Raw genomic sequence first — 125189 nt, 5'->3', positions numbered from 1 at the left:
ACACTAACATAACTGATGAGTGAAAGTAAAAGCAAGAGCATTATATAATCAATACATATCACAAAGCATAGGCTACAACAAGATGTATGTATTTAATTGAAAACCTTTGAGATTTTCACTTTAAATTACAGTTTAATTTGATGTTCGCCTTAGTAATCAGGTGATATGCTGATATTTTGGTAAATAAAAAGTTTATTTTTACTGAAAGCAACTAGAATCAGTACTATAGCAATATTTTAATAGTGGATCACGTGACTAGGTATAATGTAAAAGGAGCCACTCGTAATGATAAACCCACAGAGAATTTTCACATGACTGAGCTCAGCTCATTATAGCATTATAGCATCTATTAGCTGTTTTTTTGTTTTTTTTCTTTAGCACATAACTTTACTGTTTTGGTTCACTGTCACCGCCATTAGCGTTGTTTACCAGCAAATAATCTCTATAATCCAACTGTATACTACTTGCCCACCACAAAACAAAACAGAGCTAGAAGCAGAATGATTACTGGACCCACATTTATGTTGGCCAGAAATACAACTCCAAAGGAATGATACAGGATAATGTTGCTCCAGATGTGTAAATGAACAGCTGTTTGCAACAATCCATATCATCCTAAAAGGTGATAAAATGTCAGAGTTTGGTCTACAGCATGTTTCTGCTTCCCTCAAACGGCCAAAAAGTTACAATGGTTTAAACTGGCACCTACAGTTTTGACAGTGGATCAATCTGTACCTGTTTTGGGTTTTGTTTTGGACAATGTGTTGCAGGATGTTGCCTGGACTCCTATGAGAACTGATATAGAAACACTAAATAAACAGTAAGTATTTTTAACAGCTTCCACCTTTACCTCTGCAGGTTCAGAGCTGGCGCTAATGTACAACGACACCTCCGTGCTGGAGAACCACCACCTCGCTGTGGGCTTCAAGCTGCTCCAGGAGGACAACTGTGACATCTTCCAGAACCTCAGCAAGAAACAGAAAGACTCCCTCCGCAAGATGGTGATCGACATGGTGAGACTGCTGCACTTTTTACAAATCATTTAGTGATATCATTTTCTGCATGTGCTGCTGCTCTACAATATTGTTTCATCGCAGCCATACGGCAGCCTTACTTCATGTATCTGTTAACATCCTACTTTGAAATGGCTGCAGGTAAAATATTATCATACAGTGGACAATTGAAAACATTGACATAAAATTACAGTTGATGGTCTGTTTCTTACTTTTTTTTAAAACAATGTCTAGATGGACCAAATAAAGTTTTTGTTTTAAAAGGCAAAATAAGCAGAAAAGGATAAAATGAAGTGTACAAATGCAAGTGCAAGTGACTTTGTGACCTAGCAAGAACATCCAGAGCAATCTTAGTTCTTTTTTTCTTGTTAAATGTTGCTGTCACGTCTTTGTGTTGCATGTCTTTAATTCTGTATGATTTAAAAAGAGAGGTAATGTAACACATTGGACAAAAAAAACAGACTCCAGTGGGACCACCATGTCAGATGGTGATGTTGACAGTGGTCGTTGTGGTTTCATGTGTGTGTTTTTGTCAAGAACCCAAATGTTTAGAATTGCAGTGGAAAAGCTGAGAAGAGTGTGTGCCAAATCCCTGCACGGCAACGTGTCTCTGCTTTGTCAGAGTCAGATTTAGTGACCGTGAAAGAAAACATGAAGAAATGAAAAGACAAATAATCACAAACTGTCACTCGCCTTATTGCTAAACATACTCTCTTTCACTTCATATGCTATTTATATTCCTGCATCCTTCACTCAGCAACCATCAGAGTCTTCAGAACAGTTACAGGCCTTAGTTGTCTTTTAAAAAAATTGGAAAAAGTACTGCAACTTGAAGCGTAAACACTCATCCATGTTTTATATCTTTATGTGTGTGTGTGTGTGTGTGTGTGTGTGTGTGTGTGTGTGTGTATGTATGTATTGTCCTCATTAGGTGCTGGCCACAGATATGTCTAAACACATGAACTTCTTGGCGGACATGAAGACAATGGTGGAGACCAAGAAGGTGACGAGTCTGGGAGTTCTGCTGCTTGACAACTACTCAGACCGCATCCAGGTTAGAGCCCCCCCTGCTGACACTACACATAAGAACATTTAGTAATAGTGTGCAGTCATTATTGAGACATTAATTGATAAATACATTATGACTTAACATATTTCACTTACGATTGTCTATTAAACACAGAGTGACGGACAGCACAGAATTTACAAACTGCACAATGTGATCATTATTCTGTTGTCATTATCAGAAAATTAAAATTATTTTAAGCTAAAATACTCAAAGTGACAACTGAATAATAAGCGGGAGCTCTCAGGCATTTACAGCATATTGTTTTCTCATACAACAAACTTTACAGCTGTATGTTGACCTAGAAAATTTGTGTGAATGTGCTGCCACCTACTGGACACATACTGGTCACTGCAACTACAGTATACAGATAAGCTGACGTATTACAAAGATAAGATAAGATATTCCTTTATTAGTCCCACAATGAGGACATTTGCAAGTGTGTTATCTGCAATAGAGCGTTGATTTTGGTTACTGTTTCTGTTGAGGTCTTGAAAACAGGATAGAGTACATCTGAAAAAGTGCTTATAATGAAATCACCAACAGAGCCTGACACAGTGTATCTCCTCCAGGTTCTGCAGAACATGGTCCACTGTGCCGACCTGAGCAACCCGACCAAACCTCTGGAGATCTACCGGCAGTGGACGGATAGAATCATGGTGGAGTTCTTCACGCAGGGAGACAGAGAGCGAGACAAGGGCATGGAGATCAGTCCCATGTGTGACAAGCACAATGCCTCCATAGAAAAGAACCAGGTACCGACACACACAGACGGAGAGAAAACAGATAAAGATACAAATATACAAGTTTTGGGTGTTTGTCTGAATCTGCAGGACAAAACTGGGGGCCCTAAAATTATATTTTTATATTATATTATACTGTCATGCTGTCATGCACAGAATAGTGACAAAATGGCAATAGACACATTTTTTACCCTTTTATCCTTCTGTCCTGTCTTCTTAAATCACCTAAATAACATCTTAGAGATGTCATTGTTTGTATTTTTTACTCGTGTCATATCTGCTTATTATATTTATTATCAATCAATCAAACTGATGACAAGTAGGCCTATAGACCAAGGACAATGTAAAGAAAAGGAACAAAAACAAAGAACAAATTACAGAGAAAAAGAAACCAATGAAATGTAAAAAAAAAAAAAAAAAAAAAAAAGATTAAGGATTTATAATAAAAATCTAAAATAAAACTAAATCAAATCAAATCAAAATGTTATTCTTATGACTAGGTGGGATTCATCGAGTACATTGTCCACCCTCTGTGGGAGACATGGGCAGACTTGGTGCACCCCGATGCCCAGGACATCCTGGACACCCTGGAGGACAACAGGGAGTGGTACCAGAGCATGATCCCCCGCAGCCCCTCGCCCTCCAGCCCCGAGGAGCTTCCAGATGAGACAGGGACCGAAGGAGGAACTGTGGAGGTAGGAGGGCCCGTCCCTTCAGGAGGTGGAGGAAGTGGTGGAGGAGGAGGAGGAGGAGGGGACAAGTTCCAGTTCGAACTCACCCTGGAGGAAGAGGAGGAGGATGAGGAGGAGGTGGAGTCTGACCTGGAGAGCCCCCTAGAGGATGACCTCCAGTTGGGCACGGAGCGGCACCGGGACTCCTCCTCCTCCCTGTCTTTGTCTCCGGACCCTCGCAGCAGCAGCAGCAGGTACCGCCCCCCTTCTCCTCACCCGTCGCGGACCCTGAGTCTGGCTGCCATGCCGGTGCGGAGCCCCCTCCCCCACAGGACACTGGCCTCCCCGGGGCGGGAGGGCACCGACAGGGACAGAGACCTGAGCCAGGAGGGCGACGGGGTTGCCTGCCTCCGTATGGGCACGTAACAACCAGCACAACCTGCCCCGCCTGAGAGACACGAGCACCGGGTGTAGGGAGACGACGGCAGGGCAGGCCTTCACCAATAAAGTCTGTAAAATCACCACAGTCCCTTTACACTGGAGACACCCTCTCTGGAGAGCAGAGGAACGGTCCCCTCTCTGTTTTATTTTACTTTTCAGCAAGAAGAATCGTTTAAGCCTCTCTCTGAGCGCCCGATAGGCCTTTTGTGTCCCGTCCTGCTTTGTTGTAGCTTCAGTTCAGAGGGTCCCAGACAAAGACTGCTGCATTTTAACTGGGAAGAAGAGTTGAGCCAAAGCGAGAACAAAAATTAAAGGAAATGTCTTCCTCCAAAATAACTGTCTGTGACATTCGGACAAGAGCAGCGAATGAGGATCGTGGCGGTTCGACAGGGTCTTGGAAATTATTTTGCACCATAGTTTTAATTTAGGATATGAAAGTATTGAGTCTGGTTGAAAGAAGTGAGTATGATCTCTTTGTTTAAGCCTTTTGAGAGTGACATGCGAGATGAATCATTTTACCAAATACAGGATGCATATGAGCAGCGTTAAAATCGATGGACCTAAACCTCAGGGTATGACGAGAAACATAAATCTAATGTAGCACGGATGTAGTGGGTACCTCTGACCTGATTGATTTACCTCCAAACCAGAGACAACCGCGACTTTGTTAAACCAGTTTTGTCTCTACATTTAATTAAAACCCTTTAATAGAAAATTTGGCAACTGAAGCAATCAAATAATATTTATTTAAACCAGCTTGTAGCACCACAGAGATTGAACACTGAAGAAAACTGGGCCCCAGTCTCACCTGTTTAAAATACAAGACACCACCTGTATAATTAGTGTGAGCCTTTTTTTTTTTTTTACCTGAAATGATTTTAACTGGTGTCGTTGTTTAAGGTTTTTGATTTTTAAACAGTTCTTTGTCGTACAGTGGCTGGTTTTGTCTGTGTTTATGTGCTTGAAAAGCATTTTTTTATCAGGGTGCCTCCAGTCTGCAGTAGCACTTTACCGTCTCTGCCGTTCAGCTCTTATATTCAGTTACAAAGGGCTTCACCCACTGTAGGCCTACTGATCACACAAACACAGTGCAGGACGTCTGACTTGAGGTACCAGGAGGCTGGGCAGGAAACTAACTGACTGACTGACTTTCAGAAACTAGTGCAGCAGAGGATTTGATGGATTTAGACAACACCAAAACTCACAACCCTCTGTTGATCTGATGATTTTGGAGAGATAAGAATCCTGATTTGGGAGAAGCTTCAGAGACTGAAAATTCTGCAATATTTGCACCTCAGTTTCTTGAGCAAAGAATTTAAAGTTTAAATGTTTCAGTTTGTGGCACAAACAAGATCTGGAAAAGAGCTCAGTGCAAACAGATTATACAAATTAAAAAGTATTCCTCTATGACTGTACCATCCTCTTCATAACTGCAGCGTTGTTTGAAATACGTGAGATTAAGATTGAAAAGCTTATGCCTCATTTTTGCACTGCATCCTGCGATGACTTTCTGAATCTACAAAAGTTCCACAAAGTCCAAATAATCTACAAAGTTGTCGTCATCAGAGTCTTGATGGCTCTTTTTAAACACTTTTGCATCCTGTGCTGTAATGTGGTGCAATAAATGCTGTAACAATAAGGCTGGCAATATTTCATATTTTTGTTATTGTCAACAAATCTCATGAAAAGACCAAAACCAACAAGGTGTCAGTCAGTCTCTCAATACTCTCCAGCTACTTCCACTTGTCTATGGCTCTCATCCCCAAATCTTTCTTTAAAAATGGGTATTAATATATAAATTCTTATAAAAGGATAAATAATCTACAGCTGGTAGTTTTTAGCAAATATTGCTCAAACAGGAGCAGTGTTGCATTTGTTGGGGACTATTTTCAGCCTTAGATTTAGAGCTCTAGTGACGGCAGTACGGTGGATTGATAATGAATGTCTGACTCTGAATAATAAGCTATTTTAGACTTTTGCTACACAGACAACACATAATTTGTTAGAAAGATCAGGTGATTGTTGGTCATTTCATAGGATTTGTTGAGAATAAGAAAAATATGCTTCAACTGTGTTCGGCCTCACCTACAAAATTATGCGGGCAAACTTTTTATGAACTGACAGGAGCATGAAGGCTTTGAGCCACACTGTTATTTAATCTAGGAGCCGTTAATAATGAATTAAAAGCTCCCTCTTCTTTGCTTAAGCCTTAAAGGAATCTGAGCTTGAATGTTCTTTTTCTACAAAGACTATAACTATTTCAATTCATATTTTCACAAAAGTATTTTAAATAAATATTTTGTTTTGATGTCCAAAGTCAGAAGGGATCTTTTACCTCTACATAAGTCACCAGGTGTTGATTTCCCGCCCGGCCGTCAGGTGCTGATGTCGAGATTAACAAGGAGCACAGTTTCAAAAGCTGACAGAAATGAAGCGCCTGCAGTTCAAACTATACAGATCGTGTACCATCAGGTTATCAGTCTTATTTGGTAGATATAGTGCTCGACTGGGATGACTGTGTGCCATAAGTGTTGAAAACACACAAACACCTGCCAGCCTACGATGCTGTACATTTTTACACTAGAGATTTTAACCAGATGATTGTATCAAAGTCATTGACTTTATAGTGTTAGTTTTTACGAATGATAAATGTTAACAGTATTTAAAGCAGACAATTTATTAGATTTTGTGCAATTTAGGAGCCGTCTGTTCAGCCCTTTCCTAATCAGATAGCTGAGACTTCAGAATGTGTGTAGTTTCAGGAGTTCACGACTCTTTCTGTACCAAGTACATGTTCAGTCTAGACCAGTGTTTGTCGCCGTCACTGAGGTAGAAAAACCGGGAAGCAAGCAAGCACTACACAAGATTCAATGCACTTCCTGGTCAGACAGTAGTAGAAAACACTAGTCTTACAGTATTTCATTAAGTCAGCTAGTAAGCTTTATTGATCAGCCTTACATTCGATCGAGAAGGTTGGTGTGTTAAAGGATCAGTGTGCTGTTTTTCACATGTAGAGCCTCAGAGCATCATTCACTCACTTCTTCCGTGAATGTGTCTAGAACTTCACAGCTCTGGGAAACTAGAAAAGGAAGAAAACTGCTTATTTCCACGCCTTAAAAAAGACAAAGTAATGTATTAATACCATCAGACGAAATCCTCTTATTTCTTAAATGACAAAAGTTTTCACTGTTGGTTTCAGCTCGACATCAATTTCTGATTGTTCCAAAGAGTTTTTGTTGTGAAGATTAATCAAATAATCAGCTATAGTATGAAGAAAAGTGCAGATCTTATTTTCATGCTTTATTAATTGCAAGTTGTCTAAAGCTTGCAGTGTCAAAATTTATCGTAGATGCCTTCAAAACTCCACATGATGAAAATGCCACGTAAACTCCAGCAGCTTCAGACCTTTTAAATGGGAGGTACTGACTTCCTGAATTTACTTCTGTGCCATCTTCAGGCCAAAATTTCAGCTTTCAGTCAGTATATATTTAGGCAAGGCAGCTTTATTTATTTAAACCTATTGAATTTACTAAATTCTGCTTACAAGTGTTGGCATGAATGTTGCTTTGTTCTTTAGCACCAGCCTGAGGACAAACCAGTGTATTACAGTATGTGGCAGCTTAGCAGGGATTCATACTTTGTCTTTTAATAGAAAGTTGTTCCGTCAGTGATCCAGACAGATACTTCGTTATGTGTATAATGTTCACTTCTGGTCTGCCAACATCATTTGAGTTTATAGTTACCTGTTAAACAGCTTTCTCTCACATCTCCCCAAGTTAGTCTAAATGTTGATAATGTGTCAACTGTGTTTTCATTAAGATGGAAAAAGGAGCTCAAACACCAGCCAGTTACACATCAAGCCATTTGAAATATGAATAATGTCAAAAATATTAAGTTTAAAATCCTCTGCTTCTTAAGATTTGTTTGAATCATCTGGTTTTTTTCACAAGCAGTAGGTTTCTTGGTACAAGTAGGGTACCAAGCAAGTGATGAATGTTCAGGTGTCCAGTTATTCTGTAATAAACTGAAGCATCAGTTAGTTTGAAGTGGCTGACAGCCACCTTACACCACTGGAGTAAAGCTAAAGAAACTGCAATGAAAGAAAACAGAAAATAACTACTTTGACCTCTTGTTAAAAAAAAAATTCCTAAATTCTGAAGCATTTAACATGTGACTGAAATCAGTGAGGCATTTTCATCATGTGGGATTACTGAGTAATTTTAACATTAGTTTCAGATACACCAACAGTGTTCAGTTTGTGTCTCAGTGATGAACGGTGGTCTGAGGCGTCACATTGAATTCAGCACTGCGGCTCCTCACAGGAAGACATCAGTGCCATACAGTGTTAAATGTTGACGAGCAGGAGTGTCCCTGCTCTCGTTCAGTTATAATGTTGCGCTGATGCTGCCACCATTAATGTTCTTGCCGTCTAGTTTTCTCAGCCTCTGTGTTGTGCAAACTTCTATAAAGATATTTATTCTTCAAACATGTCTGTCGAGACAAAGTACTGTAAAATAGGACATTTAATTTTATGTTCTGGAGCCTAAAAATCAAGTATACTTTACAAGTATGTATACATCTGCCACTCCAATGTTTTTGTCAAAGAAAACTATTTTTGTTTCTCATTTTAAGCCAAAAGAGTCTCGGGAGTTTAGGGTGTTTTAAGTGGAAAATGCCAATAAATTATTTGGAAATTTATGTTGGGCTGGTTATTTTTTCTTCATTAGATGATTTTATAAGACTGTTTTCAGTGATAATAATGTCAAAACCAAACATGTAAGACAAATCGGATTTAATACACTTTCACATCTGAGAATACAAAAAAAACGGAATTATTTTGCTTGTGACAAAAAAACCCCACTATGATTTTTGTATGAAGCTAAATGTGTTAGTATGAATTTAATGATGTTACTGGAGCATTATGTATCATTTCAGTCTTCAGGAGCCAACAGACTTTGCAGAGTTGATTTTGTTTTGTTCAGCAGAAGCTTCTGTCCAGTCTGACTGGGGCTCCAGTGCAGGCTGGAGGTCTCACCCCCTGAAGACACAACACAAATATACAGTCACATCCCAGCATGAGACAGGACACACAACGCTAAAAGCTTCATTATAATACAGCAAGAAAGAATCATTTCATTCAACAAGTAGAAAAAAAGTGTTTATATGCAACTGTTTTTTTGTGTTTTAATTGAGATTGAAAAATTTGAGGATTTTGGGGGAATTGAAAGTTAAAATCTCAAACTTGTAAAAAGAGTCATATGAATGTGGAGATTCCTCATATCTCTAAGTGCAGAAAAATGAATCAACTCACCTTGTAAAGTTGGCAAACTAAATGGAAAAGAGATGACATGGCTTTGTCCTCCATCTCGTCTGTGTATTCCTGAAACAACAGTTGGATTTTTAGTCCTTTACAGTTAAGTCCACATTAGTTTTCAGTTTTGCAGAGTTTCATCAGCAACTCATGACTACAAAAGAAATCAGAGGTGGAGCAGCCTGATGGTCCCATATTTCCTCCATTAATTTAATTTGAATTCCTTCCATCTGTTACAAATCAGCACAAACTGGTCATTAGTTACTTCCAACATCATAAAGACCATTTCATTTTATACTTCTACTAGAATCTCTTCTTTACTGTTCAGCATTTTTTAACTTGTATCACTGAGCCAAAAAAAAGAGTTTTTGCATATTTGCTCCAAAATGATCTTTTATTAGACAAACTAATGAAAAATTAACTGTGCAGAAGTTTTTACCCCTTTTATCATCACGTATAAACTGTCAAATTCAAAATCCTCAGATCTCATATTAAGGTTGTAACTAAAATGTTTTGAGCTATAATATGTCCATCCTTCGTAAGTAGTCCAGAATGCCACTAGTGTTTTACCCCGTTGAAAGTGACCCAGGGGACATGTGTGTGGGCAGGATTCAGAGCTCTGGTCATGACAGCGTTAGCGTGCATCAGCTGGTAGCCCAGACCTCCCTTCACACAGGAGTCGACTCTGGTCCAGGAGACGGAGGGAGCGTAGAGCTGCAGACACTGAGACGACAGGAGGGAGTCAGCACCAAAAAACATTAAGATATGCAATCAAAAGTTCTTTTAACACTTTTAATTAATGCCAAAATCCCTAAAAGCTGTCGTCACTGCTAACAAATCTGTTGGTCTGATGAGGATGTTAAACGTGCTTCGTTTGTGACACATGGGGAGGGAGTCGTGTTACAGGTTCACACCATCACCCTCTGTGCAGACACACTGACCATACAGGAGGACAGACAAGAACCTAAACCCACCTGTGAACAACAGTAACTGTGTTACAAGACCTGGAATCGTTTCCTGATCTGAGGTAATGTTTCAGAAGTTTGTATTACAGCAAAATCTATTGAAATTTAAGACGTCTGACTCAAACATTTAGTTTAAGAATTTGAGAAAAGGAGAGACAACCCTGAAAGTCTCTGTTTACATTGAGGCAGAGCAGCCACATAAACTAATTGCATTGCCTTTTATAATAATCATCATGATTTTACACAGTTAAAATAATTATAGGAGGTCAATTTTACAAAGCTGTGGATAATTGTTATGTACATTTTCTGACAGCTTGTGTGCACACTGCTGTAGAACAATTAGTCTATTAATTGATTAGTTGCCAACTGTTAAATTAATCAGCTATTTTGATTATCAATATATTGGTTAAGTCATTATGTCATTTTCCAGCTCCTTAAATTTGAATATTTTCTGGTTTCTTTAGTCTATGATAATAAAATGAATATTGTTATGGACAAAAGATGATAATTGAGGACGTCATCCTGGGCTTTAGGAAACTCATCAACATGTTTCCCCATTTTATAGAGAAAACTAATAAGAAAATAAGAGACAGATTAATCGATAAACAATTCAGCTAAAGAGAATAATTTTTAAACATTTCATTACAAAAAAAAATGTAGGTGTGCTTTACATTAACACATGAGCAAACACCTGCCAACCCAAAGAAGGTAAACAACTCAGATCCACCCCCAAAAACACAGACATTCATTAGCAGAAGAAAATAGAAAGTTTTCCATTTTCCTTTGAATGTGAACACAGTTGTGACTGATCTCAGGTCTTTGTTATGGCCACAATGCAATGCAAATAAAAAAAAAGTAAATATTTTTCTTTGAATACTCACAGGCTGGGCAGCATCGAGGACGTTTGCAGCTGATTCCATGCAGTTGATGATCTGAAACGCTGAGTGACCCGTCAGATGGATGATACAGGCCTGAAGAACAGATTGATTCATCTTCTGTTAACAGGATATCATGTGATAAAGATAAGAGATGACAGAGCTACAGTATCAAACCTCAATCATGTTTCCTTGGCATTCAGGCTCTCCGTGCTGACAGGTGAATGGAGAATTTGCTGATGGAAGTTCCTAGAAGAGAAAAATGTGTGAAAATAGATATTTTCTTCATAACTGTCAGTAGGATTTCGTTTGTATTAACAGGACATATCAGCGTACCTTTGCGTTCCCGTAGGGGACCAGGGTGACTGTCATGATGTCCTGCAGCATCGTCCAGGTGGGGAAGAGCTGCTGAGCGATGAAGACTCTGCAGGCTGGACACAGACTCTCGTAGTACAGAGTGACAGATACTGGAGGAACAGTCTGGTTTGGCTTTATGGCATTTAACTCCATACACTGCTTCTGCACCTACACAAGAAAAGAAACACGCACAGATTGTTCTCCAATGTGTTCCTTTGTAGTCACAGTATGATCGGATTCCTGCCCACAAGATTTCCTGAAGTGAAAAAAGTTTGTGTGTTACCAAATATAAGTCTAATTTTTTAAATGAACAATTATGAAAATAATAGTTAGTTGCAGCCTTATTTTTCATCCAAATACTGATGTGAGCATGGACCAGATCCCATTTGTGTCCAAGAAAAGAACAAGGAAGTCTGTTTGGTTCTCACATTGCAACTTGATTCAATTATAGTTTCTTGAATGTGAGGACGCTTCACTGTAAACTGAGCTTCAGAGAGTGACTTGCTAAGGACATTTTATATAATGTAGAACAAACAATAGAGATCAAGAAGAATTTATAAGAATAAGCTTTAGGTGCAGCACTACAGTAACACAGAGCAGCACATTATGGTGAAAACTTGAAAGCTGTCCACCAGTTTTCCCCCAAATCTTTCAGTCATGTTTAAAGTGATTAACTGTTTGTGTTTTTTGACCCAGAGCTGCTCCTCCAGTCACATGAAAAACCACTGGTGCTCAATTTCTGAAGCATGACTCTCATTTAAGCCCTCGCCAGAGAAAATATGAACTTCACTGAGCTTAATCTTTCATGTTTTGGGACTAGAGAGACAGTGATAAACAGCAATCTTCACTTCCTCTTTTCTCAGAACAAACGGACTTACCTAGATTTTTAATATACACGAGGAAAACTGTGTTTAATATTTGGGATATATTGACAAGGGCATATATTTTCACTGGAATCAGATTAAGAATCTTGTGATTTGGACCAAAAACAAACATATTTGGCTGAATTTTTTTTCCTTTGCTGGTGCAATTATAGCTATATATCACTTCATATTGCTCGGCATATGAATTGAAACGTTTCATTAGCATAGAGATGATTCAATAAAGATTAGCTCTGCCATTGTGTTTATTCTATTTACTTAGTTTCCCCGTCATTATTTAGTAACAATAGTAGAGACTAATACTTTTGTTTTAGGCTCTTTAGCTCAGTTTCTGGTCACTATGGTAAGGCTTTTCTTTTTTTTGCCAGTGTGTTTATTCTACTCACCTTGCACTCAATTGCTATTTCCAGGGTGCGACACCACTGTGATGGGGGATAATGACAGGAGGGTTTGGGATGAGATCCATAACTTCTCCGGCTGGTACAGAAAAGTAAAAACACCGCCAGCAATCCTGACAGCTTCATGTTTAATATCTGGAGAGAAGTCCGCACAGCACTGAAAGGAGAAAAGACTGAAGCTGCTGCTCCTCCTCCGCGTGGCCTAATTAGCTCCATCAGCAGCTGATTAACGCCAGGTGTAAATGCTGCTGCTGCCTTCACGGAACCTCGGAAACTCCTGCTTCTGGCTCCAAATGTCAGTAAAGAATAAAGAACACAACCGTAAATTGTCGACTTGTAATAGTGAAAAAGCCTCCATTTAAAATACAAACTCATATTATGGTAGGAGGGCTCCTTTTGGTGGTTGCACAGGGGCAGAATAGTTTTTAAAAGCATCTACATTTAAGTTTTCTTATCAATTTAAACGCTCCTTATCAGAAAGAAGCCAGCGAATGTCTCAATTGTACACTTTCATGTAGAGGCTCAAACTGTACAAGCCACAATACTAATAATGAACCCAGGAAAAAGTTTCAGCTTTTCAGGAAGAAACAAAACTTGTAGGACCGTTTGACAAGCAAGGGGAAAAACATAGACTGTATGAAAAAACAGTGAGCGATGAAGAAAGGAAGAAAACATGCGCCATCTTGCTTTTTTGTTGTTGTTGTTTGCCTGGCCATAATACTCCGTCGTAGCACGACGACCCTTTAAACCTGACCATGAGCAGTTGTGTTCAAGAAAGCAGCTACACCTGCTCAGCAGCGGTAAAGTTGGCTCCACCGCAACTGGTGACACCATATTTAGTGACCCATCAGATTCTGTGACCTGCTGATCTTTAAGTCAAAGCACAAGTTAAGTATGATGGAAAATAAAATTAAAAAACAACTCAACTAAATTTAATTACAAGCAAGATTATGAATGCAGGATGTTCCAACACTGCAGGTCACGGACGGCGGGCCAGGCCAGGACAAGAAGCGGTGGAACAAAGTTTGCAATAGTAAAAATATGGGTCCCTCAAGAAAAAGGTTGCGAACCACTGGTCTACAGTCTGACCTGCGGCTAAGTTTGATGCACTTCATTGACGTCACAGTCCATGCGAAGTTCCTCTAAAGGTAAGACTCATATTCCCATAACTCTCTGCTCTATGATACGGTTTGGGAAGTGATATTAATTATTTGATATTATTTATGGCTGTCATGTGTACATTATACCTTCATCTCTATGTGACACTTCATAACCTACACTGGTTATATCATGTTATTGTACTATGGCTTCAGTGGATGACGCTAAAGCTATGACTATTTTGAATGGCCACTTCTCACTGTTTTGCACCCCCACTGACTATATAATAATACACAGTCAATGTCAATATATCTTACCAAAGTTTTGAGTCTTATCCTGGTTTTGATCATAATCAGGATATGATGTTCACATGAACATGAGAAACCTGGTCATTCATATCTCTGTGTACATGATTCTAACAGAATCAGGTTTGTGTCTTGATATTTCAACATTTTAGCCTCTGTTGTCAGTACCAGCAAAGAAAGTTCACAAACCTAGATAATATGTTTATATGGAACAGTATGGCTATTGGAGTACTTTGGGTAGTATATCCAGGTTTCTCAAAACCAGGTTGAGAATGTATCCAGGCAGTAAATGTATGTAATGTACTGTATGTCTTGTCTATATGTCTGCATGTCTATATGTCTTGAAACTGTTAGATGCTTGTAAAATCATAATGTTAAATGTGGTATAAGGTGTTTTCAGTCTTCATAGAATTGATGTGTAACCTAGCAGATTGATATAGATCATATATAGATCAAACTGTGGTATTTAGTGCTCATCAGTTGGTTAATCAGTTAGTCAATTGTCAGAAAATTGATCACCAATGATTTTTATAATCGGTTAAAACCTTTTGAGGGTTTTTTTTTTTTTTTTTGGGGGGGGGGGGGGGGGGTGTTAGGAAAAATTCAAAATCAAATTCAAATATTAATTCTTCTTTATTTAATCTTTTATGATAATAAACTAAATATTTGGGTTATGAACGGTTTATCATGGCAAAAGAAGGCATTTGAGGACATTATCTCCGCACCAACAGTGATTAACATTTTTGGACATTTTATAGACTAAATGTGTAATCTATTAATCGAGAAAATAATTTACAAATTAATCACATTGTAAATAATTGTTTGTTGCAACCCTAAAGGTGTTAATAGTGTTTGCTTGTATTTTCTGGTTTGGTCTTAGGTGAGTAATTCCACATTACTTTAATTAAAAAGCTATATGTAGCGCAACACAATGTTGTCACTCTTTAAACCATTAAATTATGACTTACTGTAATAGAACACCACCTAAATGAAAAAGTATTGCAAAAATAAATGTATCAATAAATAGTCACAACAACTGATTATCATCTCAACTTTATTTGGGGATCTGAAAGTGCATACATGAACAATGATGTTCTGAAGTAGGTAAAGAAGGGTTTTACACCAACAAAAAAGGTTTTAGATTTCTTCAGATATTGCTCCTAAAAGAAATACAGGCTAATCCAACACCCAATTATGGACAAAATGCACAATTTTACTGCATAATCGATGCAGTAAACAAACATTTACAATTAAGGTATTTTCTCACAACAATAGGTCATTAACTAACTGCAGCTAAATGCTTTTGATAAAAGCAGAACGATAAGTCCATACAGCCACAGTGGAAAAGTAAAAACCAAAGTTACAGATACATGAACAGATTTACATTTGTTTGAATGTGATGCAGAGAAAAGTAGAGGTATTTGATCATATACACAGCTCAAAGTGAAACAAAACTCTTCTACATATATCAAGTCCCTGGATTTCAAACATGTATTGTTGTAAAATATTGATAGTGAGTTTTTAAACACAAAGAAAAAAGAACACAAAATCTTGCAGTGTTCCTTTTAAGAAGACTGCGGTTCTGTTGGCAAATGCTACTGCTACATACCACCTCATCATGAGACGGAAGAAAGTTGATGGAGTTAGTTTATCCTTTCAATGGTAGCCAATCACTGTGTGAATGTAAATCTACCTATCAAATCTTAACCCATCCCATAATCACAACAAACCAATACAAGACATAACCTTTCCTGAATGTACATACTTTGCCATCTCTTCTCACCAAACCTACATTACCTCTACGTTCTATACCTACATAACCCGTCCTTAAACTTAACTTTATCTGACCTCATACCTAAACATCCACCATTTCTGTACAACAATCCCCTTATCACACTTGAAGAATTACACAACAGCTTGTACAATGGTTGTGTTCAAATTTGTGTTCAGTGCAAACATTTTTGAACATTTAGTGCAAATGGTTTTTCGTTATGTTTTACAATATCCATGCAAGGCAATTCCAGTATAATTAAGGTTAGGCAACTAAAACTATTTGGTTAAGGTTGGGGAAAGATTGTCGTTATGTTTAAATGTACAAAAAATGATGGATGGTGTCCAATAACAGTCAAGCACATTACAAAACCATGTGCCACTTTAGCTTTCACACTGCTACACTTTGACATCTCTACACAACTCCCTGCATAACCACTGAACATTTTCATTGGATGTTCATATTGGATGTGTCCTGCAGGATCAATCAATATGAACACAATGAACTGTATGTAAAATACATTCCCCTTATAACCTCACTACCATTAAAACCGTCACTGTGACATTACACCACAGAACCTGACAACAATGTTATCTCCTTAAAAATACACATACAACATTTCCCTGCATCTCAAACCCTTCAATCAACCACATCAACCCAAGTAAGTTGACTTAGATAACTACAGTCAATTAGAAAATCCTTTCTAAGGTGTCTGACTGGTGGTAATTTGTTTGGAGCCAATCAAAGGTTGATTTGTTATTACTACATCAGACAGGCTGATTTAATCTTCCGTGCCACAAATTCATAACATCTAGCACAAAATAGCTATTGCTCCGAAGGAAGATTTAATCTTGTTGACTTCAAACCCCCTTGCTTGGAGCCCAGACACAGTTGTCTCCATCACATTACTTAAGTGGCAAATTCAAAGAATAAAGTGTAGTCGGTTGAAATGGCTATCACTCATTTTTCTTTCATTTAGTCATGAACATTGCATTTATGATGTTGAAACTTAAGTTAGCTAGCTAAATAGCTTACCTAAATAAACTGAATACCTACATTAACATTTGTAGAACACTTCAATCTGCTTGTAAGATTTTCCTCCATCAGCGCACTTACAACAGTATTTTCTATAGCGCTGTGTATTAGGCTACATATACATATAACAACAAATGTGTGATGGTATTGGGTATTAAAGCATGGGTCATGAGAACATCCTAATTTGACTTTCTCAAAATGCCAAACCACATTTTTGCACCAAGCTTCTTACCAAAACACACTATTCATTATTTGAAAAACTTGCAGCTGAAAAATCATGACACATTTTTATATATGAGACAGTAATAAGACAGTAATAAGATATGAGACCCCGATTATTATCGTACACAGTAGTAATAATTTTGAAATGCATTTTCACAATCTCTGGGAACTACTCTCTTTTTGTTTGCAGAGTGATGAAACATTAAGATTACAAAAATAGACTGATGACGTAAAAGAGATCAAATAGTGTACATACAATTTAAAAAAATACAGTTGTCTACTTTACAGAACTAAATACTCCATAAAAATGCCACCCAGAAACAAATACTTCTTCAAAATTCATATTAGTGCTTTATCAGTGCTACAACATATCAATCTCATCAGCAACTTGTCCATATTTAGCACCACCACATTTCCACCTGCTTCACTAACAGGTTGGATGTACATGAAGACGGTCACAGTATCTCCACCTCAACTGAGATACCTATGTGCAAATGCTATGCTCTAAATCTAAACCTCACAGAGCAGTGGTGTAGTCTGTGATGTGCAGGAAAATATGCAGGCTACAAAATGAGCTGGGATATGCCATGTTTTTTTTGTTTTCTTTTTTCAAAAATTCACATTATTAAATGTGTTTCAAATAAGGGATTTAATTTAATACTCATCTATTCATTGCACAAACACAAAAATGTATGCGATAATAACGGACAGACAGTGCATCCTATTAACTCAACGAGCCTTATGTAATTTATGTCTTTTTAGGTGCATCAATCCATGTTTACTGTAGATAAAATCACTATAAGATAAAGGAATTTCAATAATAAACATCATTTAAGACCAAACACAAAGAGTCTAATAAGGATGAAAGAGCAACAGTCTGAGGAGAGTAGGTACGTGTCACACAGTTTCCCCTCTATTTCCTACTAGACTACACTGTCCTCATTCCTACACACAGGAGTGTAGTACTATTTATCTTTTATCACTGATCAATAAAATACTGTTCAAGCAAGTGATCAAAATTTCAGATTTTCTTTCTAGCTTTAAAGAGTAATTACACTCAGGTTTAAAGTCCTCTTTGCACTGCCATCTAGTGGTTGTGGCACGCTCTGTCCACAACCTATTGGATGATTGCAACACCACATCACAGCAGCATGACCATACCTAGAATGATAGTTTTTGTATTTGCTGTGCTAAAGAAGACCGATAATCTCAGTGAGGTGCATTTGAGGAAAACCACAGCACTGAGTTTAGCACCAATGATGGAATCAAAGCAAAAAAAAATGGAGGATTTCACAGAATACGGCTAAAAATACACACATTTTATATCTGGTGGTGGTGAGCTTAAAGTACCTGGACCAGAATCAAATCAGTGCCTAATTGCTATGTCCATATTATATTTACTAATTCATATAATACTTTTGCACAGTGATGGCATGGCAAAATCAACAAACAATTTCACTACTTCAAAGTAGAAATTAGATACAAACTTTCCAACTCCCTTCATGGCAATAAACATAACAAAACTTAATAACTTAAAGTGTACCAGGGTGCAAAATTAACTAGTTCGTCCACTGGCCAAATGGCTAGTGAATGCTTACATTTTACCTTTTTTTACATTTTTTGGCTAGTGAGTGAAGCAAATCTACCAGCCACTTGCATAATTCACATCATTTTGCCAGTGGCTGGTGCTACTTTTGTGCCCTGAAGGGTACACAAGAAGCACAATTTGTTTCAGTAACAATTGCTAAGCCAGAAGTACATTTAAAGTGATACTTCACTCAAAATGGACTCACTCTGTAGACTTGAAAGGTGGCTGGTAAACTACCTACTCAACGTATCCACCTTCAAGCCTGTGGAAAATTAGCATTTGATACTAAATAAATACGTAGTTCTTGAAAATAAAGAAGAAACTTATAGATAGAGAAAATATACATATTGCAATTAAACTAGTGACAAAAAGTAAAAATCAGTTGCCGTTACTCATATGTAAGCTGGATAGTAATTGACAACCCTTAAACCACTTTTCTACTGCATGGTACAGCTCGACTCAACTTGACTCTATACGCTTGGAACTGTCCTTTTATGGTTTTCCAAGGGTAACATTTGTGGATAGTACCTGCTACTTTTTTGTATCTGTTGAGGTATCACCTACATGGAGGTTATTAAATTGTGGTGTGAAAACACTGCAGACCACTGATTGGTCAAAGAGAATCGTCACTTGAATCATCATTTGCACAACATGTAATATCTTCTGTATCTTTTGTTATGCTGCATTCAGCTTCCTCTGAAACAAACTTTATCTCCTTGTTGTGAAAAACACCCCCAGACTGAGAATCAGGAACACCACCCCTTCAATATCTTCCATTGTTCATGTTAGTGTTGCGTTAAAGATTACGCCACAGCAGTTTCAGGGGAGCCTCACTATGATGTAGCTGCCATGACTAACAGCTACATTGAGGGGTTACTATCCATTCTGGGCGTCAAAAGTGAGTAGAGTCGAGTCGAGCCGAGCCAATACCATGTAGTGGAAATAACTGATACTTACAGCTGCAGTTTTTTCTATAAAAATAGTTTGAATGATTCACTGATTCACAAGCACCAGTTCATCTCTACTCACAAAATACACAATCAAAGAGACTCCCTGTTTAGAAAACCTGCTAGCCCTGGGTAGGTCTGAAATGTAAACACATTTTGATTTTAAATGAGATTCATCATTATTGACCATCGTTTTGATTATGCCTCAAACTTAAGAAGAAAAACTAGATTTCATCCTAGATTTCCACTACTGTTTGCCAAAAAATATTATTTCACAGATACACCAACAAACACATTAGAAACAAATGAATCCAAATGTATAGAATAATTTACATTCTATGGTAATAATCTGTGTTTGGTCCACAATGACTGGAATCTCACCTTGTTAGGTTGTAATTTACTAACTAGCAAAGCTAACTTACACACTTGCGAAATATACTGTACATTGAAGTAACAGTACAATTTTGTGCAGCTCCTTATTAATACTACATATAATTTGTATATACAACACTCAATGTATTTTATTAGTTTCCTGGTCAAGCTTTTGTTTTTAATATTATTTCTGTTTAAAACTTTATGTAAATGCAACTAGTACTTTCGCCAATCTAGTGGGTATAGTTTTTCATTTTTGTGATGTAAATTTACTGTTTGCAGATGCCAGGGTAAATAACGTCTGTGAAACCTACTTTTACAAAATAATAAAATATAATGACTTAAATATAATGGTGCAAACAGTTATGCTGTATGCAACTAGATTCTATAATAAAAATTTTATGATAGCTGTTTTCTATACCCATTGTGCTAACGTAGGAGACAAGACATCAGTCCTGAGTCTAAAATTGCGTTCACACAGATTACACAAATTTGTGTAAACATAAATTGCAAATATTTGGATATTTGTTACATTGACTGTTTGGGGATGAACAGCAAATGACAATTTTTTTGTCATTTGCCCCTCCAGACGTGTAGTAAGACATATAAAAATACTCTGGAACAATAACATATCTGATATTGGTTTTCTGCAACAACAAAAAAAAGGGAAAAAAAGAAATTATAATGATCACTTAAAAATCCTTAAAATAACATCTACTTTCTCCATCATTCAAAATTCCAGTATCTATGAATATTTAAATATATACATGGTGACATACCAGCAGTGCAGCGGCTTCTCTGGCTCATGGTTATGGCGTAAAGAGTGTTTGGGAATCTTCTCTTATGTGAGTAAATGTGCAGATAACACGACCAGTGCAACTAGGCCAAGAAGGTACTGTAGAACTAGTGAACATTATCAAAACTCGGCACCGAAGTTCAGAATGATGCTCAGCAGACTATAATGGCTCAGAGAAGCGTGCACAGAAGCAGAAGAGTGGTAAGCGGACTGGTCTGTTGGCCAAGCTAAAAGTTGATGTGACTAGGCCGACTATTCCATCGCTCTTTCTGGTCAACGTTCGCTGACTTAATAACAAAATGCATCTGATCGGACTGAGGCTGAGCGTTCATCGGGAGATGAGGAACTGTTGTGTTTTTCTCCTGATGAAAACTTGGTTAAACAGCAATATGCTGGACTCAGCTTTTCAACTCGACAGACTGCTACTTCTGTGTAGATTGCACTCAGCTATCAGGGAAAACCCGAGGAGGTAGACTCTGGATATAATTTATCTTTAATTATAAATGATTGGTTCCTTAGATTAGTGATGTATGAAATCCTGCCTGACTGAATCCGTTGTCCTGAATCTGACTGTCCTTGGTACACTGCAGTTTCACAGTGGAAATGCTCAGCCATGGCGTCGACTTCTTATTTCACCACTGATATGTCTTGTAACGTTAGAAAAACACCACATGGACATGTTCACAAGGTTAAAAACTAGATTTTCCCTGGAGGGGGTCTTTAACATATTTCAATACAAAGAGAAATATGATGGATAAAACAGAAGCACTTAAAGGCACTTTTCAATCAGAACTGGAGATCTAAAACACCTATATGTTATCCCTATACTTTAGGCTCCAAAAGCCCCATGAAAGCTTCTGGATCATTCACTCCAACCCCAAATCCTCTCAAAGACATAGAGAAAAATAAAAAGTCGGATTCATCAAAAACTAATCTGAACCAAATTGATACCTTGCATGAAAAGTAAGAAAATTATGGTTATTATTACAACTATTTGCAATGTATACAGAACACAGAAATGCTTTCAGTCGTTGACTGTGCCTCATGTTTGCTAACACTTTGTTATTTCTGGATGAGCTTAAAGCAACACATAGACTACACTAACTTTACCATGAATGTCCCATTTTTCTACAACAACAAAAATTACTCATCAGAATAATTTGAAAGGTGCAATAATCAAATAAGAAATATACACGCAAGATCTATAAATACACCCCAGAAGTAGAATCCATGAATTTGTACGAGCTTTATATTTAGTCTTATCTCTAATGGTCTGAAGACATGTGGAAACATGCAGAGTGAAGAATTAAATGAGTTTCATTACCCTTCAGTGCTTTACTTCCTGTGAAAATCCTAATGTAAAAACGAAAATATTCACAGATGTCTGTCAGGAAATTAAATTATATCCATAATCACTAACATAAGTACAATTTTTTTTCAAACCAGCAACATCAATATGTGAAATCACATACGCTTTCTAAGAAATGTCTTAACTGCAATCTCTGTCTGTGTGTGTTCAGATTTTCTTTGTTTTTGGCTAAAGTGCTGGTGTGTCTCTTCAGTTACTACATTACCCATAATGCACATGTGCTGGGTAGTGCATAGTCCCACCCAGAGCTCAGTTCCCCAGATGCAACATAAACACTGCTGCACAGATTTCTATGGTTTTGTAATATATTCTCTACATGGATGAAACAAATTCACTTTTACAGCTTTTGAAAAAGTGAATTGGGCTCAGAGCACTGAGTACTGTCCAGGTAGTTGAAAGTTACAAATGTTACAAATGTTTGAGGTATAAGGCAAGAGTGGCCAAATCTTGACACAAAGGCTATGTATGACAGTGCCAAAGTCCATACTAGATTTTGAAAGGAGGAAAAACATAGCTAGACCGGCCTCTATAGGCTATGACCACACCCAGCTGTGATGTAAAGTGGCGCTTTTAGTGCCACAGTACATCACTGAGTGTGGAAAAAGCATGTTGTCACCACTAGTTGTTAGGGCGCCAGATTATTAGACTGAGTGAAGCTACTCTTAAAGTATTTCTGATTTCTTGTTTGCCTTTCAGAAGAAAAATAAAAAAACGGGTGCTGAAACATTTATAGTCTGGATTAGTCCACCAGTGCACTATACAGTTCTGTGCGCAGTGACAATAAACTAAATAATTTTTCTGTTTTGATTTTTATCAATATAAAAGCAATCAAGTTAGTATCAGTATCCTTAAAGTCAGATACTACTATCCTGTGTTACCCTGATTTTGTCATTAAAACTGATGGATTGTCACAACTTTCATATTCATAGGTATGGGGAAACTTACTGAGAACATAATTAGTGTCGTCTTAACGAGGCAAAATTTCAGTAGTACTTCAGTACAGCTGCAAAAGACTCCCAATTGTGTTTTGCAAGCTGTATGTGCAAATGGTGAGTAAATGGGCTCTTAAATATTAGAAATAATAGCTTTTTAAAAGGATTATTTCAAAACAAAGCTTCAGTCTCACTTTTGACAGCAAACTGACAGCTGGGAACAAAACTGAGCAATCCAAAGCAATGACAGCAACCTAATCGTCCCTTAAACTGCTTAAGAAAATCTGCTTGAAATAACTCAGCTTAAGCATTTCACTGACTTTTGCTCAGTAATGCTTTTTTTGTTTTGCTGTGACATCAAATGAATGTTGGATTTTAGTTCTCTAAATCTTATCGCTCAAATTGTTAACATTTGTTTTATGATGACAACACTGACCAGTACTGCTGGGAAACAGTGTCCATACGGGTGCATCGTCAGTGCTAATACAGTGAAGCTTTGGGAAAGTGCCATCAGGGTGGCGTGCTGGTGTTTTTCTCAGCTGGGCTGCTGGCTGAGAGCAGGCCAGGCCAGGGTTACATTCAGCTGCTGGTTGTGCTGGATTAGGGATGTGTGTCGATAGTGGAGGACCAGCTCTCTCAGTGAGGAGTACAGGTTGTAGGGCTCAGCGAAGCCGTACCCTGTGGACGTCCTGTAGATCACACAGTGCTTCACATCCCCGTCCACGCTGCACGAGAGGAAACCTGTCACTTTCTGTGCACAATTACCACTTCCAACAAAACATATAATAATACACTCGTTTTGACACCTAAATCCAACACGGTTAAGGTCAGGGGGTTTAATTTGTATTACACCCACATGTGCCAAAATATGTGCTGTCATGGCACTTCGGCAATATAGATAAAAACATCAACCTTCAGGCGGTGTCACATGTTAGAAGCCCTAATACACAAGGTAAATAAATCAATTTTAAAGGCTTCATTGCACATTAATTGTCAATTTTCATGTGATCAATTAGGATTGGCAAATAAATGATCATATATCAAAGTTAAAATATTGTGAATTTTACCTTCTTTTTTTAAATGCCTAAAACAAACAAATCTAAAAGTACTCACACAACAGAGCAGGCAAAGGAGCCTCTCTGAGTTTGGCTGTCTCTGATGAGAAAGGTACCATCCCTCCTCCCCCTCAGCAGCTCTTCTGCCTCCTTCCGTCTCATTCCTCCAACATACCAACTCTCCTCCTGGTGCGTGTCGTCTGCCAGTGTGTATGGGCTGTGGGAGGTTGGGCAGATGGTAGAGGTAGATGGGTTAAAAGAAAGCATGCATGCAATTCACAGCACATTTAAATATCCATTAACTCATTATTCTCCAGATATATTTCATGAACTGCCCTTTACCTGACAATATAAGTTAAAGCATGCTTTCACACTTCAGTGAGCTGTACTTGAGATTAAATTTCCAAAATTGACAAAAGATATTCCTGTAATTGTCTATTGAACTGAATAAATGATTATACTCACTCTTCTTCTTCATTCCTGATACCGAGCCAGTCGTTAATCTGAGTCTGACCGGTTCCTTGCTGGGTGAGCCAGCTGTAGCATGGACAAGATAAGATAGAGGACAATCCTTTTAACTTGGACAAAAAAACACATTTTAGTGAAACTAAAGCTGAACTAAACCAAAGTGGGTTGTTTTTTTTAAGTGCTGTTGATGCATTATAATAACCTCATTCTTCTATAAGATTCTTCTAAAAAGACTCATTCAGGTAAAAACACAACCCAGTAAAACATGACTAGAGAACACATCTGCATATTTATATTTACTGAAGACCAGGAACAGGAACATGCCGAACGTTTAGACTCAATTTCCATCAGGCTCAATATGTGGACATTCACAGCTGTGGCAACACCAATGAGAACAGCTGACTGTCTTTTTTCTATATTTACAACTCAGCTGTTTGTGAGTAATGCGTGTTTTTGAACTGAACATCAGAATATATTTCATCTCATGTCAGCTTGTTATCTTATTAACAAAAGTCTTATTAGCACATCTGATTTACGCTGCGGTTTAGCACCCAATATGGGGTGACATCTTATGCAGACATCCTTTTATTTATTTGTAATTTAAAGATAGATAAAGATTGATATCACTTTATATGATCTGTATGTAGCTGTACACCGAAGTTGCAGCTGAAGGTTTGAACTTACAGCAGGTATTGATCTCTGATCGTCCTGAGCTGCACGAGGTCAGGCTTCAGGCTATTCATTTTGCGGTCGACCTCCATGTGAGCCAGCACCTTCCTTCTAAGCTCCTCCTCCAACTTCTTCTTGCTGTTGTGGATCTCTTCCACACTCGACTGCAGCTCATCAGAGTTGTTTTGAATCCTGGGAGGAGAGGAGAAGAAGGAGAAGAAACAACTTTAGTAAACAATTCCAAACTTGGTAAATTGTTGTGAACCATTGACTGTATATAAATACAGATGCCATCACAGCTCCTCAAAACTGAAGCCAAAACATCTTGATTGCCACCTGGTGGCTGTCTGCAGTATAACTCATACATCCTGCCCTCTCCATGTTAGCAGATGGGACATGAGCCACACCAAAACAAATCAAATCGCACATGAAATCTTTTGTTTTTTCCCCATTTCTGTAATTCTACTTTAGGATTATTTTGTCACATTGATGTTTGTCCATGTGCTTGTTTGTCTGATAAGTTTGTTTTTAATTAGTTATTTGATTATATAAAAAGGAGGTGCAACGTCATGATTGACAGCTGTGGCAGCCTCATTCGAAACTCTATCAGGCGGCAGGGCAGCTGAGGGGGTGTCTCCCACAGCCCGACACTACTGAGCAGACTTACTCCAAATGACGTCACACAAGCAAGATGACCGCTCCCTGTGAAGAGATATTTTGGCTTCACTTTTGCATAGCTGCAGGAAGTAGAGGCGTGTCATCCATATTTATTTACAGTGAATGTTGTGAACATTTTGACATGCAGCACTGAGTCAATTTGATTGTGTATTTGTTCTTAATCTGCATAAAGTAAGTAAAATTAAATATATCAAAAGTATCTCAATTGTTAAAAATGTTAAGTGTATTTAGAGGCATACTTGTCAGTCTCTGTACTGCTGTCTAATGATAGAAACATGTCGATGTACTCCTTGCTGTAGCGTTCTTGGGTCTCACACTGCTCCTCGAATATCCGAATAATTTCACTGAAAGCCTCAATGGCTGTTCGTTTGGTCTGCAGTTCCTGTGAGGAGAAGAAAGAGTCTTTACTCTTACATTTAAGGCTTCACAGCCAATGCTCTTAACAAAAGTATATGCGATCATAAAATATGCTTTAAAGTTTCATATTATAACATTAAGTGTTACAAAGTTTTGAACATAATTATTCAGATAGCAGACAGATTAAATTATTATGACTTCTTGTGTTAGGAAAGTGCTATTAGACACTCAAAGTTAGAACAGCACATTAAAAAAACTTGGTGAACGTAAGTTGCTTAATGAGGTAGTTGGTTAAAGGCATATTGCAGAAAACGACTGATTTTCTTAGTTAAAAGAAGTCTCAGTGTTTGGGAGGCTGCTGTACCTGTGACGATTGGTTAAACTCTTCATACAGATGGTCAAACTCTTTGCTCTTCTCTTTGTATTGATCCTGAAATGTCCTCAGCTGTTCTCCAACTGCATCAGTGTTTACCTCCATCACAACCTGCTGCTGCATAGACAATAATGTAAAAGCTATTCAAGAGTAAGTCCATTGTTAATATGGCATATTTTTTTATCTAAGCTAATATTGCAGTAGGTTTTTCATTGTATTTATCAAGTTATTTCAACTTAAAGATGCTGTTTGTAGAATTTATTGGCATCTAGTGGTACAGATTTGGCAGAAATGGAATATAATATTCATAAATAAGTGTTTTAAATAGTGTATAACTACCTGTAAATAACAATTGTTGTGTTTTTGTTCCCTTAGAATGAGTCCTGTGTATCTACATAGGGAGCTGCTCCTCTTCCAGAGAGCCTGCCATGTTTCTACAGTAGTACAGTAATGGACAAACAGCCTTTAACATTTTTCACAAGTTTAATGGCCCCCATACGTTCTCCTACATGCTTGGAAGGGGGCGGGGTGTGGTTGTATTCACCACTAGATGCCATGGAATCTTACACACTGCACCTTTTAAAGCCTCTGATAGAAAACAAAAGTTCATAACTATTAGAAGACCTTGTTCAAAAAACAGCTCATTTTAATGTTCAGACAATTGCCCAAGAATGTTTAGGCATTAAAGATCACTTTTTTTGGCATCCGTACCGCCTACTGGGGCCTGGCTAACTATAGTAGCTAACGTCTGGGTTTCCACAGTGCAGAGTCATGCTTCTGACTCATTGAGCCTTGCCTCAGCATTTAATTTAATCACTTCTTTTATCAGCTCATGTATACGGCTACACATCAAACCTCAATTTAATGAATCCTGTTAAGAATAAAAAGCTGGCATTAAATATTTATTTATTTAGTTCAATGTTTACCTAATTGTTGACTACTATAAGTACTTGTGGACTTTCTTTTCTGTTAAAAAGGTATTGTTTAGTTATATATCTGTATTGGCACTGATTTTTTTTTTTTTTAAGTATGATACTCAGCCTCGGCCGTGTAAAATATCACCAAAAGTTGTACAGGTACAGCAGGTCAGCGTTATTTATGGATTAAATCATAGCTGCAATCACATCTCCATCTCCCTGAATGTTGTGGTTAATGTAATATGTAAGAAAGCACGCATGCAGAGCTAGAAGTCTCACAAACCCACCTGCTGGTATTTGGAGATAGGGTAGCATAACCGTGTATCCAGTTTAGAGTTGTACAGGGCCAGTGACTTGTTCTGGTAATACTGGATCAGGCCCACCACAGAGGGGAAGGACAGTGGCTCAGAGAAGCCATACTTCCCCTCTTGATGGAAGATCTTTATCAGTCTGTTAGATCCATCTTTCCTGCAAAGATTAAAGCATAACTATTGCAAAAAGCTGCCAAAAATACTCCCAGTGAAAGCCTGTAATTAAAACAAACAATTAAATGTCCCTTTATAGCACCAGTGCAAGTTTCAGGCTGACACCACTGGTACATAATCCCCGAGCTGTAAGTAGTTTAGTTTATTGCCTGAGCTACTTCTGTTTAGAGGACAGTTCTCATTGTCAGATTTTTATTTTTTTTTTTCTTCAAAAGTTTTCTGAGTTGGGAGTACGGGCACACAGTATTTTCTGCATTTTGAAGGAAATATTTATTCAACCACCTGTCCCTTCAATCCAACATAGTCCAGTGCACCAAATAGAAGTTAAAGGTTTTTCCCTCCATAAACTTGGAAGAATAGAGCTCAAGTAAAATTGCATGAAGAAGACAACCTACAGTATATCTCTCTTGCCCTCCTTTTATTCATTGCTCCACATTCTGCCCTTTTCACATCATTTAAGATGGAAGATCATCACCTGCATCCATTTGCAATGTTTTATTCAGTCAAACTCTTTCTTGTGTTTGTTTTACTGTCAAGCATTTAATAAGGATATTCAATTAGATAGCCCTCTGTTAACATACAGCATTAAGGAGCACCCTGGTGGTCAAGTGGTTAGAGCGCATGCCACATAATCACAGCATTCCTGGTTCAAATCCGGCCAGGGACCCATGTTACAGGTCATTCCCCTCTCTCTCTCCCTGTTTCCTGTCAGCCTGTCAGCATTAAAGCCACTCGCTCTGTCCCAATGCTCCGGTTTATTTGATTCATAGTGTTGGATGTAAGCATTTAAAATTACATACCACAGATTTCATTTAGATTAATATAACACTTTTGTAAGATAAACATTTTGGCTTGCTGAAATTTGGGGCGGCTGCTAACTAGAACACAATGCTGTGGGTTCTGCAGGACTCAGTTATTGTACGTCTTGTAGGTTTTTACACTAATGTGGGCGGGAGCAGTCAGCATTGTGTCTGTAGGATGAGTGCAGGATAAAATATGAGAGGCTTATTATTGAGCTTAACTGCACATATATATGCATTGTCTGAATTCAGTCCTGCACAGACATCTACCTGGAGGCCAATAACCAATCAACACAGTGTCATCTCTCAGTCTAAATATTTTTACTACATCAGCTGCAGAGAGAAAGCAGCAGCTCAGTTGCTGCTGGCCTCCATCAGTGTCTTAACTGGCAGTGAATGGACTAACGCCCGTAAATCAGAACAAAATAGACTCGAAGCCTAAAAACAGCTTTAGGTCACAGTTACGCACATAAAGCAAGTATGAAGTGCGAGCCGCTACACAGATGGTGTTGATAGCATTGATAAAAGTTGGAGCCGATCTGACAGGGTATTATGTTGCTGACTGCTGGAGTCTACGCCAGACTCTAATCAACAAAACATTATATCTGTAAACTAGTCTGTCTTGATTCAACTAAAATTAGACTGAAACCAGGAAATGTATAATAGTACACCCTGAAACCAGTAAAACTAAATTTAGACTTTTAACCCGAAAAACCAAAGTTAGACTTTGAAACCGCCAAACAACATACCTGTGACTACAGGTATTCAATGTGGGTCAAACAGACCCTTTAATATTGTAATATTAGCATTTCACTGTACTGTACTGTATTGTACTGTACCCATACAGAGCAACGTGAAACACATGGAAACAGTGTTTCTACAATGTGCACTTGTCACAAAAAACTTATGGAGATCAGCTGTGTCAACAAAACATAAGTTACACACGTAGTTACCTCAGTGTCAGAGTATATTCCCCCATAACTCTACTGGAAGCATCTCGGACCAGGAATGTGCCATCAGGGGTGTTTCTCATCATCTCATTCACTTCCTCTCTGGACAAACACAAAGCATATTGAGGTTTTAATCAGTTTATGTAGGAGCGAGAGGAAAAGAACCCAAAAAGCAAAAAGACAGCAAGCTACAAAAGCCGAAATGAATGTGCTAATGAGTGAAAATAGCTCTTTGTTACTGAAGTCTGTTGGGTTTTTACATATAAGGCTTGTAACAAGTAAAACTAATGAATCTCATAAACAGACCATATATCAAGACATACCTCGAGATGTTGCCCCAGTACCACTCTGCATCGCACAGCTGGTTGTCATCAGCGCTGGAGTCACATGCTGCCATAGCTTTGGTAATGTTGTTCTTGGGTTGAAGCTCTGAACACAGTGGTAACGAAATAGAAACAGAATTATCAAAACAAAAAGACAAAAAGTCAAAGTCTGTAAATTTGCCATTTTCAATAACGATGAAGAGATTGAGATTATTCTTTTAGAATGAGTTCTTTTTTGTTTAGTTAATGCTAACATTGTATGTCTGTGTATCAGGATACAGTCAGCATTGTTAGAAGTATCAGGACTAGTTTTTCGTCATCACAAAGAAGCCATTTTCTGCCATTCATTCTTGGTCAGTGTTCAAATCTGAGATAATCCATCATAGTATCTATCCTTGTACCGTTATTTGACTCATTGTGTAGCTCCTGTAAAGCCAATTTACACGAACTGGAAAAAAATAGGTTCATCCTCCAAGTTATAATTCCTCAAAGAAACTCATTTCTGGGTTTAAAGTTCACATTTAAAAAATAACAAAACACAAGAGGCAACAAATGGACTAGAAATCTGAAGGATAGTGGTAAACAAACAATCATGAAGCATAAAAAGACTTTTCCTTAATTTTGAGCAGAACTCATTAATTATGCTTCAAAGGATGTTTAAATTTAAACAAGTAGGACAAAGACAGTACCTCCTTCCTTGGCGACGTTGGTTCTCAGGGCAGGAAACACATCATCGTTATCAACAGGGAAGGAAAGGTCCTGCAGGAACGCCGTCAGTGTATGAGACTGAGCCTCGCTGTCGTTTTGGCCCATCTCCGGCTCCAGGAACTCTGCAACATCAACCGTAGAATGACCCAGTGTTACCCACGATGTTCGCTCAGACCAGGCTGTATGTGGCTATCTGCTTTTTGTGTGTGTTATGCACACACTGCTGGCCCACTGACAAGGACTCCAGAGAGAGATATCGTTGTGTTGCTTAGTCTTGCACCATGTGGGAGACTCTGTCCAGACTAGTCTGCTGACAGGTGACACTGTCTGACTGCCTAAAATACCAGAACTGGCACTCCTTAACGCTCAGGCACACTCGGCCAGACTCAGTACTGCTTAGTGCTCGACCTCGCCTTGCCTCGCCTCGCCTCGCCTAACAAACAACAGCTGTCTGCAGCGAGATGCCATGTCGGGCTCAAGGACTGGGGTTGATCTACCTCTGTGTTTGTTTGTCTCTGTTTGTGTTATTGTGGCATTTGAGAAGCAAAGGAAAGGTGAGAGCCTGTCTGTCAGGCATTTTCTGAACACGTTACATTTAAGTGTGAAATGTTTGTGTTTACCAGTGTGAGGCTACACACACATGTGCTGATTACATGTGCTGATACTTGTAGAGCGAGGCGTGCTGTTAGCAGTTAATGTAGATCATCCTTTCAACACTTGTGATGGCCCGGAGATGCATTAAATTGCTGCTTCAGACGGAGCTGTATGTTGGAGGAATGTACGTATGCTGTTATAAAATTAGAAAGGGCGTGAACTCATTAGCCCACTGCCTACATACATTGAAGCTCTGTCAAAACTTGCCTGGTAATAAATTGTTTTCATCTAATAAAGCTTGTAGGTGAATTATTCATCTCTCTAAACCCTTAAAACCACATGATCCCAGCTGCCACCATTTCTCTGGGAGTTGGTGAAACTGAAAATCTCTCTTGGGTTTGAGGGTATTAAATACTATAACTGAAGGGAAAAAAAGTGTACTTGTTATTGTACTTTGGAATTGAAATAGTGCAGTGTCAGTTTTATAAAGTTAATAGTTTTAGCCCAAATTGTATTTCAGACATTCACACATTCATTACTTTAAGATCCTCGAATATGGACTGCAGATATGAAGTCCAAACACAATGTAGTTAGCAGAGGAGTTATGAATTGTTCATTTTTGAGGGTTTGTTTGATTTATTTGTTACCAAAATGTTTTGCTTCAGGACCAAATTAACAGTTTTGGCATCAACAACAACAATATAACAATTAGAATTCTTAATTTAACAGGAATTGATCTGCTTTTACATAAACTTTTTTCACTTACATTACATTTCAAGCTATCAAAGATAGAGCATGTCAGACTCAGAGGCATACAGTCCTGACAATAATGTGATCTGACGAAACCATACTGTATATATCAAAAGTTATGTTATCATGTTTAAAATAAAGCTCACTGTACAAATCTGTAAAGATTTTAAATTTTAACAACATGGAGCTACACTGAAAGACCATGATCATTACCACAATTAGTCGGTTAAGCTTTTAAATTCAAACTTTAAAAAGTGAATACACAGCAGCAAAGTTAAAAAAATATTTCTCCGTAATATAAATGTTTTTTATAAGTCCTTTTTGAAATTTTAGTTGGAGGAAACACACACACACACACACACACACACACAGGGGTAATTGTATGAACTGATTTTTTTACACCGACCCCTCCTATTTTTTCACGCCCAGCCTTAAAAGTGCTCCACCTGTCATCAACTAACATGCTGAAAATGAAACACGCATGCCCAAAAATAACTTTGCTACTCTGTTGTCCATTCATGATTACATCTACTGTATAAATAATTGCAGCATTGATTTTGAGAGACCAATATATTTCCTGTAAATAGGACCATGATCTACTAGACCAGTCAGTATAGGCCTGTACATTTTCGGTAACGTTTACGGTCAGTTTGATCCAGATAACACAACAAAACAGTAAAAATACGGATACGGACACAGATGACATGCAGAAGAAACAAACATCAGGTGAATTAATTTGACCTCACAGACAGGAAAGTGAAATGTAGCAGAGGGTTGGTTTGTGGACTTAACTCTGGATACGGGCCTGATCAAAACTCATATCCCCACTGAATTTTACATTGTAAGCTTCCATGTCCGATTAGGAGGTAAATCTGAAGCTGTTCTTTAGAGCAAATGGAGCAATAATTAACACTTCTTGTTATAAGATTGTGTATCTCATTTATCATAGCTACTATCATCAAAATTATTTACCTATTAATGAGTTACATGCTGCAGATAGCATCTTTAATTTTACCTTGATCTGCTGGTGAAGGCTCAGGCCTTGTAGCCATGGACATGTCTGTCAGCTGTTGTGATTGGTTGAGCGGTGATGACATCATCAGAGGACATACAGAATGGGGCTCGGGATTATCACCCATCTGGTTGGTGTTCTCGTTAATGACCACTGCCTCGTCCATGAGATGGAGGGATGCTAGTGATGACGTTGGAAAATCAGCTGGCTGGAGCTCGATGTCCTCTGTCCAGACATGAAAACCCTTGTCCGCCATTTTCATAACAAAGACTGAATAGTCCAGCTAGGTTACTGAGGTGGTGAAGCAGCAGGATGCAGTTGATCACATATTATCAGCTTACAGTTACACTCATGGCTGAGGATAGAGAGGGTGACGGTGCAGAGTTCATGGCTGCCCTGTGTTGTGGAGGTGCAGCATCTTCCTCAGGCCGAATCCCTGGTTTAACCACATGATGGAGCAGTACGATGACATTACCAGCAGATCTTGTTTTCAGCTTTATGCACTCAAGTGCTGGTCTGTTTCAGTCATTCGCTTAAAGGGATCCATACCTGGATCCACCCCGAACAACCACAGTTGCTTACTGAGCTGCTGGATGGTTCAGTGCATGGCTCATAGACACCGTGACGCTAGTTGTTGAGTTATAAACCTGCAAGAGAGTCACTGCCCTATTCTTCCTCAAGGATTCATGCATCACCTCATATAAGAAAACCTAAAACAGAAATGGTACAAACAAAGTCCAAGAATCAGTTCTTTAGAATTGGAAATGAGCTGTATTTTATTATTTTATAAGGTGTTAAAATGTGTATTTACTTTCAGTATTGGCCCTAAATGTCAGCATCTGGCTATGTGTTAATAATAGATAATATTATATATATATATATATTACCCAAACTGATAAGACTGATACTGCTACAGACCAGTGAAGCCGTTAAGTTTGAGCCTTAAAAAAATTGTTCCAGAGCAGCCTTTTTGGCATGGCTTGTGTAATATAATAAATACAGTAATAATACAAATATAATACACTGTATTTACACTCACCAAGCGTTTTATTAGGAACACCTGTGCCATTAAATACAGTCAACTAACAGACTTGTTAGTTTTACTTCCAATGGATTACAGTTTAAAGTAAGAGAAAAAGGGGATGAGAATCCTGGACGAAGCTCCTTTTACGAAGCTTATATGTTTTCAGTTTTTTTGATGATGTTGGTAGAAAAGTGATAATTCTTTATTACTCAGGTCATAGTGGGTGGTTGTGTTGTACTATAGTGGATTACATTAAAAAGTGTTCCTATTATTTTGTAATATATAATATATTTTTTAAGCATTGAAAGTCAGATCATGATCAAAATAGACCAAGTCGTATCCAGAAGACTCAGGTAGTAAAAATGGTCTTTCCATGGTCTTGCAGTCCTTGATTAAACAAAATATATATTATCATCCATGAGAAGAAGCTGCATCACAACAGATCTCAGATAGTAGTGAAAAAAATTTAATTGCTATTTGCACAACTGACAAAATCCACTTTAACCGCATAATTGGAGATATATTCAAGCAGATTTTTTGGTTACAATAAAAGTCATGTTGCCCCAGCACTCTGCACCTTGTTAAACATCCAGAGAAAAAAAACAGTTATTATGATCTGTTTTTGTAAATTAGTCTCTATCCCATAATATGATAATTTTTACTCCTCAAGTGTCACCCTTGAAAGGTAAAGGGAAAAATATCCTGAATGTAATGTACAAGATTTATGTGCAATTGCTTTTGGTTTTTCTGTGAATTGGTATTTCACAGGATTGCTTTTGCTGAAGTCTATGTTCACATTTAACGTAGTGACTGTACAGTGTTATGTGATGAAACCCATTACATGGTAAAGAATTCAGGGGGACTGCAGCTAAATCCTTTTTCCTCTCACAAGCATCTGGGATTAGTCAGCGGTTTACTATGCTCCTATAGTCTTTACAATGTGACATCTTATTGAAGAGATGTGAGGTGGGAGCATCCACTAGCTGCTATACAAGAGAAACATTTACTGTATCTTTATTTCAATCAAAATGTATTTTATCAAATATCTTCTATGTTTTGTTTTTTTCAAACATGATTGATCAGATCCTAACTCAATAGATTTGCTTTCAACAGAAAATCAAAAAGGCATATTTGCTATCTGTAAACTGCAACTGAAAATAAACAAGTCATTGATTTTTAAGGCGTCAAGAGTTATCAAAAAGCTTTAAAAATATTATACTGATTATGTGATATCTAAAATTTCTTCATCTTCATCTGTGTTGTCATTAAATATATTTAGAATGTTATCTATGTGAATAAGAGAAGCGTATGGTAATATATACATTTACTGAGTGATGCAGTATTAAAGATCGGAAGTCAAAGTGTTGAAAATGGCGTCAGAAATGAAACATTTCCAATGGTGCGCAGCTCGATGTTGATGGCACATTGTGTCCAGTTCTTGATGCGGGATAATAAAACATTATTTTGAATGAAGTCCTTGAATCTTTATCAGATGAGCCTGTTTTCTCATGTTTTGATACTTTTGTCCTAAAAAAAAACTTGCGGGACACATCCATCTGGGACGACACACATTTGTGTTACTTTTCAACACAAGTCATTGAAAACCTTTTTTGGTGTTACAATAAATGTATGAGTCAAAAAAATGTGCCTTACCAAACTAGAATGTGTTTTAATGATAACCGAGTCAGAACAAAGTAAATGGTGTTTGCACGTCTCATGCACTATTATTGGATTGGTGGATACATAAGGAAAACCACTGGACAAGCATAATTGAAGTCCGCAAGCCAACACTGAATAGATAATGTTGAAGGTATCGAATCTGCAGCTGGTGATTGTCCTCCTAACGTATTATTGTTTGTTTTTTTACGGATATTTAGTCATAGTCGTTTATCGATCAATGCATTCCAAAAACGGGACGGCTGACATACATCACATTTGCCTATCGCCTTCAAGCTTTCCATCGTCCCATACCTAAGCTTGGAACGACGGAGATATCGAGACTAATCATGCACGGAACTTTCAAAATGGCAACTTCTGTTGTAGATAACATCCAAACAGCCTGGAAAAGAAGGAAACATCATATGGAAACTCAGTAGTTTGGGACAGTACGCACCTACCTGGGCCAAGACAGAAGGGACCGGGCGACAGGGGAAGCCAACGTTTCATCGACATCCATGAAGCGGCAAAGAGACGTAGCTGGACGCACACGTGGCTCAGATCAAACCAACCACCGGCCTCGGTCCTCACGCCATCCTATGTCCCTCCACCCCCCCGCTCCTCCTATCCCGTACCGCCTCTTCTCCTGTGTCCTCCATCTTTTAAAAAAATCCTCTCCACTTGGTTGTTGTCCCTCCCCTCTGAGTGCCACTTTTTCCCACGATGTCGTTCCTCTGGGTATTTCCTCTCTTCTCCACCGATACATCTCACGTCTTCATGAAAATCAAGCCTTTTCCAAGACATTGCCCTCTTTGATTTTACTTTACATGCCCATGCACAGGAAAAAAACTCCACTTATCTATGGGGTTCAGTATGAAAAATGTACAAAAAAATGTGCATAAATATGAAAAGATCTGTTTTTAAAAAACTGCAGGTTTTAGAGTTTATGCAGGAAAAGGAAATGGAAAGGCAAAAGCAGCACTACTCTTCGCACCGTAACTCTTTTTCACAGTTTGAGAGCACAGTGTGGCTGCACAGTGGGGGGACAGAAGCATGAGAATGAGTCGGTGGGAAAAAAAACTCCAATATAAATAAATAAGGGAAGGATGCCACTGTTGCTATACAGACCGAGGGGCTTAGTGGTCTCCTGAAATCCTATTGGCCGGCCTGTTGCCATGTGCTCGGGAATCAGCAGAGATGCTGCTAACAAATCAAGGAAATGTTCTAATATTAGACTGTATGTATCTAGGCAGCGGGAGCCCCTGACCTCTCAACTCTGCCAGCATAACGTTCCACTTCACAGATCAGCATAATGAAAGAAGTGGTGTGGAAGTAACTGGTTAAAAAAAACGTTACGACACTGTAGACAAAACAGCAGACACAGCTCCCAACCACCCCACCTCTCTCCATGATATCCCAGCCAGTACAGTTACAGTATCGGACGGAGCATGAAAAACTGATTCATCTTATTTTTTTATATATTCTTTTTATGAAATATAGACACATGTTGTTGTTTTGGTGCCATTTGGTCCTCTGGACTATTTGTAAAACGCTTTTTTTTCTCCTTGTTTTGGTAAAATTTAGCTGATGAAAAACAGCCTATTTCTAGCAAGTTCTGCTGTTATAAACTAGGTCTATGCATAAAAGATGCATAAAGCATGAGCATGCTGGGTATTCCTCTGCTGATACATTTATGCCTTGTACCCTGTGATTATATTTTATGAACAATACTTTGTCATTCATTATCATATCATGAAAATGCTGAACTGTCTTTTTTATGTGGTACACATTTTATTAATATGGGGATTGTTTATATTTTTTATGTATTTCTTATAATACATTTCTTATATATGGATCTGTAATGATGTTTGTACAAATCTTTGTTGCAGATTCTTTAAAAGGTAATCATGAAGGTTTAGTGCGTAGGAGATCTGTGTGCCTTTGCTGTAAAATAATAAATTGATTACTATAGTCAAAATTCCACTATGCTTATAGGCTTCTGAGGCTGTCAATCAAATAAGTCTTGCAGATGTTTTAAACTAAACTAAATATAGTATTTACCTGGAGTTCTTGTGTTCGTTATACCTGTTAGGTGATGCAGGATAGATGGGGTTGTGCTGTATCTGACTTTTTCATATCATTAATACACATAGGCACATTGGAAAACAGATGAATGAATAAATGATCTAATTTTAGTGTTTTGACCCGTTTCTTATATAGTTATTCATACACATTATTCAGCAACAGAAGAAAAATCCAATAATAAATGTAACCCCCCCCCCCCCCCAACATTTTGAAGAACTCCATGATTCAATAAACACACAAATGTAAACAAACATACAGTAAACAGAACAAAGCTTAAAACAAATTATCTGCACATTGTAAAACTAATGCAACTCAAATTCAAACATATTTTCTATTATCCGCTCAATCCGCAACATTTCAAGTAATTATTTTGTTAAAATATTCTTTAAATTGCAAAAACCTTATCAAAAGGATACCATTAGGTAATGTGTAAAGCGCCATCTTCATTTCTAATTTCTAACTATTTGCTGCAAAACACTATGAAGAAGAAAGCAGAGAAATAAATACTTTCATCTTATTCAATTTTTATTCACAGATCATCTAATTTAATCAGTTCCCTCTACTGTATATCTTCCAGTTTTAATATGTATTGGTAATATACCTCATCTTGTATGTGCACAGAGTAATCTCTTACTTTTAAACAGATTGTAACAGATTGTGCCGTTGGTAATCTCATAATTACTCGTTTTGTGTGCAGATGATCTGGTTATATTATCTTCCTGCAGTGCTGGTCTTCAACAGCTGTTGAGTAAATGCTCCCAATATGCTGGTGACTTTTACATAAGATTTAATGACCTGATGATGAGGTGTAGAGATGTCTAAAATTCAGTGGTTGTCGAATTTTACCCATCAGGCTCGTAAACAGCCAAAAAAAAAAGGTGGTTACCGAGGGGAGGATGAGGAGGAAGCTGGTCGCTGACCTCAGAGCCCCTCCCATCCTCTTTATGATGTGTTAGTGAGGATGAGGAGCACGTTCAGCCACAGATTCATGCCTCCTCAGTACACCATCCAAGACTCCCCCCCCCCCCCCCCCCCAATATGAGAAATTTAAGACCTGCACTGTCTGCTGCTCACTTTGGACTTTAAACTGAATCCTATAGACACCTGCACATGGACTCTTATACTTGTTATACACTCATTCATTCATATGTTAATTTAAAGACTATTTATTGATAGACTGCATACGCATTTATATTCATTGATAGACTGTACAAATATTCACTCTTTTTGAGATCCACTGCAGATATCGAGGGGCCAGCAATTCACTCTTCATTTAATTCCTAATTCTGATTCATATTTGTATTCTTTATTCTTATTATCTTGGTTTGCCTACACTGTACCTCTCCTGTGTTTCATTCTCATTTGCTGTTGCTGCTATGCCACCTTGAATTTCACTCAGAGGATTAATACATTCTAAAATCTTATCTTTTGTTCTATAAATTTTATTTATTGGCTGTTCAGGGTTTACTGCTTGTGTATTATGGCAGTATAAGAGGCTTTCAGTTGCTTACCAGGGCTTTCCATAATCGTCGGCTTTTCCTGACACTGCTGTTAGGAAAAGGACGTGTAATACTATCTATAATAACTGGGACACTCACTTAAAAACATAAAAAATAAAGATAAGCACAAGGGGAATAATAGCTCTCAGTTTATTTGTTTCATGTTCATTTACATTGTGAATTGTACTTGAAACACCCTGTAACCATGCAATATTGTGATTAGTTAATTTAACACTATTGTACAAAACTCACATTTCAATGGATGTTATGTGAAACATTGTGTGTAATATATTTAAATAAGATGAATATATATAAGTACATACCAGCTCAAGAAAGGATGTCAATAACCCCATAAAACACATTTTTTCAGTGAAAATAAAAGAATGCTGTGAAATTAAGTGTAAGTGTTACATGTTAAAACACTTCCTTTTAAACTGCCACCTGATGTAAAAATAAAAAAAAGGACTCATTTCTTCATTGTGAGGTCAAGGAACTCCTTCCTGCTCTTCGGATCGTCATTAAATGTTCCCAGCATTACACTCGTAACAGTGCTGGCGTTCATCTTCTGCACACCTCTCATCACCATGCACATGTGACTGAAATGCACAAAGGAGGATGTTAAAGTCACCATCAAACCCTGAAGGTCAGCTTTGTAATTCACAGTGATGAACTTGTCTGATGTAAATGGACGCCCTCTTTGTTTATGGAGTTATGTTTTTTTTAATTCTCATTTAATAAATGTATGCAGACTCATATCAGGTCCAGCTTGCTGACTGTCACATTGCTGCCATGACTAACAATGCATTAGTAAATACTTCATACATGCTGTCTTCAACCCTTGTTTGTTTATTTAAAGGCACTACTGCTGGCAGAACATAAATAAATATATTAAAAACACAATCCAAGTAACCATAATCAAATATGTAATAACCAACTAATGGATTGATTACTTACATGGTGATACAGTAGCTGACTGTGCAACTAAAGATAATTTTAGATCATTGTTAAATCTACTAATTATTTTTTTGATCAACTGATTAAATGTTCTGTATATAAAATATCAATATTTTATTTTATATTCCTTTGGCCATTTTCATTTATATGAAAATGACCAGAGGAAGTCATTGTATGCCTTGTAGTTATTGTAGCATCTGCAAACTTGAAAAACATGAAATCTACATCCTTGTGTTAAAAGTTGAAGCCTTAGAAAACTTTTTCAAAAGACAACCTGCTTTCAGTTAGATGCAATGTCCAACAAATAAGCTTTCTTCTTCTTTAATTTTGATTATAAAATGAAAATGTAATGTTTAAGAGTAGTAGTAAAACTTTCCACAATTAGTATCTAATTATCACCCAAATCCTTTTCAAATTATCCTGCAACTAATACCACAGAGCAGCATTTGCGGTTATGTGGGATTGCAGATCAGTCAGATCAGAAGTCACTCTTTGTTTAACTGTCTTTTGCTCTATTCATCATGTTATGGTTAAATAACATGATGAATAGAAATAAATATAAATAAGATAAAAAAAAGTTAGTTATCCGACAGAGATTAAAGAAAATTAAGTTTCAGCAGTTACTTGTAAAACATTTGATCCACGTCTAAATACTCACGTAGCCTCGATCACCACCGCCACACCAGCAGGCTCCAACGCCTCAGAGATTGCTGAAGCAATCTGTTTGGTCAGGCGCTCCTGAACTGTAGAGACACCAACACATTAAATATAATGCAGAAAAAAACAAAGATCATAACAAAAGCAATAACTGTCGACAACAGTTTTTGTTTTTTGCTTTTACCTTGAAGTCTCCTGCTGTAAATCTCTACAATTCTGAAAGAAATACAAAAATTAAAATGATGAAACAGTTGTTGATTTCTCTGTGAATGTATGCATGTATGATCTATCATAGGCTACTTTTGGGGACAAATTGGATACTTACAACCAGTCAATTAGGGACGGCTTGTGCTATTAGGGACAAAAGCAGTGTCCCTAATTTGGAAAGACTGATTTTTGGGTCAGTGTTTAAGGATAAGTCTCCAGAAAATGAATGCATGTCTATGTAATGTCCCCAAAGTGACGGTGGTCTGGTGTGTGTGTGTGTGTGTGTGTGTGTGTGTGTGTGTGTGTGTGTGTGTGTGTGTGTGTGTGTGTGTGTGTGTGTGTGTGTGTGTGTGTGTGTGTGTGTGTGTGTGTGTGTGTGTGTGTGTGTGTTGTCATTATGTACCTGGCAAGCTTGCTCAGACCAACCACTTTCTTGTTTGGGAGGTATGCTATGTGTGCCTGTAATCAAAGCGAAAAGAAAAAAATGTTATTTAAAGAACAACAATATTAATAATTATATCAGGGTACATTTTTAATATACATTAAAATACAGTAATACATATCGGATGCAGAACAACAGCATCTGTAAATATTTGCTAAGACTGAGAAAATATGACTTAAAGCTTATCACGGATAGAAGTTTAAGGTATTTTAAACACAGTGTCAGTTTATCCACATAAGATCCCTGACAAATTTTAGGACTTATTTTCACAATTTTGAACTAAATGTAAGGGGATCCTTTTCAAAAATGTGTATTTATTTTAGAAATGAGAATTAACCAGTATATGTTTTTAGTCCAGATTTTTAACTCTCAAATATCAATATCAGTAATGGCCAGCATTGCAATTTTATATTAATCCACAATTCAGGTCAGACTTTATTAAATTACCCTGCCAAAGAAGGGCACCAGGTGATGTTCGCAGAGAGAGAACAGATCAATGTCCTTCACAATCACCATCTCTTCATGGTTTTCATCAAAGATAGCATCGTTCAAGATATCTGTGTGGAGATTAAATGTTACATTTGCAGTTTTTATTATACTGGAGCAAAAAAAATGTCATTAAAAGTGACCAAAGTGTCAGTAATAGTTAGGACCCAGCATTACGCATAATAGGATCATTTATGAAACTTTAATGTATCAAAGAAATGGGAAATGAGACCAAGACAAGTGTTCTTTGTCATTTTCCCTTCTTGAATTGTATTTTTAGTAAAATTTCAAATCACTCTTTAAAAATATAATATTGCAAATGACTCATGGACTTATTGATATTAAGCTTTGTCTTCCAATAAAACAAAGAAAAATCTGTCCTCACCTTGGATTGTTTCCTTGTAGCCTTTGGTAAAGAACTGCATGGCTTTGGCTGCACGTAGCGGCGTACGTAGAAGTCCTTCCCTGTCGACGTCTTCTCCGAGCTCACTCAGTACAGTGCTATAAGCTTTCTCAATGCGAGGCAGTCCTGTTGCGTCTACAGTTTCCTTCTCTTCTTTGCATAAACCATTATTTTTAGTTTCAACACACATGTTTAGATACTCCTCAACTACTACATTAATCTCTGAAGCAGGGTGATACTCCATTCTGGTTCTTACTTTCAGTGAAAGACACTGCAGGATATGAATGAATGAAACAGGCCCAGGTGTATACTGTTTGGCTCAGTGGACTCACCAAGTCCCCTTGGTTTTTAAAGCCTGATGTGGAGCCCTGAGGCCACAACATCACTGAAACCTCAAGACCCCCATGAGGGAGATGATTACATGTGAATAATTTCCCGCAATAGAGCTCTTGACTTTCCACAAAATCAAGGTATGTAATTACCACACAAATCCATTTCCTATTCTCTCGTATCGAATGTAACGGAGCAGCATTTGACTCATCCTGTGATTTGAGTTTGAATACCTAGAAGTCCCATGCTCTGATTTGAGGTCACAGATGTCTAGTCTTGCGTGCTGGAAACAGCCGCCACTCACATGCAATCCTCAACATTATTCAGGAGTCTTTTTCTACATGAGCCAGTGACATGAAACTGAGTGAGATTAAGCAGAATGCTAAAAAAAAGAAAAAGGACCTCAACTAGCCCACATTTAATATATAGTTATTGGATAGAAGTAAAGATAGAATATTAGAAATAAGATGTACAACATAAAAAGCAAGTCTAAAGGGAAAAAAAAGAAAAAATACTAGAGCTAGAACAATTAATTGTCCAAAATGAGATTATTGAAAATATATCACAGATAGATAAAATGAAAACGTTGTCACTGTGATAACTTGAGCAGTGTTTTGGCATCTGACAGGCCTTCAAATTCATGGATCTGTTACTCAAACTGGACTTCCTGTATAGTATTTCATGTCTTGACAGTACATGAAGCAACATGCCCTGACTGTCATCTCCCAAATGTCTCCTTGTGTATATTGGGGAATCCATACATGTAAATGAACAGTCCGCTCCAGCTGTTTTAGACAGTCTATTGCCTTTTTACTAAAGCTGCTGGTCGGATCTTGTTTCAGTGTCGTCACTCAGTAATGTGGTCAGTTTGGCGCACCCTTCAATGCTTGGGAGGATGGTTGTTCTTTCTTGGCGATGTCACCAGAAAAAGCAGCCGTTAACTTCATCCTGAACTGTTCTGTTGCTGTTTATGCTCAGTTGTTGCTCCTGAAGGCTAATGTTAACCACTAACTGTGAGCTACTGCAAAACAAAGTCCAATCCTTTTCCTGTTGAGTAAGCTCCTTTTTAGACTGGTACTTCAACCATTTGTCATGAATGCCCCACTGTGTTGACATGTTACTCTGATGTGTAGTTAAGGGAAAGTAGACTTGGACGGTTAACTGAGGTAGACAGACATATGGGCTTTTGATTCTAATAGCTCATGTCCTGTGTCAGCTGGTCAGGGCTGTATGCATACTTAATTAGGTTTTATTAATGTTTCAGAGAGCAGAGAGAGGGAGTGTTTTCTTTATGTTTGACACTATTAATTTATGAAAAAACATTCACAATCATGCTGTACAATGATCTCATGTTATCTACTGTGTGGTGAATGTGGTGTCGTCTTCACATGACAGAAGCCTTTGACAGAGACCTTCCCTCCATTTTCTTTGTTATACTTTCTCCTCCACACACTCTCCTCTCCTTTTTGATATAATACCAGCCCAACACACTCACACATGTACAGGTTGATACACATTTCTCTTCACACAGAATAATTTTAATAGCTTATGCGATCGAAACTGTTGCACTCTACTTGTAACACATCAAAATGAACTCATGAATCTGAGCCACAGCTAGATGGGTGGTAACTACTCTATTTGTTTTACTCTAGACGTTATTCTGTCACATTTTTTTAAGATACATTTTAAATCTCACTACTTGCCAGTATTTTATTTTATGGAGTTTCTTTTTTTTAAATTCTCATTTAATAAATGTATGCAGACTCATATCAGGTCCAGCTTGCTGACTGTCACATTGCTGCCATGACTAACGATGCATTAGTAAATACTTCGTACATGCTGTCTTCAACCCTTGTTTGTTTATTTAAAGGCACTACTGCTGGCAGAACATAAATAAATATATTAAAAACACAATCCAAGTAACCATAATCAAATATGTAATAACCAACTAATGGATTGATTACTTACATGGTGATACAGTAGCTGACTGTGCAACTAAAGATAATTTTAGATCATTGTTAAATCTACTAATTATTTTTTTGATCAACTGATTAAATGTTCTGTATATAAAATATCAATATTTTATTTTATACTCCTTCGGCCATTTTCATTTATATGAAGGTGACCAGAGGAAGTCATTGTATGCCTTGTAGTTATTGTAGAATCTGCAAACTTGAAAAACCTGAAATCTACATCCTTGTGTTAAAAGTTGGAGCCTTAGAAAACCTTTTCAAAAGACAACCTGATTTCAGTTAGATGCAATGTCCAACAAATAAGCTTTCTTCTTCTTTAATTTTGATTATAAAATGAAAATGTAATGTTTAAGAGTAGTAGTAAAACTTTCCACAATTATTAAGTATCTAATTACCACCCAAATCCATTTCAAATTATCCTGCAACTAATACCACAGAGCAGCATTTGCGGTTATGTGGGATTGCATATCAGTCAGATCAGAAGTCGGTTTCAGTGACAGAAGAAAAAAACACATTTTACTTAACTTACTTACTTGCGTCATAAACATAACCACTACACCACTTCTTGCCCTGAAATAAATCTTACTCATGGACATTAATTGCTTCTGTAGTCCTCTTTAGATACATATAATTGGTCTACATGTGAAAACATTTGGCAAAAACAGAGAAAATTGAAAATGAAATAATTATTCTAGGAATAATATAGTCAGCAGGGGAAACCAAACATTTCTAGGAAGCAAAACTGTTGACATGTAAAAAGTAAAAGTAGCTTATATCAGGATAAGCAGAAACCATGTAGAGCTATGAAAATTGTGTTTACCCGCATCACAACACACACAATGACGTGAAAACCTATGCATGTTACAGACTGTTACTGACTTTGTTCGTGTTTCTCAGACATTTCTAATTGTAGTGTGTTTGTGACTGTAGTTCAAACACATCTGAGATGATATGAACTGTCCACCAGATGTTCAGCAGCGTCTCCTCTACATAGGCTCTACTTGGGCATCCATGTAGGTAAAATACAAATTTAATTTTTTTTTCTTTAGCCTCAGAAATGCTGCCAATTATGAATTTTAAAACGTTGCTAACTGTAGTCTCGGTTGGTGCTTCTAACAGAGCTGCTGTTGGTGTCGCCAAGTCTGAGAAGAGACAACAAAGAGAGGACGTTAATAACCATTGCTAATAACCGGAAGATTTATTGCTTTTCTGTGGCAGTAAACACAACACATGACCAGGCAATAACTAACTGTCCTATATTCAAAGCTTGATGAGATATTCAGTGTTGACAATGGGCTAAACGTTATGGGAAGGTGTCCAAAGACTTTAACTGTATGTGTCTGCTTGGAGTCCAGAGTTCAGTAAAGCACAATTCCTCATCAGACCCATCAGACTCTTAAAAGCACTTAGCAATATTAAAGTTTGTATTAGTATTAAAGGACTCAACGATCAGGGTCCAAAAAAACAAAACAAAACATGACTGGAAAATCCTTCTACACACCAGTTTGACACTGTTTTAAGTGTCAAGAATTTTAGGATGTTCTCAGGTTCAAGTCAGACCAGCTTGGAGGATAATACCTCAATATGCCAAGAACATCAACAGTAATTTTTTGTTTAATTTATTAATTAATTTTGATTAAAAATGTTACTCAATTATAATAATGCAGTGGACACACTTAAGGTTGAAACGATCATCAGCCTCTTTGAGAATTGCAGCTGTAACAAAGACTGTATGTCAGTTGACATGATTCACACTCGAGTGTCCACATGACGGCATTTGGCACAGTTCGCTCGGCCAGCTCAAACAGCTCTTTGTTGTTTCTTGTCTTTGTGTTGTGGTTGAAAAATATCTAATTTTGCATACTCTGTTTCCACAGTCTTGCATACTTTTTCCTTTTGTTTCGAGGAAGCTTTCCATATCTGCTTACTAGAATTGTTTTTATGGGTTTCTTGTTATAAAATCCTTGATTAATCCTGTTCATTGATTTTCAAAATGATCTGCATCGACCTAGAAAACTACTACTGTATAAATAGAATGACAGCTGACACATCATGTCATCACATCATCACATATCTCTACTATGATTGTACATGTCCCAAAATATATCATTAATATCACCCAACTGTAGCCTAAATATAATCATACAATACCTTAATCATGCTCTAGTTGCCATGAGAAGATAGTTTATAAAAAAGTAAATTCTTCCCAACTAAAAACCCCAAACTAAAAGATGTTCTGCATACTGGAAAGGGATCAGCTGAAGAAAAATATTACATTTAAGGCTTCCTCTCAAAATCTAAGATAATGCATCTTCTTTACTGTTCTTATTCTCTTTCTTATTGCTGCTCTTCTATTTTAGTGTCCACTTGCTGCTGTAATAATGCAAATTTCCCCATTGTGGGACTAATGAAGAAATATCTCGTCTTATCTTGTCATTACCATCAGATCGAACCTCACTCTGCTGACTGCCTGGTGCTTCTGTGACAATCATCAAAATCTGGTATCAGATACCATTATATTAATAAATAACAATTTTGTAAATGACTATGTTCATATTTATTTGTTACATTTTGCTTGCAAAGTTAGGAAAGTTTAATGTTTAAAAGTGTAACTCAAGCCTGATTTTTCCTTACATATAAAAGAGTGATCATAGTCTCTTCGCATATTAATTAAACACTGATATCAGATTGTTTCTTTTTTTGTTTTAATTAATTAATGTCCCTAATTGTAGGGACACACTTCAGGTCCAGTGTGGTGACAGTCAAAATGCTGCCATTACTAAATACCTTCTCATTATATTTTTTACAGTGGAGGAAGGAGATGTTCTTTCTCCTTTTGAATATACTCATCAAGAGCAAGTTATAATAATCTGCACATAATCAGAAACCAGAGATAGCTATACACACATTTAAAAGAAAAACCTATTAATGGATTCATTAAAAGTATCATACCCAGTTCCAGATATACCATGGAGTTGTCTCACTCCCTATTTATTCTAAAGTTTTTAATATGTAAGTATTTTTACAAATTTGTTTTTTTATTAATTTTACTTCTTTTTAAATTAATAGACATTTTTATTGAAGCATATTATCCGTCTTTCTCAGCGCCAAAGATGTGTTTGTGTTTTTTCAGCTATATTGTAAATAAGGTCTCTTTCAATATATTTCTGATTATATGTGTCCTGCACTAACTACTGCTCTTGTGGGTCTTTTCAGATGCTGTCTCTTCAGAGTTCAGGTGAACACCGCCAAGCTTATTTATCCTGCTGTTACACCACACAGGAGAACCCATCCCAGCTAACAGTGAATGTCAACAACACTTCATTCTGTTTGTTCATGTTATAGTCGTGCAGTTTTGTTATCTTGGTCTCTGCTGTACACTCAACATCTACTGCATGTCTGTCTGTCCTCCTCTCTTGCTCTTACTGAGGTTTCTCACATTTTTGCCTGTTAAAGGGTTTTTAGTGGGTGTTTTCCATATCCAAATCAAGGGTCTATGGACGGTGGATGTTGTATTACTGTACAGAGTGTAAAGCCCCCCGAAGCAAATTTGTGATATTGGGCTTCACAGATAAAACTGACTTGACCTAATTCACACAACTAAGGTTGCTTTCGGCTAGCTGGTGAAACTGTAGCGAGTTTGGATTGAATCATTTTGGGAAATGGCTTAAAGAAAAACACGTATTTGCAACATTTATGTAAATATGTTTATTTCAGACATTGAATATATATATGTATATATTTATATGAACATACAATGAACAGACAGTTAGTGCAGACTACGGATGCAAAGAGGTTCACAGATCAGTTAACCAGGGCAGGACAGAAGGGGAAGACTAAAGGGCAACACACACACACATCGGCCATGTCGTTTCATTTGATGTCCATAGCGCACACCTGACTCTCCATACAGGCAGAAGAAGTTGTTAAAGGAGAGTAGCTAGATTCAGCCAATCCAAGTAGCGACTGATGAAACTGCTTTACTGGAGTGTTGACACTGGGAATTAAGAAGGGCATATCTTGACACGTACATAGAAAACAGTGGGTGCATGTTTTTTGATGTACTTCATACACCGTCGCTGTGTGTTGCCCTAAAGAATAAAATATATTAGTGGAGTGCAAATAATAAATGTAAGGTCTAATCTCCTGTCACAGAAAAAAAAACAAGGGCCGGAGATCTCATTTAAACATGCTAGGAGCTCATATTAGTCAAGTACATAATATAACCTTTCACAACTCTTATGGAAAAATAATATTCTCATATTAACAATACTTATAAATGCAGGGCATATGGCAATATATAAATACATAGATATTTAAGTAAATTCCAGTGGAGCTTTTTACAGCTCAGATCCAGTTTTGTTTGTTTGCTCTGTCGGCCTCATGTCACTCTGCAGGCCAGGGCTTGTGGGTAGTGGTGGGGCTCCTTGGGGCCTTCGGACTCCCCTGAAAGACACGATGTAAAGGACATAGTTTAATTATTCTGTAAAAGAATATACATTGTTTAGTTGTTTGAAGGTTTTAAGTAAGAAGGAAAAAAATCAGCACAGTTATTTCTGTAGTAATTATTAATATATAATAACTAATAACTAGTATGCAAGTAGTCTTTGCACAGATACTAAATATAATATAATCATATTCACATTGTAATTTAGATTCATTTAACATGATTCATTAAAAAAAACATACTGTGCTAGTGGTAGTTTTAAATCCAGGTTAAAAACATTTCTCTTTTCATGTGCTTATGAATGAGCTCTTTTAAAGCACTTTAAATTATAATCTTTCATTTGCACTATGCATGTTCTTTTAATAATTTTAAAGCAAATAATAATTTTATGCTGCATTCATATTTTATGCTCTATTTTAGCTTTTTATTTTATTTTTCTCTTTCTATTTTTCTGTACTTTGTTTTATTAGTATTATAATGGGGTTCTTTTTTTATTAATTGTATGTTTTAATGTTTCCCATTTTTACTATAATTTGGTTTTATTTTTTTAAATGTAATTGAATGTTTGTTTTTATGTAAAGCACATTGAGTTGCCCCTGGGTTTGAAATGCGCTATATAAATAAAGCTGCCTTACCTTGCCTTGTGTTTTCCCTTTTAAGATAAAGTTTTATGCTTCCCAACAGAAAACACAATCCACAGAAGCTTAGTAACACCTATAGGGGGCAGCAGTGCTCCTCCGGTCAGTGTCGCCCACACCCAAACTACAGCCTGGAGCTCTGCTGTGGAATTGACCCTACCCACTTTAAACACAGGAGTCATTTCTCACTGTACAGTTATGTTGAGAATGAACTGCACTTAAATCTGCTGATTCCCCAGCAGATTTAAAGCTGGTGGTGTTAAAGCTTTACAGCTTGTGACCCTCAAAGAAGAATCAATGCCAACTAAATAGTGAACTCTTGACTTCTAATGCTGATATTTATTATTCTTTTCCAGGCTATAACACATGAAAAAAAACTGCACCAGGGAAGTAGGCCATTTTATTATATTTCATTTTATTTGAGATACTGTGGAACAAAATTCTTATTAGAATTTTAAGCAAAATTACCTCACCTAAAAATGTAAAAATGTGACATCCTCATTGACTCTGACTATGTAGATGTAAACTCAGAGGTCAGTCACAGGTTTTTTTATAACATTTGGGGGGGGGGGGGGGGGGGCATCATTTCCAGTAAGGTGTGTCTTTAACAAAATGTAGGGGGCATAGGTTTGTTAGTGATCATTTTCACTATTACCCTGCAGTTGGAAAACCCCAAGAATTCATTAGGCTGAAATCTGATTGTCTGGTATCGTGAGACTATGCAGAATGCAGATGTTCCCTATTTCCCTGAATCAAATTCTTGCATCTGTATAGGCATCTTAGATGGGAAGATGGACTCACCACAGCAGTCTGAGTTTTGGCATAGTTCATATGGGCGTAGAGCAGCACAGCTGTGTCATTGTGAGACGCCTCCAGTGCAATGGACAAAGCATTGCTGCCATCCTGCAGACAGAAAAGGAGGAGGAAAGAGAAGGAGAGAAAGTGAAACAGAGATAAAAGAATGGAAGAGGGAGAAAAGTGAGTTCATTGACCCTAAAAAACACAAGAAACAGAAAGCTTTACAGTTTGAGATGGACCATGTGATCGTCATTACACACAATTGTAACTTTTTCCAGCCATTTCAACACCCTCTGTATTACAAGAGTATGGCTGTCTAGATGTTTCATATCTTTCATGATGGCTAACACGCTCATTACCATCAATCAAGACATTATCGTTAAACATGACTTTCATCCAGCCTGCATCGTCAGCTATTCTTTGTTCTTATAATTTTATTTTAACATATCAAGCACACAATATAAACCCGAACTGAATATGATCCTGTGTCTTTGACCCTATAAAATCTCTAGTCAACAGTAACAAAGGCTTTATATATCATTGGAAAACCAGAAATCAAATTTTCTTCTACAGTTTATTCTTCTGCAATCAGTGTAACTTTCTCTGCATGACAGTGCGGTTGTAAAGATGCACATAACCCAAACTTTGGTACATAACTTGGTTTTAGGTTCATGGTTTAATTTATCTTCAGCGTAAAAGGAAAACAAAAGAGGATACGATTTTTTTTTCCCCTTGTAGAATGTCCCACTTGGTGCATATATAAAAATGTCAGCCAATATATCATCTGATCTTTTATTTAGCTCCCAGATATCTATATTGGACTGACTGACCTGCACACAGTTTGTCCATTACATTCTTGACTCAGAGTAGTTGTAAATCACAGAGAAACCAGAACACCTCCAAACAAAACATCAAAATAACACTGGAGTCACTTCCAGTTATTTTTTGCATTCTCTGTACGTAGATGCTAAACTGACTAGCACAGTCAAGCTAAAAGACAACACCTGTCCCATTGCCAAAGCTATCCAGGTGGAACCATCACACTTTGACCTCTTTGTCCCCCACATGCCAAGACGTAGATGTAATAGACAGTATTCAGCTAAATCAACAGAAATGTTTTCACAGATGGTGAATACTGAGCCAGAGAGTCATATAGCACACGGTTTGCGACAAATACATGAACCGTTACTCTCCTAATGGATAAAATAAATGAGATGAAAATAAAACTAAAAAACTGGCACTGCATTTCTTTAAATATGTAACACCACTGTGCCTTACAGTCAAGATTTGTCATGCCGAGACCCCCCACCCCCAAAAATCCCTCCGTCCACCTCTCGGTCCAGCTGTGCTACAGTGAAACACAATCCAAGAGCTGCTTGCACTGAATGGCCAACTCATTATGGCACAGATGTGAACAATCAAATATCTGTCTGCCTGGTGGTTCTTCAGGCATCCAGAGCAATCCAGTGTAAAATCACTTTAAAACATCAGGCAAGTGAAGATTACTATAACGAAGTAACAAATGTCAGAAGCAGCGATGAGAACATTAAGATTTCTGCTAGAAATTGAATATTGTGCTGATACAAAGTTCAAAATCTTAACAATTTGTGATATTTTTCATTTGGTTCATCTTAGACACCCTGGATCATTCAGAGTATAGAAATTATTCTTGATGGGCTTAATTTTTCCATCTTTTTTTGTTTTTAGGACATGGCATTTTGCTTCCGACTTGTGTGTAGGTCATGTGGTGCATTCTGCAGAGGACTGCTGCCAGAGCCTGCAGGGCATTGCATCTGAAATCTGCAAGTCTGCAGTTGTGGCTTTTTAATTCATCCCCAGGGGGCTTGTGAGTAGTGCAGTGATTGTGTTTCCTGTAAACAACACTGATTTGAGGGAAGGACAGACAAAACTAATCTGATCGCAGCTCTTCAGCTTTCAGCCTATCTTGCTAAATGAGAAAAAACGAAAGAAGAGGGGAAAAAAAGGTGACAAGAAGAGGAAACTGCATAGACCAAAAAAAGAAAAGGAAAAAAATTTCCCATGAGAAGTCGTTTCCTGAGCGCAGATTAAGCTGAATCCCAGACGTGAACACGCTCAGATGTTTTCAGCTGTCAAAGATCCAGCAGTTGGCTTGATCTGTAGGCTCAGAGCAAGCAGCCATTCAGACTGGAAACAGCCCTGCGCTAAAATAACACGGGGAGCTGCGTAGGTGGACATGTTGCTTCAGGTACCAATGAGACTTGAATACAATGCAAGTCCAGTTTGAGTTACAGAGCTGGGATTTTGTAAGTATCTCAGACACCAAAACATTGGTTTATAATACTAAAACAACTCTGGGAAACTGTCACAGTGGCAATTGTTTTATCTTTTGTTGCAAGGATTGTGAGGTTAACAGTAGAAATACTCTGTTCGTGTTACAGAATAATCAACCAGGAATCTGTGATTGGCCAGTGCAGCGCCTTGCCAGATGACACTGAGTTCCCTGCATCTGCAACCATGTACCTCTGGACTAATCTCCTTCAAATGAATGAGGGGGCTGTGTTTTTGCAAGCAGGGTTGATGTCATTCTGAATGGAGGCTCAGTCACTGACAGTTTCTTTCAGTAAGTGCAGCAGCTGAACACCTAAAATGTAAAATTTCTTACGTTATCAATGATGGAGATGTCGCAGCCAGGCTGTTCCAGTAGCAGCTTGACGATTTCAGCTCGGCCGTGTTCGCTGGCACACATCAGCGCCGTAGATCCCTCGTCATCCTGCACATTGACGTCAGCGCCACACTCCAGCAGTGCCCGCACCATCTCCTGCCGACCATGACTAACAGCTAGCATCAACGCTGTCTGGCCAGCCTGCCAAGGTAAAGAAGTATAAAGGTAATGTTTTCCAAAAAGAAAACAGTTTTTAAGAGCCTGTCAGATGTGTTAGCTTATCCATTACCTGCTAATAATAATATTACCACACCTAACTAAATAAACTGACTTACTGACACCAATCCTGCTGTTTCACTATCTAAGACAATGGGAGTGAGGAAAGTGCCGACTTTAAAGCTATAATATGTAACTATTCCGCATCAAAATGTCTAAAAATGACTAGACCTATGTTATACATTTTGTTAAGTTGTTTACTTATATTAAACTAAAAGTTTCCAACAATTTTCCAACCCAAAGTAATCCATCATTTTTAATTACGGTCCATTTCATTTGGTCACCTGTCAATGGCGTCATAATCCCCTCTACCAAATAGTATACACACAAAAGATGATGATCATCTTGTACATTGTGGTTGTCCACCACAGTTGCCTCTACCAAAGAGTATATGCATAAAAGATAATACATCTGCCAGAAACTCTCATATGAGGTCATAAATTGACCTTTATTCAGTGACCCAATGTCATTTTTATGATACACTTTTTAGATATTGGTCGTTTTGCAGTATATCTTTTAACCAGATGAATGAGTTTGGTAATCAGACATCTGGATCTTAAGTTATCAGAGAAACAAGATGAGCAAAAATTAGTGGCACCTCAGCTCACATAGAGCACTTCCTGGACGTCCTCTGAGAAACTGAGATTTTTTTTACATGAAACTGCTTTATTCTGTATTTTTACTGGTTTTAATTCCCATGTCCATTTGTTTTTGAGAGGAGTAGACATCTGTGGATTATTCAGCTCCCAGTAAAAACCTCCTGAACAATAAACACTGAAGGAATCCTAAACGGCAGAAGCTGACTGCGGTGATGACAGTGGTGGTTGTTTTACAATTATGTCAACAACTCCCATGATTCCACGCTGCTTCTCGATGTAATCAACCTGTCTTTTCTTATTGTTTTAATTGAGACAATTAGCAGCAGAAATTACATATTGTGTGAAAAAAATATGGCCCGTACATAGAGACAGTTTTGTAAGTACACTACTTTATTTTCTTACTTATAGCTAAATGCATACAAACCATCCATCCTGGTGCTGTACAGCTTCTCAGAAAATAGTTGCTTAAGAGCATCTCAGTTATTATGCAGCAGTATTTCATTCACTCAACCTACATTTTCCTTGACAGTTAAGGGGTTCAAATTAGTGGCCTTACCACAACAAGCCTGCCTCTCTGGCCTTTTAGGCTGCTGCTTCCCCTAAACAGTGCCCATTGTTTATTATAGCATAGAGAGCAGCTAAGTGTAGGTTTTTTTTTTTTTTAAATGCATTTTTCCAAAAGCCAAACTTAGTCATAAAAGGTTATTAAAAAGGTCTGCTTCTTTAAATTTTGAACTTCACTAATTACTACATCACTAATTAAAACAAAAAGTTACACAAGAATCTTTTCCAAATGTAATTTAGCACTCCCCAGCCCAAAAGCTAAAATTAAAACAGAACACAAAATAGTATGACTTTAATTCCTAACCCTAAAATTTCATTGAGTGCCTCGTGTTTTGTTCCCCACAGTAACAATAACAAGCACCAGTAATTGGATTTATAGCCAGTGATGCTATAAATTCAGAGTCCTATGACTTGGCAGTGTGAGGGCCTGTCAGGTGCTTTGTCCTAACACATACAGTACACAACCTGATTAAATCAACCAAGGAGATGGCACCACTCAAAAGTCAACAGATTCTCACAGATGACTTGTGTGTCACGTTAGGCTACACGTTTTCTTAATCAAATTTAACCTATAACAGATTATTTCTCATGATTCTGGCTATGAATGTGGTACTTCATTACAACACAGGAAATGCTGCTAATACTTCCCCATTAAATTAAGAAAGAGAATAAGGAGGGGCATTATTCCCTGAACACTGTTTTATTCTCTACCTTTTTCAAAACAGCTGTAAGGATAAAAAAAACAACTAGTTTTTGTTAAGACTGATGACTAATGATGTCACACTGAACTTCCTTTATCTGTCACTGTATAATTGTAAAAACTGTAAAATGCACACACACACACACACACTAATTAAATCACACACACACACACACACACACACACACACACACACACACACACACACACACACACACACACACACACACACACACACACACACACACACACACACACACACACACACTATAAACCGGGAAAAAGATTGAAAAGCCAAAATTAGATTAACGAAAGGAATGCAGCAAAAAGTCACCGTTTCTAATGCTAGTAAAAGATCATTAGTGACTCATTAACTTCAGTTATAATTTTTAGTACTTGTAGAATTGATTCTATGTCTGGTTTTATTTTTTAATTTTAAAATGTTTTCTTCTTAACAGTTTAATGTGTCCAAATAAGACTAAATTCATTTATCAAAGCCAGCTGAGCCATTGACTGACTCCTGTCGATGTAGTGCTTTTGGTTGATGGAGCTGGCTACAGAATCACATGAGCTCTGAGTCATTCATATTTCTGCTTTTTTATGACAAATATTTTCGTTTACCCTTTCGGCAAACTACTCCACTTATAAATATTTTTTCTATCTAAAAATCAGGTGATACAACATGAACATTGACGCTCATGTCAAATCCAGCATGTACTCACTAACCTTGTGTTTTTAACATGTGACTTTTTGACAGGCACACCTGACATACCATAAATGACAAGCATATGACAGGAGGGACTGCAATAAAGTGACTGTGGGAACATGGCAGGACTCCTTAAAAAGAAGAACATGTGTGTTTAATACAAGAGCACTGTGAACTCTGATGAACGGATGGGGACTTGCCTGGCTGGCTTTGGCGTTGACATTGCCCTGACTGAAGAGCTTCTTAACCACAGCCATGTCATCCTCCTCTTTCACTGTAGAAAGAGCAGCCAGCATGATGGCCGTGTAGCCCGCCTTGTTCTGTTTATCCACACAGCACATGCCTGGAAGGAACAGATGTTTTTTTACTAGGTATTTAAGTACATAAATGCACACTTGTACAGTACAAAGTCCTATTTACATGTGAATGCACATGCACATTTATCACCTGACAAGTAGAGAAATCGGGGTTAGATTAAAGTTAGTTATGTATGTAGAAATACATACACAGATCAGTTTTGTTAAGGGATTAAAGATAGTGACTTCATTTATGAGGACTGTCACTGGATCCAGTTTTTCCTGGTCAAGAAACAGCTCCAATGTAGAAGTTAACCTCTCTTTAAAACCACACTGTTTACTTTTTCTATTTCTGCATGTGTTAAACACTCAAGATGCCAATTGAATATTTGTTGTAGTGAAGATTTTTTTTAGTTTTGAAAGTGCTGGGCTAGTTGTTTTCCCCTACTTGAGGTCCTTGTGCTAAACAAAGCTAAACACTCTGTACTGAAATTGACATTTGTTATTTAATGAATATTCCTTTAATCATCATTTTTAATATTGACACCAAATCAAATGACAGGGTGCTGCCAAACCCACAAAAAATAAACCCAAAATCACACATGCAAAGTGAATACAAAACTACAAATGTAGCACAATAATTGGTTGGATTATTGACTATATTGTTGTTTTAGCCTGTAAGATAACTTTGTGTAGTGTGGATCCTCATCACAACACTTTTGGCCACTAACCTGTGTCCAGTAGCAGCCCCACCACACCGAAGTTGGAGTGTGAGACGCTGTAGTGGAGAGCCGTGTTGCCGTTGCCATCAGTCATGTTGACTACATGCGCCAGTAGCGTTGCAGACACCTCAGAGAACGCCATCAGGTAGTCAGACACCCGCGATGGCTGAGCCATTTTGGCACTGGAGATGCGGAACCACTCAAGCTGGACGGTGTGAGTGCTGGAGAGCTAAAGGTAAAGTAACCCATCAGTATTCATTGTGAGCAACACATATTTCTTGGATCTATTGTCAACTTGTTACTAGTATGAACTAGTTTAACAGATTAAAATTATTAGATGGTATTCTCATATTGTGTTAAAGTTAAAAATAATTCAGCACATGTGTATATACTGCACAGGGCGTCATGGGTTTACAGTAACCCGACATTCCACTGGATGTGAAGGGAAGTCCTCCTTTTTACCATCTGCTGTTTAACTCAACAGTGACACAGAGGCTTTACTTGGTCTACACTCCCCTGTTATTGTTACATGAAGCTCCTATTGTTTCTTATCAATGTTTGCTGGTTCTAAAAATATCCCTAACCAGTACAATACAGCCCCAGAGCTTTCGTCAGCTTTAAGTAATTAAGTAAACATTATATTTTGCATTATTCTGGTGATAAAGAGGTTTGAAGAAGCATGCAGGGACGCACCACTTCCTTACTCTTCAGTGTTTTGATGTCATCATTCAGGTGATTCTTCAGAATCAGGCAGGCTTCACGCATTTTTGAGCTCAGCTCAAACCTGTGAAAGAAACAATTTGTTCGTTCACAAGTTGGTCATTTTTTATTTTTTTGCCACACAAAACAGTACAATAGATCACTTTGTAGAAATCATTTTTCACTTTCATAATATTTTAAAAGGGCCTTTTTCGGTTGATGTACATGGAAAAAACAAACATCAAACCCTTTTTGACAATAAACCATAAAAACATCAAAGGGCTGGGTGAATACTTTTTATATACAGACACTAAATACTGCTTTCCAGCACACTGTTTTTTTCTGTTAAGACTGTAGTAAGTATTCATCCTTTCTATATTAGAAACGACATACTTCTCTTTCACACCATCAGATGAATAATTTTCTGCTCTCAGAGTTTCCTCATCTGTGTCACTTTCATCCAGGTTGACATTCCTTTCCTCCTCAGATGTTTCTTCCTCCAGAGCCGCCTCATCCTCCTCTGTGCTGTCCAAGCACTCGCCTTCTCCACTTTCTCCAGAAGAACTCCCATCTTCCTCCTCCTCTTCCTCATCTTCCTCTTCACTCGATGTGGACTCATACCTGGAAGATTTAATTATTAGCTGGAACTCAGCTCAACTTGTTCAGTTCACATTTGAGGGCACTTGGCCGGCTTTCTTTTCAATTGGTAAGGGGGATAAAAAGAGGTTTACATTCTCATCGAGCCTCTGACCTTTTGGTTGCAGCATTGATGCCAACCTCTAGACCATCTGCCGCCCCTCATTTTATTTTTACTGTGGTAAAAAATAAAATAAAGTTTCATGTTACTCACCCTCCATTTAGGATGCCCACGAACTGCAGGCTCTTCTTGCCAGCACTGCGATTTTCGCCCAAGTTACTCCCATCCTTCCTCTTCATGATTGATTTCAGCATACCTGTTGCCATACAGGAAGCAGATGGATCAAACAACAGTTCAAACAAAGAACACATATCTCAGGCATGACGCCTGATGTAAACATGTTTTCTCAGACTTTATAATTGATAGTGTAGTCTTTAAGTGATAATTTAAGCAGCTCTACTAGGAATTAATATACAACATATTTCCCAAAGTATTTTGAAATTCCTTTAAGTGCCTAAAAATTATCATCCTTTCCTAAGTGAAAATATTTAATGTACATTTCAAATTCATACCTGCTGAATATAGTTTAACAAGACAATCATATGTCAAGGTCTACTGGCTGACCTTATAAAAGGAAAGTATTTGGTTCTGTCATGAAGGTTTAAATTGGTAGTTACTGTCACACACACCTGTCTTAGTGGTGCTGGTTGCAGTTGTGTCTCCTTGGTCTCCCTCTTTCTTCTCGGCCGTACTGACCACTTCTTCTTCTGGCGAGACCTTGTATTCAGCAATGGTCAACTGTCTCTTCTTTAGCACTGTAACTTTCTGCTCTTCAGTCTTTTCCTCGAACAAATTCTCCCACTGGCACCCAATGCTGAACACTGCAACAGGAACTGGTTCTTCTGGTGTCACTACAGAATCAGTCTGAGTGCCTTGTTCAGTCTGATCTGCTGTTAAGCGCTCACCTACGCATGCATCGCTCACCTCGGGACAGCACGAAACTGCAACATGCTTTAATTCGGAAGTCAATGTCTCTACCTGGGCATTTGTCATGTCTGGTTTGGCGAGAACACCCTTTTCAAATGTGACTTTGGACGTTTTCTCCTCAATTTGGGCTCTGAGAATTACCAAGTCTTTGTCTGCAACACTCAGTCGGTCCTCGAGAGCCACAATCGACTCCTGCTGGAATTTTATGGTGTCCTGTAAGGTGTCCAACTCCCGCTGTGTCTCAGAGGTGACCCCAAGTAGTGACTCCATTACCCAAACTGCAGCCTCCTCTGTCTCCACTCTGGTCTGTATTCCCGCCTCCTGAACCAGTGTAGCTTCTGTTCCTGTGCCTTTCTCACAAACATTCACCTTAGTGCCCTCAGAAGCATCTTTCACACCGTGGCTATGGTAGAAAACAACCGAGTCCATTGGCATATCATCTCCAACTGCTACTGATTTCTTCTCAATGACTGAAACTTTCTCTGGAGTTTTTAATAAAACTTTTGTTGAACGCTCTACAGCTTTCTCCTCCTTCCCCTCAAATTTCTCAGCCAGCTTTTTCAGTTCCCCAGATTTTCCAAGGCCTTTGTGACCAGGTGAGGTTGGTGAAGTTAATCGACTCTGGATACTGGGGTCAGTTTGAAGGGTCTCTGTGGTTTGGGTGGAGGACTCTGTAGACTGTTTCTGCTGCTGGGCCGCCTCCATGGCTACTTTCTTCTCCTGCAGTGCCAACAGGAGCATGTCTTTCTCGGCACGAAGTTTGGCCACTTCTTTCTCAAGTGCTGGAACACCTTTTACCCGTTCTTCCATCTCCTTCAGCTGCTTCAAGGCTGTAGCCATCTGCTCCCTGACTGTCTGCAGCTGGTTTGGCGGGATTGGAGTCACTGTGGTGCCAGTAGCTGGAGTGCTTCGCCCAGAGGTCTGAGGACTGGGTTTAGTCCAGCTACTCTGTAGTGGCTGACTCGATGGAGAGGTCCCCAGCTTCTTGGGAGGATCTCCAAGTTGGAATCGCCCACCATTCTGGTGCTGGTGGCTCTGCTCCTGCTGTAACCGCAAACTAGTTTCAAGAAGAGTCCGCTCAACTCTGGGGTTGCGCTGTGGTGGAGGGGGTGGCACTTTGGCTCCGGCAGACAGCGGAGGAGCATTGAGAATGGTCACAGGGGAAATAGATAGTCCTTCGCAGGGCGCTGACCCAAGGCGGTTGCGTGGTGGCGGTGGAGGAGGAGCTCTGCCATCCTCACTTGCCGGGGATGCAAGAGACTCTGTGGAGGTCCAGCCACTGGTGCGACCCCCAACACTAGGACTCCTCTGGGAGAGTTTGAGTCCCCGTCCAGAGCGACGGGAGGAAACTGGTGCACGGCGGAGGTTGTGTCCACTCTCTATCTCTTCTACATATTTGAGGAAGTCCAGATCGAGCTGAAAACCATACGGTGTTTGGACGGAGTAAGAGGCTGGCTGGTTAGCCTCTTCCTGACTAGAGTAGAGGAATGGAGAGCCAAGATCTGTAGGGAAAAGGACATGTGACTGGACAGCATAGCTACATTGGGGGTACTTAATTAGTCCTGCTGATACAGTAGAAACAGACATATTAAGATGTACTGTTTCACAAAACAGCAAAGATAAGACTACTTACTGTTGTAATATAAACAGAGTATGTACATTGGAATACACCTGCTGAAATATCAACCAATCACTTTGTTTGGTTTATACTAAAACGTTTTTTTTTGCTATAGTGTTGACACAATATACACAATAAAGTCAAGATACTTAATAGTAATACTTAAAAGTGTAGTTTTCTGTATAGTGTTTACAGTAGAAGCAACATGAAGACACACAAAAAGATTTCATATGTCTTGTGTTTCATGCGTCCCTGATAACATCTGAATAAATCCCTGTGGTAAACTCAACCAACCTTGTGCAGATTACAAGTTATATGATTTATTGTGACAACTGGAAAACTACTGTAGGCATTACAACACCAATAGAGGAGCTAAAATATCCACAGTTTCATATTCACAAAAAGAAATTTGATGAAAGAAAAAATTATGTAGAAATAATAATTTATTAAAAACAAACAAACAATGACATAATATTTTTTGAGACATCTTAATGCAGTTTCTTACCAGGCATCTTTGGGTTAACTTGCACCGACTGAGTCATTTTTCAGGACTGGGACGTTTCAGCACACACACAGCTTCTAATCAACACCTGGCTAAAGAAAACATACAGTGACATGGATGCATTTGTCATGGATGTACTTGACACAACAACTAGCAAGAGAAAAGGATGCAATTTCTAAAATACTGCCAGAGGTCAGTTATTTATATTGTCAACAAAAAAATGTAGGTTACCGTCTGATTTGCTAGAGGTATCACAATTTGATTTAATTCTACGTAATTATTCATATATCACAAACATTACATGCTCTTAATGTGGGCTATCAACACATTTTTGTCAGTAGGAAACACCTTTTAACTTTAAACACTGTATACCTTATAAACAACTAAAATGGCTCCATGCTCTCACTTTAATGGCGCACATACATGCTTCTTTATAGGAGTTGTAAACGTTCTACAAAGTGCAGAAAGGCCGGAAGAAGTTTATGTGTTTTCTTATGGCTCGTTAGCACGTGTGACAGCCTGTGACTGAATCCAAAGGACGGTGAATTCCTTTCTTTTAGAGATAAAGAGGTTTTGTTAAATGGATCTGTTGTTTGCTTTTCCTCTTAAGATGTGTTGAAGGACACTGAGCCTGACATCATCCATACCTCTGAGCTTTTTGTGTGTATGTGTGTGTGACTGCGTGTGTGTGCATGTTGTACTGTTAAGCTTTTGACCTCCTTAGATCTCAATGACTGTAAAGAGCTGTTACAGTACAAGCCTCAAAGGGTGAAGATGCATGTCTAAAGTGTGAGTACATGAGCGTGCAGACATTTCTGGCACACGGTGCAGATAGAAGCCAGGGAAAACACCTCAGAACAAGCCAACAAGAAAGAGCTGAACGGTGTCCAAAAACCACAAGATAGCTGCTCCATTAACAACAGCATGCGACTCTACTGAAAAACTGCAATATTCATCTCTCCACAAGACTGCGACAACCTGCCATACGTACTGCGTACTGGGAAATCAGGGTTTATTCAGACACATGAAAAAAGCGGAAAACAGAAGTGCAAACTCGTCAGCTGATCAAACTGGATAGCATTGTTTTAGGACTTGAGATGTCCGTTGGTTTTTTCTGTTATTCGTTATAGTTTTGAGCTGAAGTTGGGTGGCTTTTATTTCTCTGTTCAGCTATAGTAGCTATAAATGCTTGTGTTAACAACTCGGCTTCTTTTCTGTTTGTTCTTAACATACAGAAAATATAGGATATTTCCTGCGCTGCAGTAAAAAGCCAGTTACCATGTTCCGTGCAGAAAATGGGCAACTTAGCATGAACTGAACACTTAATGGATATACTACAATACACAATACAATATACTTTATTGTCCCGCTTAGGGAAATTTGTCTTGGACTCAGCAACTGCGCCATAAATGCCTTGACAGCCACAATGACAACAGACAAAACATCACCAGCCATACCATCCCAACAACAATTACATAACAGTATTGCACATATCCCATAACATTGCACACAACACATACATACACCAATGGGAAAAACACATGCTAAAAGGATATCTGTTGTTATACCAATGGTAGAGGTGATAAAGACGCATCAACCAAAATAACAATTTGATAGAGTGCTACTTTAAAACATGACAATGAATGTTTAAAGATCAAACCCCAAATTGTAACAAAGCAGTTTGTTTTAGTGTGGAAGAAAAGTTTACCTCTCTCAGCCGCTCAGTGAATGATTCATGCAGCTGGAGATTAGGCTGGTTCCCTCCTCCCTACTCCACGCAGCCCTATGAAAAACAGAAAGAGACCATCAGAACAGTCCAAACATGACATTCAAAGCACATTATTACAATGCAGAGGCACATTGTTGGGTATCAAATTGAATTAAATGTGTCGAGAAACATGACTGAACGTGAAATGAAGGTGCTTCCATACAGGGCTGAATAGTTTAATGAGGATTAAAATTGCGTGAATCATACAGTCACCAGATCTCAACCCAACACTGAGTAAGGAAATATGTTATAAAAGAAAGGCATTCATCCTTCCAGTATATTGCCAGAGACTTGGAGAATCTCTTACAGGAGCTTTAAAGCTGTTAGAGCAGCTTAAATGGTCCAAGATCTTACTGCGAAACCTGATTTTATTTATTTTCTTTTGTTACCCATCTGTATAGAATTTTAGTGAATCTGGAGTAGATTCAGTAGTTTGTATTACACTTGATTTGTTACTTGAAACTTCAGTCTCTCCAGCTATGGCTCACCATATGATGACTGATTGGCTGGCAGCATCACAGTGATGAAAAGACTGGAAGACTGGTCTATGTGTCAGTTTTGGTATTTATTAAACAAATTAAGTATAAAGTGTTAGTTATTGAGCTTCAGAGGTGCCTTGGATAGAGACAGGCTAGCAGTCGTGGACTATAGGACAGTCTATAGGACAGTGACGTTACCTGCAACAGGTTGTGCGTCTACCTGCACCAGTAATTATCTCAGGTGTTTGGGTTTACAAAGAAAATTATAGGGGCTGTTGTTTATGTGGGTTGTATAAGACCAGTGTGTTTTGAACGTAAAAATAGTGTTCCTATAAATGTCAGTTTCTTCTGTGCAATATGTGCAGCACATGCAGATACGCAAACCCTCTGTCTTTGAAATAAGGGAAAACACATACAGTCTCAGATACAGTTACCTGCACCACACACACGCACACAAAACCCCTCATATAAGCAGTCATTCATTTTGTTTGAAACATACACACACAGATGTGTTTTCCAGCAGCCTCGGGCACATTCCTACCACATACTGTTGCAACACGCCAGTCGTCCTTCCAGCTGACTGACTACTGATAACCTATAAAAACACACACACACACACACATATCATCTGTCAACTCAGACTACTGCAGACAGATACTTTATTGTCAAAGTAGAGACGACAAACCAAACCGACAAAACACTAATTATCACAAATTAAAATATTATCTTTAATTGACAATGGGTTAATTAGCATATGGAGTCCTCAATGGAAAGAACAAAACTCTCTAACTGATAAGAGCGTTTCTGCACAGCATCTTCTTATCAGCCACAGCTCTGTTTCTTCTCAGTCTTTGTCAGTTTCACCTCTCAGGACAGACCACAGTAAACATGATGCTCGCCGCCTCGACCAATCACACACAAGTTATACAAACGCTAAAAGGTTTTCAAGGGAGTGAACTCACCTTGATGGGTTTACTTTGGTCCAAACAAGAGAGAAATAGTTGACCATACTTTTTGAGTTTTTATATTTGGTTTGTTTAGGAAAACAGGGACAAATTATAACCCAACCAAAGCTTATAAATAAGTGATGACCCACAGGTGGTTTTGTTCTTCTACCACATTTTCCTAAGCTGGGTTGGACTCAATTGAGTTTTTTTGTTTGTTTGTTTTTTAATCCTTGTATAGTTTCAGTCCAAGTGGGGTGAAATCTGTGTTTTTATAAGGCCTGAGTGCAGTTATAATACAGCAGAACTATGGTTCGTATCAATGACAACAAAGTATGTGCGAACAAAAACAAAGTATTTCTGGTGCGATTTTACTGTGATATCATCATCATTACCGGCACACACAAAAATACAGCAGGTCGTCATTTGTCCTAAACATCAACATTAATGACTCCATCCAAAGAACTATGAACTATGAACTATTTTTTGATAGTGACACCAAATTTAACCTCACAAGGAAAGCCAAGCACATGTTTTTCATCCCAGTTCGACCAATACTGTGCGCTGAATAGAAACACATAGATGATGGAAGTTTTACCATTAACGTTTGCAGACAGAATTGTTTTTCTAACAGAGTTTCAGGGGGCATCATTTAACCCCAGACAAAGTTGTTTTTACCACAAATGTGTCCATATACAAATATTATAGTCTGAAAGTTAGCTCCAGACTGACGGTACTGAAACTGTTATTATATCATAAACCTTTCTTAGACTGTTTGAAAGATACAATTATTCACTAACTCACCATCCACAGCAAAGCTGGAAAAACAGACATGCAAAAAAAACACTGCAGACAAAAAGATGGTTGCTGGTAAAGTCACTACAGTGAATATCGCTGAGAAGTAGAGTACAAGTAAAATTAATTAGTTTGTTAAAGCATCAAAATGAACAGCACCCCTAATATTCATATGTATTTATTATAAATGGGCATCTATAGTTTGGCTCTTATAAACACTTCATTGTACTTGTTATTCCTGTTTTCCTGTTATTCTCCACATCTATTCTTGTTTTTCTTCACTCTTTTTCTTTCACTTGCTTTTGCTTCAGCTCCCCTTGTTTGCACTCTGTATCTCTCTAAATTTCTCCTCTTCCTTCTTTTTTTACCCGCTCCTCACCGCTCTTCATTTTTACCCTCTTTTCCTCACATGACTCTCATTTCTCCTCTCACCCCCAACCTCTCCAAACACACACACACACAATTCCCTTAGCGCCTCTCAAGTGTTGCTGTTTTTCTCTCTGATTTGATGACAGACAGCAAATTACAGACTGCAGGGAGAAGCTGCATTCCTTCCCTCGACACCCCGAGCCCTTACCAGCTGAGAGCCGAGCTGTTGAGTCTCACACACACACACACACACACACACACACACACACACACACATCAGTGTATACACACATTTGAGTGCCAACACTACATAAAGTTGCAAGAGAAAAAACACATGCATGCCAAGATAATAATTATAAAAATATCCACACAAAACATAAACATGCTTCATATTCACACAAATATTCAAAAATGTGATTTACTAATATGTATGAATCCACGCGCACACACTCACACACACACGCAGTCATATGATCCCACACAATCACACAAAGACAATGTTCACAGCAACAAGTTTCAGTAAACTCACCGACTGCATACCACCTTAATTTAGTAAACACCTAACTGGGCCATATTGTGAACAGATGCACTGCATTGTTCTTCAGACTGATGTCACACGTCTGTATTTCCATGGTGACAAATTGGGTTAACGCGACATTCTTGATTCAGTTTTAATGCAACATGGCAATCATAACAGCATCAGTTCACACCCAACCCTGCGCTCGCATTTTATTATGTTACAGGCACTTTTAAGTGAGTAAAGTCACAGAATAATCCTCACTTTATGTCGCTGCAGCAACCAATAAACATTCCTACATCAGGCATATGTGATAAAGGATCCCACATATCAGGGTTTTTTTTTTTTCAATTTGATCCAAGACAGCTCAATGTTTAATTCATTGGCTAGAAGATTGATTGTGTTTATTACAACTTGAGTATTACGTTACACTTTATCTTATTATTAGTGTGTAATTTCTGAATCCTTTCCTAGTAATTCCCAAGAAGTTTCCTGGGAAGAACGATGTAATTTGGAGCTACTTGATTTCGCTTAAGTTCTGGAGTTTCTCAACATGCAAAAATGTGGAATTTGTCTACAGACCAGCATATTGAGAAATGAGTGAATGTTTCCTTGGGTTAAAAATGTGCTTTTTTAAAATGATATTTCTATTTTCCTTTTAATTAGTAGCAAATACATTGTTAAGAATTTAAATCCTTATTTCTAGAATCTGCGGTTTTGTTTCTATTGATTGAGATAACATAAGTAATAGCTGAGATCTGGAAACATGGTATCATCACTATGAAGACATCAGAGAGTGAGGCATGTTTTAAACAAGCCAACAGTTTATCCACATTATCAAAACTACTTTATTTGAACGTTTAAAAGAAAGTGAAATGTTGCTAATAATCTTCATCTGCACGAGAAAACTAAGTTAAACCAGAACGACTGTAAACTGTGAGGGATGTTTACGACAACTGTTTGGTTTTTAATTATTTTACTGTACATTTTTGTTTTCCCTTCCAAATAACTTGGGTAAACTGTGAGTTTATTTAAAACCTGTCTGATCATCTGACTGCTGGCGTTTGTTGATTTCTTTCTTGCAATGTCAAATCCATTTCTAGCCATTAATTTATAGCACTTTTCGTCCAATTAACACACAGAGTCACTATGTTGTTGTTTATATTTATTGTTGTGTGACTCTGAAGTTTGAGTTAAATGTAATGAATAAACGAAAAGGAGACATACAGAGACATACCAAGAGCACAGATTGTTATATGGTTATTTATTTATGTTTTACAACATAACTACCATGAAACGATAAGCAAATTAAGCAGTTTATAATCTCTCATCACTGCTGCCTCAATTTCATTTTCCCTCTTGCTCTCTCAACTACCCCTCTCTCTTGCTATTTGGTGCTCTCTGCTTGTTGTAAAACATTATCAAAAATGTCTAACCCTTCCTTTATCAGTTAGTCGCACCCAGTACTTCCTTGTTTACATCCTGAGCAGGGACTTTTTTCCTTCTTCTTTTTTTTTTAATACACCTGGAACTTTCATCTAGAAACTAAATTTAATCCCTGGTTTAGTTTCTGAGTTTTGAATGTTTCTGCCTGAGTACAATATCATTACTACCAACAGGAATGAAACCACTCCTGGGGCAGCTGTAGCTCATGAAGTAGAGCAGGTTGTCCATTAGCAGTGTTGACAGTTCAATCCACAGCTCTTTCTGTCCATATATAGCACATTTGAAAGACCTTTTTCCACCAAGTAAAAAAAAAAAAAAAGCACCTTTAATGATGAATGATGCTTTATGTCACTGATGTATACTGACTAAAACTGCTTTAGTAACAGTTGGATCAGGCTTTAAACAGTCCAAACTGCAAACAAATGAGCAGCTCACTTTACATTCAAAACACAGCACGGCATGTTTGTCATCTAAGATTCAATGAACTTGGCGCTCGGTTATAGTAAGCAGATTTAAAGCAGCGACACTCTTTCTACAAAGAGGATGAATGGATTAGTACCTCAGTGACAAAGTGTTTCCTGGAAAAATGGAAATTGCAGTAATTTTTGATGGATAGATTTTTTCCTCTCAGGCCGAGGTAGGAACATGTGACGAGTGGAAGTCCAAGAGCAAGTCCAAAGTCATGTCAGAGCAGACTCGCAGACGAGTTATTAATGAAGAAGGGAACATTGTGTCGTCCCGCATTCAGTTCACTTTATGGAAGAGGAAATATTGTGCTGGTTTGGGGCTCAGGGCCATGTTTTGAAACAGTGACCTCAGCTCCACTGCCACCCTTTTCCCGACAAGGGAAGCCAGCAAGAGAAAGAGAAAGAGAGACACAATCTGACTGACAAGGAGGGGAGGGAATGAAAGCCAACATCCTCTCTCACTGACAGCAACTGTTACTTTCTGACTGCTTTACATGAGAAAAAAACCCATTCAGAAATCTGGACACACATAGAGACACTCTCACATAGAAAGAGACATACAAACCACAGATTCAGGCCTCCACCCTCATATGCATACCACACATGCCCACGGACACACTTGAATTACAATACATGCAAGGACTTTTACTGGTTTTATTTCCAGTCTCCTGACTGAAACATTTACCCCAATTATAATTCCAATCTGAACCCAAAACTAAGACCTTGTCCCGCAGTTATTTTTCCAAATGTAGTCTTCACAACTACAGAGCTGAAACGATGAACTGATTAGTCATTACAAAGATACAATTTGAAACTGTTGTCTTGTTCCAGCTTCTCAAATTTGACAATTTGCTTAATTAAATAGGAGCAACCCTTACCAGTTTTTTTTGTTTGTTTGTTTGGTTTTTTGGTAGCTGTTCTGATCATATCACATGATCTTCACTAGTAGAAGGCAGCTACTAAAGGGACGTTGACATGAGACGGTTTTCTCATTTCCAAGGCCAAAAATCTCAACTTTTAAGCAGACATGGACAAGAAGCGCTGAGAAAACAACATAAAATGCAAACATCTATATTTACACGACAACTGAGCAAACTGATCCTCATCTGCTGATGAAGATCATATGATATGACTGAAGAGCTACTAAATAGACCTTAAACCTTATTTCCAAGGTCAAGAGTGAACTCTGAATCTGTTTGTTGTTTTCCAACAGAGGAAACAGCGTCAGCAACCTTTATCTCCCATCCCAGTTCATTTTAAATTTAAACCAACTGCTAATCCTGAACTTAATCCCTTGTAGAGGCAAAGAGCCACTAAATCGTCTTCATACTGAGGAGATTTCTTTAATGTCTTTATCCTTGTGTGGACATTTAGGCCTAATAGACACAAACATGCACTCAGGAGGGCCTCTCTGCTGCTGGGATAAATCTGCAGTTTCCTGAAGGGAAGCCCACTACTCCCCCAATAAATCCCCCTCATCACTACACACACATACACTCACACACATGCACCCCTCCATGCCCCTGTGGTAGACCTCCCATTGTCTCCCAGTAGGAACTGAGGGGGAGTGAGAGGAGGAGGATGGGGGGCAGGTCCTGCCAGGAAACCCATCAGGCCGTCCTGAAAGCTGCTTCCTGAAGGCAGCAGGAAAACACAGAGGAGAAGACAAGCAAAAACTGAGAGCTGAACAAATAGAGCCAGTGTGACACGAACACACACACACTCACCATCGAGAAGCCAACAACAGCACTGAGGCCGACATCACATGATGCATCACACTGAGGTTAGATAACGTGTTATCATTATTGGCGAGGGCTCAAGTGATTTGTGTGCGCCAAGGCTCACACACATTAATACACAAACACAAACACACACACACTTTAATACTCTCACCTCCATCTATTTACAGTATTTTTGCCATTGGTAGCCATTTCCTGTCTCCCATCCCTTTAACATAAATTACACACTGGCGTCACATCTCTGACATCTTGTGTCCCACTGTATACAGAAAAAAAAAATCTATTTTACCACAATCAGGTTGACTTCAAACATCACATGCGTCCTGCCTCCCCTCCCTCTTCCTTCCAGATTCTCCAACAAACAATCCAACACATTCAGCCTCCACAATGAGGCATTATGCCTCTTTGGTGGCGACGCTGTTTTCGAAAAGTTTTGTGAGGCCTCGTTGTTTCTCTCCATACCAGCCCCCCACCCTCTCCCAACTGTGTCCAGGTTCAAAATGTCATGAGTGAATTCAATAAAGTGGCTGGGGAAGTCTAAAGCTGAGTTATAAGATGAAGAGAAGTTGTCTGACAGCAGAGTGCTCAAGGCTCCCACGATAGATCTGAAGCTGTTGAGAAGCAGCTGGTTGGACTCACAGTCTGACACAAAGCTTCACATAAAAAGGTTAAAAAGGATCAATCAATGCTGACATCCATTAACATCTTTAAAAAGGGAAAATCCCATTTCCATCTCTGTCAGATCTCTTCAGTCTGTGATATTCAAATGATTTGAGGAGTTCCAAGATAAAATACTTAGGGCTGCCTTCAACCTGTCCTACCATCTTCTACTGATAACCATTTTGCTTGAATTCATCATTTTGTTTCACCTTAATTTATCAATATTGAAAAAACAGCCTTGCTAAGGCCAGGAGTGAAAACTTTTTTCACAACAATTAAAGATATTAAACGATTTCTGTAAGCCAACTTAGAATAACCTCTATTCAAATTGTACACTTGTGTTGATCACATCTGGTGTTTTTTCTGTAGTGTTTTTCATGGAAGTAACAGGTAGATATTTTCGAAAATGAGGTCTATATCCTTAATCCTGGTGAATCAGAGATGAGGAAACGTCTGGACACATGCTATGATCACTTAAGTATCCAAAAAGCCTTTAATCACAACCCAGAGAATCAGCAAGAAGTGTTTTTTCAGCATCTGGAGGGTGTGTAGAGCAGTTCTCACTCTGACACCCATTTTGGTATTTTTCCACTCTTTAAAAAAAGTCTGATTGATTTACATTTTGAGTTCTTCTTTTTATTTAGTCATTTTTAGTAACAATCTTATTATTAATAGGAACAAGAAAATCAATCACCATAATGCAACTTAATTAATTTTATGCTAACTGAACCATGAATAAATAGACAAAACAAACAAGGATGTCCCACAGAATCCCTGTAGCCTCATTAATTATACATTTATTGAGCTGAATGTACTTAAAGGGCCAAGTTCACATTTTTTCTGGCCATTGACAGCATTATCGGTCACTGTAATTGTTCCTCTTCTCCAAATTGGCCATGAGGGGATGAAAAATAGATTACAAAAGTTCAGCTAAAATAAAAGAAGTCCTCAGCAGTTCCTGTTTTGTGTTTCTGTCTCTCGCTGCAGCTCAAGTAAAACAAACACTGACCAAGTAAACACAAAGGGGGACTTTTGAACTTATGAGACAGAAACTTTGGTAATAAGGATGAGTCTTACAATTGTCAAATGTACTTTGGTATGGATTTCCTCTTTAAAGATGAAGAAGGGATCCAATAAAAACTCTAAATCTTGAAGCTTGTTGAAAAGCAACCATGCCATTTTCCCAACTGATTCATACATGGATAACCACAGAACCCAAAACCTGGCTGGACATGAATGAATACTTGGAATAGCAACATTATATGTTTCTTTTTGGGAACAATGAATTGGGAATAGTTTACAGCTTTCAGAGTTTCAAAACTGCTCTCGGTTTGTATCGCAGCAGCAGCATCCAGTCAGGCGGCTGACGAAGTCCCATGCCTGACGGCTCAGTGCCCCTCCCTGAAACAAAGCAGGGCTCTCAAATCGAGTTTTCCCCAATTAGCCAGTTTCCAGCTCTGATGTCACGTTGCATTTTGAACCAAACACACCTTGTTTTCCCTCTGTGGTGAGACACAAACTCTCCAGGCCTGTCTTTTCAACATGACAAACTAAACTTTTGTAGAAGCTGAATTCTAAAGAACACATTTGGCTCAAACGCGAACAGCCTTTTTTCTCCTGACTGATTTTCCATCTTAACTCATTTACTTTTTATCTGATCACTTAATGTCTTTGTACTTACTAGCTAAGCAAATAACGTTGAACATTTCTAAAACACAGCTAAGCTGACCTAGATATCTGGTCCCCAGATTTGTATTTAAGAGGAGACTGTGACCCATTTGTTTCCTTCACAACAGTAGCAACTGGAGCCTCCAGATGTTTGATTCACATAACTACAGAACAAGACCAGATGTCAGCTGTTGCTGTTTTCTGCCCAGAAACAACTAAAATATGTGTCTATTATCATGTTATTTCCTTCACTGCTTGAAATTACACTAGTTCAGCATCTCTTTGATGGAGAGGGTCGGGGTAATGACAAGGCAGTGGATGGTGGTCTTTTGAAACGCTTTGAAATGTTTCCCAAAGCTCCTGCAAATCCTGTGAACACACCTTCATCACCATGAATCTGCTCACACTCCCCCTGCTCATGTGGAAAATACATGTTTGTGGACTCTAATTCAGTTTCCATAATGCACTGATTCAGTTACCTTTTCCAATTCAGGCTGATTGTTACTCCTGCTGTTGCACTGAGATGCAATTTGATGTCTACCAGGCATAACGAAAGTTAATTGAACATAAATGCCATGCAGTCGACTCTGAGACGATCTTCTGGATGATTTATCCAGACTGAAGAGGAGGTCCTTTTCATAAAGTTTGGCCTTTTTTGCCTGTCTGTTCCATTATTACATTTATTCTGTCCCTTGGTTTATCATTTCATTATTTTACTTTTTTGTGTTTGGAGTTTCATTGATCTGCATCATTTGCTCAGTAAAGAGTAAGAGCACATATAACACACATTTCCAGATCTATATTTTTAATCTGGGGCTCTACTGGAACATCTTTGTGTGATTTAAAGTTCAAAAAACGATTTATTTTATATTGGCTCTTTATGCAGCTCCTCAGCTCAGCCGAAACAGGCTGTTTCAGCCGTTTCAGCTCCTCAGCTCAGCCGAAACCCCCCCCCCCCCTCCTGATGAGCCTGCTCTGTTCTGATTGGCCAGTTTCAGGAAGCCGTGTCACAGTCAACTTCCAGCCGTTTGGGTTTTGGCTAAACCATGAAACAAACTACAGTAGCAGGATTTCAATACATTTTCCTCATTCTTCGCTCAAAATGTCAACTTCTCAAATACATCTGTGCATGTTTGAGCCAAAATGTAATCTGAAATATGACAGTGGACAATGGAGACAACACATGGAAAAACTTTAGCAACACCCTTTGCAACGTAACCTGCGACCACCGTTCATAGACACTGATGATGAGCCAGCATAAGCTTGTTGACGAGGTAGAACTCAGAGCAGGTTGAAGCCTGGACTACTGACTTGCAAGCATAACTTATATGCTAACTTTATTCTAAGAAAAATAACTTTAACTCTTTACAAGGAATATTTCAGTTTATCTCCGCTGTTTGTCTGCCAACTTCATGTGATAACAAGACTCAAGAAAATCACTGTACCCATCTGTGGTTCACCAAGAAATAGTAACAACACGTAACTCACAAAACTGAAATTCTAATTTTACATTCATGTTTGTATTAAATAAAGGAAATGCAACATGAGAATTATTGAGTTTTAGAGGTGCTGGGAGGTGGATTTTGATATCTTTCAAAAGAACCAGGCTAGCTTGTCCTTTATGTCGAACTGTCTAAGAAGACAGGGAACAACACAACCTGATTATGAGAAGGAAAACATACAAAAGGTTTGACTGTTGACATTTCAGCATGTGTGGCTGCAGTGAGAACTTAACATAACAATGTTGGTGCCTCATTCGACCTTCTTACATGACTTCATTGGGCAGGGGTGCTTTTCCACAGGTACTTCAGTGCTAAACACAACATTTGTTCCATTATGAGCCAGGGGAACAGAGGTGATCTGTGTTCAGCGATGGTTTTAAGAAACCAGGCTCCTGCTTAGAGGTTGAGTTCGAGGCCTCACCCTCACTTTGCCCTCAGACGTTTCTCAGGCATCAGATTTAAAAAGCAAAGACAGTGACAGCAGCCTCGAGCCAGCGTCAGAGAATGTTTGAATATAACTTCAAACTAGGAGGAGCATCTGACTTCAGTGTCAAACAAAACTTTCATTGTGTGATCCAAAAATGAAAACTGGGTTCAAAGGTTTGCGGGATCACAGTGACATGCAGTGTTTCTAAAACCAGACGTGGTTTGGTTCATCGAGAGAGAAGCGGTCAGTTTGGCATAGCGGGAATCTGACCTTTATGGCATTCAGGACACAGCGGTTTAGTTTAACTCAAAACTAGTCTGCTACTTTCAATATTTTCAAGCCAAAAAGCCTTCAAGGGTAAATTATGATAACCTCTAAATGATCATATGTTGCTTGGCAAAGTGTCTGATAGAGTAAACAGTTTCACCAGATGCAGCCGAATCTAGCCGTGTTTGGTTTGGTTTGGTGATTTCCCACCATGAAGTTAGAGCACTGGGTTTGATTAGTGCCTCTTTCCCAAGCCCTGCCAGTACTTTAGATGACGTTGGTATTTTTAGCCTTGTGTTTTTCATTCAGCGTTTCTCATGAAGTGGAGATAGCAGCAAGCAGAGCATCTGATTGGCTCACAGTAGGGGACCACACAGAAACTCATATAAATTATGAATCTGCACTTTTATCCCCTTTTGTTTTCCCACATTTTTATTTAGTAAAGGAGTACAAACCCTTCACAATCAACTGTAGATACAAAGCTAAGAGACTCTCATTGTTGTAACATTTTATACTTTAATTTACAAAAAAATTAAAGTATAAATCTGATGATATTCTATACATTTCTTATCGCCAACACGACTCATGAAAAGACAAAAACCAACAATGGATTAATCAGACTTTAATACATCAGTGGGCCACACCATTGCACTGACATGATGACATGTTCTATTACACTGAACATGAGTACTGTAGTTTATTTTAAATTAATCCTGCTGCTATAAATACTCACTAATGCTGAACATGCATCCGCCGGTGAAAATAGTCCCCAACATGAGTAATATTTGCTACAGTGCCCAGCTGTTTTAGCTTAGATTTGTTGACAATAACAAAAATTATCTTCTGATAATCTTGTAAATATTTACAAATGTTTTCTCATTAGGTTGCGCCACCTCTCTGAAAAAAAAAAAAAAGAAAGAGTTTGCCTCAGAGTTTGAGATAAGGAATCCACAACCTCAAGCTCGAGCTGACTATAGACACATTCAGAGACGACCTTTGGCTAATCTTCCTTTTCCATTTACAGCAATCAGTACATGAAGTTCACTTTCAGCCGCTATCTACAGAATACAAGGGTGGTCTGTTATCTGCAGATATCAAAACTTAAACATTTAATTATCTCCTGTTTTCTTCTCAGCGACACATACACTAATTATCTCATTATATTAAGATACAATCAGTGAGTCTGTTATCATGTTATCTCCAAAGATTAAACACTATTTCCTATGATTAAAGCTGAAATATCACTTCCAGCTGTGAGATCTAATGTAACTGTTTTATATTACCGATAATAATAAAAGTTGACAGAATTATTTTGTTCAAAAGGAAAGATCACTATTGATTGAATGTATTCAAAAGGCTAAGAGGATCTTGAGAGGATGTCAGATATCTCCAAGTAACAATAAAATGTAAACTCAATCTGCAGATAATTGGCTTAAAAAGTAAATACGAACTCCACCACAGCAGAACACGTCCATTATAATCAACTGAGCACTGAAGCCACGTGAACATCACGCTGCTTATCTCTATTTTTACGTGGCTGGTCTAGTCATTTTTGACTCTGTGTAACTCTGCAGCCGTCCAACAGGTAAAAACTACATAGAACTGTGTTAAAAAGAAATGAGTACAATCTGTTTAAAGTGCTGTGAGGAGGGAACAAAAATTATGAACAACGGATCCACTCGTAGTTCTTATAGATAAACTTTTTAGAGCTGGAAAAATGTGTCGATAGAGTATTTAATCTGCAACTGTGTTCACAATAGACTAATATCATTAAGCAGCTTTGGGTTTTAGACTGTCAGGCAAAAACATTTTAAGACTCTAGCAAATTGTGGACGACAACTTCACTACTATCAAACATTTAGAAGAGAAAAACTATTATTATATTACTTGAAAAACATGACAAAACACAGCAGATTAATCAAATATTAAAATAATTGTTTGTTGCAGTCCTAAAAGTGTCTCGCCACATTTAAGAAATGCTGGAAACTCCCACAGTTGCTTTCATTGTACCATTAAATATTTGTGTATTTCCCATTTATTATATTCTGCTGTATACAGTTGTGTTGTATTGTGATGGCTCTGTACTTCCTGTCCAGCTTGAAGCCAACTTTGGTGCCATTGTTTCCAAATGATTGTAAATGTTATCTGCTACAAAAAGAAGAACAATAATCTAAAATAGATGAATCAAATAAAGACAAGAACTTTTCTGCCTGTTAATAATTAGAACTACATTTTTAAAAATGGCAGCTGCGTCTCTTCAACACTGAGCTGAACCTCTGAAGAACATTTCCTTTCAGGGGCAATTTGTAAAGTCACTCCAATCAGACAAGCTGGCATGAAGTAGAAACTGCCAATTTCCATTTGCAAAGCCTGGATGCCTGCTAATTATCATGAAAGCCCGCTGCTATCAGGTTCCACACACAGGCCCAACACTTAAAACTAATTGTTGCCTCAGGAAAAAAAATTGTGAATTTAAAAAGGCAAACAAACCACTTTGACTTTCGTAGAGCAGAGAATGAAAATGTTTGGGAACCTTTGAAAGGTTTCTCTTAGCATTACTGCTCTGATTGTTATCAGAGGTTATCAGCTTAGTGTTTTAATAAACAAACTTCCTCCTTAAACCAGCAAAGAAATAGCTCTACTTTTACCAGACATTGTTAAAGTGGCCAAAAATTCAGTAATTGAAAAATCCTATTTGGCTATAAGGTTGTGCGAGGGTGCAAATGTCAGTTCGCTCTCTGCAACCTGACGTCTGTATCTACAGCAGAAGGTGGAGTTCACGCTGAAGGAGATGTGCTTGATGCCAAACGAAGACAAAACAAGTAGCTGCAGCGTTCACGTCATATGTGATGGAGGGTAGAAAATGGGAAAGATTCCCATGTTTACAATAAACAAATGCTCTCGTTACCTGACGACTGAAGACAGCTATTGGTCATCGACGATTTAACACTAATACCATTTTGGCTTAATCACCTTAACAACAAACTTTGGCTGATACGAGGCATCCCCATTTGTTTGACTTTCATGCCCTTCCATATATTGAAGAGCCAAGTTTGACACATCGTAGCTTTCAGCAAAGTAAAAAGTTTCCCAGCTGTAATTACAACTTGGAAGTAGATGTAAAATTCCTCTTTGCAAGTCGCAAGGTATTGAGAGATGGGATAATGCATTGTTGGTTTTGGTCTTTTCTTAGGATTTGTTGACAACAACAAAAATATGGAATATCACCAGCCTTATCTTCTAATTACCTTTTAAATACTTACAAATGTTTTTCATTAGGTTGCAACACCTCTCTGAAAAAAGAGTTTGTGCTCAGCTTTAGAGTTTGAGATAAGGAATCCACAACCTCAAGCTCGAGCTGACTATAGACGCATTCAGAGACGACCTTTGGCTAATCTTCCTTTCCCATTTACAGCAATCAGTACATGAAGTTCACTTTCAGCCGCTATCTACAGAATACAAGGGTGGTCTGTTATCTGCAGATCACAACTTAAACATTTAATTATCTCCTGTTTTCTTCTCAGCGACACATACACCAATTATCTCATTATATTAAGATACTATCAATGAGCCTGAGATGCTCATATTTTTTTACAAAGGTCAATAACATGGCCAACATGTTATCTCCGAAGTTTAACACTATTTCCTATTATTTAGGCTGATATATCACTTCACTACAAGCTGTGATGTCTAATGTGACTCTTGTATATTACTGATAATAAAAAAAAAGAAGACCGAATTATTACATTGGAAGAAAAGATCACTATTGATTGAATTTATTCAAAGGCTAAGGGCATCTTAAGAGGATTTAAAACATGTCTGATATCGCCATGTAACGATAAAATTCAAACTCAATCTGCAGACGATTGAGTTAAAAATTAAGTATGAACTCCAAAATTACGTAAATCGTTTTCCAAAGGCAAATAAGCAATGATCGAGGCTCAGGAGGCAAATGGAATTATGAATGGAGCCACTGATAGTTATAGTAAATATAAAATATCCACAGCTGCAAATATTAGTTGATAAATAGAACATTTAATTTGGAACTATTTTCACAATGGAAAGTACATTTCCAAGCAAAATTGCGTTAACTTTGTGTCTTTTGTGTGGGAAGTGTGGGATTTAGCTACTTTTCGTTGTGTTGACACTACAGAAAACTAAATATCTTTAAACATCTTTGGGTTTTAGATCTAAAAATTATCGCACAAAACTATTATCCTATTAATGGTAAAACATAAAACACAATCAATTATGAAAATAATAGTTAGTTTAAGTCTTAAAAGTGTCTCGCCACATTTAAGAAATGCTGGAAACTATGGCCTACCTCCGTCTCCCACATTATACCATTAAATATTTGTGTATTACCCATTTATTATTCTGCTGTATACAGTTGTGTTGTATTGTTATGGCTCCGTACTTCCTGTCCAGCTAGAAGTCAACTTTGGTGGCATTGTTTTTAAAATTATTGTAAATGTTATCTGCTACAAAAAAAGAACAATAAACTAAGATAGATGAATCAAATAAAGACAAGAACTTTTCTGCCTGTTAATAATTAGAACTACATTTTTAAAAATGGCAGCTGCCTCTCTTCAACAATGAACCGAACCTCTGAAGAACTTCTCCTTTCAGGGGCAATTTGTAAAGTCACTCCAATCAGACAAGCTGGCATGAAGTAGAAAGTGCAATTTTCCATTTTCAAAGCCTGGATGCCTGCTAATTATCATGAAAGCCCGCTGCTATCAGGTTCCACACACAGGCCCAACACTTAAAACTAATTGTTGCCTGAGGAACAAAAAAAATTCTTGAATTTAAAAAGGCAAACAAACCACTTTGACTTTCATAGAGCAGAGAATGAAAATGTTTGGGAACCTTTGAAAGGTTTCTCCTGTTGTTACTGCTGTGATTGTTATGAGAGGATATCAACTCAGTGCTTTAATAAACAAACTCTGACTGAAAGTGTTAAAACTGCCCAAATATTCAGTACAATTGAATCCAGTGAGGTGATGTCAGCAAACTCCATAATATAACACGCTCATGTTTATCATCCTTTCTGATCTGCAATGATCAAAGAGAAACAGAAAAACATCTAATTCACTGATTGAAAAATTGTATTTGGCTATGAGGCTGTTGAATAAACTGGGTGCAAATGTCAGTTCGCTCTCTGCAACCTGACGTCTGTATCTACAGCAGAAGGTAGAGTTCACGCTTAAGGAGATGTGCCTGAAATTATCCTGACAAAAATTATCCTAATTTAAATGATGCCTAATAAAGATGACACAAGCTGCTGCAGTGTTCATGTCATATGTCCCACGAATTGAATTCTCTTCACAAGTGAGACTCTTTAAATTATGATTATATTCAGATGCATGAGCGCTGCATGAAATTACCAGTAGGAAGAGGTTGAATGAGATTACAGGACTAAGAATAATAGAAGCACTGTTAAGCTTTGCTAAGATAGATGCTAACTTGCTCACAATGACAATGCTAACGTGCTGATGCTAAGGACGGATAATATTTACAATAGTTACCATCTTACTTTAGTGTGTTAGCATGTTAACATGTGCTAACAACCTACATTCATACTGACAGAGAACGTTTAATGTCTTTATCGAATTTCATGGCAATCCATCCAATAGTTGTTGAGATATTTTACTAAAAACTACACACGTCAACCTCATGGTGACACTAGAGGACAGATCAGAGGATCACCAAAGTCAGTAGGATTTATCCTCTAGGGACCAAAAGTATCTGTAAAAATGTATGGCAATCTTTTTTTTCTCTGACTGGATCTAAACCTTGCCTAAAGATATGCGGACCAAGTCCTCTGCAGCCATTGAAGCACAATATGTAGCTTTTTTCAGCAAATCCAGCACACTGTCAAAACATGCTATTTTTTTTTTTTTTTAGTGTTGCTCCTGAGCCAAGCTTTCTCTCTTTGCTCACTTCATGTCACCACAGAGCGTTGAGTAACTCACAATCTTGGGGTGCTAAAATTAAAACCACTCGTAATACGGCTAAAAATGGAAAACGATGGCATGTATTTTATCAAGCAGCAGGACTCTGCATGAGCACACGGACCCATATTTAATTCAATTTAAATATATAAAACTATCCTCAATCTGCTCTGAGTCATAAACAGGCCAAACTCAGAACACATGATGGGAGTTTGTGTGATAGAAAAACTAACAGCATGTATATATTCCTCTCAGTAGTGCCCGAGAGGAAACGTCTAGAGTATCACTGTGTTACACTGACCTCCAGACACCCTGAACTTAACTTACAGACCATCTATTTTTGAGGTGAGGGCAGTAAGTCAAACCCCAGGGTACTGTTGCAGGCAGACAGTTTCCCTTGAGTGAGCTCCAGAAAGTCGTTAAAAGCTTAGCACAAATTAAAAGGGTGATTCCAGCACGACTTTCTGTTCATGTCTCATTAGTCCTGTGCTCATCGATATATCTTGGGGGTTTTTTTGGTACTTTTCAAAATCATAGAAAATCACTGTGTCTAAAACAAATTACAGTTAAGAAACTACACGTGTAAAATTGTGATGTCAAATCAGTTTCTTTTAAACATGAAGTGTTTAAACAAGAGAGCCAACTCATAGTGACATTCCTCATTAACTTTATTCCACATTCTTCCCATGGTTATTCCCCTTTTTATTCACATCACATGGTTACTCCCAAAAGGATTTGAGGACTACTCCCAAATACAGATGCACAAACCCTTAAACACAAAGGAGTGAGCAGTGGTTCTGCACTGAGCTCATCACATGTCCAAAAGGCTGAGTTCAGACACTCAGAAGAGAAAACTAGATTCAGCTGTTAGTATCTACAGTCCAGTTGTTGAGTCACTCCTTCATCACAACAGTTGAAGGGTTGAAACCGGGAAATAAAGAGCTTCAACTTCACCAAAACATTCGGATACAAAATCGGCTTCACTGTCAATGCTGCACCAATTCAACTGTCCATCTTATTCTCCATTTTCAAAAGGGGGCAGACAGCTTTGAAAACCCCCTCCTCCCACACCTTTCTAACATCCGATTTGGGGTGGGGGGTTTGATTGGCCAGCTGAGGGTAGAAAGGATGGAAAGGAAAGGAAGAAACCTCATGAGGAGCTACAGAGGAAGAATCAGGGTTTGAACTTCTACATCATGAAAGCGTTCCAGGAGAGTCTAAAAATATGTACAGTTATCAGAGTATTTAGATGGTATCATGTTTACCCAGCTCTCTGTAATGACTTAGCAGTTTGAACCAGCTGTAAACACTTCTGATTTCCAGCGTGGTCAAACATCGCATTGTACTGACTAGTTTTGACCTAGCATAAACCGACCCTTACTGTCACTCAAGAACAAGACCCCCTGAATACTTCAGCCCCAGACATGGAGATGCTGACCCTCATACCATCTGCTTCATACTTGAATGCAAACCGGCTGCACAGGTTGAGATCTTAGTCTGATAACGCCAACAGAGCGACAAAAAGCAGCACCGATGCAACCCAGGAGCATCAAATTCAGCTTCAACTTTCAAACTGTAGATCACAAAACGTCCACTCCACCTGTGCAAATGTTCCCTATCGCCAAAAAGACTGTTAATATTGGACAATCTGCAAAAATCCCCAGATTACATTCAATGACATTTTCTTAACATTCATGGCACCGATTCGAGGATTATTTTGGTCCTACAGTATCTGCTCATTGCAAAACAAAGTTTAGGCAAATATTGTTGTTACAGCAATCAAACTGTGGTAAAGATGTGTTTTTAGGTGAGGCAACACATGAGTATGGTTATGGTGAGATCTCAGTAAGGGTTTAAAAATAAAAATGTTGGAGCGCTTAGGTATCCAAGTGGTTACAGCGCATACCACATATTTGCAACCTTCCTGGTTCAAGTCTGGGGAAGGACCTTTGTTGCATGTAATTCCCATTTCTCTCTCCCCTTGTTTCATCTTAGCCTCTTCCACAGTAACAGTCCAATAAAAGGTAAAAGTTTTCCAAAAACAATGTTTAAAAAAAAATTAAAATGTTGGATTGTGACCAGACAGATTGTAAAGGCCACTCATCACTTCCTGTGTTAGCACTGAACATAAATCCACAGCTGTAAATGTGTCTAATATGAACGTACTTCTGAGGAATACTGGCTAATGAAAACACACTAAATTCAGTACTTTTGAGTCTTACTGTTGTAGTTTTTACTGCCGTGTCTCATAGAAGACGAGATTACCTTTTATTAGCCTGCTATTTTTAAATCAGCTACTGCAGGTCCAGAAACACAAGCAACATGCTGCTGTTGGATCCTGTAACACTGTCAAAACACATTAATCCACCATGTTAAATGTTTTCCAGGATTCACAGCTACAGGTAGTGATTTCCTGCATTTCACATTTTTAAAATCAGATTAAGTTTTTCTGTTTTTTAGTCTAGAAAAAGTTAGGAGTTCGGCATCCTCAAATCCCACCCATCATAGCCTCACTGAATCTTTTCTCTGCAGCTTATAAAAAATCTTGATGTGATCGTTGCTGCAGATCGTGTTGCTGCTGGTGGTCGTCACATAGAACACGATCTGCAGCAACGATCACATCAAGATTTTTTATAAGCTGCAGAGAAAAGATTCAGCTGAATCTGGCCTTGAAGTGACTCACTGAACAACTAACGGATTACCTTAATAATTGAAAACCGGGAAAACCTTAATAATTGTAAGAGAGTTACAGGATCCAAATGTCAACCCTTAAAATGCATAAATAATCAATATCTGCAACTATAAAAGTTAATAAGAAGCCTAAATATACTTGAAACTCTAAGGAATTTATGACTAGAAACTATGTTGAGATTATTAAGATAAGAACAGCACAGATTTCCTTCAGACTCTGCAGACACTGTAACATCAGCTGTGATCAATAATTCACCCTTAAAAAAAACACTAAAAAGGAGCTCTGAAACTAAAACACACACGGGACCCTGAATCGATTAGTCGTTTTCTGCAGGAAGTCAGCCAATAATCAGCTGATCAATGCGTATCGATGCATGTGCGCTGATCAATGCCCTCGGGCGGCTTTCTTACCTTGTGGCTTCGCTCAGTCCAGTCACACTGCAGCTTGTCATGACTTTCGGGGAAGCTAAGAAAAGTTTGGGAGGAGAAGAAGAAAAAAAAAAAACTCAGCAGTGAAGTCAAGTTACCAATAAAATGTAAAATCCCGTTTCCTGTTTGAGGCTTTGAAAATTAAACTTGATAATTGAGCTTGTGTATTTTGTTTCGATAATACTGTAAATGTCATCAATTGCGTTCTGTTTTTTAAAATGTCATTAATTTTTTTATCTGCAGTTTTTTCCATACATATAATGTGTAACAAGAGCAAAAAAATAACCACCTTCCCAGTTTCTACTAAAGTTTTCTTAGATATGGCTTTGTTAGCATGTTTGTATTCATTACGGGGGTCCAGGGGTCCTTGAGGGAGTACCAGGGGGTCCTCAACAAAACATGGAATAATTAATTTCCACTATAAAATGCATCCATAAATTACACATTACTGTAATAAAACATGTAAAAGAAAACATCTTCAGACAAAATCTTATCAAATGTGTATTCTTGGTCTTATTTGTGAGTTTGTGGGGGTCCAGGGGTCCTTGAGGGTGTTACAGGAGGTAACACAATGACAGAATGTATGACTATTTGATAATAGTTTTCATACACTTCCTGTAATAAAACATCTAAAGGCAAAAAAGTCTTTACAAATTGGGAGATTCCAGGAACAAATCCTAATCCTATCAAATGGGGGTCCAATTTTTGTCAGATTAGGGGTCCTTGACGTGTACTGAAACAGTATTGCTGTGTAGTTGTATCACAGGGTTATAGTCTGCTCATTGTGGAGAAAATACTCAGAATGACTTAAATACATATCCTAGATTTATTTTTCCTAATTTTGCTCTGACTAATAGGTTGTATTTGCTTGAATTGTATCTTTATCTGACACTCAAATTTTAAACAAACTGGCTGGTTGTGTTTCTTTTGGCTTTATAAAGTCAGAGAAGGCATGATTTTGTCTTAACTGCAGGACTTCAGTGAATCAGCGATGCTCCTCTCAGCCTTATTTTGCTGCTTGCTTCAAATTAAAAGCTAATGTTGGACATATTTTAAGTCCTATTTTAGAGTTTACCAACATGCATGAGTTGTTTTACTTAAATTGACTGTTTTATACTTTAAAGGACCACACCAGCGATATACCATACATATCATGGCTTCTTTAATTTCCCAACATATAACATAGAGGTTATTTTTAAATATACTTTTCGGTAACACTTTACTTGAAGGTATCGTCATAAGAGTGACATGACACTGTCATAACTGTTACATGACACAGTCCATTTTCTGATAATGTCACTTTGATTAATGTCAAGTTGTCAATATAAGGACATCCCAAACAAATTTAATGTCAAGTTGACATGACAAAGACAACTTCTGGTCATGTCACTTTGATTAATGTCAAGTTGTCATAATCAAGACAACCCAAACAATGTCAACTTGTCATTACAAAAACCGAATGACACTTAATGACAACAGTCATAAACGTTTATGACATTGACATAATATTTATGACGCGTTCATGACTGTGTCATGTAACAGTTATGACAGTGTCATGTCACTTTTATGACGATACCTTGCCTTATTTTTTCACTACAATTTGGAAAATCGCCACGCAGAGATTCGACCCAGAAACTGTCTGCAACCATGTCAAGAAAACAGATGTTCTTCACATTTTAGCAAGTTTGTTTGTACACTTTAGTGATAATGGTTGCCTTTGAGGAAAATTTAAAAATCCAAAATATTACAACAGATTTTTTAAAAACAGTTAGCAGTAATTTAAAGTAAATCTGACTCTTAAAAACTGGACTAAAACATGCACAATCCTTTCATTTTGTGTCCATTTATGGCACCGACCAGCAATATAATCATTCTTACAGACTATTATATGCTATCTCACAGACAAATGTGCAGTTTTTAAGGCTACATGTTAGCGTGTCTTTATGGTCATACATTTTGCTTTTACTCTGAAGGCAGACCGGTGGCTTCTGTACAAATGTCAGACTTGATTAAGCTTTCTTCACAGTCTGAAGGACTCCGTGACTAACAGCTGAATCCTCCAATCAGAGTGGAGATCCACGGTGACGACAGAGGGGCGGGGCATGCCTACCAATTTGGTCAGATGGCGCCAAAGTGACAAGAACCTTAATTACATTGTATTATATTATATTATGTTTTCTTCTGTTTTTCACTACAAAGTGTCTGACAGTCTGAACATCTCATATAAATCTGATTATAGCAGTCTGTTCATATCACAGACAACCAACGTGTCTTATGTTTTTAGATGTTTTGATTCCAGCCCAGACAAAGCTCCACTTGTTATTATAGAAAGAGGGAAAGTTTACTGCAGGGTCGGTCAGCAATTAGCTTCAACCATGAGCCAGGATTTTAAGAATTTTCTTTTTTCTTTTTATTGTTGGGCCGTTAACGGGTGCAGTGGAAATGCAATACCATATGTTTTATTTATTTTTTATTTCTTTAGTTCATTTAAGAATAAACTAGTTAAGAAATGCATCTGAGGAGAAAAAACAACATTTATAAATCTGTTCTGGTTACACTGGATAAAGTTGTGAAATTACATTAAACTTTAATTTCTTGTAGATTTATTAGACTTCAGCAGGATTCACTGTTCAAATAGCATTCACAACTATATTTTAATGCCTCCTCATGTGAGTGCAGTATTAGACGTCACAAAGTTATATTAAAAAACTGGTATTCACAGGAGCCTCTTGTTTAATTTGTTATTTACAGTAGATTTGTGAAAAGGTATGTAAAAGTTAATATGTAGACTATGAAAGTCAAGACTTTCATCAAGGGGCCAAATATTTTTGCTGCAGAGCCAGATTTGGCCCACAGGCTGCAGTTTGCCCACCACTGGTTTACAGCCTCACAAACTGCAATATGTGTCGTCCAGCAGCTGAGGGCGCTGCTGTATTTCAGGTCTAAGGTTGTCAGAGGGGTTCTGTACCTGAAACCAAAATACAAAACACGGTTTCATGTTATTGGAGCAATACATATTGACCTCAGAGGACCTCAGTGGTTTTCATACAATCATTAACTATATCCTTATTTAAAAACAAACTAACACAGCAATGACATGTTTAAAACTGAAGGAACTGTACATTACTGGAACAAGCAATTATAGAAGTCTGGATCTCTAGTAGGTACCACTTTGTAACTACTGTAAGTCCTGGAAATAGGCTGTTACAGGAACACATAATAATTATTATTATTATTATATTTGAACCCGAAATAATGAAAAGGTTAGGTTAGGTAAGTTTTATTTTTCCGATCATTTACAACATAAATAGACTTTCTTTTTTTTTTGCTTGAATCATTTTACTTATATAAATGTAAGACAGAATAACAAATTGAATGATACACTTTTACTTTAAACAGTCAAAGTGTATCATTCAATTTGTTATCAGTGACAAACAAGTGAAAATAATCCACTTATCTCACCATAATCACAAGTTATCATGTCTCTAGTCTAGAGGTGTGAACACAAATGTTGCAGGCATGAATTTTGGCATTTCCGTGTTATCATGGTGGGATGAGTTCAGGTAGAAATTTCACACATGCAGTTTTCTTTACTGGTCCTGACTGTGCATGTAAATGCATTGTCTACTTTCAAGGTGCCAGATGAAGTTAAGTTTCAGTTTAGTTTAGTTTGTTCCTCATTCAGCTTTTTCTCACTTTAGTCATGAAGTTAGATAAATACATTCTGTGCCACCTCTCTAATCTAGATCTGACCTATAAACAATAACTAAACAATAAATAAATAAATAACTGCTGCTGTGAAGTCTGACTGTGCAGCATCTGGTTCGTATCTGTTGCTCTGGGAAACAACATAAACTAGCAGAGAAACAGGGACATTTTTATTTAGTTTTAGTTTCCACTGCATCTGGCTGACGCTTTTTTAATTTTAAATGCATTTAATAGAGCTTATATTCAGCTTATTTCTTCTAGTTTATTAATAAGAAATTATATTAGGACTTATTTAGATGGAAATTTCAATAACCGCAACATACAAGGGCACGATTGTTTTTAAAAATATCTATTATAGAATATTTACTTTTCTTTGGAAAGGATTGTTATATTTTAAAGGAATTTTCTACATTTAAAAGTTCATCACTCATGCCTTTTGTTTGGAATGCTTTTTGAGTTCATATAGGATTCGTATTAAGCATCAAATTCAACATTACTTAAGCAAAAACATCTAAACTCAAGGTCCACTTTCTTGCTTTTTCCTGAGTTTCTAACTACATCTTAAAGGTCTTCCTCCCAGATTTCCTCAGCAGACCAAGGAGGTCTTCCTCATCTGATGCCAAATACCATCTTTAAACAGAAAAATGGGTTATATTACATTATGTTATCACATGACTGAAGCAAACTCAAACTGCTGAGATGAGCCCTGGAAAAAACAGTAAGTAGAGTTCAGATGTTCTCATATTGTTCCAACAGACTTTCTTCTCTTCCTCTAGCCTAAATTTGACTTTTTCAATGCCAAAAATGTCAAATGTCTTTAACCGAAGTTGAATCTCTGTGGATTTCACAGATTACCACTGAGTGAAACGAGTGAAATAAAAATCCCTGCAGCATTTCAGGATCAGATTACATCTTCAGTTCAAACTTTCATCTGCTGGGAAAACTGTGATTTATATGAGAAGCAGGAGCAGGGACGACTGGTAATAGCATAAAGCCAACTGACAATCTTTTTTAAATCTATGTGTTACATATGTCGTGGTGAATGAAACACTGTTAGTCCAGGGTGCAGACGTGTCGCTCTGCAGAGCTGTCAGGCAGGAAGTGTTCAGCTCGCCAGTGACAAGTGGGAACAATGCAGGGATTGGCACGTCACCATGACCCCAGAAACAACAGGACACCGTATATACATGAATACGCAATCTACGTGACACTATCAAAACAGATGATGCACAACCACTGTACCCAGGACAGGAAGAGTGGTGGGTTCAACAGTTTAATACTCGCTGGGGTCAAACCATCCCAGCCTGGAGAAAGTGATAAATGTCAATACTGCATACTGACATACTGCAGCTGCTCTGTGTCCATTAACACCGACACCTTGGCCATAGCTTTGTGGAAGTACTCAAAAGCTGATTATTTACATAATAATGGCTGATTATTACATTACTGGAGGACACAACAGCAGTAAATGGAAGAGGCAAAACATTTAATTTCATGCTGTTTTTTTGGTTACAGTCAACAAAATGTTCCACTGCGGAACCGTAAAATACTGAAACCTCTCAAATATTTCCACAGAACCAACTCTTCCATAAAAGTCATGTCAAACTCAAAGTTGCTTTGATTGATCACCTCTATGAATAGAACAGATGATCACGTCAATAAACACATCTCACCTCCAGCTGTCGACCTCTGACTGCAGCTTCATCATCTTACTGAAGCTGGTTACCGGCAGGAATGTGGTAGTTTTCTCTAAAATGTTGCTATTTTATGAAATAACAGGAGCAGTATACTTGAGTGTGGTCAGAGGTCAACAGCCAGCCAATGTGAGCTGCTGTCACTTCTCTTTGGGTTGGATGTCATTTTCTTTAAATTGATCATAAAGAAACCTAATTGGAAGACAAATCAGTAGTAAATGGAAGGGGTGACACTTTATCAGCCTTTATACATTTAATTTCATGCTGTAATACTAAGATATAATATGGACATTAAGACAGAGGAGTAAGTAACACAAATACTCCACTTCTTCTTACAATTTCTTGATCTTTCTTCTTTTGTAAAATATCTTAAAAACATTACAAATAAAGATCGACAAAAATAATAATCCACTGAAATAGCACATAGTTATTCCAGTGGAGTTTCACCTGTAGATAAAACTCCTGCAGTCTGTCACATCAAATAAATTAGAGACAAATAAAGCTCAGGTAGAAAGTAGCTGTAATATAGTTTCATGCACAGGTGGTACAGCCATGATCTTTATTAGGATTTTTACTCGTGATGTTGAAGTATGTAAAATTTGAAAACAACATCTTTACAGAATATTTTTACTTTGTGGTATCGCTGCTATTTAATTAAATTTACTTCAACTGCTTTATCAATATGTGTTATCTGCTGGCAGCCTCTCAGCTCCTGGTACGGCTGCTGAACACAACTTTTTTTTAACGTGTTCACCTCCCACTGAACGTAGCAGTTTTCTGATGGACCATACAGATGGAGGAAGTTTTTCTTTGGAAGCAGCAAGACATTTAATGGCATCTTTTTCCTCCAGGTCCGCCTGACCTCCGGTCCAGAAGGTCACACTCACAGTGAATCAGACGAGCCCCGAGAGGCAGGCCTCATCCTGCCCAACCCTGATAACTGATGAGGCTTTTACTGCTGTCAGCTAAACTCGTCCCCACTGAAACTTTAAGTCTTAACTTTAACTGCAAAAACAAAATATGGTCAGTCACATTAATCCTGAAAGCAGGCATGTTGGTTTTACTAATCCAGAGCAGTTTACCAGACAAAGTAGAGAAGAAATAAAGTATTTCTGTTTCTTTTAACTTCTCAAAACAACTGAAACATCTAGAGCTATAATAATTGATTATTTTGTGATGATTAAATCAAAAGAAAACTAATCTTGCAGAATTCATTACTGCTTTTTTTTAAACGTTATAGTAACTTGAACATTTTGGGTTTTTGGACAGTTGATCAGACAAAGTGACACATTTGAAGACGTCATGTTGAGCTCTAGGATATTGTGATCAGCATTTTTCATGGTCTCCTGATGTTTTATAGATCAAACACATTGATTGATCGATCAAGCAAATAATTGTCAGACTAATTGGTGATGGAAAATAATCCTTATTTGCAGCCCCTCATGAAAAAAAAAAGCTCAACGTGCAGCACTGTGCTGAAAGGGTTAATAATACAGCTGCCATTTTCCTGCTTTGAATATCAGCTGTGTAGTGAAAATTGAGTCTAGAGAGCCACAAATCAGGTCACTGACTATTGATCAACAGTTATATCATGTCCAGCACATTTTTATGGTCCTGTGTGTTTTGAGACAGTAAAACTATGACTTACTATCTCTTTACATTCCACTCAAGGCCGTGTTGATAAGAAACCTTACGTATACGTTCAGGTTGTAAATTTATTAACACAAACACTGAGCAACTGTTGGTCTCCACCCTTCAGCCAAGTTCCAGTGTTCTCCTCTTTATCTCACTATAAACTCTGTTGGCAGCAAACATCAACATTTTTCCTCCAAATGCACCATGGGAGCTGAACACTTCTTACCATTAAAAAGGGGCGGCTGCTGTGATTGAGAGCTGGCACTGCTGCTCTCTGTGAGTCATTATCTCCACGAGTGAGATGGCTTTTATTTACAGTGAAACATTCACAAAGCCAGGAAATTATCACTCTGGCTGCTTCTTGTTTACTCCGCCCGTCTGTATAAGCAGCACAAAATCTCCACCAGTAGGCCTGCACAGATCTCTCTACATAGGCAACTTTTGGTTTATTTCACAGGAAATTTTGTCTGTAAATTTATGGATGAATTGCAGCTAAAACTGAGCCAAAGGAGATGCATCAGATAATGGAAGATGGATGTGATTTGGATGCTCAATGGAAGAGATTACAGCTGTTTTAATTCCTCTTTTCTTTTTTTGGCCACTTGGGGCAGCAAAACAACCTATAAATTCTCACCACTCACCACAACAAACACTTGTATAAATTATAAATCCAAAAGATGGTAACTGCAGAGTCAAGTGATCACTGCGTGGGCCCATTACCGTGAGCAACTGCTGTATTGCTATATATGATTTGTAAAAAGTGATTTAATCCATCATTAACATAAAAATAGTGATTAGTGCAACTTTAAATAGAAACAAACTGTATGAAAGATAAAAGAGATGGAACTTATTGCTGATTTGGATCCCACTATAGTTACATGATGACTGCAGCTCATCATCCTGGTGTCAACATGGAGGTATTAATGAAAACTGTACATCTAACATCCGCACCAACAATACTCGACCATATTAATGACAAACACTGAGATAAAACAGAAGCTCCAAGTAATACATCTGAGAGATTTGATCACAAATCTCAAATAAAGGCTGGATAGATAGAACTAATACATATTTTAAGAGAAAAGCTAAACAAAAATTATATTTAACTCATTCCATCCTTGCGTGAACAGATTCATTAAAATGCATTTTATTACTTTCTGCAGTTATGATGATAATTCTTATAAAACACAACACTCATTCTCATTTTTACACTTAACCAGATAAAGAGTTATTTATAGTCATCATTTGTCTTAATATCTGCTCACAGGTGACATTTTACACCTTTTATTTTTGTTTTTGACCCTTCATCATCAATCATCAGTGACTCTCTGGTTTTAATTCTGTTTTGAAGGCAGTTTGATGTTGCACATGCATTGACCTGAACAGCTCGTACTGAAGTAACCCTAACCCATGGTACCCTGTAGAAACCTTTGTACATGGTGACCAACCCAAGTGGAAAAACAACGTTGAGGCCAAACACCAGCAGCTCTTCAGAACAATAACCTGTAAAGTCATTTCCCCACCAAGCGGCGAGTGGTACTGACAGGATGGAGATACGAGGATACCTGTCCGTCAGTTCTGAGTACGCATCAAAGTCCAGAGAAGCTGGCAGCAAAACATGTTTTCTTTACTGCGGGAGAGTCCAGAGCCAAGCAGGAAGAAGTCATAAACACATTTGCATCAGCTTCAAGGCCCTTCGAGTAAAGAATCAATTGTTTAGTGTGAGAAAGAAAACAAGTTTATTTACAAGTAAAGGGGTCATAAAAGTATGACTGCAACAAGGGATTACTTTCTCACCATAAATCTGTGGGTTGATTTTTCTACTTATCAAAATTAATTAAATATATTAATTTTAAAATATATTAAAAATATATAATTAAAAATGTCTTTGAATCTTTTGAATCTTGATGAAAGACTTAAACAATGAATTGATTATCGTATCGTATCCTGCTAATCAACTAATTGGCGCAGCGTTTCAGCACATAAAACACAGATGAATATTTACAGCTGCCGTAATCAATATTTTTTATATAATAGTAGATTATTACCTGATGCTGCTGCTCCTCTCAGCCCTACATTTTAGCATCTTTCAGCTGCATTCGTCTGACGCGAATTGAGCAGCAAATCTACATAGAAAATCTATGTAAATGGCACGATAACACGCGATTTCATATCAGGCAGAGCGAATGAAGCGTCTGAAGCGGCGTGAACATAGACTGTATATAAAATGGATGTAACATCCGTGAGGTCACCCATTGGTTTGTGGACTGCTGCTTGGAAGCGAATAGTTTCGGATCCGGGCAGCGCCATCTTGAAAATTTCCGGTGCATACCGGGTAAAAAATAAACACGGATTCTACTTATATGGGCATCAGGAGGAGCAAGAGGCCCCCTCCTGAACCTGTGAACCAATCAACCTGTCAATCACGACGTAGCCACGCCCTAATGCATACCCTGCTTTATCGTCAAATATCAAATCGGGGAGGCCAAAATTTCACAAATAAACATCATACTGCATTGAAGAAGGCTTTAAACTAGCGATTGAGATCATAAACACATTTTGAAAACGTTTACTGAGGTTAGAAATCAAGTGAGAAGTTAGTGAATTCTCCATTGACTTGTATAGAGACGGAAGTCCTTTTGACACCAAAACGGTCGCCCCCTGGTGGCCTTTTGATAGCGTGCAGTTTTAAGTTACTTCCGCGTTTGGCATCATTTCAGAGGAACTCCCTGCTTGGGCGTGAATAAAGTTGGAAAAATTGAACGTTTCAAGCGACATCCAATCAGCAGCGAGTTTCTCCGGACGTCACATCTGTGACGCAAGCACGAATGAAGCTAATGAAGCAATGATCCAAAAATGTATATTTATGATCAAGCGGCGCGATACAAGTGATTTTTTCACGTCAGATGCTTTTGGTGTGAACCTGGCCAACACCAATCAACAAGCAGACATATGTTTCCCCGAGGAGCTGGTGGAGACCAAAAACAGAGCTAAAAGAGTTATTGATATTGGACTTAAATTCACCAGACACACGGCTCCAAATAAATGCTAAAGCTGTGAACACGTTCAAAACATGTCAGTGCGTGTTTCCTTCTTCGTCTGCTGCATGCAAGTGGCCAAAAATATATTATACAACAAAATATGTGTACTAGATCAAGATCAGTGTTTTATTAAATGTTAGATATTCATGTCTAATATGATGAACGTTCATCCTACAGAAAGCTGGTGTGATATTACATTTTTTTTGCAATCTTATGTTATTCTTTTGAGTCTAGTTTTTAACAAATAGTTTGAGTGTCCCTTGACTTGTCTTCACTTTTCTGATAGAGCCGTTTCCACTTTAACAGAGAGAAGAAAACACATTTTAGCGTATTTGACTATATAAGTAAAAGTTCCTCTGATTTAACACAATAGATGTGATATAGGCTGCAGCGCCCTGTAGAGTTTTCTTCTTAACAATCATTTCTATTTACATTCAGTGTGATGTATTGTATGGATCCCTTAACAAATCAGATTTGTGTGAATAATTTAAATCGTGCATTGTTTACACCCACGTTTGCTGGTGTGTTAATGGAAAGGAATGTGTATTGCTTCAACCACGTGTATGTGCATCCACGTGCGTGTGCACAAGATGCAAACAAAACAGAAGCCTGCTCATAAAACGTTGCTTCACTGTGCAACTATGTCATAAACACCCACTGGGTACCTTAAAACTGTCACAATTTTAGTGTTTGAAATTCAAAAACTGACATTTGACATTTTTATTACCTAAACAAAAAACACAACTACTTTATGGAGGATTACGACTATGTGAAAACAAACATAAAAACATTTGAATAATCATACAAAAAGTATCAAAATTATTTTCTCAGATTTCAAAAATGAATCTCTTAACTCGTCTAACTCAGAATAATTACTGAGTGAAAATCCATAAATCAGTGCTCAGAGCTCTTTCTACGCACACGTGGTGACTGATGCAGTTCTCACACACCTCGGGATTTCCTCCTGCTTTCTGGGTAAAAGGTGAAATGTGTAGGAGAGCAGTATGACCTGACTCACAGCAGCGGTCACGGCCAAGCAGAGCATTAAGTAATGGGATGGAGGGTGCAATGAACCGCTGTGAGTAAATAGATGTCTGGTTTGAAGCGAAGGTTAATACCAGGTTAATACCACAGCAAAAAAAAGGTCAAGCTGGGTTTATTTTAAGAAATAGAGCAGAGTTCAACAAGTTATTTATAATTCATTTAACAAAGGCACTCAGAAGTGGTTAGTTTAGGCTGAATAAATACTGTGCGTTGCTCAACAGTCAACACTGATCGTTGTTTCACTTTGTGTTTAAAATAAGTATTTTAGTGATGAAACTTAATTTAACCTCAAACCTAATTACAGACACAGCAGGCAAATGTCATGAGATGACACGAGTTTAGGTGAACCTGAATAGCTACGTGGGGAGTCTTCCTTCACATTTTAATGTTAAACAGGATGTCAGGGACGGGCGTCACACAGAAACTCAAAGTGCAGTATTGCATTAAGTGATTTTCCTGAATACATCCTGTGATTTAATGAAAGCTTATCCTGGCAAGGCTGATAATCAGTCATGCTAAAGTCTCTGTGCAGCTGTAATGCTCATTGTAAAGAAAACAAACTGTTAGATGTATAAGAAATGGAGTTTGAAAGTGTCTGAAGTGTTTTTGATTCTTAGCTCTGTGTCACATTCATGGCATCTTTCAGCTCTTTGTTTTGGTTTTCCGGTCCACAACTTTACTGTTTTGGTTCACTCTTACCGTTCTCATTATCACCATTTCCAGATGCAGCAAACAACTGCTTTCTGCACACACAAAAATGGCTCTGATAAACCCACTGAACACTTCAAACCCAGCAGCAGAGACTGATGAGAATGCAGGTATTTGGTTATAAATCAAAGTGGTTGAGAAATTATTATTGTGACGTGATAATGGTGCTAAAGGAAAAGTCAGGAGATCATTGGAGTCATGAAGTTGCCTGTCTGGGTTTTTAACATGTTGAAATATTTAGGTATGATTTTTAATCTATTGATGGTGCTAGATGACAATTCAAGAGATCAACAAAGTTTTAGAGTTGGCTGTTTCGGGAATGTCTGTACAAACGTTATGTTGATCCATCTTATTGTTGTTTGTACAGTTCACTTTGGGTCACTGTTCCCTGGACCGCCGTCACGATCTGTAGATTTACACTGTTATTATGAACTGTGTTTTAGAGGAATTAACAGTAGCACTTTCTGTGTAGCTCATGTCTATAATGCTTTATAAACATACTTATAATGTGTTATAATATACTATAATTACAGTTATAGTTAAGCACTCATAAATATATTGTTTTATAGCAATAATCATAACACATTATAAAGCAGTTTATAATGACTTAAGGTCAAGTATCATAATACATATAATGATACTTATAATAATACCAAGCATATGAATTACACATTGCTATAAGCAGATTATAATGCATCATAAGTATGTTTATAATGCATTACAGAGATGAGCTTCATAGAAAGTCTTATTGAAAATGAGAAAATTAAAATGTGCTAAATAATTTAGATTCCTGGCAGATAAACTGACAAATTAACATACTGAAACTTTGTCACACAAGATGATGAACCTCAAGTATTTATTTTCTGTTTCAGTTTCTCATTTAATCACCTAAAACGACATCTATTCAGATTGTTTTACAGTAACCATTAAACCTGTGATGAAATCAGGAACAGTACACTATCTGACACAACCAACCTCTGACCTGCATGCCTCCGCCTTGCTCACACTCACTTTGATCAGTGAATGGATGCCTCGGGGAAACGACGCTGCTTTCTAGGTTAAAGTGCAAGCTGGAGAATCGGATTGTAAGGGGAAAAAAAGCGGGGAAAAAAGCAACAGGTCCCAAAGCGAGAGGGGAACACATGGATACAGATGCAGTGAGAGGGAATCTGGGTAAAAGGTCGTTGTGATGGAAGGGAGTGAACGGAGACTCACCCTTTGTATTGTAAATAACAGCTGTTTTTAGTTCCAAATGAAAACGAATCCCCCACCAACCCCACCAACCCCCTCTGTGACATCAACATACAAAAGCTGTATACAGGAGATACCTTTGACTTACTTCTCTCTGCCAAATGGATACAACAGCCTCCCTCAGCTAGATAGATAGAGAGATAGATAAATAATAGATTTACTGTTCAAAACTGAATAAACTTATAACTTATACACAAGAACATCTGCTTCGTATTATTGAATTTTTTTTTTTTTTAAAGATTAGCCTATTGGTTACTTGTCTCCATCATTTAAAATCAAAGAAAACAAGTAATAACACTTTAATAACACTGAATTCAGATAAGCAAAAATGTCTAAATGTTCTTCTGTATGTTATTATTAAATGTTTAAATTCTGAAAAACAACACCGCTAAATTTGGCTAAAGGATTAGTTTGAAAAATTAGTAAATAAACTACCAGTTGATACAACTCTCATGTCTTTGCGTTAAATATAAAGTTACCACCAACAGCCAATTGCCTGGCTTTCTAAAAAGCTTCAAGTCGTGGTTTTACAGGTGATAAAGTGACAGTCGAGAAGGTTTTTGGGCTGAATACAAAAACCCCAAAAAACCAAAACATATTCAGCTAATTTTATTGTACAGAATAATTGAATAATGTGCTAGATATAACGTGTGAATTAGCACAGAGTCAGGCTAGCTGTTTCCTCCTGTTTTCTAGTCTTTGTGCTAAGCTACGCTAACCGGCTGCTGGTGGTAGTTTCATATTTAACATACACAATCCAATCTTATTATCTAACTCTCTGCAAGAAGTATCAAACTACTTCTTTAATCTACACTCATTGTGTGGGCCAACAGTGAGTTAAACTGAGTCGTAAAGAGTAAAAATAAAGGATTGATCTCTTTATGAAACCAGACCAAACCACGTATGCGTAAAGATCTCAAATCCAGTTTCATAACAAAAGGCATTACAGGAAATTAAAACTACTACAAATTCCTCTGAATCGTCAACATGAAAAAAAGTAGATTAGAAAAAGTAGAAAGTAGAAAAATAGGATTAGCCTTCCTACGACCACATTACGTCCTGTTAACACCTCTGAGTGATAAATGAATGCATTATTTCAAATTTTAAAATAAAGCACGTTGTTGAAACATCATCGTGTATAACATATATTACAACTGAATATCTCTGATGTAAGGTCTCTTTAAACTAACTAAACTGCATTTCTAACTTTAGGTTTCTGCCAGTTCCTTGTGTTTGTTATTTGGTGTTACTGATAATTACTACATAAATACTGGAGGTTAAAGATCACAATATATGTTAAAAAAAATCATTTCTCATCCAGCTGCAGCACTTTTTGGATGTTTTTATCGTGCTGGCTTCAGTGTCCCGGCGTGCCTGTTCGCCCTCCAGCTGTGCATGTCTGATCACAAACAGAGTCAGAGGGTATTTTCAGCTCCGGAGAGGCTGATGCAACATACCAGGCACGTGACAACACCCTCACCTTTCACATACTAACCCACTGGTGCCTAAAAACACAGTCTACCCCTCCTCCTCTTCCTTCTTCTCCTCCTCCGCTCCCCGTCCCTGCTGTAGAAGCTCATGTACTGTACATGTGCAGATCTGATGGGACACGTCGTGTTGTTGTAATCTGCTCCGTACAGCGGCCTCGTGGTTCACAAACAGATCGGGAATGTTTCAGGATGTGTTTGAAGATTAAAACTTTTGTCAAGAGTGCGAGTGTTGAGATTTATTTCTGTATCATCATCTGCAGATAAACACAGTTACTCTGATGTTTGGGGACATTTTTATCACTTTCTTAGATACTGTATCTCACAGTCAGTGTCAAGCAAAACAAATACACGGAAGGATCTTTGCAATCAGTCTCTACATTTGAACTTTGCCTTAGTCACACGTATAATTCAGATAACTATTTATCTCTAATCAAATTTGAAGTTAAGAAGGGAAGTTTTAAAACAAAAGTGACGGTTTAAATGTTTTTTTGGTTGATGTAACAAATTAGAGCTGCAACAACTAGTAGATTAATTGATTATTCAGTTTGCAGAAATTACTTCGCCAGCTTTTTTGATAATTGATTCATTGTTTTGTCATTTTTTTAACAATACGTGTAGAAATACTGATTCTCTAACTTCTCAAATGTAAATATATTTGTAATTATTTAGCCCCGTGACAGTACACTGAGTATTTTTGGGTTGTGGACTGTTGGTTGAGACAAAAGACAATTTAGAATGTCACCTTGTGTTTTGGCTAATAGTGATCAACATTGTTCACCATTTTATAGATTAAAAGACTGATTGATTAATCAAGACTATCAACATTAATCACTAATGTAAACAATCGTTAGTTGCAGCCGTTAATCAAACGGAGCTACAAACATTTTGTATCCACATTTTAAGTCATTGCAGACAGACGTGAGGGCGGAGCATCACTTTAAACCTGCATGAACTGATCTATGTCTTCTTGTGGGCGGCTCAACAAGCTGTAGACACAACTTATTTATATATTATTACCAATCAAAGGAAAGAACAGTTTATTTACAGTATATTATATTTGAGGTTAGGCTACTTGCATTCATTTGGAGTCATATATTTGTCTCCTTTTTGATCTGTTTTGGTCTCCACCACCACCTTTAAAAATATCTGGCTCTTCAGGTGTTAAATGCTCCTCTGTGTTCAGCACTGTGTCTGTGGTTAAGTGGTGAGCAGGTAGCGGTCAATGGGTTTATCGGAGGTCTCGCACTAAAAACAGCTGCTTGTTGCTGCTGAAAACAAAGTTGATGAAAAAAGTTAAGAGAGAACCTAAACTGTAAAGCTGTGGGCAAAATACACAAGAGGAAACAGAGTGTGGTGGTGACTCTCTCTGTATTTGTCTTTACAAGCGAGCGACACATAGTCATTTAATTCATTTTCAGCAGTTTTAGGCTTTATTTTTAATATGAACACTAACTCAATGGACTCCATGTAATATGAAATGCTGCTGCTGCTGATTACAGTTTAAATGTTTCATTTTTCTGGCTCTCATAAACCGTCTGTGCCAAAAAGAGCCTGAAATGGCACAGTGGAGTAATTGAGTCAAGCCAGGTTTTATGTATAAATACATATACACAGAGGGGCTTTACAGTCCTCTGTCCTTAGACCCTCGATTCGAATAAGGACCACTCACCCCTAAAAACCCTGGTGTGACCTGTAAGGACTTTTACTACCATGTATTGTCAATTCAACATGGAAAGAAAGAAATATGGTTGTTTAAGAAGTTTATTGTGAAAATTAGCTACTAGATGACATGTGACGGACACAAAATGGGCTTTAAAATATTTGTGATTATTTGCACTTCAGTAAGTAGTAAACAAACAAAAACTGAAACTGAAAAGAAAAAATGGAGTAACATTTAGTCACAAAGTCATGAATATAATAATATAAATTGTCCCACCTGAACACACCTTCATACTGGACACTGTTTCTGCTGGATGTGTGGGTAGAATTAGTGTAAAAACCTAATAAGTTGACCTATTAAGACTAGTGTTACTCCAAAGTAACTAGTGTTACTCCATTTTTAAGTTAGCCAGTCAGTCAGAGCAGTGATATTCACATTATTTTACAGGAAAAGTAGACAAATAGCCATGTGTAGATCTGAGTAAATACCATTTTATTACTTATCAATGTGTGTGTTCTCCCTGCAACTGGGATTTATTAAACTGTTAATCAGACACAGTTCAACTTGTGAATCTTCTTAATATATTGCAGCTCGAAGATGATCAACACATTAAAGTGATGACTGATTATCACCAGATTAGCCTCACACATCAAAGACAATTGGACCAACAGATAAAACTGCTGACAGTGACAATAAAATCATGGAAATAACAAGATTAACTCAGAGAGTTTCATAACTGGTTTGAGAACATCCAGACTCGAGATACAGTTTCAAAGATTTTTTTGGGACAACCACAACCACAAATGTAAATCAGACTGATTTTTATACAAACACTCAGATCTTCCTTGTATCAACTGTTCAGCAGCTCTCTGCATCATAATCAAACATTTAATCCGACTTACAGGAAACAGCTGTTATTGTATCAGGGCCAAAGGCTTGGACATGCAAACTGCAGCGTCCAAGCACAACCTCATCTACAAGTCGTACATTGTGTCCTAAATCCTGATAAAGCTGAGTAAGGATGGAAAACTGCCTCGTCCTGCCTGACTCTGGATTGTAGACTCTGCAGACAAAACGCCTGCCCCGCCTCACGGCAGCTGAGGAGGTTTACCACGTGCAGAACAGCAGCCTGCAGCACAAATACGTGCACTGGGTCACCAACATCAGGGAGCCGTCGTGCGTAATGTGTAATGTTTGAGAACAGACCTCACAAGCATTTAAATTAATTACAGGTGAAAGTCCCGAAGCTACATTAGGAATGCAACAAATCAAATCCGGTATCCTGGTCAACATTTCAGACAACTGTCCATGTTTGTTTTATCTTACTGTACTACTTTGAAACTGTGCAAAACGTCATGGAAATATTGATCTTCTTTGACTTTCATTTGGAGACATAACATTTCTTTTCCTCAATATTAATAAACAAAGGTGTCGGCCTGCCCTTGCCTTGCCTTGTTTTGGTTTGTATGCTGAGAATCAATCAAATTAACCTTTACATACTGTTCAGGGTCAAATCTGACCCATTCTTACATTTGAGAGCTGTAAAAACACCATATTCACATTTCCTTTAGCAGAATTTTTCCTAATGTGACCCACAGTATACAAAAATGGAAATAAAATGCATATATATATATATATTTTAATGTTTGTACAGTTGATACACATTTTTGAATATGCAAAGGTAAAAAATTTGACATGTGTCTACACCAAAACCATAATAGTGATTGTGAATGTCATTTATTTTTCATTAATAAGTCCAGCTTTTCATTAAGGATTAATCACCAAGTTTATGACTGATGGGGAATTTATGAATGTGAATTAGTGTACAGACTTATTGTGAGTTAGAATTACAACAGTATGTGAGGGTTGATGGGCTTAATTGGCATGAAAGTTTCAAGACTAAAGTTGTCAAAGCATCAAAATACAATTGGTCAAATATATTGGGCAAAATAATAAAATGAGCTATAACACAACATTAACATTGATGTAACATATAAATGCATTACATCCTATACACATATTTTGCTTAAAAATGCTTTAAATAGTTAATAGATTATCTAAATAGTTGCTAATTATGTTTGTTGATTGGTCAATTAATTGAATAATCATTTTAAATCTACATTATTTTAGATATAGATTCATGTTTAAAGTGGTATTTATAAGTCTGCATCTTTACCTACACAATGTAGAATTTGTAAAATACTTCTTAAAAATGCTTTTCTGATATAATATTACAAAGAAAACACAGAGTGTACCAAAGTGTATGTATGTGTGTGTATACATATTTTCAGTGTTTGGTGTGCCATCTGTACCTCATCAGTACACCACGTGCCTTGTGTCTGGGTGTGTGCATGCATGTGTGTGATTGTTGGATTTTGCAGTCGGGAATGAGTCAGGAATGAGTGCGTAAAAAGGCCTGAGGGTTGAACTTTCCCCTACTTCTCACAGTGGCTCCTGGATCTCTCTAAATGTTCTCCAGCATTCCTCATTCATGCCGAAGACAGACGGCTCCACTTCACTCACTGACATCAACAAATGTATTCAAGTATCTGATTTATTTGTCAGGTTAAAGCTACCACATTTGACAAGTGAGAGTTGTCATTGTTTTATTGTTTAGGATTGTACCTCATTGCATCATGTTGTCATTTTATTCCAATGAATCAGGAGTTTTAGCAGCATTTTGTCAATATTAGAAAAAGTACAAGAAACCTTTTTAGATGGGGATCATGTATATTTGTATGAATGTCCCAAATAAATATTAATAAATGGGATACGCTGACGATAATAGTCATCTACATTGTGTTGGAGATGTAAACTGTGATTTTTAGGGAATAGAACTACATGTTAAAGTTGTTTGTACGCTTAATTAAAGACTGTATTTATGAAAACAGTTTATGAACATTTGAACAGGACTGTGAGATGTGGTTGAAATCTCTGAAAGCAAACAAGTAAACTCATTTAAACTTAATGTTTAGTTGTAAAAATGTGGTACAAAGATATTAAACATTTACTGTGAGAAAAATCAAGATAATAACTAGTACTGTTTTTTAAATTTTGGTCGAAAAACTCAATCTGAGCTTTAAAACAAAACTTTACCATTTCCTGTCCCTTTGTTTTATCAGTGACTGGTTAACCAGTAATTCAGACTTTTCATTGCATCACGGTCCAAGTCCTCTGAAGCCTGAACACGATGGAAGACTTTCCCCGCCCATCCCCAGCTCCAGCTCCAAGCTCCACCAGCCAATCAGAGGAGCCCTCTGCTGCTATAAAAAACCTCCCAGTGCCTCTCAGCAGCACACATCAGACAGAAAGACACATCAGAACCAGCGATCATACCAGCAGAGACCAGAGACACAAAGATGAAGATGATTCAGCTTCTCATCCTCCTCTTGACCATTTTGGTGCACACAGCAGCAGCTTTCCCCACAGACAGAAGAGCACCGCTGGGCGGCAGGGAGAAGCACGCCTCCTGGGACGACGTCAACGTGGTGGCTCATGGCCTCCTGCAGCTGGGCCAGGGTCTGAAGGAACATGTGGACAAGACCAAGATCCAGATGAGAGACGTCAACGCCAAGCTGAAAGCCTTCAACAGCGCGGTGGCTGAAGTGGAGAAGAAGCAGCAGGAGCAAGATGAAGCTCTGAAAACCAGAGGTGAAGAGGTGGAAGAGAGGAAGAGGCTGGCTGAACAGCTGGCTGAGGTGGTGATGGTGAAAGTGGAGAAGGTGAAGAAGGAGAGCGAGGACATCCACTCCAGGATGGACAGACTGGAGGAGACGGTGGACAAAGTGCTTACAGAGCCGGCACTGGAGAGCAACAACAGCTATAACACAGGAGTCACATTTATCCAGGTGAGACAAAAATACAGCTTTAATTTTATTATTTCAATTTATAGACAACAAATCTGTAGTGATTCTTTTTCAAATGGAAAAACTGAAAACATGCAGACCTGTAAATGCTCTAAAAAAACTAATCACTCAGAGCCCACACCCATCAGGGTTCATTCAAGGTTCTAAATAAATCTAGTTTTTCATCCTCACAATTTTTATAGTATCTGCAACTGTTTCCCATCTTTACCTCCATCCTGAGATTGATGCACAACATGAAAAAAAGCTGTGACTGTGAGCACATAAAGATGCAGTAAAGCTCATGAGATGCTTTTTATTTTCTCGTTTTCAGAGGCTCATGGCAGCTCAGAACAGACGCATCGACCAGCTTGTGGAGAAAATCCAGCAGCAACAAGACAAACTGGATAAGCAGAGTGTTCACCTGCAAGCACTGCAAAACAAGGTGAGTTACAGCACATCAACATGTACTCAGACTTTTCAGAGAGGACGTTATCTTATATTCAGAGACAAAAAGTGATTTTAGGTTTTTAATTTCCTGCTCTGGGATTCCTTCAGGTTGCAGAGAAGAGACTAAAATCACACAGACGGAGAGACGAAGAGCGGGCACTGAGAAGACAAGCAGAGCAGAGCAAAACCCAATCAGGTAAGAGAACAAACAGTTTGATGCTTTTTAAGAATTAAAATCATAATAGTGATGGAGATAAGTGGCTGTGACTGAAGATAAGATAAGACTGTTCTTACAAGTGTCAAAGTTAGAGTTAAAGTTCATCTCACAGTAGATATTTAACAATCACTCAGCCTGTAACCTTTACCCTAATTTCTTCTGGCCAGCCCTCCTTAAGAACTGAGGTGTTCAAACAGGAGCAGCCCATCCTGTGTTGAACTCACCATGTGTTAAACTCATATAGCTGTTAACTTAAAGTATAGTTAGAGAAAACACAAGTGTCTCAACTTAAAATTGAATTTGGATCCACCAGCTGTACACGAGCAGTGACCTAAGAACAGACAGATTCACCTTTACCCCTCAATTTATTACACTTGTCTCGCTGGCACAGTTGCTCACAGACAGTCCAAAGATCATAGAAAATGAGGACAGGGACCTTTACACAAACACACATACTGTATGTTTCTAGGACACTGCTTGCTCTGCTCTTTTGCATGCTTTAAATTCAAGTAAGGTGTTCAAAAACTGTAGCGACTGTTTAAAGATTCACCATCAACTTGACAAGTTTTACAGCCGTACTGAACTGATCCTCAATCATCTAATCAGAGTTTCCTTGTTTTTTTTCTCAGGTTTGGCCACTGACAAAATGTCTCACTGAAAAAGATGCAGCTGAAGATTGCTCCTGTCAGCATAAAACAATAAACTGATCCGTCAGCCTCTAAAGAACTGAACAGCAAAAGGGCCAAAGTCGGTGAAAACGAGAGAAAACAGGAGCGTTTGTAACTTAAATGCTGACCTAGAGGACTGAAAGCATCGAGCTACTGAAGTGAAACAGTCATGATCTGTTTGGATCATCATATATTTCTATGCTATGTGTTATAATAACTTCTTCGTCATATTGACAGTCACATGATTCCCTTTATAAGGGTTTTTACTTGTTAATTAGTTTGTAAAACTTGCTGTGTTTATTTTAACTATGTCTACTTTAATAATGTACAGTTTGTTATTTTCAACATTTACACTTAAATATTTTATATTTCATTTATATGAAGTGGATGAAAATAAAGTTTTTTAAAAGATTAACAATGTGCGACTCTTACGTTCTTACTGTGTGCGGAGCCTCGCAGCCCCACAATAAAATAACCCCCCCCCCCCAAAAAAAAAAAAGAAGAAGCACAAGAGATCTTACTCTTATTACAATTTTAATAACTATATATGGACACTGAATAAAGACAGCAGGGATGTTTTGGGGCTTTCACAGTGAATGATACTTTATGGCTGTTGTTTATTAAGCCACTGAAATCTCTTTAAACTAATTTCTCTTACTGGACAAAATAGTTTTGATTGAATTCAAATCCTCTCCCTCAACGTGATGCATTCAAATTTCCAAACATTATGAACAATCCAAATCTTCAATCCTTCATCACTAAATAAAACTTTGATGCTTGTTGCATTCTAAATTTGTATGTTTATGGGCTTGTATGGTCAACACAGAATATTTATTACCAAATTCATTTGAATCAGTGGCTGTTCGTAGCTTCCAGCAGCTTTTGTGCACATACTGTAATCTGGTTTCACATCCCTTCGGTTTCATATTGCTGGTCATTACTTCTTTAGCACTGCTGCTCCCTGCTGATGAAACGATAAAACATACATGCGCTGAGTTCAATGATGAAACGTCAGCAAGCTTGTTGTAGTTGCTCCACCGTCTTTGGCAGCTTGTGATCAATTTTGTGATAATTTGTATTTATAGACAGCTTTTCAAGATACTCTAACACTTTACACAAGTGAAATATTTGGCTGTTTTCCACAATGAAACATTTGGCTAAGTTAATTAAAACTTAAGACTTATAGATAAAAGATCATGATTGTAACTGTGAAATTGAGTTTGCTTAATTATACTTAAAAAAAAAATCAACTAGAAGATAGAGATGCATTTTTCCAGTCATTATTATCAACACTATATACTGTTTATTGATTGGATTATTTGACTACACTGTTCAGTGTCTCTATTTTCACTCTACGACAAGTTACGCTTACAGACTGACAGTAAATATGTGAACAGGGTGATACTCTTTAGTCACAGAAATCTGATTTATATATTTCAGCTTACCCTGCTGCTATTCTCCCGACCAAAGAAGCAACAGCTGTGTTGAGGTCATTATTTTTTTGTGGAGGTTTTTTTTTAATGTTGTCCTGTCTGAATTGTGGGGTTGAGTATACAGTGTTGTTTACTTGAGTGTTGTAGATTGTTTAACTCTTTGAGGTAAATTTGATTTGGGCTGTTTAAGTAAAAGTGACTTTGTGTTTTGTTTGTGTTGAGAGGAGACGTCCTCGTGAGACCCCTGAAGCTTCCTCACTCCTCCAGCTGTATCTGGTTAAATCGGTTTACGTCCAACTTTTATCATGTTTTATCTTCAAAATTGTAAAACTTTATCTGCCAAAACACTTACAAGCGTTTCATTTTTAAGGTTTATTTTCCACACAATAGTCACTGAAACACTTTTTAAAAATAATAAACATTTGGTTACAAGACTTTGAAAAAGTTTGTCCACTTCTGTTTATTTCTTTGATAACTGAAGGTACATTTGAGCCTGTACAGATTATTGTAGCTCATCTCACAGATGGTCGTCAGACACTTGAGTAACAAGGCCTTTTATTGTCGTAGGTCCTCAGATTCCCTGATATATACCACACCAGCAGCCACTCTTGCGACTCTTGCAAGGCACCTTACTCTGCCAACACTTGTGTCATATATCATTTTATAGGTCATTTTGCTGGCACCAAGGCAAATATGTACTGTGCAAAAGTCATCCGAGCTTGAGACGTCAGTCTTCAGCAGCAGAAGAAAAACAACCTCTCAGGAAACTTAAAGCAAGCGACTGAGTGAGACAATAACAGGGCGCTACATTTTTTCCACTTTTTATGAATGCATAAAAATATATTTTTTTTATAATTCACAATAAAAATGTGGCATGAAATATTTTTTCTTGTTGATGTGCCATCAGAAGTGTGGCACACCACATAAAAAGTGATCTATGATAGCATTTCAGCACAGTTGCAAAGCGGAAACAGACAATTAAACAAGAAAGAGAATTAAGAGCTTGTTTGGATGCTCTTACAGAGCTTTACGTTCACTTACTTCACTCCAGTGTTTATTCATGGAGACAGGGAATGAAAACTTAGGTGCAGGTATGAAACTTTAGGTCCCAAAAAACCAAGTGACAGTTCAATAATAATAATTAAAAAAAAGGAATGGCACAAAAAAGTATACAAGAAATCAGTCTAAGTCGCTTCCAAAACCCGGACACGACAGCTCCGCTTCAGTGCTTTTTGCATCGTTGTTCAGGTGCAAGCTGCAACATTTTTAACATAATTTTGACTTTTCCAACATCCACCATCATGACCAGTGAAAGCCTCAGCCCTGTTTGTTCTAGGCAAACAGCGCCCTCTGCTTGTTTTGGAGCTGAAAGGAATCCAGCTGATTTCCCTCAACTGTAAAATGCAGTGACGGTTTGCTTGGTGATCTTCTTGTTTTTTGGTAATTAAGAAAACATCTGAAGGTTTATGTGGATTTATTGATGCTTACAATACGGCCGCACCTTTAAGACTGACGAGCGGCGACTCTCGAGGTTTTGGCGTAGCTTGCTTTCAGCAGACTGTAAAATCGAGTGATGTGATGAATGTTTGGAGAAAAGGAGGAACGGGAGGTAGAAGACAAGGAGGTGGGGAGGATCAGTGTGTAGAAAGGCTTATCAGAGGTTCTGCTGGAGGAAGTGCAGCAGCGTGATCTCATAATGTTCTCCAGACTCCGGACATCTGATGCTGTGTCGCTCGTTGGGATAAACCTAAAAAAACACCCAAAAAAACATATCAGCTGGATTCCTAAACATTTATCATAAAATGTGCTGCTGTAATTTCTGCAGTATTACAAGAAAATATTAATATCGAGGTTTCATTATTTTTTGATTTGCAGGAAATTATCAAAAACATTTTCCAAATTAGGGCTGAATCTAATAATTATTTCCTTTATTGATTGATTGGTTATTATTTTCTCTATTAATTTATTAGTTGTTTTGTTCATAAAATGTGAAAAAAGATCACGGTTTCGTATAGCCCAAAAAATAACATAAAATGTCTTGTTTTGTCCTGATCAGCAGCCCACAACTCAAAGATAATTCAGTTTAGAAGAAGACTCAAGAAACCAGAAATTATTCACATTTAAGAAGCTGGAACCAACAAACTTTGTCTTTTTTTTTTTTTTTTTCAAAATGACTCCGAACTATCAATCAATTATAGAAATAGTTGCAGATTCATTTTCTGTCGATCACCTGATCACTGCAGCTCTATGCCAAATTTTTCCATATTTTCCAGATCCATCTTGAACACTGGAAAAACTGCGGAGGCTGCAGTTCATTGTTCATTTTTTTGATGCTGAACTGTTGAGCTGACAGCTTCACAAATCAAACCTTCCACTTAGACAATATCTGCTCCCTCACAGGCTCGCCCATCTGTCACAGTTGTCAACATTTAGAGTCGTACAAACCCCTCCAGGCTATGTTTACATCTTTATCACGGTCTAAACTGCAGTCAGTATTTATGAGCGAGTCCTCCTACCTGCAGGCTGTACGGCTTCCCCGCCCGGATGAGTTGAGACACCAAGAAGTTAGTGTGGAAAAAGTGCACATTCTCATCTAGAAATCCATGCAGGATCAGCAGTCTGTTGGGTCTGTGTTTACAGGAAAGATGCAGTGTTTACTTTATTTACTCGGTTTACAGTATAAACATGTTTGTAGCAGAAAATTTAACAGCTAACAGCAAAGAAGAACTACAGTCAAACTTCTAACCTGCATTTAAACTACCAAATATTTTACTTTGTAAAATTAACTTTGCAGAAACAGGACTGGAGGCAGATGAAAGAAGACATGTTGGTCTCACAGTTTCTATTGTAATTATATAAAAGCCCAAAGGCAGTATATATTAAAATGGCAGCTCTCACTCATTGGGGAGTTTGTCGACATGTAGCGCGACAGAGCACGCCTCGTAGCCCTTCTGGTTGTTTTCGGGCGTGTCCAGATACCGCTCTGTGTAGCCAGTGTCGTACGCCATCCACAACGTCACCGGAGCTCCTGCAATGGCAACCTGAACACAACACAAGTGTTTTATTCATTTCTTATCTACCTGTCAGATAACTGATCGGAGAAACTGTTGAAAGTGCAAATAATCTCAGCTCAGAGTCTGAGGTGGGGAGGGCTGTGAATTTATTGTTTCATTTTACAAGCAATATAAAATAGAGCTGCAACGATTAGTTAATTGACTAATCAGTTGTATGTTGAAGCTCTAATATGAAACCATTTGAGACTCTAACAATGAATAAGGATATGTAAACATTGAAGAAATGTTTTTTTAAAACAACCACAGTTCAGAAAAAAAGGACAAAAAACTAAGACAGCTTCCAAAAAAAAGCTGTTTATGATGGAAATTAAATGGTCATAAAAGGCAACATTTCACGCCCCAAAGGTCACAAATTCACATCACTGAACACATTTCCAACAACCTGTTTCCTGTGAGAGGATGTTTAAACGTTGGACTTCATGCTCGCTTACAGTTTAGCACTAAACTAAACTAAATGTTCATCCTGCTTACCTTGAAGATGTCGGGTTTGTGGATGAGACCCATGAGGGAGAGGAAGCCGCCGTATGACCAGCCATGGATGGCAACGCGGTTCAGGTCCACAAACTTGTACTTTTCTGCTACATAGTGCAAACCCTCCACCTGGTCGTCAATCTCCACCTGACCCTGATTGAAGGAGAGAAGAAAGGTCACTCAGCTGAGATTCAGTCACTTTTAATTTACTTTAAAAAAAAAGCTTTATACCAAATAAAAAACAAAAACTCCGACAAAAAAAAGTAAATGCATGCATAGAAACTGATTTTAATTCCCATCATATTTCCATTTATCAGTGTACTAATTGATTTTATAAATTATGCATAAGGGTGACTCTGTTTACTAAACAAATAAAGGGAGTACATTTTTCTCTTCATCCATCTGCATAATTTTTTACTTTCTGCTTCCCAAGTGTTCACAACATTATAGAAAGAGTGCAACGTTTCCAGCCCATATTAGTTATGAAGAGAGGCAAAATTGGGTTTGAAATGTCTATTTTTAAAAGTTACAAAGCAAAAATATATTTTTTAAATGGGCATTTAATTTTATAATTTTCTAGGCTGACGGATGATTTATGTGACAAATACCATTTTGTCCTTCACAGCTCCTTCAAACTTGAGTCCTCGCTGACAGGAGCCCCGCCCATCGATAACCAGCACAGCGTAGCCCAGAGACGCCAGCGTGCTCAGCCGCAGATACTTCACACCTTTATACGAGTTATTCACTAACTGGACCTGGAGGAAAATTAACATGAATGTTTATAACACTGTGAAAAATAAGAAAAATAATGATATGAAGAAATATTTCTGATCCTGAGCTTAAATTTAACTGTCCGTTTCTCTTCCTGCTACAGATATGCGTCCCGCTAAATGACTAACGTGCCTGGAAACTTTTTTTTTTAACATAAGAGAAGTCGTTCTTTCATCTGTAGCTTCTAATGTTGTATTGCATCAGTCTATTATGAGAGCAGAGGAGATCAAACCTGAGGACCGCCGTAAACAAAGACGACGGTGGGATGCTTCCTGCCTGGAACGAGGTCGTGTGGTTTGTACAACATGCCATACAGCTCGAAGCCCGACTTCCCTGTGAAGCTAAAGATCTCTGGAGGAGTGTAGTCGAATGGAAAACCTGGAGACAAACAGCAGGCACATAAGAAAAGAATAACTCGACTAGCGCAGTATGTACATAGTCACAACTCAATGTCATGTCACCCAAAACCAGAAAATAAAATCTACTACTGCCGAACAAACATGAAAAAGAAGATATATCATCTGTTTCGGTACCAGAAGATTCCATCATGCTCGCCCAGAACTGAGGCTCTTTGTGCAGCTGGTCGCTCTCTGAGCCCATCAGCTTGTAGATGTGCACGCAGGGTGCGGTGGTCAAACTGCTGTAATGGCTGATGAACATGTCAAAGGTCTGCAAAGAGGGAGAAACAAAACGGGGAAATTAAACACAACAATAAAACATTTCAGATGAAACAAACCCACACTGTGCATTCACACTGCTGCATTGCCAGTTTGATTTAATCTGAGATCATCCATGAGGTGCTCTTGAAAGCTGATCCAGTACCAGTATCTTTCTATCTGTGGTGTCTGGAAAATAGTTTGTGCTAATCTGAATCTGAAATCTGAAATAAAATCTTATGAATTCTCCCGAGCAGTTTGTTGTGTGACTTAAGAATAACCAGTTAAAATAAAAAAAATACCCACTCCTCTGAATAACAGCAGTGATTAAAACAAGAAAAAGAAGAGTGAAACTACACTAATATCCACTCTCTGTGTGTGTGTGTGTGTGTGTGTGTGCGTGTGTGCGTGCGTGCGTGTGTGTGCGTGTGTACCTGGCTCACGGAGCAGCTGTGGGAGAAACCAGGTTTGGTGAGTCGGACGATTTCCCCCGGCGACTCGTAGCTCACCACATACAGGTGATGCTCCAGAGGAGAGTCCTTCGTTCCTTGGAAGTAAACCTGCTTCGCTTTCTCGTCCACCCAAATCTGAGGACTGGACGAACGCTGCACCAAACACCACAGAGCAAGAACAGAAAAACTGATGGTGATTTTTGTTAATACAGAAGGTAAGAAAGAAAAAACATCTTGTTTTGAAGTTGGTGTCTCCATTAATTCAATAATTTACATCCATACCTGTCTTATTCCTTTCTAAGTTTGTTTTTATCCATGTTTACATCTTGTTCTCTTTGTTGTATCATGCTTTTTAGTTTCACTTTATACTTTTTAATGAACAAGGTCTGGATTAATCTAATCCTAATCCATCTAAAACATACCTATAACCACAGTTCAGTGCAGCCTGTGGTTCAATACTCTGCATAGTCTTCAAACTTCTTTTGCCTCACTCTTCACACTGACATGCATGTGATATGATGAGGGCTTTCACTACAGAAAAGATATAGTCTTATGTACAGCATGAGCAATATAAAACCTTACAATGCACTAATTTACTTAACTTCCTGTTGCAGCAGCTCTGAAAAACAAACACATGAACCGCTAACTCGATCAAATATAGTGTATGTGCGTCATGCAGCACATCTCAAATGTAATTTAAAACACAGTTTACTGGTAAGTGGTTATGGTGGTTTATTAGTGCTGCACTGCATACCGTTAAATATCAGCGACCTTTAGCAGATATGAACTCAGGCTTTACCTTTGCTCCGTGATTGGCCAACACCTCCCAATCCCCACTGGTTATCGTCACCTCCTCTTTCACTGGACACTTAAAATCATCTGGTGAGACAGGAGAGAGAGGAGAAGTGTCATGTAAGTGGATTAATGGGTAGATCAGATGGATTATTTTTTGGACACACAGAAAAAACAAAAAAAAACTAATTTCTTCTGCAGTCATTGCATGAATAATTTAAAAATAAAATAAGATACAGACTGAAGTGTAGGATACAGCTGCACAAAATGACAAAAACAGTGATATCTTAAATATGGCACAGATCAGGATCTGTGACAACAAGCAGTGATACCTTCAGAGTGCGTGTAGCCTCCGGCCCAGATGTAGCTGCCTCGCTGTAACACTGACGTGATCCTATACAGGTGGCAGAAGCCTGTTTTGGATTCATTTACTGTGATAAAGGTGATCTCGTCATCACTGGTTTGGATGAACGGATGGAAGATATCATGAACCTGCAGGACAAACAAAGGGATGGTATGTTCTTTTCTATCCACTTAAAGCTGTATTCAGATTTTAGACTTTAATCTGTCTTATTTGGCGCAGGCTGCTCACATTGATCCAGATGTCACTGGTCTCTTGGTAGATGATGAAGGGCTGGATTGTGTCTCCGAGGGCCTCCAGGCTCGCTTGCCTGCTGGCCTCATCCTGATTAGCAGGAATGAAGAGTGCCGGTGGAAGCAGGACCAGCTGGAGATGGTGCTGCCGTCGGTCCATCATGACTGCCCACGCACTGACACACAGACAGAGAGGAAGAGGTGTGACTTGTGTGAATCATGTTACCTTATTTCTGGATTTTGAAGAATCTGGAAGATGTTGAGGTTTTAAGGCTACGTGGTTGTGTTTCTACAAATCACAGGATTTTTTTTTTTTTCTTCCTGTATGTGAAAAAACTCACTATCTGCCGTCCTTTGTCCATCCGGCTCTGGTGATGTATTCAGCAGCGGGGAACAGGCTGGTGAAGGGAACCGGCAGCTCCTTTTCCTGTATGCTGACAATCTGAGGGAGAAACAACACCAGACTGATCTCCAAACATATTTCTGAAGAACTTTCTGATTAACAAAGTTCTGTTCATAAAAAAACAAGTACAATTCAGGAAGTTGTGTGGCACTGATGAGCACTCACTTTGCCGAGACTGTCTGTCTTGATTTCTGCTATTTTGAGAGTGATATCAGGATTCTTGCTGCCTGGAAATGAATAAAACTCAGTTACGTATCAACATATAAACTCACATCATGAAACCTTACTGATAATAACAAGAGTCAAATTAAGTAATGTGAGAAAACCTAAAACTAAGAGTTTTTAACAATAAGTTTATTAAATGCTTTTTCTATCAAAAGAAATAAAACAATGCATCAAATATTTTAGATGTAATGAATACAAATCTTTTCAGCGTGTGTTTACCTGCACGTGGGTATCGATAGATGTCTGTTTTACGCTCCTCCAGAGCCGGAGATGGGACATGGATGATCTCAACCTCAGACTCATCCACCTCCTCGTACAGAATCTGCAGAGTCTTACCACCATCTGAATCTGAGCCAGGAAGAGGAGATCAGTAAAACCAGGCAAAGAGAAGGCACAGACTAGTAGAACCAGTCGAAAAACAATATAAGCAAGTAAGTATCACAAACAACGCCTAACTTGTATATTCTTTGCTCACCTTCTTGAGCCGCTGGTGACCACCAGTATCCAGTGAAACGATCAAATTCTTCTTGAGAGACAAACGTAGCTATTCCAGCAGATTTAGGATCCTCTTTTGGATTATCAATACCTAAAATGAAAACACAGAAAAAGTCAAACACAGTAGACAAAAATTACTAAAGTATCACAGTATGTCTGTGAGAATCTGTCTGCTCCAATCCTGACCTTTATGGCAGAAGGTGAGCCTCCTCTCTTCACCCGTCTCAATGCTGGTCACCCAAATGTCATTGTTGTTGATGAAGCCGATAAAGTTAGGGTCTCCGGGGCTGATCTTGGGGTCCATGCGTGTGCCTGAACTCTGGCTCTTTATCTCTATGGGGTTCATGGGAGACGTCTGCACAAACACAAAGACAGGATGGAGGACAACTTTGTCATTAAAAGAAAAACAGACTTGTAGCAAAGCAAACATTGAAACACAAAACAACAACAAAACTATGTTCAATTGACACTGGTAATTCTTTACTTTTAATTCTTTAGTCCAATTGATAAGGATTTTTTTTAAATGTGTTCAACCAGGAAATCTTTTGAGATACATTAGCTATTTATGAGAGACTGGGCCAAAGCAGCAGCCTAAAATAGACGTAACATATACATAGCTTCTGATTTATAGCTTCAGATAGTATCATTCATGCTTATGTATCAATGTGGCTCTTTTCTACACCTGCTAAGTTCAGGATAAACAGGCAGAATAGAGTCAACTTTTTTTTTAATGAGACAACTAATATTCTTACTCAGGGACTCTTGTTACGTATCATGTCATTTAAATGTCCAAAATCTCACATTCTGGCAAAAGATGTTATCAGCTCTAATCTTTTCAATCTCTGAGGTCTGTAATTGTCACTGGACCATGCAAGAACCACTCGTATGAACATATTAGCTCTTAAAAGGAACGTACAAAAGGAGTCTAATATGGCAATTTTACGGCAGATGATTATAATGATCAAATCTCATGAACAGGCGATATTCATCAGGCTTAAACGGGCAATTTATGACAAGTTCAAGCAAGAATTTGTTGAATCTGATTTTGAACACTTGTATGATCAAAGCTCACAGAGAAAAAAAAAAAGTTTTGAGATACAAATACAAAAATGTTCTTGCATGACTCCCCTCTGTCCTACACACGTGGACAAAATTGTTGGTACCCCTCTGTTAATGAAAGAAAAACCCACAATGGTCACTGAAATAACTTGAAACTGACAAAAGTAATAATAAATAAAAATGTACTGAAAATTAACCAATGAAAATCAGACATTGCTTTTGAATTGTGATTGAACAGAATCATTTAAAAAAACAAACTAATTAAACAGGCCTGGACAAAAATGATGGTACACTTAACTTAATATTTTGTTGCACAACCTTTTGAGGCAATCACTGCAATCAAACGATTTCTGTAACTGTCAATGAGACTTCTGCACATGTCAACAGGTATTTAGGCCCACTCCTCATGAGCAAACTGCTCCAGTCTCAGGTTTGAAGGGTTCCTTCTCCAGGCGGCATGTTTCAGCTCCTTCCACAGATGTGGGACCGAGGATTTAGATCCGGGCTCATAGAAGGCCACTTCAGAATAGTCCAATGTCTTGCTCTTAGCCATTCTTGGGTGTTTTTATCTGTGTGTTTTGGGTCATTATCCTGTTGGAAGACCCATGACCTGCGACTGAGACCAAGCTTTCTGACACTAGGCAGCACATTTCCCTCCAGAATGCCTTGATAGTCTTGAGATTTCATTGTACCCTGCACAGATTCAAGACACCCTGTGCCAGATGCAGCAAAGCAGCCCCAGAACATAACCGAGCCTCCTCCATGTTTCAAAGTAGGGACAGTGTTCTTTTCTTGGTATGCTTCATTTTTGCGTCTGTGAACATAGAGCTGATGTGCCTTGCCAAAAAGCTCCAGTTTTGTCTCATATGTCCAAAGGACATTCTCCCAGAAGCTTTGTGGCTTGTCAATATGCACTGTGGCAAATTCCAGTCTCGCTTTTTTATGATTTGGTTTCAACAGTGGTGTCCTCCTTGGTCGTCTCCCATGAAGTCCACTTTGGCTCAAACAATGATGGATGGTGCGATCTGACACTGATGTACCTTGACCTTGGAGTTCACCTTTAATTTCTTTGGAGGTTGTTCTGGGCTCTTTGGTTACCATTCGTATTATTCGTCTCTTCAATTTGTCATCAATTTTCCTCCTGAGGCCACGTCCAGGGAGGTTGGCTATAGTCCTGTGGACCTTACATTTCTGAATAATATGTGCAACTGTAGTCACAGGAACATCAAGCTGCTTGGAGATGGTCTTATAGCCTTTACCTTTAACATGCTTGTCTATAATTTTTATTTCTAATCTCCTGAGACAACTCTGTCCTTCGCTTCCTGTGGTCCATGTTCAGTGTGGTACACACCATGTCACCAAACAGCACAGTGACTACTTGAAACCCTTTAAATAGGCAGACTGACTGATTACAAGTTTGAAGACACCTGTAATGCTAATTAGAGGGCACACCTTAGTTTAACATTTCCCTATGGTCAAATTATTTTCAATATTTTCTAGGGGTACCATCATTTTTGTCCAGGCCTGTTTAATTAGTTTGTTTTTTTAAATTATTCTGTTGAACCACAATTCAAAGCAATGTCTGATTTTCATTGGTAAATTTTCAGTAAATTTTTATTTATTAATACTTTTGACAGTTTCAAGTTATTTCAGTGACCATTGTGGGTTTTTCTTTCATTAACAGAGGGGTACCAACAATTTTGTCCACGTGTGTACGTGACAGTGAAAATCTTTCTTAGCTGCATGTTAACTCACAGTAAAGGTGTTGTTTCCACCGTCGCGGCAGTAGTACAGACTGCTGTTGGCCTGGAACAGGAAGAGGCCGCTGGGTTGGTGGTAGTCGTAGGAAGTGATGCCAGACACCCCCAAACGCTTCCTCTCTCGCAGCAGCTCCTCCTCTCTGGAGAAGCCCCCGTGGTGAGGGCTGGCCTGAGGTCAGAGGTGACAGGAAAACACACAAAGTGACGATGCTGGCCGACTGAGATCAAGGTCAAAGAGAGTTTGTTCAGGGCATGTAACAAAGATGGGAGGTAAGAAAATATTAGCAGATTTAATTAGAGAGAGAAGCAATGTACTAATAAATAAACCCTCTTATCTTAATTTTTCAGCAGCGAAAACATCTGCTCAATAATAAATACTTTGTCTTAAGGGGGAAATTTATAAGAGCAGCATTAATCTCAATGGGGAAATACACCATTATGAAGGTAGTGGGTCACAACCATCATTCAAATACTCTTAAAAAGATCACTGGGATAGGTTTAATCATGTCAACATGTCAGACAGTGGAGGAAAAGGACTGAAAATCTTCCTCACCTGAAAGTGATCCAGCATCTGTTTCCATGACAAAACAAGTAGAGCGTCTTTGCGGACCTTCTTGGGAATGTCGGAGTAGAGTAAAGAGTTTTCCCTGCTGGCGTAAGGCATTCCTGCGACGCCAGAGAGGACAAACAGACTGTGAAAACCACGTTAAGCTAACCACTAAACCACATTTTGCTGAGAAATCTAATTACTGGCCATAAACAGTGACTTCCAAGAAGCTCAGCCTCCAGCATGTGTCTAAAAACTGTTTTTTCTTCTTCTTCTCGCTAAATGATTATTGAACATCGGTGCAAAATGACAGTCCACAGGAATAAGAAACATACTGCTCTAAATAATAATTTTGAAATTAAAGTGTTTTGAATTTTTTTCTTCATTGCCCAAGTTGCTGTATTTATATTTGAGAAGCAGTAAATATCTTATCACCTACACAACTACAGCATGTAGTTGATAAAGCTTTAAAAAGCTACCAGGATGTGTGGTGGTCTGTGGTGGGTAATCCTAAAGGAGCAGAATCCAGGCATCACTACACACTGTCAACAACTGAGCCACCATTGGAAACAGGTCTTACAGGCTCCAGTTCACATCACATTATTTGACACTTTCACAGTACGACGTTTGGATTTTTATATCACAAATTCATAATCACACACCAGCATTAACTGCACTGGGGATGATTCACATGCTGTTTTTTGCTCAACATGTGCCAGCAAAAAAAAAAAAAGGCAGCAATGGTTCTGCAGTAAATCTAAAAATGGAATAAAGAAGAGCAGAAATATGTCAATGAAGCAAAACGTGGTTTCTGATCCTTTCAAGTTTTCTCCAGTGCAGACTGATGAGATCGACTGCAGCTGGTCACTGGATTTTAAATGTGTTTGAAAACAGCTGCTGGGCGGGCGACTCTGAACCTCTGACTCATCAGATGCACCCACAGATCGTCCAAGCTGGCCGCCGCTCAGAGCAACCAGACAGATCTGGTTCTCATTCATGTTTTAGTACTTACTGTAACCTGGCAGAAGTTTGGCAAATTTGCTACTTAACACTTGCTAATTCGGCCCCCTTTCGGTTCCCCAGCTCACCAAGGTAGAAGATGCGGTGAGAATGAGGGCTAGTCTCATCCTTCGGGACGAAATGGAAGTCATGTGGCGCCTTGTTGATGACCACGCCTGTGTTCTTGCGGCTGTTGTGAATGATTTTCCGTAGGCCGTCCCACGTGTGCTTCTCCACCTGGAAGTGGGAAGGATTCACATCCTCCATCTCCACCACCTCGGTGCTGTCTGAGAGTTCGTCCACCCCCATCATGCCTGCCAGTGTCTCTCTGACTCTGTGGATGGACATTCAGAGTCAAAACGATGAACTAACAATGACCACCTGCCAAATAAAGCTCCATCAAGGTTTTAATTTGTCTACATGCTCTTTTTCCATTGTTGCTCTCAGACTGTGAACATTATTCCCCTCACTCCCTCATATATCACTATTTTTAAATCCAAACTGAGGATCCACCTTCACAGAACCACTTCATTTGTATTTCACATTTCCTGTAAAACAATTTGGTCAATTTCTGTTGTTTTTAAATGTGTTCTATATAAATGGCTGCTAAAAACATTTTAAAGAAATTATAAAATGTTACTTTATAGGAAATGTATGGCTTAGTAGGGCTGCAACTAAAGACTATTTACATTATTGTTTTTTTACTCCATTAATCAACTTGTCTATAAAGTGTCAGAAATGGTGAAAAGTGCCTGTTATTATTTCTTAAGAGTTCATTTTGACATCTGTAAATGTGTTATTTTTTCTGATCAACGTCCAAAATCCGTATATTCAGTTATCTAACATGTATGACATAGAAAACTTCAAATGTGCGAATTCAAGAAGTTACAACAAGCAGGTTTTCTGCATTTATGCTTAAAAAAAACAACCTCTGACCAAAACGATTATTTGATTATCAAAATAGTTGCGCATCGATTTTCTTTCTTTCAAAAAGTCCAGTTAGAGCTTTTTAAAAAGCTCCAACTATAACTCAATTTAATTCAAATTACAGAAAATGTACTGAAGTTGAAAACTGAATGAGGTTCTGGCAGCTGTGAGTGAAAAATATTCCATACCTGTCCTGGCCGTCTTCTGTTTTGTCTTCAACTTTCAGCCTCTTTACTCTGTGCATTAACTGTTCAACGATCCTGGACCAGAACTGGCACCCTGCAGGGTAAAAAGCGAAGACATGAGAGGATTGTTCACAGTTAATAGAAAGTAAAAGCCATTTACATGACAGGCACCTGCTCTAACTAACAAATAAATTACTCTGTAAATAAAGTACATCTCGTCCTATGCTAAGCTCACATGCTATCAACCGTTAAACTGTTGCTGTTACTGAGGTGGCGGCCCCATTCAGGGCAGGTGTCTCTGAGCTGCTTCATCAGGAACTGCTAATCTTCAGCCGACCGCCGACACACTTTCAGCTGTGTGATCCTGACATAGACTCTCGCTGTGTGTGACTCAGCTGCGTGATTCACCCGTGTCACGACTGTGGCAAATGTTACACTGTCACTCCACATTTTACTGGCGTAGATGGTTTGCTCTAGGCTGAACAGGAGGCTGCTCTGTCTCATGAAGTGCAAATTCTGCTGAAGTTTGTTCCCAGAAAACACGGCAGCAGTTCATGTGTTAAAAGACCTACCACGAGGACAAATCTCATACTTTTTTGACAAAAGCTGACTACAGTGTCTGAGTGTCACGATTAAAGGAATAACCTTTAACAGTCTTGACATGGCAGACAAATCACTGTCACAGAAGAACATTTACTGAATATCTGCAGGTACTTAACTGACAAACATTACTAAAACTGAGTGTGAAACATTGATATTCGTTCATGCTCGACCATAAACAACCACCTGTCCTCAGTTGACCGAAGTTGAAGTACAACTGAGTCATCTTCACGACACCTGTGCAAACTTCATCCAATGATGAAACCCATGTGATGCAGTTAAAAGTTCATTTGTTTTTTTTCAAATGATCTATTTATCTAAATTATATTTATTCCGTTATTAAAGCATTTATAGTGTCACAAGTTAAGTTGTATTGTGTTTTAGTGTTGTGTGTAAATTACTTTGAACTAAAGCTGTGTTTAAAAGACCTACACAAATAAACATTGTGAACAATAGATGTTAACATGTTACCTTTTATCTTTGGATGTACGTTTGTGTCACCCAAATGTTGGTCAAACGTCAAGAAATTATAACATTATTGGTCTCATAAGTTGAGATGAATCCCATTATTATTATTGTTGTTGTTGTTATTTTCATTATTAATTAATCAAACGTTCATGCTGACACTTTCAAAATGTCTTATTCTGTCTGATAAACAGTTTAAAATTGAAATATATTCAGACTAAAATTATTATCTGATTATCAAACTATTTGCTGATTAATTTTCTGATGTTAACATGTCAATTTATTGACTACACATGCATCAAATGTGTCTAAACAAAATTCATTTTTCCTTCCTTTAACAAAAAGAAAAGAGAAAGAAAAGAGGAGAGAACGAGCAACCACAAATGGTTTCGTTTTGAATAATGGACATTAACATGTTGTTACTTTGGATCATTGGATGAATTATACTATTATATCATTACTGCTCTCATAACTTGTGATGAATCTCATCATTCTCAACATTTTGTGGACTAAATGATCATTCAAATAATAAAATATTTGAAAAACTAAATGTTAGTGGGAGGCGACCCATATTTGAATTATATGTTGCTAACTGTGAGGGAAAGATTTTTGTTCTTGTTGTTAAGAGAAAGCAAGAGAGAAACAGCAACGAACAAGCTGTTTAACCTTCAATAAACTGTGCACACTGAAACGTTGTTTTGGTACCAGCACCTGTGCATATGAGCCTGGTCCACTTTCTGTTTCTGTTTGTATCTGAACATGCAGACTCATGCTGCACAATGGGTCTGAGTACAAAAGAAAGAAAACGCCCCATACTAATAAGACACTGACACTAACCTCCCTTTCCTTTGTCCTTCACAGTTTTGAACATATAAATCCCTGACATTATGCTTTTAATTTATGTATATTACACGTTTTCTAACATCAGATTTAGTGAGCTAGTTTCCGCTCTGACACATCAGCTCCTCTGGACTCTTTCTAGCTTCATCAGCTGATGTGTCAACTCTAACAAACCCTCATTATTCTTTAATTAAAGCCTATATTTATGTTTTTTAGGAGCTAACACATTAGCCGCCCACTAAACAGGAACTAGCAGCTCGTACTTTAACTCACATAAAACACATCAAAACGGTGAAACACTGATTCATTGTTAGCTTACACGTTCAGCCCAAACACCTTGGATGCTTTTCTCCTTTTTGTCGTCTTTGTTTAGGGTTGAATTCAGCAGTCAAGGTTGGGATAAATAGCTGAAGTTACTCTCAGGTTAGCTTTGCTGCTAATATGCTAACAACGCGGAACTAGCTTGTTGGGAATCAGACGTTACAAGATTACAATCTTTAACCCGGATATGATCCCGTTTTTTTGTCCTAGGATGGCGAAGACCAGATCCGCCTACTTTCCCTCTGATTGGCTAACACTGACATTCTTACCCTCTAACCAATCACACCCTCATGTTTAAAGAAAAGGCAACGAGTACTAGCCAATCAGAGTCAGTGTAGAGAGGGTGAGGCCCTCGCCATCCTACGAACAAAATGGTTACCCTTTCAGACGTTTACTTGCATTAATAGCTTAAAATTTCAACCTGATATTTACTGGATTTTTGGGGCAGGCTGGTGCCGATACCAATATCAGGGAGTGAAATATTTGGATATCGATATATTGGCTTTTATGTACAGAATTTATAGATAACACTTCTTTTTTATAATGATCCCTCAAATGTAATTTGATGAGGGTATGATATTTTACAGTTTAGATGAATATGAATACAAAAACAACAATAACAACATATATATATATATATTAAACTCGATTTTTTCTTCGCCCCAACTCCATAGCTACCGTTTCGGCTTTAAATGGTGCATAAATTGTTTTGACTGTTGAATGACTGTTTCACTATCAGAATTTGATCCAAATTAGTCTTCGATCCATTCGATAACATTTGGAAAGTCTACAAGAGCCACATGATTAAATTATTTTCTCCCCATTCAAGTTAGCGGAGGGGTAAACTGTAAGATAGCTGGCTTGCCCAGCAGAAGTCTCTGGTGTGCATGGACCTCAGGGGCGCCATAAGGGGGTGAAAAGTTAGGACAATTCTAAGAGCCAATGACTGACAGAGGCCCTAAAAATGATTAGAACAAAAGTCCTATCAATAAAAATTGGTAGTATACTTAGTTCAAAATGTGCAATTGATTTTATAATTTTGTTTGTGATATCATTTTATAGTTGATAATGTTAATGTATTTTTGGTTGAAGTTCATTTATATTTGTTTATTTTATGTTATTCATTCATATTATAGTATTTTCCATTGAAGAATTTTAAGATTACATTTACACTGTACTTAGAGAGGATATCATCTTGCATCAATTATTGACAGTGTTATATTTTCACAGCTCAATGTCAGTAAATATTGTACAGTAAGTAGGGGAGACCGGGGCTTGTTGTCACAAGGCTAAGTTGTCACATTGCAATTATCTTCTCCACCAGAGCGCGCAACTAAATGGTGGAATACTAGTTTTCTTCCTTTACATAGTCAGGTATAATGTCCTGTCTGAGAACAGAATAGCACATTGTGAGCTGAGATAAGCACCAATTAACCATTTTGCACAACCCAAAGTAAACAATATCAACTTGATATATTTCAAAATAAGCTTCTTTCAGGTAAAAATCCTAACAGTGATAAATGTGGACTTGTTAGAGGAGAGATTTAGGCATCCTGTCATACCTCAATCATTGTTCTGTTTTAAGCTAACTTTAAACTAGAGCTAGCTTTAGCAAAAATGCTAGTTTGGGGCAACATGTCTCAGTCATTTTGGGGTTAGTTGTCACATATGACTTAGTGAGGAAATTCGTTTGTCAGGTTTTGCTTGAGTTTTTATGAATGGATCTTCCAGTTGTTGTTGGAACTATGGCCACATTTCAGGACTGGTTTAAATTTCATAATTTTTGTAGTTCAATTCAATCTGGAATTTTGAGTTTAAGAAAGGTAAAGACTGAGAGCCATAGTCAATGGCCATGTTCAATGACTTTTTCAAACTCAATGATAAACATTGTCTGTGCCTGACTTCAGTGTTCACTTTCAAGTAAAAAGAAAGAACAATAATTTTGTCCTTGTTTTATTAGTTGCAAAATCCAGTGTGACATCTTACCCCGTATAGACAACTTACCCTATGGTGGGGCAACATGTCACATGTTCACACTCTCCATTTGATTGCTTATAACTGCACTGACACAAGATATGAAAATGACATGAATACAAAGTATATACCTGAGACTTTGGTCTTTCATCTGGTACACTTTAAAAAAAAATATGATGTATTGATTCCAAGAAATATATGAGTGTAAAAAGTGTGACAACAAGCCCCGGTCTCCCCTACTGGACTACAAGAGTTCAAAGCATGCACAGGTAGAGTAATTAGTTTGGAATGAGGCTGTTGTGCTCGGGAGGTGTGGTTACAGTAATTCTGCATGGTTGGCGCGACCAGTGCCTGGTGATGGAGCCCAATGTGATATCTTTTCATGGGGCCTAATATCCCTCGCGGCGCCCTGCATATGGTTCACGATTACTTAAAACATTAGCGTGCATCTCCAAATAGATGCTATTTGGCAATGAGTAGGCCTACTAGCCAATCAGAGGCAGAGTAGGTCAGGTCTTGAGTTTGTCATCCTTGGGGGAAAAACTTAGCAAACAGTGCACTAGCATTGGTATGTCGCCAGACACCAGATTTAAAACTTCCATCTACTGTGTAATACAGAGAGATTTATCTGGTGGTGACGGGGCTACTCAGCATCATGTGAACTTATTTGGGGAGGGCTTGAAATGTACCAGATGTTCACTTATGTGTAAAAGTTCCACGCTAGCTTTAAAGTATAAATTCACATTTTCCAAGTCTGTCTTAAAACAGTCAG

At 38.0% G+C, this 125189-nt stretch overlaps 7 protein-coding genes across 12 annotated transcripts in view; 2 read left to right on the top strand and 5 right to left on the bottom strand.

Annotated features, from left to right (window-relative positions):
- LOC133985144 (cAMP-specific 3',5'-cyclic phosphodiesterase 4D-like) overlaps nucleotides 1–8605 on the top strand; it is a 53318-nt gene extending 44713 nt beyond the window's left edge. For all 3 annotated transcript variants that reach the window (XM_062424715.1, XM_062424713.1, XM_062424714.1), the window contains 4 exons: nucleotides 859–1013; nucleotides 1945–2067; nucleotides 2652–2834; nucleotides 3323–8605. In XM_062424715.1, the coding sequence (XP_062280699.1) occupies nucleotides 859–1013; nucleotides 1945–2067; nucleotides 2652–2834; nucleotides 3323–3919 (1058 nt within the window). In that variant the 3' untranslated portion in view covers nucleotides 3920–8605. The remainder of the gene's footprint in view (nucleotides 1–858; nucleotides 1014–1944; nucleotides 2068–2651; nucleotides 2835–3322) is intronic.
- A 307-nt stretch (nucleotides 8606–8912) lies between these two features.
- Nucleotides 8913–13063, bottom strand: ifi30b (IFI30 lysosomal thiol reductase b). The gene is made up of 7 exons (XM_062424329.1): nucleotides 12710–13063; nucleotides 11422–11610; nucleotides 11263–11334; nucleotides 11092–11181; nucleotides 9816–9968; nucleotides 9246–9314; nucleotides 8913–8972 (listed from the first exon to the last, which is right to left on the bottom strand). The coding sequence occupies exons 1-7, from the start codon at nucleotides 12935–12937 to the stop codon at nucleotides 8913–8915; spliced, it is 861 nt and encodes a 286-aa protein (XP_062280313.1). The 5' UTR covers nucleotides 12938–13063.
- Nucleotides 13064–23691: 10628 nt separating this feature from the next.
- LOC133985226 (phosphatidylinositol 3-kinase regulatory subunit gamma-like) lies at nucleotides 23692–33551 on the bottom strand. Its single transcript, XM_062424823.1, has 12 exons — nucleotides 33299–33551; nucleotides 30921–31061; nucleotides 30232–30337; nucleotides 29912–30010; nucleotides 27961–28141; nucleotides 26748–26870; nucleotides 26266–26408; nucleotides 26012–26014; nucleotides 25364–25540; nucleotides 24677–24748; nucleotides 24270–24428; nucleotides 23692–23881 (listed from the first exon to the last, which is right to left on the bottom strand). The coding sequence occupies exons 1-12, from the start codon at nucleotides 33549–33551 to the stop codon at nucleotides 23692–23694; spliced, it is 1647 nt and encodes a 548-aa protein (XP_062280807.1).
- Nucleotides 33552–40025: 6474 nt separating this feature from the next.
- LOC133985225 (GTP cyclohydrolase 1-like) lies at nucleotides 40026–42952 on the bottom strand. The gene is made up of 6 exons (XM_062424822.1): nucleotides 42691–42952; nucleotides 42267–42376; nucleotides 41781–41836; nucleotides 41355–41386; nucleotides 41172–41256; nucleotides 40026–40155 (listed from the first exon to the last, which is right to left on the bottom strand). Exons 1-6 carry the CDS (start codon nucleotides 42950–42952, stop codon nucleotides 40026–40028), a joined length of 675 nt encoding a protein of 224 aa, XP_062280806.1.
- A 5758-nt stretch (nucleotides 42953–48710) lies between these two features.
- On the bottom strand, nucleotides 48711–83960 carry kank3 (KN motif and ankyrin repeat domains 3). Of its 3 annotated transcripts, XM_062424604.1 has the most exons (12): nucleotides 83949–83960; nucleotides 63553–63627; nucleotides 61848–61936; nucleotides 59427–61226; nucleotides 58951–59053; nucleotides 58494–58721; nucleotides 58095–58185; nucleotides 57411–57630; nucleotides 56584–56726; nucleotides 53539–53739; nucleotides 50898–50999; nucleotides 48711–49457 (listed from the first exon to the last, which is right to left on the bottom strand). In XM_062424604.1, the coding sequence occupies exons 3-12, from the start codon at nucleotides 61882–61884 to the stop codon at nucleotides 49398–49400; spliced, it is 2985 nt and encodes a 994-aa protein (XP_062280588.1). In that variant the 5' UTR covers nucleotides 61885–61936; nucleotides 63553–63627; nucleotides 83949–83960; the 3' UTR covers nucleotides 48711–49397. The 3 variants fall into 3 exon arrangements, with proteins under 3 accessions (XP_062280588.1, XP_062280586.1, XP_062280589.1); XM_062424602.1 differs by lacking the exon at nucleotides 83949–83960 and having other exon boundaries at nucleotides 61848–61932; nucleotides 63553–63612; XM_062424605.1 differs by lacking the exons at nucleotides 63553–63627; nucleotides 83949–83960 and having other exon boundaries at nucleotides 61848–61975.
- Nucleotides 83961–103485: 19525 nt separating this feature from the next.
- LOC133984496 (angiopoietin-related protein 3-like) lies at nucleotides 103486–105772 on the top strand. The gene is made up of 4 exons (XM_062423849.1): nucleotides 103486–104045; nucleotides 104374–104484; nucleotides 104598–104685; nucleotides 105336–105772. The coding sequence occupies exons 1-4, from the start codon at nucleotides 103557–103559 to the stop codon at nucleotides 105362–105364; spliced, it is 717 nt and encodes a 238-aa protein (XP_062279833.1). The 5' UTR covers nucleotides 103486–103556; the 3' UTR covers nucleotides 105365–105772.
- A 1398-nt stretch (nucleotides 105773–107170) lies between these two features.
- LOC133984495 (dipeptidyl peptidase 9-like) lies at nucleotides 107171–122589 on the bottom strand. 2 transcript variants are annotated; one of them, XM_062423846.1, is made up of 21 exons: nucleotides 122442–122589; nucleotides 120221–120311; nucleotides 119195–119439; nucleotides 118113–118225; nucleotides 117555–117728; nucleotides 114927–115095; nucleotides 114721–114831; nucleotides 114465–114593; nucleotides 114186–114247; nucleotides 113959–114059; nucleotides 113616–113793; nucleotides 113356–113515; nucleotides 113031–113110; nucleotides 112214–112384; nucleotides 111657–111792; nucleotides 111356–111501; nucleotides 110961–111107; nucleotides 110353–110505; nucleotides 109706–109848; nucleotides 109324–109435; nucleotides 107171–108554 (listed from the first exon to the last, which is right to left on the bottom strand). In XM_062423846.1, exons 2-21 carry the CDS (start codon nucleotides 120274–120276, stop codon nucleotides 108462–108464), a joined length of 2679 nt encoding a protein of 892 aa, XP_062279830.1. In that variant the 5' UTR covers nucleotides 120277–120311; nucleotides 122442–122589; the 3' UTR covers nucleotides 107171–108461. The 2 variants fall into 2 exon arrangements, with proteins under 2 accessions (XP_062279830.1, XP_062279831.1); XM_062423847.1 differs by having other exon boundaries at nucleotides 122459–122587.
- Nucleotides 122590–125189: the final 2600 nt, after the last annotated feature.

The sequence above is a fragment of the Scomber scombrus genome, chromosome 8 (assembly GCF_963691925.1).
Source record: "Scomber scombrus chromosome 8, fScoSco1.1, whole genome shotgun sequence".
Taxonomy (NCBI): Eukaryota; Metazoa; Chordata; class Actinopteri; order Scombriformes; family Scombridae; genus Scomber; species Scomber scombrus.
Note: the sequence above shows the minus strand (reverse complement) of the source record. Positions and strands in the feature narration are given on the sequence as shown.

Bases quoted from the DNA above. Each gene is read 5' to 3' on its own strand.
- LOC133984496 (XM_062423849.1), top strand. From the start codon at position 103,557: ATGAAGATGATTCAGCTTCTCATCCTCCTCTTGACCATTTTGGTGCAC. The intron at 104,046-104,373 runs GTGAGACAAAAA...TCTCGTTTTCAG, and splicing joins CAGGAGTCACATTTATCCAG to AGGCTCATGGCAGCTCAGAA. The intron at 104,485-104,597 runs GTGAGTTACAGC...GGATTCCTTCAG, and splicing joins TGCAAGCACTGCAAAACAAG to GTTGCAGAGAAGAGACTAAA.
- LOC133984495 (XM_062423846.1), bottom strand. From the start codon at position 120,276: ATGCACAGAGTAAAGAGGCTGAAAGTTGAAGACAAAACAGAAGACGGC. The intron at 113,111-113,355 runs GTATCACTGCTT...CTGTCTCACCAG, and splicing joins AGGCTACACGCACTCTGAAG to ATGATTTTAAGTGTCCAGTG. The intron at 109,436-109,705 runs GTGAGAGCTGCC...CTGTAAACACAG, and splicing joins GTCGACAAACTCCCCAATGA to ACCCAACAGACTGCTGATCC.
- LOC133985225 (XM_062424822.1), bottom strand. From the start codon at position 42,952: ATGGAGTATCACCCTGCTTCAGAGATTAATGTAGTAGTTGAGGAGTAT. The intron at 42,377-42,690 runs GTGAGGACAGAT...ATCTCCACACAG, and splicing joins CTACAAGGAAACAATCCAAG to ATATCTTGAACGATGCTATC. The intron at 40,156-41,171 runs GTGAGTATTTAG...TGTGCATTTCAG, and splicing joins GCGGTGGTGATCGAGGCTAC to TCACATGTGCATGGTGATGA.
- kank3 (XM_062424604.1), bottom strand. From the start codon at position 61,884: ATGACTCAGTCGGTGCAAGTTAACCCAAAGATGCCTG. The intron at 61,227-61,847 runs GTAAGAAACTGC...TTTTCCCTACAG, and splicing joins AGTTAACCCAAAGATGCCTG to ATCTTGGCTCTCCATTCCTC. The intron at 53,740-56,583 runs GCAAGTCCCCAT...TTACCTTGGCAG, and splicing joins TCAACGCCAAAGCCAGCCAG to GCTGGCCAGACAGCGTTGAT.
- ifi30b (XM_062424329.1), bottom strand. From the start codon at position 12,937: ATGGAGCTAATTAGGCCACGCGGAGGAGGAGCAGCAGCTTCAGTCTTT. The intron at 11,611-12,709 runs GTGAGTAGAATA...TTTCTTGTGTAG, and splicing joins AAATAGCAATTGAGTGCAAG to GTGCAGAAGCAGTGTATGGA. The intron at 11,335-11,421 runs GTACGCTGATAT...TTTCTCTTCTAG, and splicing joins TCCCCTACGGGAACGCAAAG to GAACTTCCATCAGCAAATTC.
- LOC133985226 (XM_062424823.1), bottom strand. From the start codon at position 33,551: ATGGCGGACAAGGGTTTTCATGTCTGGACAGAGGACATCGAGCTCCAG. The intron at 31,062-33,298 runs GTAAAATTAAAG...TTGATGTTGCAG, and splicing joins GCCTTCACCAGCAGATCAAG to AGTTCCTGGAGCCGGAGATG. The intron at 24,749-25,363 runs GTAAGTTCAAAC...TCCATGCTACAG, and splicing joins ATCAGAGATCAATACCTGCT to CTGGCTCACCCAGCAAGGAA.